The sequence below is a fragment of the Indicator indicator genome, chromosome 1 (genome assembly GCF_027791375.1).
Source record: "Indicator indicator isolate 239-I01 chromosome 1, UM_Iind_1.1, whole genome shotgun sequence".
In the NCBI taxonomy this organism is placed as follows: domain Eukaryota; kingdom Metazoa; phylum Chordata; class Aves; order Piciformes; family Indicatoridae; genus Indicator; species Indicator indicator.
The window spans coordinates 34200988-34332991 of NC_072010.1; the positions used below are offsets into that span (position 1 = coordinate 34200988).

Below are 132004 nucleotides of genomic sequence, written 5' to 3' on the forward strand. Positions count from 1 at the left end.
TGAACAAAGAGGGGGGGAAAGCAAAGAAGTGATAAACAAAACAATGAAAAAATATTTAATAAGGAGTAGAGCTAGGACAGTTGATACAAAAAACACTGAGTTGTGAAGTACTGACTACTGTAACAGGCAAACACAGTTTGTGTTTCTATATTATAGTACATTTCCTCTGTCACAATGTAACAGGCCTGTTCAGTTTGATGCCTTTTCCAACTCAAGTTACTGAAAAGACACCACATCTTCCCAGAATAGTTTAGAAAAACACCTTTCCTTGACATCTGTTCTTTTCTTATTATTTTTGTTATCCTTCCCATACTATCCTTCTAACTCTTTGCAATGGTCTATGGGACTGCAAAGCAAGCATTACTCCAGGCAGTTAACACCTGTGATGACAGCCCAGAAGACAACATAGCAGGTTGTGCCTCCAGCAGTTCCAGGAGAAAACCAAACCCCACACTTGGGTGACAGAAGCCTCAGTTTTTACATTTTTAGAATTCTCAAAAGAGTTCCTGCAATTCAGTCTAGAAATAAAACTACTCCTCTTTCTCAAGGAATAAACGGCAGTTTATTCAGCAGAAAAGACACCCTGGGTATGCTGAAACCTGAAGTGTCATATTAAGCAGACACCAGAGGAACAGGATTAGCAGTCTGAAAGTGCCACAGCCACCTTCTGAAAGCCTGGATTAATGGGTCTCTAGCAATGCAAGTGTCACCACTGGAAAAGGCAGCAGACCACCACTACCATTTCAAGTCTTCACTTTATGTGGGCTCCTAAAGTGCTCTCCCAGGGTAATGCTGAGCCAACAGTCCCATTATGGTCAACAACAGCTCCCTGCTTGAGGCATTTCAGCAAGTTGTTCCACAGCACATAGCACACAGTGAATACATAAAAGACCTTCTGCCATATTTCTCAGGGTAGTATGTTACTATATATAGAGAGAGAGATAGGTCTCAATGTGCTAAACAGCAGGGCTTTTTTTTTTCCCCACTAGCTACTTACAGAGTCCATGTTAAACCAGTGAATGATGCAACTGAATGGAAAACCACTAGAGAGCACAATGGGTTGATGTTTGATCCATAAATATGCAAAAAATTCCACTCCAAAAGCAAGTGTGTACAAAATAATTTATTACAGCATAACATATGTTGGCAGTATTTTACAGTGAGTTTTCCATTCAACAGTTTTGAATCTAAACAGATGACACAAAGGAGAATTTTTATTAGAACAGTTTATTTGTCTTAATAAAATCCCCTCTTCATGAACTTACATTTGCCTTTGAGGGGCTAGTTAATATTATTGAAAATATTTACATTGCAGTGAAATAAAAACAAACTGAGATTGAATGATTCCATTACAGTTTCCAGAAAATGGATTTTCTGTACAAGCCACAGTATAGTTATGTTTTCATAGCAGTTCTTATAGAATGTAAAGCTGTCGTATGTAGCCTTTTTTGTCCAGCAATACTATGCTTTAAATAGGTATATTAGATTCAGACTTGCATTTTGATGCCTCAGATATTTTATAGTTAATGCACCAGAATACAAAGTAAGAAAAAGGTTCATTATGATTTGTAGTCAAGACTCTTTGTGCTCCCTTAAATGTAAAACCCACCCCTCAAATACTATTTGCTTTGCAGCACCTAAAGCAATAGTATTTAGGCATGAGAAGTACTGGATTATTGACCCTAAGTGGACAACTAAGACTTTTAATGGAGGCAATACAGTAAACTTACCAATGAGTTTGTTTTATCATGTAGAGAAGAACTGTATTCCCATTGCTGTACCTTCTGCACTTGCCCAGAATTGGAGCAGCTTGTTCAACTTAAGTATCAATAGGTGAACAGATGGGGAGAAACCAGAAGTAAAGAGGAGGAAGGGGAAGATGGAACAAAAGGACAGGCAACAGTATAAAAATCCTACTGTTTTCACAGGGAATTGCTTCAAGGATATTCAAACTTAAAAAAAATGTTAAATTGACCATAAACTTGAAGAAACAATAGCTATGGAACACAAGGTAGATTAGTTTTCAAAAAGCTTCTAAGTTCTTTTGTTTGTTTTTGGTTTGTTGTGGTGGTTTATTTGTTTTTACATGAACCTAATCTTCATATCCATCAACGCTGGTTCCATATAAAACACACACCTGACAAAAACATGCAAACCCTCTATGCTTCCAATTGTCACTGTGCTTCAAAATAAACCAAAACGACCAAAGAGGGGAAAAAAAAATTAAAAAAATCCCAAACCAAAACACCCAGGAAAAAAACAAACCTAAAAAACAGTAAAAGACAAAGAGGGCAATTCAAGCAGCAGTTCAGCCTTAATCTGCTAAAAACGTTTAAACTATAATTAACAAGATATGATCACATTTATCTGCATATGTAACAACACTTATGTTAAAGCAGCCTTTAACACCTGTATTTTCTGTGAGAGGGGGCTGATGTATTAATAAAAGACTTAAAACTGTACAAGTATAAATATGAAAATGCTGATTAAGGATAACATTTCCATAAATATTGGCAGTTTTGGTTGGGAAAAATAACTAATCACATACTCCATTTCATATAACTATCCAAATATTTTGTTTTATACCTGTTAAAGATATTAAAATACAACCTGGAAAAGTAACCCTGATCTGTATCCAGCCAGCATGTAATGAGAGTCAGAGTTTTGTATGCATGTGTGCATGTTGGTATACACACACACCCCGATGGGCTTGCACACCCTAGTTCAGATTTCATTGGACAGGAAATCATGGTTAATGGCTGTATGATTCACAGATGTGATGCTATCGTCCTCGTTTGTGGCAGGCATAAAGGCAGATGTAAAAGGAAACAGTTTATGACATGCTGCTTGATATTCTTCACATTGAGTGTGGCAGCTTCCAAAACTGCCATCAAGCAGTGCTTCAAAAACCTTTGTTAGTGTCTAAAGAAACAAACAAAAAAGTTAGTCAGTGTGATTTACAATCGATTTATTACTACAAAGACGAACTGCTAAACAACACACTTCTTGTCTTTAAAATACTGTATCTTTTACCTTCACATTTTTGTCTCTCATGTTTTTATCCAATCTAGTAGCAACAGCAATTGCTTTTTCTTGTCTTGATTTGTCCAGGAAATACATCATTTTTGCACCTTATTGCAAGAAAGAAGACAACATTTAGGTAGTAACGTTCCTTAGTAATGTTCCTAAATGCAATGCCGCATATACGGACACAGGACCCTGAAACTTACACAATGTGAATCAGGACTTCTTGCACATTTTAATAAACCGTATCTTCCTCCCTTATTTTTTACCTTAAAACTGACAAAAATAAAGCTATTTTGAAATTTATTAAAAGCACAATAATTCAGCAACACAGGAGATCTGCTTCTGCAAAAGTGAAATCTCTCACTTAACTGAAGTCCTGTCAGTCAAGACTGTGTTGATGACTAAGACCTTTGAATCAACAGGCTAAATGAAATCCATCCTACAAATCTAAAAGTGAGTAAGAGACAAGTTCCTTGAGATACTTTGAATTCTTCTGAAAAAGGACTAGAGGTAAGTGAACAATACAGTTACTAAAGGATTGTGGTACACAATCCAGAAGAATTTCAAACCAGCCCATGACAGAAAGTAAGGTCAAGCTGGGCTGCTAACCTGGAGCTAAGCTAAACAGCTGAGGTACAAGGAAAGTGTAATGCAAGTTTGGTGCTTTACCTGGATTAAACTATATTAACAAGAGGTAAGACATTGCATTAATGTAACTATGCAGCATCTTGAACCACAAACAGCTTGTCAAAACTAGTCTGGGCATCTCTGCAAAATACTGTTTCTTCTCATAGCACTGATGCCTTCAAGTCTCATCTTAATAAACATGTAGGCATTTCATATACTTTTTTCCAAGAGTCCAGACATACCTCACTACCTAATCTACTACAAAGAACAGTAAGTTTTAAGAAATCACTCTACTGAAAACTTAAAACCCACACTGAGCATCTTGTTTCCTCTTGCTCAACTAATTTCCCCAATTATTAAACTTGTTTCCCTAGCTGAAGTTTCCTAGTTCTGTGTTTTGTGTCCAGAAAGTTTAAAAACATGAATTGCTAGACTGTCTGTATTTGGGATTGAGTAACTGTTGCAAAAAAAAAAAAAAGAAAACCTTAGGACTTAGCTTAGTTACATTTTTGAAGTCAAGGAGACTAAAACTAGAAATGGATTAAGATTCTGCTTATAATTCTTTCACTAGTAAACATTTAAGCCAAAACATTCAATTGTACTCTGAAGACTATAATTCTATGATTTCAAGTTTAGGTCTTTCAGACCTTTACATTTTCAAGCTTGCATTAAAGAATACAATTCAATACAATTATAAATTGGACTGTAGATTTATCAAGCACCTCAAACCTGTTTCGCCATAAACGGAAAATGATACATCCATGAAGACCTAAAGCTATCAAGGTCATGTCTAGGGGTTAGTTCACTCCTGATTTCACCTTAAAAGCCTAATCCCACATTTGTTCCCACTGCCTGTAAATTGATACACTGCTGGATCACAACAATTCAGCGTAGGTTCTTATCAAAGACACTAAAGATGTTGACAGTGTGAAGCCAGACTTGGAAATACAACAATCTGAGCCTGTACAACTACTATGACAGAATGACTACTGTTTTCTGTAACAAAGGAGGACCCACCAAGTAGAACCTGGAAAACATCCAATTAGATGCCCAATAATTACAAGAGTGGAAGAACACATCTGCAACAATCAAGAACCACATTTTCATTGTGACTACAAAGCAGAAAAGCAAAAGTAATGTAACAGGTTTGTCATGGTATTTTTTCTTGATGCTGTTGCTGTGAGTAGGAACAGAGAAATTCCAGCTGATAAGAAAAGAGAAAAAAGAACTGCTTCCACTGGATAGGTTTGGGCTGTGTTTTCCCACTCCCCCCGCTAATCTTTTCAGATAAAAGCTGCAACAGGAGGGATGTCAACGCTTCCTTACTTGAATATCTGTAGTGGTTTGATCACACATTTTGGAGTCAAGAAGCATGTTCTTTATGCATCTAATAAAAAAAGTGAATGTGGTAAAAGAAGGCAGAAAAAACCTAATCTAAACATGTAAAGTTCCAGGTCAATGGAATTTACGCATGAACTATGGATTGCAGATAAAGATTCTGGATGTTAATAAACTATTTCCTTTTCAAAAGTATTAAAAAGTTACAACAAACCTGACAGCTGGTGCTGAATGGAGGTAGCATTGTGTTTGAGAAATTCTTCATTAAAATTTTCCAAGTTTTTATTAACAAAGATTTTCTGCATTTCTTGACTTAGGACCTTGCTCACAATTTCTGGGAGGTTACTATGGTCAGATACTAGAAGGTGGAAGGTAAGAAGGAGAGAAGCAAGAGAAACCCATTTAAAACAGCTGTAGAAAACCACATGAAACTATAAAAATCACTGCTAAAACTTCCATTTCTAAAAGTCTGGCCGCAGAAAAATTGCAGTTCAAAACAGATGAACACAAGCACCACAGATGCATTTAGATGAAACATTCATAAAGAGGGCTGTCATGTAAACTTTGCTACAAGTTGACAATGAATACTTGGCTTCAGTCAGAATCTTTCTCCTGTATCTGCCACTTACTATCTTCGAATTTAAGAATGTGCAGGGCCTTTGGAACACCTACTTCTCTGTGAAATCTATCCAAAATGTGTTATTTGGTCCACCTGGTGGATTAATGGAAGAAGGAGTATAATATAACACATACACAGTACCCCACATAACACAACCTGTGTCTTCTTGGCTATTACCATGGAAAACAAACCTTATTTTTCTTCAAGTCACTCTGTATCCCAAGAGTATGTCTACATTACAGAAACATGCAGATACAGATTCCTATATCTTTATACATACACTTGTACTTCCTACACACATACCAGCTTTAGAGAACTTAATCAAGCATTCATGTAGCCATGGGTTATTACTGTTGATAGCAAAAGCTCTCTTGACGGACTGTAACATTAACAGAAACTTTCCTGTGGGAAGGAGAAAAAACAAAAACATACCAAGATTGAGAACACACAACTTTTTTCCTCTTTATATCAACTTCTGTTTTCTTTAGTAAATCTAGTACAAACATTAGAAACATCAACAGTTACAAAGAATTTAAAAGTGGTTTTATTTTTCCCATCCAAATTGCTCAATGAAACAGAAATGTCTGCTGCTTGAACTCTAGCAACACTGAACAGATGATGTTACTAGCTGTTTGGCTTTGTTTTCCCTTAGGTAAAGATCATACTACAAATACCTTTCTACAGCATTCATTAGTATATACTACAACTTACTTCGCTCTTGGTTTAAGGATACCTAAACAAAAGCGCTATTTCCCCTATGGGTTCAATGCAAACCATTTTAAGACTACACTGAAATAACACAGGCTGCAGTGAAAGATTCAAACTGTGTAAAGAAAAAAAATATGCAGTACTTTACCTTTTCTAAAGTATATTTCAAATGCTAGTAAATGTGTTTCTATTTCATCTCCAATAAGATTCTTAAGCGGCATAAGGAACTTAATGGCTTCTTCTAATGGATTCTCTACCTGTTTTAATAAAACCACAGTGAAATTTAAAGCTTAAAATAAATGTTGGATAAAAACACCAAGAAATTCTTTTTTCTGATTTAAATATTAAACATTTTAAATAATCAGTGGCCAAAGGTCAATTAAAGAAGACTATAGTATTTTTATTTGAGTAGCAAGATTAAAAAGTATCTACTCATGATTTTGTGTAGACAAGCACAACATCACAGCTACCTCTGGCACTGCCTGCATAATGTACCCTTCATCTGAAGTGTTGTAATATTACCACCATAGTAACTTCAGAAGTTAAAGCTTTCTCTCTCTGATAAAGGAGATAATTCTTTGTGCTTAGAGAAATAATGGCTCTTGTCTTCACGTTTAGTGGACAGCAATCGCATTTTTTTTTCCTATTCACTGTATAAAAATCAGAGCTCTGCAGGAAAGAATCACCTTTTCATTCAGTATTTTTTTTTAAATGAAGGATGCCCTACTCTTCAACAACCCAAAAATTCATAGAAAGTAACATTAACAGAGCTTGAACTTATGAGGAAAAATAGTACTTGTCCTTAGTGTAAATAGAGCACAAGGTATCTTTGCATGAAAGAACAGTTTTATACAAGTATCCAATTTTTTTTAAGGGAACTTGATAGCAATCTCATGTTACAAGCTTTTATTGATTATCACACAAATTGAACATGAAAGTCCATGCTAACCCTTTCCAGTTTTTCAGGAACTAGCTCTTCCCTGGGCCCACTAGTTTCCTCCTCCTCTTCATCCCTCTTTTTCTTTTGATTCTTTTGTTGTCGCTCTCTTTCTGCATGTTTTCTTTCCTCTTCAAGTTTTGCTTTCTTCTGCGCTCTTCTTTGCTTGCTGAGCATTTTCTTCAATTCTTTGGCAGACAGATTTTCTGCACATTAAAGTAACAAACAGGTAGCTTAGATTAACAAGAGCATTTAATTATAAACCTTCTTTCTTTCAAGCAACACTCAGACACGCCACCACGCTCCTCCCCCATATAATAATGGCAGACTTCTACAGTGATTTCCCTAAATATCACCACTTGCCAGACTATCATCACTACAGTCTGACATTACTACGGGATTACTACCTACAGTTCAGCACAACACTTGACATTACATTATTTTCTCTTACATAGCTGTAACAGAAACCTTGACTATTTGCAAGTTTAACTACATAAAGTTGCATCCATGAAAAGTTTTACCTTAGAAAATAGTTGTTTTCAAGGGTAATACTAAGCTTCCACGTTGACTATAGCTCAGCTTCCTTTAATGTTAACTAAAAGCATGCAGACTGATTTAAACTTCATCTTGAAACAAGCTTATCTTTCATTAAAGATGACTATGTCTGAACAGTACACAACCACAACAATTGCATTGATTTCCTGCAAATGCCATAGGACAGATAAAAGTATGCAAAATTCAGTATTGTTTGGGGTAAGAGGTAAAAATATTCTGGTGTGTATTAGCAGGACCATTCTATGACTCCTCAAGGCTGCTTACCGTGTTCAGATTTTCAGACTGGACATTTAGATAAACCAAGAAGGTTTAACAGATACATGAAAAGCAGAACACCTATAACATTGCTTCCTGCAGGTTCACATAAAAGCAAGAAGCCTTCAGCCTTTGCATTTACTCTTTTTTGCCTTCCCTGTTGTCCCATTGACCTGACCAATTTAGCCAGAATAATACTTCACAGTTCACTGTTCTTTCACTGATAACAGGATTTGAGCTAAGGACCAGAAGAATGGGTTTCTGAGGGACTAACACGTCTTCTTGGCAGCTGTGGTACCACCATCTCTTCACTGAGGGCAGCAACCATTCTGAGACAAGAAAGCAAGGAGAAGCAATTGTTCTTTTCACCCCATTCATGAGGTATTGTCTTTCCCTGTGGACAAGCTTACTGGATCCTAATGGCACAACTTCAGCTCTTCCCCACCTTAGTTTCTATAACACAAATTCTATCAAGATTCTTTGTCACACAACAACCTTAATACAGAAATAAATTGGAGAGAAAATAGATGCAAGTTGAACTATGGGGTGGAATGTGCCTCAACATGTACTTCATTATAAAGGCAGATATGGCAACATTTATTCACCTCTGAATGAAAGGCAAGATTGTACTGGCAATATCAAGTGGCATTTTAGGTTCAGTTTATGTCCCCCCCATGTCAAATATTCTTCCCCTTGCAATGAGCTAGATAATTTCCCCTGCTTTAGTCAACAAACAGCTGAAGTGTTGACAGTAGCTGCAATTCTGCATGAGAAAAACCAAGCAACTATTTATCTTAAAAGAAAAAAAAAATACAACAAACAAAAATCACAACTTGTTTGTCATTGTACTCTAGAATTTCTAAACCACATCCCACGGTTTCCTAAGAAAGTCTGCTTTCCATTTAGCACTGGTTTTAAATTCTTTCCTACATGTGTTGATTTTGCTAATACACACTTCAACATGGATTCTTTGGCCCTGAAGTTATGTGAAAAATGATCAAATGTAATGTAGTCTTATCTAGTACTACTGTGTAATAAATTAAATACACTAGATGAAAATTAAATTATTACAATTCCAACTGCTTTCCCACAAAACCTATCATTTCATAAATTATCTGTTAAATGTAATTTATCTTTTGTTTAAATTAATAAATGGCTGAATCAAGTTTGACTTTTCTTCTTAATATTCTGAAGTGCCAGTCCTCTCCAAGTACTCCAGCTGTAAGCTCGGTTCATTCATGTACTAGTTTTACAACAGGATAAGAGAGCAGAGTAAGAAAGCTGTAGTATGTTATCTGTGATCTCTACTCAGTTAAATTGTGTCTAAAATGAGGAAAAACTTGTGTATGTTACAACTCATAATTCAGCCTAATAAGCTTTTATATGTATCATACATATGAGCCTCCATTACAGTCTAGATACCTGAATTAACTTCTTGTTCTTTGCTTTCATTGGTAAGAGGATTATCGTGGAGCTTCAAGTAGATTTCAATTGCTGATCGAGCAGCCTTGAAGTAGAAGGCATGTTTCCTGAGCACATCTTCTAATCTCAAAAGGTCTACATAGGCACGAAGAGTCATCTTTCTCATGCAGTATGTGTGGAAGTCAAATTGATCATCTGTTATCTCAAAAAAATGCTTCAAGAAGAAAAAAACCAAAACAAATAAATAAAAGAACTCCAAACCTCACAGCTTTTATGCACTCCCTTTGCTTAGTCTATTTTTAATTAGATGGAGGTGAATAAAATCACAAGTGATATTATTTACAGGCAATATTTAATGGGCATAAAAATATCCTGGTAACACTTACTGTCCAAAAGAACCTATCAATACAGAGGAAACTCACCCAGAAAAACCTGATTTTGTTACCAAGAAACTATAATGCAATTGTTCAAACAACTTAACACACTCATTGAAAGCCAAGTGAAATGTGTTTAATTAAAAGAACGACTGGCAAAAGGGAATATAAAGTTAATGTACAAATAGTTGCATAGCTAAGATAGAGTATTGTATTTTAACTTCCAATAATTGCTTTTCACATAATAGCTAAGGATGACATCTTATTACAATAAATCATCAGGTATTAGCCTGTTTATAAAAATCGTTATGCAAGAAACTTTAAAGAAACTGATGCTGATTACATCAGTAAATACCTTTACCAGGGCATGAGAAATACTGAGAAAGAAATAGACTGTGTTTGCACCTACTCACCCTTTCCACTTCATGGCATTTTTTCAAGGCATCACCATACTTCCCCAGTCTTTGATAAGCTGCAGCACATTCAGTCTGGAACCACATACACTGCATCTCGTTTAGGTTTTCCATAGCAGAAGTTCCTTCCTGAAATAAGTGTCATTATCACTTTTTGCCATCATAATTTACCAGTGGCTTCTTTCAACTCTGGCTAGGTTCAGGTATTTAGCGGGAAGCGATAAATTCTTCAACTACTTGGATTACAATAGAAAAATAGCTATATCCATTCAGTAACTGAAAATACTTGGTATCTTATGCTCCACAAGAAAGAGGCATAGATTTTTATTATTTTTAAAATACATAATTATTATCTGAACAAGATTAGCTCAGGCTTGTACACGTGTTCTTACTTTAACAACTTGGAGGCAGAAACCAACACTTAATGTGAAATTTAAAAGTTCAGGAAGTAATTTTTGTTGTGCTTTTTTCCCCCATCAAGTAAGTTGCATCTATTAGTCTAAAAAGTCACTGAAACCACTCTAGGATTCTATATAGTTATCGATCTTTAAGAGCAGTATCTTAAAAAGAGACACTAATAAGATAATTTTAAAAGTTTGGTTGAAAATTTCATGAGTGAAAAACTGCCAGAGGGAAATAAAAGCTCTCTTCATGAAAGCAATATACTTACTCTTGTGAATTTAGAGCACATCTCCTCTGCATCCTTCACCATATTTGCTCGCAGCATATATTTAGCACATTTAGAATTGATAAATCTGTCAGCAGTATCCAAAGACTGTGCTTCATCCATCCATTTGGCAGCTTCCTTGAGGTTACCTACATGCTGTCATGGAGAAATTAAACAGTTAACTTTCCATATAAGCCTGTTAGCGACCAGCTCCTGAAATCTATATATATTTACTGGTATTTCTACCTCAGAAATAACAAAGGGCAGTATTATTGCTCACTCCCCTCCTGCCCCCAGATTTTTTTCAGAATGACAATTTACTCCATTGTGACTTGCTTTGCAAAACCTTAACAAAAGGCTTTTCATTTTCTTCCTGACAGAACAGTGCCCAAATAGAAACCTGCATGAAAACCTATGCCTGCAACCACTACTAACTGAAATACCAGCCACAAACTCACACCAGTTCGATGGGTTGTTTTTTGTTTTTTTCATTAAATTAAGTACATGTCTAAAATAATTTTTTACCTTGTAAATTTTTGCTTTTAAATAGAACAGTTCTATTAATGTTGGCGTGCTTGCAATTGCAGCATTAATGTAATCCAAGGCCAAAGAACACTGGCCAAGTTTGTCAAAGTGCTGTGCCAGGAAATACTGAACCCAAAGCAGTGTCGTTGGGGGCTCTTTCTCTCCGTTTTCTGCAATAAAATGGAAAATGTTACAGCAACCAGTAAGGCTGAGAACTGCATTTGAAAAACAAACAAACAAGAAAAGCTTGGCAAATACAGCCAGCATTTCCTGTAATGCATTCATTTACTAGAAGGCATTATAACTACTTTCTTGCAAAAAATATCAGCACTTCAACAGTTCTTGATAACAGCCATAAACAGTGTTACTAATTACAATGTAATAAGACCAAAGAAACTTACCACATGTACTAAAAAGGTCACAGGTTTTCAAAGAGGTTTCATAACCAGTAACAAGTTCTTGGATTGTACAAACCTGCATATTAAAAAAAAAAAAAATCAACTTAAGTTATGCTTTAAAGTAACGCATTGAAAAAACACATGGGCAAAATTAGACAAAATACACTAAAATAATTACTTAATCTGGAAAAACCCCTGCATGTATCCTCATACAGTTCACTTCACCTTTCACAAGTTACCTTTGATCACAGCAGGGAAATAGGTATGATGTCTGCAGTTTACAGCAGAACGTAATCAAGTACATTTGCTAAGTATTCTTTATGTTGTATTTTGGAATTTTTTTTTTAATGCTATTAGTTTTTTAGTGTCCAAACTGAGCCAACTGAAGAAAGGTGCTTTGGAAAAGATTCTGCATGAACTTTCCATAACAATGAAAAGCTTCTGAGGTTTTCTGGCAGGCTGGTATGTAAAGATACATTTACTTCTCTTGTTAAAAAAAATATTGTTGTCTAGAACATGGCCTGCATCTTTTTACAAAAATACATACATAGTGACTGTTTTAAGGCTAATACTTTCTGAAATCAGACCTTGTAAACATGACCCAAATTCCATCCATACTGTTTTGAACTCACACTATAGGAGTCTGACATTTAGAATACATACACATAAATATTTGTAAATTTCATGACAGTGAATGATTCCAACACCAGGTCTATGGCTTCTGAGTGCCACAATATTTCTAAGCACTTTATAAAATGCTCAACCTGGTTTATAGCTGCATTCTAAACATGACTGCTATATCTAGCAAGTAACTAGTGTCTTAAAGAAACAAGAGCAATAATGAGTAAGTAATTATGATCTATGTACCCAAAACACTGAAGAGACTTAATAAAATAGCAAGGCATAACAGGATAATGGCAGCATTCACCAATTAGGTAAAACCTGTAGATGGCAAAAGCCTGATTAGTTAGAAGCAGATCCCACATTAAAGTTACATGCAGAAATAAAATAATGAGCAAAATAATGCAGAGAGCACAGAATTTTAAAAAGCAGAATTTGATGAAGCATAAATCCATTTTAAGATATGATTTGGGAGAAAAGGGAATAAACCTTATTCTAGAAGATTCAAAGTATACATCTACGTTTTATAACCTAATTCAACACAAAAGGCAAAAATCCAAACGTTTTCCTTCAAAGACAGCAGAAAAGGGGACACATCCAAGTCATACGGAGTCAGTGTAAATGTCTCAGAAGTGTAATAAAATATATAAACATACTGGAAAGCTCTGAGCAAATCTCAAATGGCTTCTGGTAGAAAAATCTTATCAAATAAAATATTACTAGACTTCAAATATCTACAAAGTGATAAAGCAATGTAAAGAAGTTACAACCAAACAGACAATTGCAAACAAATGTAGTTGTCCTCTCTGGCCTCAGATATCTAATTACTACAAGAAACCTTTAACAGATTGAAAATTTTAGGATGAAGAACTTCTGAACCTCAGACTGTCTAGAATGAGTTTAAATGCAGAAGTATGTACCTTCTTCAGGTAGCAGGCTTGCAGTGTATTGCTGTTTTACAATACACATTTGAAGTTACTTTCATCTGGCTCTTAGTAAATTCAAATTCCTTTGAGACCAGCCAGCTTTACTAGACTGCAAGTGAACTGTGCATAAAGAGGCCTTTTCCTTTCTTTAAATTACATTCATACCCACCACAAAACTACATAAAGTTTTTTGCACTACTGCACATTTGTAACACAGCTGGACAAAGACTGTGCTTACTAGCAAAAGAAAAGGTGGCACTACCCCCAAGCCATACCAAAGCCTTGTTTGAGTCAGTGATAGCGGCTGTATCAAGGGTTACAACTGATTTACTCACTGCTCCACCTCACCATACAGTTGCTGAATTACTAGTCCCATTACCAGGGGGAATTGGCAGTGAACAGACCTGGGTCACTAGAGTATTAAGTGTTTCTTCCTAGCAAAAGGGCCTTCTTCAGTCAGCTCACAGCAACTGTGAAGACAAACCCTCTGATCAGAGGTGATAGGAAAATAAAACCAAACCATGTTTTGAAAAATGCCAAGTTCTTACAAATTCAGAACTCCACAATGGTCTTAGCTTCTACAGGCCAATAATCCACACTAGGATGGTCTTTTTGAAAACTACCTTGAACAATACACTTGGAAACAAGTATTCAGGGAAAGCAAAGTCTACAAACATAATGCAAATCAAGTACTTAGGTTATTGAAGCTATTCTTGATACAAATGCCAGTATAATTGTTTCTCATGAATACTCAAACTTTTTCACCCCTTCAGACTCCTGCCAGTAGTTTAGGAAAAAAAAAATAAAAAATCCAGGTTCATGTGCTGCTTAAGGGAACCAAGTTATCTGGAAAAAAGAACCCTAATTTCTATGCCCATATTAACTGCAAATTTTGAAGTAAAATCCCTCTTGGATTTGCTATCATCTGTATTCTGGAGTCACTATTGCCATCTTAAAGACAATGTTTTACTATTTCTAAACACTACAACATTCACCATAAAGACAAATTCTACCCTTTCTAAAAAGCAAGCTGAGTTATCTGGAAATACAACGATACTGACCATGAGTTCATTTCAGAGTTTATTCTTCAATGAAAAAATAGAAACCTCAGTTACTCCCTTGCCATGAATGTGAAAGCACACAAAAAGCAAATTTCAGGTTTTGTTGTGAAGACAACAGAACCAATTCTAGAACTGGGGCTGCCAGTTTCCATAGCCTCTTAAATAATCAAAGTTCAAACCTCAAATCTTCTCATAGATCACTGCCTACAGTTGTGTTGCAATTGTGACCTAAGAAACATGAATTCAAGAAGGAGAAGTAAACTTCAGCCTTCCTCATTAGCACAAATAAGTGTTCCTATACTTCAAGCAAACATTAAGTTTGCACATCTTCACAGACCAGTAGAGATTCTTGTCAAGTGTAATCTTCAAAGTTAAGACAGCACCTTCCACACTCTGTACTACTCAAAGAAAAGACTCCATAAAGGCCAGAACTGTCTTATTTTCTATTCCTGGGCAGCTTATTTTCGTTTGAAACAACGGTTTCAGAAGTAAACTTTGAGTCACTGCTTTAAAATGAGTATTTGAAAAATACAATGAGACTGGAATAAATATCATGCATACATATCCTCTACTTGAACTGTAAACAACAGGAACATCATTTACTTGAACCCAAGTTCCAAGTGACTTTTCCCTGCGTACATTAGTTTTTCCTTATCTTATTACAATTTAAATATTTTGTGTCCTCTTTCATAAGAGGACACAAGGGAAAGTAAATGGCTGATGGCTAGAATTCTCTTACCATCACTTATAGTTATTCTGGTGGCACCTATGTGCCAGTCATTAAACAGAAATCTATGCTGCATACTGTACCATGTAACTAGTGACTCCTGCCATGGGTATTTTTCTTTAGACAAAAAAGGAAACAGGACTATCAAAGATAAGCACAAATACATGGGGATCCAAAATGGGACATCAGGACACAGTAGCCAAAATCCTAGTTTGATTTTTATTTTCTGTACTCCATACGGAAGATAAGTTGAATGGATTGACAAAGGAATAGAATTAGAGTGAAAAGCAATATGGAAAGGTTTTGAAGAGATATGTGCAACAAAGGTGAGGAGAAATATATAAAGAAGATGACATAAGCAACCCTGGGAGCAGGGATGCAAATTTTTCAAAGGCTCAAACTTTCTGGCTCCTTACTATGGAAATTAAATTACTGGATTAATTATATATAATATTACTACACTTATTGGACAAATTATTTTATAATAGACTTCTGTTTCAACAGTAACCTTGAAAGCACTAATGCTGCATTTCTTTCTTCACTGAGATGACTGCATAAAGCACCAAATAGTCAGTATCAGAGAAAAATTGTAATGTACTATGAAGTGGTCAGACTTTAAAGCTGTGTCCATAGTAGTTGTTTAAGGATTCAGCTTGTTAGTTTATCAGTCAGTCATTACATTTAAGTTGCTGGTCTTATACATCAATAAGGAGTCTCAAGCACTTTTGGTGCACAAACAGATAAAATGCTAAAGCAGGCAGTTTCAGAAGCAATTCATATGTAACATGTGGCAGAGATTTGAGTCCCTACCCTTTGAATTCCTGAGAATACATTTAGTATTATCTGCACTGTTCTTCAAGGCACCCAACCACCAAAGATTGGACACTGCTAACTGAGATAAGTTTCAAGATACATCTCTATAAACGTCACCCAAATAAGAAAATACTCTGACTAATAGATACAGATTTGATGGTTACCTCAAGTTAAGAACATCTATGTTACTGCAGAAGAAGCATAGGTAAAGCCCAGAAACACTTTACAAAGATGTGCTCTACAATGTGCTTTTACGAAGATTTAACTGTTAGAAAATTCATACCCACCCTACCAAACCACAGGCAAGGGGTACACTATCTTGCTTTGAATAACTTCAGCAGTGAAAGATACAGAAGAGTAGGGAGGAATAAAAAGACAGCAGACAAGAAGATTACATGTTGCTTGGCACAAACATGTGCAGCGACATTTAAATCACTAATGGCCCATCATCATTCATCAAATGGATCCCTTCCAGGAATTAAGACACAGTAGAAAATTGACACTTTAAAAAGCCACTTTGTTTCCTTATGAAATACCTAATAATAATACATACCAGAAGCTAAATATTTGCATGTTGATTGTGTGGGCAGTATTTTTTTCCCCAGGCCTGAATATTTTGTAAATTATTCAGTTATTTTAATGACAGTAACATTTTCTTCTCCTTTGAGCAGCTGCAGAGTCCACTGCAACTCATTCCAAAACACTAACTGGTGTCTTTGAGGATGCTGCTGCCTCAAAACCAGTCCAGCCTCACCTTGGTGTCCAGTTCACAGAACTCTAAAATTTCAGTGTCTCAAACTGTACCTTGTATTCTTCAAACAGAATTCAGTGGATACTACAAGTCTGAGGCCCCCATAACAGAGCTGGAGACTTTTCCATGTGGGAACAATCTGGCTAATTCCTTTTATAACCATCTGCAAAGGGCTGGAGAAGAAAAATTAGCTAACAGTTCTTCAGCTTCCAACAGATGATCCAATGAGGCTTAATAAACTTCTGGGTATTAGTTTCTCAGTAACTTGCTCACTTGTAAATACTTCAAAACAACCTCATGTACTCAGATTCATCCATCTCAGAAAACTTTTGAATGTAACTGTAAGAGAAGGATGATGCAGAAAGATCTTTCTTTATTCAAAAGCCATCTAGAGTGATTACTTAGACTAGAAAAACCCCAAAGTGTGAGTGCTTCTTATTCCTCATCTACATGAACACAGGCTTGCACAAACACATGGCCCCTTTGAGACATCCAATCCTGAAGCATGATGTGAAACCTTCAATTGCAGGAAAAAGATCTGTAACATGCAGGATTCAGAACTGCCTTGGTACTACCAATCAGGTAGCTTTCCAAACAGTTAGCAACCTGAAAGTTCAAACGCTAACTGTATTTTGGCGCAAATATCAGATATATCCCATATGGGCATTGCTTTCACTTCAGAAGCAGTTGTTACATGGAACATTACCTTTCTAAACTCTAGTTTACAGACAATTCTAAAGACAACTGAAGCCCTTTCTGAGGAGGATAGGTTGCTGCCAAACTTTTTCCTCTCCTTCAAAATAAGAGTAATTTCACAGAAACACCTTCTCTTATATCGATAAAACATTTCCACTGTTTTAGCAAAAAGATAGTCCTGAGAGAAAAATAGGTAAAAGGGGATACATTTCATGAAGTTCCTCATCCGTGGGATGAAGATCCTCTGTGCTGGAAATTAAATAGGATGTTCCTAATTCACAGACAGATGTTCTCAATTCTGGAATCTGACAATTTGACCCAGATGTCAGGCAGTTGATTTTCTTCTAATTCACACTGTCAACACAAATTATCTTCACCACTGGGAAGCTTAATTTCTGAGCTGGTTCGGAAGATCTTGAGTGGGAGAGGGACTGCAAAAACCAACCTGCAAAGGCAGAATTTCTGCATGTTGCATTTCAAGGTGGAAGGATGCATAAAAGAGCATGTGTTTGTGCCCTTCAAAAACACTCTGCTATTTGTCCTTGGAGCCTGGAACTGAACAATCTTTCTTTTTAAATAGAGAAAATTCTCCAGAGTAGTCTATTTCCAGAAGAAAACTTGATTCTTTCAGGTAACATGCATAGCGGTGACAACAACAGCCCTGCAGGTCACAAAGTGATCCCTGAAGCACCATGCCATTTGCTATCAACAAACATCTCTGAATCAGATGAGCAATTCCTTGAAAAACACAACTCTTAAAGGTACAAAAATCCCACTTTTAAAAGCAGCAAAGTATGTCTCAAAGCTGAATAAATCAATTCCATTGTTTCCATCTCAAAGTACAATTGAATTTTTACAGTGTTTCACATCACCAGTACTTGAAGTAGTGGTACTTAAACTAAGCCTTCTGGTTCCCTAGTAAGAACAGCATTCTTAACTCAGGAGAATGGGGCATAGTTGCATTTGTGACACTATTTCTCCAGCACAGCAAAACACGTGTCCACTAGACTTGGTAAGAAACCTCATGTCTGTACAAAAAGCTGAAAGCATAGTTGTACTTCTCAAAATAGTAGAAATAATTTGCTGATTCTTTTGCTGCAGAATCCCCAAAGGAAATTGCCATTGTACATCATCAAAACAGTTATCTAGGCAAAAATGGGATACCTGAAGACTGAATGACAAGCAGCCTTTCAACAGCAGCCCCAGCAAAGTGTTTTCCTTAGGCCAGAACCATGCTGACATTAACAAGTCAAGTCCTTGTGGCCAAATTATTAGAAGTGTCTTTCATATGACAGAAAGAAGTATCCAGTACATACCCTAAAGCAATACTCTAAATGCCGCATGGGAAACGGAGAAACAACAAAAACAGCCCATAGAAGTACTAGGTCAATACTTGAAGTCTTCACTACAATGAGATGTTACCTAAGAGAGGTAAGAAGGTGCTTACAAAGTGCCAAAGTGGTATCAATGGGCCCTTGAAACATATTTATGAACTTAGTGCCAAGTAAATTAAGACAGGGGAAAAAAAAAAAAGTCACTGACTAAAAGTTCTGCTGAAGGCTTTTGATGACATTTTCAACAGGGCTTATGGCTGGTCTGCTGTACCCAATAATAGTTCCAAACTGCCCCTTGAGTTGTCTTCACTATCAGTCCATTTCTGAGACAGCAGTAATTATTCACACATGCATGCAAAACCAGCCAACACAGAGCTGAAACCTGGGAAGCTAAACCCAGAAAATCATGAACAGGAATACTATGAAGAAGCAGCTTCCCTCCATACCATTCCAATCAGAACCTTCTTCAGAAACTTAGCTTAGCACTAAAAATTGCCCTGATACAATGATGGCACAAGCAAAAACATCCCCCAAAATACTATTTCTTGAATAATTCTGTTCCAAAAGTCCCTCTGCTCACAGAGGCCTCACAAAGCCTCTGTGAAAAGGGTTACTTGACTACTTGTAATGGACGAGGCAGACACACAACTCAGCAGGTAACTTTTTTCTTCTCAGGTGGGAAGGGACCTTCAAAAGTCATCTTGTCCAACCCCCTCTACAGTGAGCAAGGACACTTCCAACTAGATCAGGCTGCCCAGGGCCACATCAAGTCTGATCCTGAATGTCTCCTGGGACATCCTTAGGCAACCTGTTCCAGTACTTCACCACTTTCAAAGTAAAGAAGTTCCTCTTTATGTCCAACCTAAGTCTACCCTGCTACAATTTAAAACCATTGCCCCTTGTTCTATTGCTACAAGCTCTTCTGAACAGTCCTTCCCCAGCCTTCCTGCAGGTCCCCTTCAGATATTGAAATGTGAGTTAGAGTCTTCCTGTAGCCCTCCCTTCTCCAAGCTGAAGAGCCCCAATTCTCTCTCAATAGGAGAGGTGCTCCATCCCTCTCTGACCATCTTTGTGGTGCTCCTCTGGACATGGCCCAGCAGGTCTGTGTCTCTCTTGTATTGGGAGCCCTAGAGCCAGACAGTACTCCAAGTGAGGTCTCATGAGAGTAGTGGCAGAATCACCTTTCTCAACCTGCTCACCATATTTCTTTTGATGCAGCCCAGGATGAGATTTGCCTTCTGGGCTGCAAGTGTGCATTGTGGGCTCATGTCCAGCTTTTCACCAGTACCCTCATGTCCTTTTCTGCAGGGCTGCTCTCAGTTTTGTCATCCCCCAGTCTATACTGATATTGAGGACTGCCCCACCCTAGTTGCAGGACCTTGCACTTGGCCTTGTTGAATCTCATGAGATTCTCCTTAGCCCACCTCTCCAGATTGTCCAGGTCCCTCTGGATGGCATCCCACCCTACAGTCTTATCAACCACACCTCTCGACTTGGTATTATACACAAACTTGCTGAAGGGGTGCACTCAACCTCGCTGTCTGTATCATTGATGACAACACTGAACCACAATTTGTCACCCATCTCCATCTGGCCATCAAGCCATTGACCACTACATTTTGTAGGTGATCCCTCCACCAATTCCTTATCCACTGAATAGTCCACCCATCGAATCAATGTCTCCAGTTTAGAAAGATGCTGTGGGAGACTACCAAAAGCTTCACAGAAGTCCAGATACATGACATGTCTTCGTCTTACCTTGTCCACTGATGTAGTTACACTACCTTAGAATGCCATTAGGTTAGTCAGGTAGGACTTGCCTTTGGTGAAGCCTTGGCTGGTTGTCTCAAAATCACTTCCCTGACCTCCATGTGCTTTAGCATAGCTTCTAGGAAGAACCACCCTGCTCTCTAGGAACCTACAGACACTGTACAGGATGGCAAATCTGCAATCTCAGGTTTTCATTGCTACAAATGCAGGGACTTAAATATGAAGTTTCAAGCCTGGAAAACATTTATGAATGATTTCAGAGGCATACTTCTGAAGGTCTGTTGTATCAAGCATGCCCTGTCACATGTTTAACAGTATTTCAATCCACTGACTGTACCCTTCTGGATGGGAACACAGATGGGAAGGAAGTTTCAAATAAAGAAGCTATTAATAAACTAAAAAATATAAAAAGCTCATAAATTCAATTAACCACATCAGGGGGAAAAAAGGCAGGAAGAAAAAAGGGCAGCTACTCATTAAAAAAAAAAGTTTCAAACGATCACACTACCAGCTAATTAAGACAAGAAGCATCTTCATCTACAGCCAATAGGTGACTGGCATTAATTGAGATGTGCTTTTTGAGGCAGTGAAGAAGAGAGCACACCAAACACAAGCCAGTTGGCACAGTTGCACTGCACAGAAGGTCTGAGTTCAGGCTCTTCCAGTGTATTTACACAGGAAGGTGTATATGGGTAGCCATAAAAAGAAGTTCCACTTCCTATGGCTTACCATAAATTTAACTAAAAGTATCAAGGATCACAACATTTATAAGCTTAAATAGGTCACAGAATAACCAAAACACCTCTTCAGTAAGACTCACTGTTTCATTTCGTCTTTAAGGCAATATTCCTACATTATTTAAAAAGCATCCCATCTAGCTACTTTGAAACATAAGACATTGACACTTGGATTTATGAGTGTAAGAAGGAAAATACGTAGGATATGCGAATGACTGAATATTTATTTTTACTCAAGGCAGCTATATACTAGCTTACCTGCAACAACTTCCTTTGTCACACTTGAAAGTTTCTTCTCCAGAACTTACATAGTTTATACAGATTTAGCCCCTTCTTGAGGCATAAGTCACAGAACAAGCCCAGAGACTATTTAAACAAGTTGTGAAAGGTTGTTCAGCCTTTTATGGAGAATTTCCATTACTTTTTTAGTATATGGCTAGCATCTGATTGCAATAAAAATCACGATCAATTAAAAGTATTACCTTATACCATGAAAGTAGTAACAGGAATACATGTCAAGTAGCCTTCTACTTAGCACAGGTCTGTCTTTGACACATACAGACACCAGGTTTGTTTCTGTAAGAAGCTTTACTGTTTTGCATAACACGCAATTAAAGTGTTGCTTTGAATTCAGACGCATCTCTGTTTTCACATTTATTTGCCTGAGCCATCAATACTCTCTCTTGCTTCCCTAAGGAAAGCACTGTTAAATGTGTGCATATATTCATGCATACACAAGGCAAAACAAATCTGCCACTTGAGGTAAAACACACATCTAAAGGAACTTTCATAGTCATTTTAAAGGGGCCTAAATTAGAGGCAGCTGCCAAAAGTAAAGATCAGTGAGGTTTCATTTAGGTCTGTTCTTTGATTTAATTAGACAAGCAGCTGGACAGAAACTTGCACCCTCTTTCATGATCCGGTAGCAATCATGGTTAGGCCCTAACTTCAGCATTTCTCATTGTGTGGTGGTGAAGCAGACAAGTTCCAGGAATTTTAACTAAAAGCTACAGCTTTTAAGGACTGGCTAGCCACAAAGCATTCTGAAGTACCGTATTCAAAACAAAACACAAAGCTTTGAGAATCATTGAGAGCAAACCATGCCTTCCAAAACAGTGTTAACTGCATTGCAGTAAGCTTGTGTGTAATCTGTAAACACCTGACTATGTATATACCATCAAATCCTACTGATTTAGCATCTAAAGATAATGCTAACTAGCTGTGTAAGTGAAGATTACTGTTCCTGTCCCCACTGTTGCTAGCTGTGATAACAGATACTCCTGAAATAAAACAAGCGATGCTTTTTCCTAGCATCTATACGCCAGTGAACACATAGGCTACTAGAAATACTAAGAAAAAAAGCCTCCTCCATTTGTCATCCAAACACCAACAGCATGGTATTTTGTACAAATGCTCTGCTGAACAAAATATTTATTTAGGGCAAGGCATACACAAGCATAGTGAATTGGAAATTTTATAGTACAAGTAACATTTTGATAAACATTGCAATCATTTTGCAATTTTGACGGAATCATGAAACATTTCTAATCATATGTGACTGCATTACCCAGTTCTTGCCTCAAACATTTGCATATATAACAGACTTAGCATTTCCAAGTTATTCTTACATAAAACTCTCAGGTAAGCAAAAGCAGTTCCATGTTTCAGCTTTGCCAAGAGCAGATTACTCAAGCAGAATGGCAAGTAAGTCACAAGAACAACATTCTTCTTCAAAGAATTTACCACTGCTCTGGAAAGGTCTAGTATGTTTATGTTTACACACAAAGTACAACTGCACAAGCTCCTTTAGAACTATGTAACAGTATTACAAGATCAGTCTCATGTTAAACCAAATGAGCTTTAAGTAGGATTACTCCAAATACAAGAGCCAGCCACAAATGTAACAAGTTGAATGTTAAATGAACTACTTAGTTATTTTAAAAGGAATACTCCTTGAATATCTTGATAAACAAAATGTTAGGGCATCTATTTGGGATTAAAAAATGTAGGGTTCAGGCAGAGTTGAAAAAGCAGTCTTAACTTCAAGATTGCTGTGAACTGTCAGACTCACTCACATTTTTTTCCATAAGATGTATTATCTTTCCACACATGAAATAATAAAAATATGATTATTGAAATAATTTCTCCAATTCAACTACACATCTAGCTACTTAATATAACACTTAATATCCCTCAAAAACTGAGGGAAACTTCAGTGAAAGTGTGTATTGGCTACAGGTGCAGCAAATACACTGCCTATAGCAGAGCTACAGAACACTTCAAAGTACAATGCTCAGCTGTATCATAATTACTAACTAATTTGACTATGATGTTCATATCAGATTTCTATATATGCCATCAGATTAGCAATTGTCCTGGGTTAAGAGAGTCCACTCCCACAAGCCCCTCTCCTCCCACACAGACTGGAAGGAAAGTAACACAAAAAACCCCTCTAGATTTTTACTGGGAATCCCACAGTACACAATTATCTTTGCCTATTTGCAGAAAAGTGCAACAAAATGCAGAAGCAGCAGCAGAAGCCAGCAACTTGCCTCCAATCCACAGCCCACTCAGCAGAAAAAAAAAAAAAATCCTAACACCCCCAAAAACATGGAAAGTGGAAGCAGCAATCAGAACAGGAAGCCTCTTATGTTACAATCTGAACTTCAAGCCCCATGATACTTAGCTCCAGCCAGAACTGTCATTTTGCAACTACCATGACAGCAGTTTACAAAACCATCAATGAGAAGTTGCACAATATGGAAAACTTTTGTGCTGGAACCTAGAGTTCAGCAGAACATCAACACCACCATCAGAACACATTTTAAAAGGAATACTCCTTGAATATCTTTATAAACAAAGTGTTAGGGCATCTATTTGGGATAAAAAAAAATGCAGGGTTCAGGCAGAGTTGAAAAAGCGGTCTTAACTTCAAGATTGCAGAACACATTTTCTGTTCCAAGAATACAACTTGACTACTGAGAAAGTTAAGTGCACAACAAAATTAAAATAAAATCTGCAAAACACTATTAAAGGTTTGGTTTTTAAGCTGATTTTTCCACTTTTACTTCCCAACACTTATCTTTCATCACTACATTTCCAAATTAAGCTACAGAAATTTTAACATGATAGGCTGCTGTATGTAATTTTGAGAAGCCTACTCATTTATCTGCTCCTTCCAATAGCACAGAGTCACCTCTAGAAAAAGCATATTGTTTAAATATACTAAATATCTTTCATCTAGGAATTAACTCAAAAGGATAAACAGACTATAAATGCAATAGTATTTTCCCCTGTACATACTGTTACAAACATGGCAGAACCTCATGAAACTAACTCTTACAGTTAGATAGCCATACATCAGAAAGTTGTGTTAAGACGGTACTTCATATGGAACACTGAGGATCTGACATTTACTTTTTTTTTTTAATTCACCCCATCAACTTAATCTACACTTACCTAGCTGCAAATATCTGGTAAGACAGCTGGAATTTTCTTGCAAGTGCAGCATAGAGGACAACCAGTAAAATTCAGATGGCTAACTAGCTTAGACTTATTGTTCTAACAAGCAGGCAAGTGTCTGAATTACACTTAAGACAACAGGTTGTAAGATACAAACTGAGGAGCTGCCCTAAAACAACAGAAATACAGATACCTAGCAACACAACATAACACTATATGCAACATTATAACAATATACACTTGATCCTGAAGAGCTTTAACATACCTCCTTCACATACAAAGTGAATGAAATGGGAAAGAAATGCAATGTTTTACAGAAGTACTGACAGTTATAGAACAAGTTTTTCTTCCATTTTCATACCACCTTAAAACATCCAGAACAAGATTTTTTAACATGCTAGGCATTCCGTATCAACTGAGATCACAGAATGATTTTGAAGACAGACATTCCTGAAACCCTGACTCCTGGGCTATGATCAATGCCCACAGAATTTGCCTTGACATGTTACTGCCTGTTTTAAATGTGTGAACTATGGTTAATACCTCTGCCCTCTTTTATAGTACTATGTCAAGACTACTAGCTTGTGAGATAAGTCAGTGTATGAGAAAACTGCCAACAAAAAAGTATTGTGCTACAGTACACTGAATTAACATTCTTCATTTCAGAGCACTTGACTTTCCAGTTCCAGTATTACTCTTCATGATCCAGTCAAAGCAGCTGACACAGGAGTTAACAGTAACACAAGTTTTTACTGAAAGTACTCAGACATTCATAGACATGCAATTTTAGGGCAAACCAATGCTCTTCAGGTGTCACAGATCATGACAGCTAGTTTCATGTGCAACTGGGTTTTTTGGGAAATCTTTTAGACAAGTTTGGGGACAGTACAAAAAGTAAATGATTTAATATGAGCAGAGCATCAGCAGGAGCAGCTATGAGTAGACAATGTTGAGAGCCATTCAGATGGGTATTTGGAGCAGGTATTCCAAATGTAGACCACTTAAACTAAAAAAAGCCCTCTTGATAAAGTAGTTTTTAAGTCAGGTGTTATATCTCTGTCAGTTCTTGGCCTACATGTTATCTCAAGGACTCAAACTGTCAGCCATCAACACGTTTACACTAGCCATCCTCATTACAGCGTGGAGGCATCCTATCCTGGCAGTACCTAGAACGAAGATTTTCATTCTTCTCCTTCCTCCACTTGAAATTTTTCTTTCTCTTCCTTAAGATGCAGTTATATAGCACAAATTCTCTCTTTCTCTATGAATGTATCAGACCCTTGGCAAGTCTACTTACTATATTTCCTCTCCTGGAACTACTTTCTGAAAGATGAACTTGTAAGTGCCAACATGAAAAAAAACCCAGATCTTACAGAGTTACTCCTGTTGAGAGGTTCCTAGAAGAACTAATGCTTTACTTCCTTGCATAATCCACCAATATTTCACAGACAGCATCTAACTACTTGAAATTTCTTCAGCTTTCCACTTCTTTCCTGAAAGGGTTGAAGACAGATCTTCACTGGAGACAGCCTACCTTCCTGCATAGACAGTCTTATATCATTTTGTGAGACTGTTGTTTCTGATGTTTCTTCCAGCCAGACCTTTTCTCTCATCCAGTATTTCCTCACAGTCTCCATGTTTTTAGTAACTCAGAAAAAGGGCACATAGGCACTAATGTCAAGCTTCAATGGAATCAATCAATGAGACCTGCAACACAATCGATGCAAACCTTGATGTTGACTAATCGAAGATCTTCACTCTTTGGATTATCTCATTGATACAGATACCAGCATGTATGGGTAACCAAAGAGTATTTCTGAAAATTGCTCCCTTGAGGGAGGTAGGAGTAGCATTTCAAGATCCCTCTCTTGTAGGAACAAATAAAGCTGCTCAGTTATTTCTAATACCTCTGGACAGTAGTTTACAGAATGTGGAAGTTACTAAGCAATTGCTTGTATTTCAAGTTACTCGTTTCCAATAGAAACATTCTACCGAGACCCGCAGTTCCAGTAATTGTGTAAACACTCATAATAATGCAGCACCACTCCTAAACACAAGTTTGTTGTTCTTGAATATGTCAAAAAACTGTATGTGTTGTGCCAACTGGGAATTTTATTCAAGTACCAAGCAAATATATCTTGAGATGTTAAGAAATGAATTATGCTTCCTATTTAGAAACTAAAAGCAGAACAATTAAAATGAATAAGCAGACTTTTAAAATTAAAGCTTCAGCATGATAGAAAACTAAAGAATGGCTCCTCAGCTGATACCCATTTTATTACAACTGTGTTAAGAAACTAAAGCACTAAGCAAACTGTACAACCACTTGCGGCACAACAGAAAGAGTCCAGTAATTAGAAGTCTCTTATACCAAAGGATTAAGACAACCATTTATGAGTATTTCATATGTACACAGACTGTATTGTATTCGTTTTCCTTGTAAATGCTCCTTGTTTCTCAGCATGCATTTCAGGGTTTTGAAATGTGGTTGTATATGTTTACTCCAAAAGCTCCACAATCATGAAAATGAACTTCACAGTATTTTAGAAGTATCGACCATAAGCAAAAATTCCACCATATTCACCTTTAAAGAGATATTTAAGACATTCACTTGTAAAGACATTAGATAACATTACGAAGTTCTAGACCCACAACTTCTCCACAAACCCATAACTTCTCTTATGCAAGATGAAGCTGTCATTTTTACTATAACTTCATCTATTACCATCACACACATCTTGTTTGTTTAAAACTAACTCAGCCGGTTACCTACAACTCTCACTACTTAGTCTATGGTTTAAAAAAGCAAAAACGACCACAAATTAACTTAAAATGCAAGTTTCCACCACATGAACTGATACAGAAGTTTAGTATTTTATGGTAAACAAGAAATCAAGTGAATAAATCTCCAAAGGCAGTATGACAAGTGTATATTTTAAATGATGTTCTCAAGTGAAAATAACTACAATTATTCAAAACGCTTTTGACATTGGCCCTGCTGTACACAAGCACCTCTCAGCACATGAATATTCTCTAAAATTATGTGGGTGGATTTTTTCAAATGAGGGCAGCTAGAGTTTATTTTCATGTTTAATCCAACCATTCTTTTAGAGATTGCCATTAAAGTCTGTAAAGCTATTGCCCTTATAGTCAAATAACACATTAGGAAAACAAACAAAAAAATAGTACAAATTTGAAGCTGTAGAAATTCAGAAACTGGTACTCAAACATCTGCACTGTTCCCTCAGCAGAAGTGACAACTGAAGGACAAGGGTGGGCTGGACAGTTGGGCATGTGTTTGTGAGTCAGAGCCCTAAGATAATATGTTTTGAATTGCATGACACAACATGCTTATGAATCAGTTCCCCAAGTAGCATCATCTGCTGGAGTTCTACAAATGCTGTTCCTGGCATTCTCACCTTCAACACAGTATACAAAGGTCAGAAACCTCTCTGGCTCCAAATTTACATGGATTAAAACTCCAAGATGAAGACAATAGATCATGGGACTTGTGTTAACTCTCATAAAGCACATGTTCCTCCTGAGGATATGCCACTGCAGTTGTCACCGTAGAGAACGGGAAGGCAATTGGTACTCAGGATAGTGAGCCTAAGTAACAGTGATTAAGAGTTGAAGTAGTGATTTTAAAACCGTAGCACCTCATTTAAAGCCTAGCATATGGCACTTGGGGGGTTGGAGTAGATGACCTTCAGAGGTCCTTTCCAACCAACACCATTCTATAATTTTATGATTCTATGATTTGTCAAGCACTAAAGACAACAGGTCCAGTAAACACCTCCCAACACTTCTGCTATAACAAAGGAAGTAAAGGAAGTCAAGATTAGGAGCACAGCACCCTTGGACCCTACCACAGTGTCACCCCAATAATCACTGCTGTATAACATTACAAACATCATCATGTTTTTTGGAGCAAACTGTATCAGGCAAGGAGGAACACCATCTCAAGGCAATTATAACTTTGCTAGAATTCTATCAACATCTCATCCTCCAATTTGCCTTCACAAATCTAGATGAGGGCAACTCAGCTTCAGTGAACAACTACATCAACAGCTTGGCCAAGTTATTACTGATTTCTAAGAAGTTAAAAAGTATTCTTTACACAGTTCTCCAACACACAGATCATTGGTGTATCAGTGTGAGCTGAAATACACCCACACTGACAATAACCAGGCTCAATCTGGAAGAAAATGAAAGCTGTATTTCCAAGCAAATCTACAATCTATGATGAAATGCAATGGATATGTACAAATACACAAAATTCACAACATTTACAAATATGTACAATCAACAGAAAAGTACAACCAAGTCCCCTTTGCTTCCTCCGAAAAGGGGCCTTTCCCAAGGGGCCTCTCTCCCAGGGGCCTCCTACCCTCAGACCCCGCTGGCAAAAGCAGAGAGAGTTAAAAGCAGAGAAGCTGTTAACTTAGCTCACCAAGGCCACTGTGTTATCTTCAGCCAGAAGAGAAGCAGCAGCAGCCAGACAGCCCAGCAAAGAAGCCGAGAGCTCAGACCCCGACTGCCCAACCTTGTTTTGAGTAGTGGTTCTTAAACATTTCTATCTATCCAATGCAAGTGTTTAGAACAATCATTATTTTGCTTTCTTACACCCAGTAGTGACTTATTTACATTCTTTAGCTTTCGCTGCTTGAACTTTGCAAAGAAAAAGTAAAAGGACAGTTTCAAACCATCACAACTGGTGACAACATACTGCTATTACATTATTGGAACTTGCACTGTGGAACGTGGCAGAAATAGAGGGATATTGTACTTGCCACTTTGAGAGCTTCAAAATGAAGAATGATAGATGAAGAACTGCACTGAAACAATGATTAGATCCCTTCATATTTATAGATAGCACCTTCAGTGTAACCTCATTTCACTACTGAATAAACAGCTTGCTCTTTTGACAAATGCCTACCCTGAAGCAGCAGTTACAGGATACTTCACTTAACATGCAGTGAGCCATGCACATACATTTAACAGTGTTAAGGCAACACTGCAGTTACTCACTTGTGTTTTGACGATAATAGATCTGTGACAGATTCTGTGACAAATGCCTCTTTTTCCCTTTGTGAATAGTCCAAGAAGGGAGAAACAAGAATTTCTAGGAACTGATTGGGAGGGCTGTGCTAGTAAACTAGTATCAAAATCGCACTAAGATTCCAAATTGCAGCATCCAGATTAGGGTTCTCAATGGGTGCTCCTGTCCATGGCATATCCATTTTTTGTTGCAAGTTTCTGTATTGGACCTTAGTACTGCCAGACTCACGTAAAATGTACTTGTCCCAGTACTGAAGCATCAGCTGCACACCTAGCTTACTCACTAGCAAGTCAACAGCTTCAAGTGGATACTCAACTTGAAGGTGAAATTCAGTAAGATACTATCACAGAATCATTAATGCTAGAAAAGACCTCTACGGACTGCCTAGTCCAACACTGCTCTACATAGCCCAATTAGCTGAAGCAGGTTACTCCTGGCCACATCGTCATATTGATTACCTCCAAGGATCAAAACTCTACTACCTCTCTGAACAACTTGTTCTTTTTTTGCTGTAATATTGCCTTGTATAGTAAACTCTGCATGTACCTTGTCTGTTCACAAGAAGCATCCCATTATCGTTTTCACTCTTCCCTTCAGATATTTATACTTTTAAGATCCCACCTGAGCCTTCTCTGCTCCAGGCTAAACAATCCTAGCTCTTGGCCTTCCCTTGCATACCAGATACTCCAGTCTATTAATCAACTTCATGGCCTGTCTCAGTCTTCTTCAGTATGTCCACATGCCTCTTGCACAGGGGAGCCCAGAAGCAGACTCAGCACTCCACATTTCTCACCAGGGCTGAGGAAAGAAGGACCATCTCCCTCAACCTTGGGTGCAGCCCAAGATGGCGTTGACTTCATCACAGAGTACATTGCTGGCTCATGCTCTGTTTGATGTCTACCAGAACACCTGAGGTCCTTTTCTGCAAAGATGTTTTCAAGGTGGTCAGGCCCCAGCCTGCACTACAGGATAAGGTTATTCCTCCTAGGGTACAGGACCTGGTATTCCTGTTCAACTTACTTCCAAGTTATTTCTCTATCTCTTTAAGATCTTCCTGAATGACAGCACAATCCTCTTGTGCATCAGTCACTCCTCCCAGTTTTTTGTCATCTACAATTTGTCAAGAGCTACACTCTGTCCAATGAATTAAGTTATTAACAAACATATTACATACTACTAGCACCAGTGTTGATCACCTGTAGACAGTGGCTTGACTTCATGCTGCTGACCACAACACTGAACCATTCAGCCAGTTGTCAATCCACTTTACCATCTACTAAGCTGTACTTCAACAGTTTGTCTGTGGTATGAAAGAATATTAAAAGCCTTACTAAAGGCAAGATAAACAGTATCAACTGATTGCCCCTCATCCACTACAAGTCATTTTGTCATAGAAGACTATCAAGTTAGTGAGGCATGACCTGCCCTTCATAAATCAGCTTACTCACACCCACACTCGGTCCTTTGCATCAAAAAACGCTCCATCAGCTTCACAAAGACTGAGTTGAAGCTGACTGTCCCACAGCTCCTCACATTCTCCTTTTTATACACCTTGAAAACAGGTGTGACTTCTGCTTTCCTCCAGTCCTGAGGAAACTCCACCCATAACAATGACCTTTCAAAAAAACTGAGTGGCAGCACAGTGACATTGTCCAGCTCCCTCAGCAGTTGTGAATCCCTCGTTATACACATACAATCTGTTAAAGCCATATAATCTAATCCCCCTCTACTGAGATGTATTTTTAAAAAGCACAGAAAGGGACACCCATAGGCACCCCAAAAATCACAGAGGTTGTGTACGTTCTCTATTGGCTTCACACACCAAACTTACTACCTTTACCAGCAACTATCAGAAGGCATTAAGAAGATTTACCCCACAATTTGTTGAATTTGAAATGAGACCCTCATTAGGAATGACGATCAGAGTATTATCATGAAAGGTGCTTTAAATTTCTCTGGATTGTGCTTTATGGAGAAGTACAAGTCTGGGGGTTTCCACTAAGCAATTAGCTTTACATTATTTTACTACGATATCTTTCCCACTAACAGTACGCTTCTGTGACTTCATCCAATGATATATAATAGTGCTAGCTTAAGTGTGGGGAAAAAAAAAAAAGACTAAAAATATCTTTCCTCCTTACATCAAAATATCCTCAGTAATGAAGTTGTACTCCACATTTCTCTTTGTAACATTTGTGGAAGTTCATGAACAATTCCAAGAAGGAAGAAAGCAGGCAAGAGTGCCAGGAGGCTGGCATGAATGAACACTGTGCTCCTGGACTTACTTGGGCAAAAGAAAGCCTATAAGCCATGGAAGCAAGAACAGGCCACATGGGAAGACAAAAAAGCTGTTCAAGCAGCCAGGGATCAGGTTAGGAAAGTGAAAGTGCAGAGTGAATTAAAAATTTTGGTGGGACGTTCATTAATTCTTTCTAGAAGTAACTGGTAAAGCTTGCTCAATGTTAGTTTCAGAAATATGAAGTACTTGTATAACAGATACTCTGGGAAGAAGCATAAGCAGTTCCCAGCACAACTCAAGTGAAACAGATGGGACATGGCACTTGGCTTATTTAACAATAGATGTCTGAGCTCAATCTAGATGCCTGTGCTCCGTCTACATTCAAAACAGATCTGCCCAGCACAGTCAAAGGGAGTCTTGATAGCTGATCAACTGTTACTATGCAGGAAACCACATACGGTGGGGTAAGCTGAACAATTATGATTCGACTGACCTAAATTCACATGCCTGAACCTGGAACTTAAATGTTATTCCTTGAATGTGAAAAAATATCAGAGAACTTGGGAGACAAGCAACTAAAATTGGCAGTTTTTGAAACCTGAACACACATCTGCCTAAAACAATTCATCTACCCCAAAAACACCCAGAAGAAAATAAAACTAATGATCACTACAAGCATTCAGTGCTAAAAACTATGTTTAACATACACAAACTATACTTTTTAATCAAATACACTGAAAATTATCTGAAAGCAGGAACATACAGAAGCACAATATACCCACTATGAAAAGCTATGCAATGGGGTTTTTCCTCCCTATTCCTAGAAATGTTGAAACAAAACAACATCCCGTGTCTTCCAGATCCTTTATTTAGACACAGCTTATTGATCCTCAGTGGTGTGTCTCAGATTTCAAGCAGCAAAACAAATTCAGACACCTAGTCTTTGTAAATTTAGTGTAGCAAATATGCAAAACCACCAGCTGACAAGGATTTTGTCCAACAATTCTCAAAACAAAAATGTGTATCTCAGAAATTTAATGTTTGAACATCATGTAAATTAAAAATTACTCTAGTGTATTTTTGATGTATTTGAATATTTATTTGTTGACCAATTAACCTTTTAAACTTGACTCCTTAAGATTTTCCATCAAGTAGATGTTAAAATAAAGCACTGGTTAATCATCTGATGATCATCAAAACACAGTTGAACTAACTCCTTATATGCACAAACCAAACAAAAATCCAAGAGTTTTCCCCATCTTTTCTGATATTACTTCCACAAGAACAGCAAACATGGTTTAGATCTTTACCATAACAACATCTATGATTAGAATACAATGTGCAGTTTCCAACCTTTAACCTTGGTATTTGCAGTCTAATCAGTGTAAACACTGAAAGATTTTTAAAATCCACCTGAATAACCTTCTCTTTCATCTGGGCAAGTCCTAAAGATTTGCAAGTCTGTACACCTGAAACTAGATTTCACTCCAAACTGTTAAGTACTGTTAAACTATGTTTTTTAAATACAACAATGCCATCAATTTTTGTTAAAAACACTTAGTATGAAGTACAAACAGCAGAAAACATTTTCCTAAACACATTTGACAAACATGTACCTTTTACACAACCACTTTTCCCCTTGTCTTACCCAGAGGGGGAACATCAGTATTTTTCCTCTACAATCAGGTCCTCTTTACCTCCTCACATAGCTGTAAACAGTGTTCTTAACATGAAAATGTTAAGAGATACTTACTGAGAAACATAATCCTCATCTTGAGACACTGATTTGATACCATGAAGATAACTAGCAGCAAGGCACCTTCCTGGTTAAGTCTTCCGCAAAACATGGTAGCCCATATTTCAGTCCTCATTTACTCATCATCAAAAACAATTAAGACTTTTTCACACTTCTATATTTTCATACTTTGAATGGCAGAGGTAAAGCTTTCACACCACTGATAGTACTTCTGTCTAGATAGCGTATCAACAATATTCAGTCCAGTTGCAGAAGTTTACATTAAGTATGCCCTAGCAACAGGCCCTGTAGAAAAGCTTGCACTAAAACAATTGCAGAATCTACTAAAATTATGTCAACCAGGGAGACAGTACACATGACATCCTCCAAACAGAAGTGTTTTGAAAAACTCTGTGTTAAGAAAACTAGTGAAGAGACTTGCAAAAAATAATGATTTTACTTCAAATAAATATCAACTACCGTTTGAACAGCTGTACCATGTATCTAGATTTTTTCCAACTACAAAAATCTCTTAGCTAGCAATTAATGGATTAGAATACCCAGCTTTATCACTTGCAGTGAAATTAGCAACATCTGAATAGACTGGTTTTTATTTTTTCCCCCACACATTTTGGTACCATGCTTCACTCTGAAAATTTATTTTTACTGTATCTAACTTACTTGGAACATAGAGCTACATCTGAAACAACAGTTCTAACATGACACAATTTAGTAAAAACAGCGAGAGTTTGTAAGTGTAAAAACTAAACACTAAAGTTTTAACTGAAGACTGAAATCTGAAAGAAGCCTTTGTGGTAAATACTACTGTATTCATGCAGTTCAGAAGTGTACATACAGCAATAGCCATCTGTGTGGTGTTTTAAAACCATTGACTTCTGGTGACATCATAAACCATAAGTTGAAAGAATCTTGCCAAACTCAAAAGCACATAAAAATAAAGCTATTGGTCATCTTAGATTTTTTTCAAGGACTTCAGTGCATTCTGCATCAATTCAACTTCAAATACTATGACATCAACTGTCTATGAAGGTTTCATATGTATTAAGTGTCAAGTGATGATTCATAAAGGACAAATTAGCAAATCAAGGAGAAAAATGTTCAACAGTTATTGTTAAGGTACAGGAAAATCTACATAAAAACAAATAGTCTATTAGAAATTCAATACAGAAGGCTTCATCAAAACCAAATAAATACTAAATTTTACCTTTTCTGGATTGTAATATAAAGATTTCAAAGTGGTAAACAAGGGTGGGCAGCCTTTACTGAAGTTAACCCTCAGGAACTTATCCAATAGTTCTCTAAATTTTTCACCTAGAAACAAAAGTGTATTTGATTACATATCAGTGATTGCAAATGTTATATAAATATAAGCACCAATTGCTGTGCAATTCTGGATAATAGAATAACAGAAACTGCAATTAAGGGTTGTCTTTTTCCTCTTATTTAAGAATAAGATGCAAATATGCTCCAGATAAAGACCAGAGTAAACTGCTATTTAAACACTAGTAAACCACTAGTGTTTAGGAGTGTTGCTAGTGTTGACAAAGGCATGGTAACAGTTTTCAAAACCCTAAGATCTCTTAAAAGGACAGAGTATTAAGTGCTGGCTACTGAGGATGGAGCAAGAGCTATTTCCAGCTAAATGCTGGAAAAAAATGATAATGGTAAGCACAGCTAAGCACTGGAATAGGCTACATTGGAGATCTGCTAAAAGCTCCATCATTGGAGGTTTTTAAGTTAGAGCAATGTTTACCAGGAATAGTGCAACTATAAAGTTATCCTGCTTTGAGGGAGAAGGATAGATGAAAAAAGCCCTCTACCTCTCTTCTAGTCCTATTTTTTTAATGAGTACGACATGACTTCCATGGATAATGACTGTTTCTGGAAACAGAAACAATAGAAGATTTAGTTTCAAAAGGATGATATCTTATCAGAACCATCTTTATAAAAATACAACATCAGAAAGCTGTAAGTCTGATTTAATGAAGTTCTCAAATAACGATCACAGTACTTGCAGAATGCCACCTGTCTGATAAATATTTCCAAATGAAAGCACGAGCAAAACAAAAACTAGCAGGACTCCAAAGAGAATATAAGAATGTATCCAGTCAGGAAAACAGCTGCCTTTCAGATTTTTATTTCCACCATGAAAAGTGTTTTTTTTCAGATGTTTTAATTCTTGTCTGGGGTTTCTTGCATAGGAACGAAGTTGCTACACTTAACTGGCCTACTCCTGCTATGGACTTCAAGTCTTTAAACAAGGAAATACTACACTTAACATAATGCTAACATACACACATAAAACTGACGAAATAATCTTATTTATTAAGAACAAATTACAAAAGTGTGATTAAGATTGTTTATAGATATTCAGATACTACTGCTTTGTATATAACATTCTTCTGTACTTCCACCAATTCTTAAATGTCCCACACTTACTGTTATCAGCATTAAGTAACTCATGTTGTTGTCTCGCTGTACTAAAGCAAACCATTGTATAAAGAAACTCCTACTCCCTCTGGATGGACTGGGCCATAAGCACATGCTTTATAACAGACAGATTGATTAAAACTTGTTTTCTAACACAGCAAGAAACTCCCCTGTGTGACAGCAAAAAATCCATCTCAGTTTCTTCTGTTGAATTATTCTAATTTATATTCCTAATGGAAGAACTGTCATTCAGAATTTAGTAAAGCAAGATTAAAATTTCTATGAAGTATATATTTATAAAAAACAGAACAGCTTTAGAACAAACTCCGAATAATGCAAAATATACAGCTAGGCACCCACCTATAACATGACACCAAGTTCAAAATTTAGTCTGAGGCACAGAACAGATCTGACCACAGGAACAGTGAATCCACAGAAGCATACCCAAATCTAAAACTGGATGGCCAGATGCTAACCTCTCACCCTTAATCAGTCTGAAAGTTAACTGTTAACAGCCCTCCTCCATAAAGGTGGTTTTCTGCTGGATCAATTAACTAATTTTTATCAAATACAAGGTTATTAAGAAGCAATGCATGGCAAGGACTAGCAATGCCTGTCCTTTTAAAGCCAGTTCCAAATTAATCATGTTTGTTTCAAGCAACTGGTCAGTGACCACACAGCGGGGGGAGGGGGAAATCTCATTTAATCAGCATTCATACCACATTGAAATTTGCAAGTATTTCTGCAAACAAGTGCATTTCTAAATCTTAGTATTCTCATTATAAACTTTTCACAACAGCTATTTTATGTGCTGTACTTAAAACACAAGAAATCATATAGTACATAGCTGAAATTTTAGGGGATCAAAACCAGTCTTACACATCCATGTCTGACATAAGCTTAAAGTAGCAAAACCAAGTTAGAAATATTTATGAAATACTGTAGAAAGCAGCCTACTAAGGGATTTTCCTTGACTGATCTAATAATGAACTTTGCTTTCACTGACACCATTGTTATTGCAGGAACAACTAACCCTTGTTACCAAACATATTCCTATTTAAACAAACATTAACTGTGAAACTACACTGTCAGATACAAGGTAAACTAGTGCAAAGCATACAGTGAAATTAAGTCAACAGCAAAATATACCACCACTGAAGATATGGAAAAGCATTTTGCAAGTTACCACCTTGGATGCTAATCACTATCACAATTTTATTACAGGAAAAAAACAATTACTCATTACTTAACTTTTCGAATCTAGCTGAACTGCCTTAAAATTTGCCCTAGTACTACTTTCAAAGAAACAGAAATATCTGGGATTACATAAGGCACAAGTACTAACTTCAGGGATAAGTCTCTTGCAAAGCAGTTAATCTTGTGATTTTACACAAGAAAAAGGTATGCACATACAGACTTCAGTAACAATCCAAAAGTTTACTAGCTATGTTCTGTAGCGGTTAAAGGTACAACAAATGCAGTGCTCAGTAAATGAGCTAAACTAAAAGCTAACTTCTATAATTAAAAGCATGAACAAATAAGCTGGGTGTGTGCAGTTGAACTTAATTTCATGACCTGTGATATATAACTTCTGTACATGCTATTTCCAAAAGCATTCTACTGGAGTTACAGGAGTTAGCTACATAGAAAGCGCATACTCTCACAGGATTTACCATTTCATTTAGCCTCCCTCTTTATATTTTGGAAGGGCACAGCTTTCTGATGTTAGAAAGTATATACCTATTGCCTCCAGAACTGAAGCTGTTTGTGTGCTGCATTTCAAAAAAGCATTTGGAAGGTCATTGAAAGACCTTAGCTATAAAGTTTTTCTTCCTATTCGTATCAAATCACCAGCACAAAGCCAGCTTATCTCTTAGCTTTAATGGCTCTACAACAGTGCTTTACACTCCAGATATTCAGAGACATCAAAAGATAAGGTTTTCCTGTACAACAGAAAACCTGCACAGTATAAAAATGTTAGAAAATTTTGTCCCATGCTATTGTGACCTATTTTCAGTGTGTACAAATTGTATTTTAACTGAGTGTTAATTCAAGGGTACAATACCCCCAAAGCTTTTAGCCTTTGATTCTTAAACTGCATGATGCAGAAAAGATGCACACAAGAATTTCTACACCTGTTATATAGCTCAGCTGTACCAATACAAATATTACATAGTTCATATCACCATACTAGAGCATGTTAACTTTTTCTATCAACTCCTAAAAGATAATTAAATTTTGCCTATTGCAAGAGAAATGCATCTGATGTGTACAAGTATGAATAGGTCTTAAATGCACAAATAGGTATTAAATACACTTTCAACGGCCTAATGAAAACTTAAGGAAAACAAAACAAGAACTATTATGGAACAGATATGCAACTTGTTACCTGAAACAAAGTTTAAAGGTAATCTTCTAGGTGAAACTGCTCTGGGATGTCTTTTACTAACTTCTTCATAAATCTGAAGCCTCTCTTCTAAAGTGCCTATTATCAGTAAATATAACAGATGTAAGTAACAGATCAAAAAAATAAATCTATTCTTCAAATGTTTAAATGATGAAATTTAGCTAGACTTGTACAGTTTGGATTTGGAACATTTTAAACATATCACACTTCTTTTTCCTGTTAAAGCACAAACATTACCATGTAGAACTGTGTACTGAAAACAAACATGCTGCATGTACAAATACGCAGCTACCAGCCTTAATCACTGCAAAAAAACCTGCAAACAGGACAATCACCTTGTAAATACAGTCATAGAGTACTAGAGTTTGGGTTTTTTCAGTTACATGCAGGCCTAATCACACAATAGTTTGACATTCATAGCTTCATTGAAGTGTCTGGGTTGGGTTGGTTTTTTCCTCACTCAACATCCATTTCAGACACTGATAGCATTCACAGAAATATATTGCATTTCTAAATACTAGACCTACAAACAGTATACTACACAAGCATGCCTTTTTTATAGGTCCTCTGGTAGCAGCAAAACCAATGCACAATACTGCCAGTGTAAACACTAAGCACCAGAACTCTTAGTACTTTAACATTTAATAAAAATAAAACTATTTAAAGATTTTCTTCCCACTCCTCCCCTTTCCCCCATAATATGCTTTGGAGCTCCAATGTGGTTAGAATTTAAATAAAGCTAATCTGTTGCTTTAAAAATCCAGTTTTGCATAATTAAGATCGATTTTGCTTTTAAATATTATTAAATTCATAAAGTAATTTAAAACAGAATTTAATGTAAATATCATAACTATGACACAGCATATTTAGTAAGTATATCTGTTTTCCCTCTGTAAGGAAAAACAACTTTTGTCACTGAGCTCAAACGTTGGGGAAGGGGGGGGAATATGTTACCCAGTGGCTCCAAAAGATGTAGAGTTCTAAGAGCTATACTAAAATAATGTTTGGATTGGAACTAAAGCATACAAAAGCCCTAATTGAAGTCACAAGTTGGAGCTCCAGAACTTACCATGGGGGAGGAAATAGTCCTAAGACCACCTAAAAAAATAAAGTAGCATTATTAGTTTTATAAATTAGTACAGTTTTAATCTACATAGGATTTCACTATATCATATAAACTACTGGGTTGATTCTTTGTCAAGAGCCACATACTGTCATCAACATTTGTTATAAACAGACTACCAAGTTCTTGGGTAATTTGTTTTGTGAAGCAACTATGATGTTCAACTCCATGGATACAATAGGAAAACCATTCAAAGGGCAACACTCTCTGCATAAATGTAACAAACGCAATTATTTTCAAGTCCCAATCACAAACTCTATTCCCAGACCTTATCAAACCCAACTGCAGAACTTTGTAGAAGAAAATTGGTTGACACATATACTTCGGGTCAAGTTCTATGGTTATTATTCTTGTGAGCTTATGATTTATGATGTCATCAGAAAAATTCCAATAAAACTTCCACTAATTAGTGGAAATAAGCAAACCATTCTTATGTAAAAGTAAACACTTGGGACAGTTACTAGCATAAAATGCCTATTTTAGTATAACTTGTTGCAATATTGAAATTGAAAACGACCCACAAAAAACCCCCGATTAGCTATTTTCCTGGAAAGAAAGAACAGCATAATGTGAACAAGCATTAGAATAACAAAGATCTTAAACACATTTATCACTTTCTCCTCCAAAGAACAGCCAGATCAGATTTTTTTTCAGACAGCTTATCTTTAAAAGGCCCTCTGAAATAAATATTTGAGTTCTCCTTTCCATGCTACAGAAGCAGTTAGCATCTAAACCCATTTCTGTGGTGCATGACAGCAGGCTGACAGTAGACTCCTAGATAGGAATGAAATGCAGTTCGATTTCCATGTTCACGTGTGGCAAGGAAAAGTACTTTGTGCAAGCATGCTAGCAAATGCCACCTTTAGCATCAAGATGATAAAGACATGGTGTTAGTATTCTCATAAGTTTTTCAGGGAACATTTTTTAAAAGGATAAACACACAACTACATCATATTCAAGACTAGAAGGTATATAATTTCCTGATGAGTAAAGTTTCTGAACTTAAACCAGTAACATATCGAACAGAAGTTTTAAGTACATCCAGCATATGTATCCTCAATTTATCTGTGTATCTTAACTTACTAGGTTGCAGGGCCTTTTCCAAGCCTTCATAATAATACCAGTTTTCTGCATTGCGCTCAATTAACTCTTTGTATACTTCGCCAGCTTCCTTCAGCCTTCCCAACTTCAGTAACATCTCTCCTGAAAATAATGCAGTAAAAAACTGTTACTTGTGAGAAAAAAAAAATATTGATGGCCTGGGACTAAAAGTTTACAAAACTACGTACATAAAATTGGTCTTAACCATATGTAAATACTTCAAAAGAGGTTTTGTTTTTCCAAAGGCATTTACTGTGCAGTACAAGTGCAAACTGGAGCTACCACAAAGTTCAACAGTTCAGAGCATTCATCACTTAGGAAAACAAAGATTTGAATGGCAACAGCTGCGTGTTTAAAAGACCTACATGGGTTATCAAAGAAACAAGCAATTCTTCCCTCCTGGACTCTACCACACACCTAGGTTGCTTCTTGCCAGGCTGTTTACTTAACTAGACCTGTATTTTTCACATCAACTAATCAGTTTATATCAATTCAATGACACTGGTTTACGACTAAGTAAATGGTTCCACCAGGCCTGGCTTGCACCAAATCAATCTTTTTCACAGAAGCCCATACTGCTTTGGAATCCACATGTGAACACTGGTAACACCAAGCGTTTTTGCTACTCCTAAGCAGCATTTGTACAGCACCAAGGCTTTCTCTTTTCACCCCTACTCTAACATCCAGTAAGCAGGCCAGAGTTGACATTGAATTGAGAGTGGACACAACATGAACAGCTGATTCAAACTCAAAGGGATACTCTGACTATGTAGTGACATGCTTAGTGATAAAAATTAAGGGGAATGAGTATTTGGGCTGGTGGCCATTGCTTGGAGACATCATTGCTCTCTACAGCTACCTGAAAGAAGGCTATAGTGAGGTGGGTAGTCTCTTCTCCATAGTACCAAGCAGTACAAGAGGAAATGGCCTGAAATTGTGCCAGGGAGGTTTAAATTGGATATTAGAAAACATTTCTTTACCACTTGGTCAGACATTGGAACAGGCTGCCTAGTGGTGTGGTGGAGTCACCATCCTTGGAGATGTTTAAAAACCACGCAGACGTGGCACTTTGGGACATAGTTCAGTGGACACGGTGGTGTTAGGTTGATAGCTGAACTCTATGATCTTAGAGGTCTTTTCCAATTGAAACAATTCTGTGATTCCATGATTCTACACTACACAATTCTGCATATTTCTAACTCGGTATTAGTACTTCAAATCTACAAAACTGGGTTTTTAACCAAAAATGTCAACTGTGGTATTCACTTATGTAAGTCAATACAAAGCATTAAAAAGATTAAAAAAGAAACAAGAATTAGATGCTTCAATTAAAAAGTGTTTGTAATACAAACTGTATTCCTCAAGAGATTGTTTGAGATAAAAATCGGGTTAAAATTAGCTCTATCTACAGCAAGCTACTCTAGTACGCATCAATTCAATACCTGAGATTTCCCTCTGTTCCTGTGTCAACCCAAGTTAAACTACCTGCAACCACTATCCACTTGAGTGGGGCAAGTTACTTGAACACAAAATAACCCAAAACCAGTAAATATGGTGTTACCAGTTTCCCTGCAGTAATTCTTTCAAATCAGTTAAAAGATGTCATGATTTTTTACTGCTTTATCATATCTGAAAGCCAGTAGCAAATGTTTAGAACAGACTTGGCCAAGGGAAGAATGACTTACCTTTGATTTCTTCTACTATTAGTTTATCACATATTTGCTTTTCATACGTTTCTATATGTTCTAAAGACTCCTGAAATAGATCTGCCTCTCTCATCACTTGATTTTGATATAAAATCAGTTCACTATATTCATAATCTATTTTATTAGGTGGAATCTAGAGGGGAAAAAAAAAAAAAGGAATTTTAGTTAACATTTACCTATACCACAGCTGTATGCAATATTATAGAACACAAGAGTCAGTCTGCAGAATATAATCAGGTGTATTTCTACACCTGTCCAAACATACAAATTGTTAAACACCCATCACTCCCAGTCAAATCCAATTCCTTTAGGACATGCTTTGTAAGGGAACAGTTTGAAAGAATTCCCGTATTTCTTTCTTCTTCATCACTACAGTAAGCCAATTAACAGAATTCTTGCCTTCTCATACAATTCAACGATTTGCAAAGATCATGGTAGTCTTCCTCTGAAAGATACATGTACTCCACACAATTTTGACCTCAGTTCCGGAGCAGATTGCTAGGATATCACAATATACATTTTTACTATTCCAAAAATTCTGCATAAGATTATTTCCAAGAGTAACAAATAATTCAAATACTGGTTGTAGCTTGACAGCTTTGCAGACAGAAAGTTTACACTGTTTTTTTTCTAGAAAAAGTGTTCTCAGCACTAAACTTCTGTGCCCCAGGAAGCACACTGCACAAGCACACAAGGAGTTATTTTCAAGTGTTTATCAGGGGTCTGTTGCCAGTAGCGTACCTAGGACTTTATCTACAGGCTGAAGTATGTTTAGGCAATAAGAAGTCAGAGTTAAGTAATTTCATACTAAAATGTTCTTCACTAATACACAGAAGTTGCTTCAGTTACGAATAAACTGCAAGAATTTCAGAGACCAACTGCAGAAGAATGCAGACAATGCCCAGCAGATCTGCACAACAGCTCACTATGTGAAATTATACTGCCTATCAACAGAAACTGCAGAAAAGATAGTTACAGTCCAGCATGAATTCTTTTTAATAAGAATAGGTAAGAGGCAGCAAGGCTTGGTGAACAGCCATGAGTTTCTTTCCCATGACAATACATTGTTTCTTCCTGAGCAAGCAACACTTTCAAGTTACATGGGTCACCAAACACTAACTATTCTTCATTTCCCCCAGTAAAATACACTGCAAGTGTTGACATTCAAACGCATTTTACTAACTGCTGACATACAGCAAATGATAACTAAGGGAATAAGACCAGACCTTGCATGTACTTAAGTCAGCAGGTAGCATGAAATCTCACATGCTTCCATTTCTTTTATCTGTAGCTCCATTTGTTTGCACCTTTGTGCAGTTTTTATCCAAACTAAACATGAAGTCAGTATTAAAAAAAAAAACATTACCTCAAACACATTTTTAATTGCTTCACAAAACTGACACATGCAACAAGGGTTAAGGGTTTAAGCATATCTTCCTGCTCATCCTTACTGCAATAGAACAGAACTGAAAATGCAGAGCACTGACTTAGTTCTTGCTTCTTCATTTCCCCATAAATATATCCTCTCTTCCAACTCAGTACACATCTAAATCCCAGAAGTAGCATAGCTTTTTTGGCACATCATGAAATGTTTTTAGGTCTTCCAAACTTGGATTAACCCCAAAGCCCTTAAGAAAACAATATACAAGAAACGGGTATCGATTAACCTTTTTGTAGCTCTCCTGGCTAAGCAAGACTTAAAAAAAATTAGGAAGTATCAAAAAATCAGGTAAACTCCCTCTTACACAGAAGGCAAACACACCAGAAAGATACTGCACTTACTGTTACTCCATAAAAAAAAAAAACAACAAAACACAAACCTCCCCACATTTTAAAAGTAGTTTTAAGAAAACTTTAAAAGATTTTGAAATCTCATTAAACATTCATCAGAAAGCAAATGGATTATAACCATAGTACTTCATCAGAATAATCTGACTACTATAAATAATATTATATAAATGTTTTCCACACAATTTTTATTGCTGCTTTATTCCTCCCTTGCCTCAGAAGACTTATGGTTCTTGCATATAAGATGTCTAACTCACTCTTGAACCCAATTCTGCTCTTTCAGAATAAATTTCTTCCTCTCACAAAAAAAATACTCAACTTCACAACCATGGATGCCCTAACATAACTGTCACTGAAACAATGTGACAAGAGGTAGCCAAAACACACCTAAGAGCAGACCCCCAAAATTCCAGGTTTTCTGTCCATATCTGTGATTGTGGGTCTGATGCAGAAGTTAAGAATAAAATAGAAATTAAGGATAAAATTTTTATATTGGTGAAGAAGGAAAAACGGGACATATCACAGTGAAACAAATTGAATAGTGGTTTTACACCTTGGTTCCCAAAGTTTAAATTTTGAAGTGACTCTTAAATCATTTAACTTGGACAGCACAGTAACAACTGCATTCAACCTTACAACCTGGTTTTCACTGAATTATTGGGTATCTGGCTGATTTACAGCTTTCATATGTTTATCTGGATACACTGCACAAAGAAGTCACAATTTCCAATGATAGCGCAGTCATTAGAATAAAACTGTCCATGACAGTGATTTATCATTTTAATTTATTGCTCAACTTCCTACCAATACTTGTTCCTTCACTTTGACTCTGCTAAATAACCTTCCTATTATTCTTCCCAAGAACCAGTCTCTTAAAAAGTATACAAGAACCACCTATTTTTCCTCTGCTTAAACAAAAAGAATCTCTGCCTTTCACTATTCAGTATTTTATCTCGTTTTCTGATCTTCCCATATTGTTTTTGAAAACAGGGTCACCATTAAGTCTTGATTTCTTTGGAAAAAAAGAGAAAATCTTTGCTTCTCCGAAATAAGAGTGGAGTTCACTTTTTACCCATAAAGTCTGTCCTGAGGGACAATTTCACAAGAAGCTAAGTCAACCTAACTGCAGCCTCGATCAACAAAGGCAGTTCACTTCCCTCTATTATTCCCCTCTTTGCTCTCTCACCTCACAGTTGTTCAGCTCAGCCAATCAATCCTTCAAAAGAGTGATTTTTTTTCTTTTCCTGTCACTTTGGCTTCCTGAACCAGCCCTCCACCAGTCAACCAGTGCTGCACAAGGAAGCAGTGGGAGCACACAGGAAAAAGTCAGACTGCTGGTTTTGGCAAAAGCTTGCAGCTAAATTAGCTCCATTATTTTCTAACATTGCATCTTCAGATACGAACCTACAAGCACTGAAATGACAAGTCCTTGAACATTTTCTTGGCTTTACTGCTTGGTTTTGGCTGTTTTAATTCACATCTGAATGGACTGAGTAATCCAAGTAAATGACTATGTTCACCCTACAACACCATTATTTACCAATTATAATAAAAGCAGCATTTTACATAACATGTAACATTTACTTTTTTATTCAGTAATGATAAACAGTATCACACTTAACACAGATTGCCATAAGACTCCTAGAAAACATCGGTCTGTTGAAAATTCCCATTCACTAGTGATTTAGAAACCCTTGAGTTTTTCAGCTCTTTTTTCAAGCCTGAGAAAACACCAATCTTATCACAGTCACATGCAATATTTTATCAAGTCAGTCACAAAAGCTCATCTATTGACGTACAGTGCATACAAAGTACAGGGCTAGAGGGGAGACATCCAATGTCAAATAAGTTACAAGTCTACCTCCTGAAAGACCAGTGGACTAGGACTATAAATATCCAGAGGCTGCAAAAACAGTATGTTTGGGGCATTTTATGGAGGAGCCCAAGTGTGGCAAAATTGAATTGTGACCTTGCTTGGGCTTTCCTGACTGCTGGGACCTCAACATTGATTTTCTCTTCTAGTGGTTGGGGCTATACACAGACCTGCACTCCTCAAGGTGCTAGCACAACAAAGCACAAGCCACTCTAGTTGCAAGAAAAATGAAAGTGAAGTGGTTGGTCATCCTTATTTTGAGTGTTTTGGGACAGAAAACAGAATGACTCAATTCTGTACCAACCTCAAAAAAGAAGAAAGACTTGACAACTGATTTTCTATAAACTCACCGTTGTTCAACATTTTTAGCATATTTCTGTTCTTTAGTACTTAACTATCTCTTCCACCATTTGCCTGTGACTGACATGATTCTAATCAACAGTTAAACAGCTCACCATTCAAGTAAAGGTTTTCCTCCTCATGGAAATTTCACAAGTACTTCCAGTTTTACTTAAAAATCAGAGCTTCTTAGTGATTCCTTTGGTTTAGACTAAGAGTTAAGATTGTGATAGCTTGCACAGCAGACTCAATTGATTAATTATGTCACTTGTGGCAGCTGGTATTTTAATCTGGTTTAGCCAAAGACCGAAGAGCATATCATCACGCTGCACTCAAACAGGCACATTTACACACAACCTTTTAGAAAGGACAACACGAACAGCATCACTTCCCTTCTCTCCAAGGGACTAACACCACTGCTACGCTGTCTTGGTCCTCAAAAGAACCTCAACTTCTTACACTTCACTTGAAGTTTTTTCATCTGTTACATATTAATTCAACACTGAATTCAGATTAGGTTCTGCTGACTCATTCAAGAGCCAGGACTTTTTGGCTATCAAATGGTCATAAAAGATGACCTAATTTTCATTTAAACTTAGTCTATTCATTTTTCATTCAATACTGAAATTACAGCTCTTTTAAAATGTAATGTTATAATGATATATATACCTGACTTGCAATATCCTTTTACCACAATACACAACCAACATACAAACATTGGTCCATCCAAGTAATTACCAATTTCTCCTCTGACAGTTATTACCATTCCAGCTGTGTAAGATTGTAAATGCAATTCTCAGAAACAATGTGAGAGTTTTTTTGTTGTTTGGGGTGGGGTTTTGGGTTTTTTGTTTGTTTGTTTAATGTACATGGTTGGTTTTGGTTTTGTTTGTTTTCAAATCACTATCTATAGCTCAGGTGTTATCTTAGTATCTGCACATTGTCCTTCCAGCACACCTCCCCAAGATGAAGTCTACAAATACAATTTTTCTTTCCACATTACAGAAAAAAAAAAAAAAAAAAAAAAAAATAAAAATATCCACTCTGTTGATCCAGGCTTTAGAGTTCTGCTTTATCAACAGCAGAACAATGGAATGGTCTCTCTCAGAGTTATATTCCATGACTTTAGCATTCTACCACTTGGTTTACTCCCAAGTTTCAGTACCACCAAATCTCCTTAAAGATTTTCCAGCTATGCTTTTGTGTTACTTTCACACTAGGCACCGACTATGTGTGTAATATACAGATGTATACAAAGCAATGCAAGTTTCTACTCACATTCTTTATAGAGATGTAATAGTGTGGCAGGATAATGGGCAAATGAGCATGTCTAATATTAAATAATTTCTGAAGTTTTACCTACTGTAAAGGGACAGGATCATTACAGGTTTCCTTTATCTACAAGCCTCACAAACATGAAGTTACTCAGTTACTCCACATCAGTCTACATTGTATCCTCAACTGTAACAGTCTACTCTGAGGGGAAACAGTATTCCTGTAAAATTAGCATCAGCTGTTCAGCTCCTGGAAAGCATAAAGCAGAAAGTGCAACAAATCCTAATTCTTAACTGATTACTAATTAGCTCTTCTTAATCACAAAGTACTATTTTCTCAGATTCTGCTTCTTACTCAGAAAATGTTCTCTTTCCAGAATAGGAAGTCTTACCTGTTGGGTTTTTCTAAACTCTTCAAGTAGTTTTAAGGCCATATCATAATCTTTTAGTAAGTGGTATGCAATGGCATATCCAATCCAGGAAGCCCGTTGTGTGGGGCGCAGCTGAAGTAGCTGGTACCTTGTCTCCTTCAGTAAAAGAAAAGCAATTTAAAAAGAGATGTTAAAGAGTCACTACACCTTTACCATGATTTATCACCAATACTTGCTAAAGTTTTAAAAGAAAGCTCCAATTTTTTAAAACTCTAATCATCATGGGGAAAAGTAGCATGCTTCCCTCTCTTGAATCTGGGGGTTAAGTTCTAAATCTAGGATTCCTGTGGTTTCAGTTCAGGCAGCAACTGAGTACCACATGGCTCATTCCCACCTTCCTCCTCCAAGTGGGACAGGCAGGAAAAATGGAAGGCAAAGATAAAAGCTCATGGGTCAAGATAAGGACAGTTTAACAGCATAACACAAGGAGAGACATAGCAATAATAACAATACTTCTAATAAAGGAATGTTTAAAGCAAATGATGCACAACGCAATGCTCACCACCCAGAACCCGATGCTGAGCCTGTTCCCAAGCCTTGAATCCTTTTCCCTGACACCCAGCTTCCCCAATTATATACTGGGCATAACATCATGTGTTATCAAACATCCCCTCGGTTAGTTCAGGTCAGCTATCCTGGCTGTGTTCGCCCCCAGTCTCTTGGGAAAGCTAGCTCTTTCAGCTGCACCCAAGACAGGGAGCCATGGCACAAAGCATAAAATTCATTGAGACACAGAAACCCACAGAAACAGAGGCAGTACCAGCCTCATCACAGCCAGGCACAAAGTACTCATACTGCTGCAGTACTTAAACACCCTTTTGGAGTCAAATCACATAACTGAGTCAGTTATTCTCTTTTCTTGCACTAGGAGATTCAATGTCCTTAGTGAAGGGTATTAAGTAATGCTGAATCCCATAATTCAGTCCTCTACTTTACATGTCATAAGGGTTGGAAGAGGAACAGGTATTATCCCTTCCATAACCTATCAGTTCAGCCATTTCGAAGTCATTAACAGAAACATTTTCAAACAAATTCTAAGGGTTTATGACAAAAATCACTATTGAGTCCAGAATTCAGTCATCATGTGGCAAGTTTCCCACACTCAAACATGTTTCTCACAAAAAACACCTTCAGTATATGCACCAGAAACACCATCTGCAGTACTTCACAATAGCACAGTAAGCACTACTTTACTTGCTAAGCTTTAAGTCTTATCCTTACCTTTATTATTATAGTGAAAAATTGAGAACTAGTTTTACAAGGTGATCCAAGTCAAATCATAAGGGTACTTCTAGTTTTGTTCCCAACATTACATGGAGCTCTGCTCTGCATTTTCACACTCTCTTTAACAAAAGCCTAAGCTACTTTTGAAACAGCAAAAGTGAGTAGCAATAGAATTACTACCAATAAAAGGCTTAATAATGGAATAAGACAATAAATAAGGCAGTAAGTGGGAATGCAAAAAGAATACTTACTCTATATCCTTCTAAATCCCTCATCTGAATCTGCAACAGAGAAAGATCTCTCAATATCTGTAGATTATCTTTATCCAGTTTGAGTGCATTCCGGTAGCACTTGATGGCTTCATCATATTTCTTGTCAGAACGTTGTAAAAGACCATAGACATGCCAACCTAAAGTATGTTAAGGAAGTTACATTCACAGTTTTCACCAAGTAACTGGAATGCATTTGTGTTACAGACCAAACAGCTTGATAACTTCCTTGAAGATCAGCATCCAAATGTGTTAAATTACTGCAGCCAGACATTACTGACATTTTGAAGTATTAAATGCTGCCAAATAAGCAGCAGAATATCATCTAAAAAAAACCCAAAACTTCTTCAGTTGACACTTCCTCTGAATTCAGAAAACAAAACATGTTTTAGTCTTAAAGCAAATTCTGATAGTCAGTAAAACAGTGATAAAAACCCATCAAAACTTTTTAATTATCAAACTTTTTACCTGTGTCCAGAAAGTAGGTCCTTTTAACATCAACCCACAAGTTAGATCTAAAAATAACACAGCTCCCTCCAGTGTTTGTCTTCCAGACAGTTTTAAGAGCCAGCATTAATTGAAGACAAGAATTAGCGATACTGATAAAGGCCACTCTGGAATTGTTTTGGAATCAGAATCCCCCAAAACTCTCAGATTCTTTTGCTCTCCGACTTAACAGTTGAAGATTTCTTACACAGATTAAAGTTGCTTTGGTATTCCTTAGGAGTTCTACTTTTAAGACCAAGATGATACAAATTATGTTTGCTCTACAGCATACCTCTAGGAACTCGGATATCTTCCGCATAAGCTCAAGCTCCCAGGATATTTAATAGAGGAATGGTGTAAACAGCCATCCCTTTATCTTAACTAGATGACCATCAAAAAGTGTTTCTGTGACAATGAAGGAAGATGTATTTTTTTAATATTAAAACCTCAAACACGTAAGGGGGAGTTTGCCCTGTAAAAATGCAAGTCAAATGCACACAGAACAAGTAAGGTATTTTGTGTAAATGTGAAGTGGCCTCCTGCCTGTATCTTACACATAACTACCCAGGAGCTTTGGGAGTAGCCAAGTATTTCACAGGTATAAACTTCTGGAAGGCAAGCTTAGAACAGAGTAGCAGTTACCAAGCCAGAACACCTAAACCATTATCTAAAAATCTAATAGCAAATCAGATGTTTAGAGCACATCTAGATGTATTTCTTATACCCTTTTAAGGAAGTAGCAAGCTTTAAAAAAGACATATTTTACAAATCATACCTATTCTCTGTAGAAAGTAAACATTACAGAGGGTCTTTTCCTAAGAGATAAACGTAAAAGGCATTTTTCTTAGGGGTTCTGCAAATATCATACAAAGGAAAATAAAACCTTATTCCAAGTATTTGGTTACCAATTAACATGCACTGCACACATCTATTTTTGAGATTTTTTTTAATGTAGGCCCTATTATGTGCTCCAGAAGTAGGTACTGATGTAGCAATAAAATCATACACATTGAAGTGAAAACTCCTAGCACAAAGATCAGTTCTTGTTTCACAAAAGATACAGACATGACTCTTCACATCATTCCGAAGTCCTTTACGAACAAATTCATATGCTTCTTCCTTCTTCCCTAAGCAGTTCAAGGTCAGTCCTTTCATGGCAAGTGTTTCTGTAAGAAACAGCACATACTTACATTTCTGACTTCCTTTACACCAGTTTCACAGTGCAGAATATTCTTTGAAGTTGTTACAAAGTCAAGTTCCCCATTAAATAATAAATTAGATCAGGATGGAAACCTTGCACAGCTGAAGACAGTTAAATGGAAGCATTTCCTTTCCTAAAATTGGTCTTAAAGACCACTGTAGAGAATGATACAGATGTTACTAACACAAACAAAATTTAATTATAAAAGCCATTTGACTGGCTTTAAGAGAATTAACAATAAGATAAAACTATTTCAGAGATCTTGTCAACATTTGTGTTAAAAGTCCCAGGTAGGCAGAACAAGAAAATAAGATTTATTAGGTTGTACCATACCACAAAAAACCCAGATCTTTCACAGTCAGCTCCACTATTACAGGTTGCTAATAAAGTATTAGTTAAGAGGAGAATATTTCCTGCTACAGTATTTCAGGGGTAAGCGACCTTCTCATAGTAGTAGTATTTTCATCAGCAATATGAGAGGCACAAGATTCCAAATATAATGGTATGATACTGCTCCCCCTCTTCCCTCATTCTTCAGGTGACACTGTGGGAAACAAGTTACATGTAATGCATGCACTATGACTGAAAGCTGTAGCTGTTCCAGATTTTTTTCCCCCTAAACAAGAGACCACTTAGTCATGGTCCCTACCAGAAAATTAGTCTGATTTTCTTCCAATTACAACCTTTTCCCCGGTGTTAACAGTGACAGCTCATCATCTCAGTATCAGCTCTAACAGCAGTTGAAAGTCTCACTGACAGACCTGTTTAAGACCATTTTCTGCAAAAGCACACCTAAAATGAACAATGACTAAAAGGAGACAGGAGTTTGTTGTTTTTTTTTTTTAAGTTGTCCTACCTCCACCATGTAAGAACAGAGAAAGTTACAATGATACCTTCCCAATAACATTAGGAAGCCTGAAAAAGAATATTCTCGTTATAGGAAGGAGGGCAAGCTACTCCTATGTTCCCAAATCAGGGAGATAACTGTCCAGCCACAGCCATCCATCTACTCGCCACCTTCTCTCAAAGTTTTCTCAATATCTTGTCTCTGAAGCTATATGTGACGTAAGTGCAGCTTCACATCAGATCATTGGCTTCGTTCTGCTTCAGATTGTTTGCTCCAAGCTTTGCTCTGAAGCTTGAAAGCCATTAGTGGCTCAGAGCCCAAGTAGTATGTGGACTGCCAAGTCATCTAGCTGTACTGGAAAAGTTTGAGCTAGCAAGAGCAGAAAAGACAGATGTACACCAAGACATTAAAAAAACCACAACTGCTAGTAGAAAAATGCATTAGATCAGAGCAGGACAAGCCACTCCAGATCTGAAGTATTTTTATCTCTAGGGAAGTAACAGCAGACTGAAAGAAGCATGAGAAGTATTAGTTGAATATTTTGTCAATATCTGGCAGTGTCAAACAGGACACAGTACACACACACTCAGTGTTATGTTGCTTCAACAAGACACAGACAAGAAAAATATCACTGTCAGAAAGATGAGCTCAACCAAGCAACAGAAACTACAATAAAGAAAGTATCTTATTGAGGATTAAGTTTTGACAGATATACAGATGTAAATTGAAGCAACAGTTTGCTGTCCTGTTTCCTACAATATTTATCAGACCAGGGTTTCCTGATTCTGTCTTTAAGTCTTAGCTGCACTAATTTTACACTTAACTTCACTCCTTCTAAGTGACAATTTGGTATGCAGCACAAAAATTTTAAGACTATGAATTTGACCAAAAAAGGCAAAATTTTCAATTCACTGACAAAATACCTTCATGTAATAGTAAGGAAAAAAAAAGGCTGGAGATGCTATTAAATAAGAATATAAAACAACATCACATAAGCTTCACTGAAAGTGCACTTCCACCATATATTATTGTCTTCAGCATCCTACCACACTGGAGTTTTTGACTGAGCTAGGGTGGAAACTTAGTCTAAATGCCCAAAGACTGCATATCCAGAGTAATTACTTACTCAGTCATTAGGATTGAATCCTACTGAGACAAAGCCTCCTTCCTTTCTTAACAGTATGGAATAGACTGTACATTTAAGGTAATGACAGGAGGCAAAAAAGAAAATACAGTATTTTGAATCTGCAGTTACCTCCATGTTCAGCAAATTTTGGGTTAGAGAGGATCATCTTGCAGAACTTGAGTCCATTTTTGTACTGTTTCTGTTCGTAACATTTCTGGAAAAAAAGATGGAATACAATCACTGAAACACATGGAAAACCAGAGTGCCTTAACATACTATTGCAAATGTAGCTGTTCTTCCAGTAAGGTATGGTAATCGGATCACTAATGAGCTCTAGGTGAGTATGACTATTCATCTTACAGTGCCCTTTTCAGCATTCAGAACAGTATCTGCCCTCATTTACATGCAGCCAACACTCTACCTCATAGTCTTCTTTTTGTAAGAACTTAGTAATTCCTTCTCAACAGAAATAGGAAAGGTAAGTAGCAATGTCTAACTTCGGTTCAGAAACTCTGAAAATAAGAGAGCCAAGTTGAAAATCTTGGCTCAACAGAACTTTTGCGAAGAGTTCGTCTTGAAGAGTGCCAATATTTTTCAGCATTCCTTTTCCCTGGCCTAGTGACCTTCAAATAAGAATCTCAGACAGAAAACCTTCTTGCGCATGTAGAGTTTTGGGAGGAAGAGAAAAAACAAAGTAGGATAAACCCTATTGTAACCTCAAAAATCTCTACACGGATATTTGAAGAGGCAGAATTTATCCAGGTATTAAAAACCACCCAATTTCTAGCTGGAGTAGTACAGCTAAGGGCTACTTTTATCTTTATTTAGGGTACCATTTATTTAACCCTTAAGAAAAAAAGGCAAACAATACTGTTCAACTGTGGAAACACAAAGGGGGAAAACAAAGCCCCTAACAACCAAAACTTATGAACCTCTCAAGAACCTGTGTCCCTTTCCTTCTTTTGAAGAAGATACTACCTGACATTAATAAATTCATAAGGACTTCACAATTTAAAATCAATTACTGATCACTACAAGTGACTACTGTAAAACAAGGTCAGTTAGAGGCATGCATGTGTCAGTAACCACGGAAGTGACTTAAGGTCATTTAAACTTCTTAACTTGAAAGGAAAAAAAAAAAAACCAAAAACACCACAAAGAAAACCCATGTTAGCTTAACTTGACAGCATTTTCAGTTGACAAGGTTTTTGTCCTCTTGTAATTTCAACAGCTGTACATAATTTCAGTTATGTGTTTGAGTACTTCAACAGTCTCAAATCACTTTCACTCCATCAGTCTTCCAGGACAGGGGTAAAATCTATGTCAAGTGAAGGTGGTGTTTTGCAGTCCATTGCAGTCATAATACATCATTACATTGTCTCTGTGGGTACAAGCAGTGCAGAAACATGCCTACACTCACATGTGGATAATTAGCCAAGGTGCCAAAACAAGGGTCCTCCTCCAAAATAAGGATCAGTGGGAAGAGACTTAACTGCAGACAGTTTTTATGTCCTTGCTGCCTGAAACTCAAGACACTGGCAGTTAACCATGACTAAGAGACTAAATCACAGAATTTAGTGTCAGTGGAAACCTTTGGAGATCACCTAAATCACCCCACAAAACAAAGGACAGTAAACCTTGTTATTAGATGAAGTTGCTCCACCTGGCTGACTTCTGGCAAGACAGCCAGGGAGTTCCTACCAGAATCAAATAGTTAATGCCATGGCAATTAACATATGAAGAACAGCAACAAAAAGCACTGAGAATTTTAAACCGAGAATTTAAACCAAGAGCAAGTTTCCACATCTTCATCTGAAATAACCCAGGTTGCAGCTAAATTTGGAAGTCTCCTTTGGGGGAAGGTTTTTCTGGTTTGGGCTTTTTTTTGGTGGCTTTTTGTTTGTTTGATGGTTTTGTTTTCTTTCTTAACACAGGTAAGCATACTATTTTAAGACTCCATAACGAAATACTAACCATGCTTTAAATATGCTTTTATCATGATTTAACACATCAGCTATCAGTTAAGTACTCCACAGCCACTTACTCACTCCCTTGACCCAGTGGGATGAGGAAGAGCAGTTGAGGAAGGAAAAGATAAGGTAAAACTCTTGAGTTGAGATAAAAACAGTTTAATAGCACAGAAAAGGAAGGGAGAACAACTACTAGGGAATAGCAAAACAACAAGCAATGCACAACACAATTGTTTACCACCCACTGACCAAGGCCCAGCCAATCCCTCACAGTTTTCATACTGGGCATGACATCATGTGGTATGGAATATCCCTTTGACTTGTTTGGGTCAGCTGTCCTTCCTGTGTCCCCTCCCAACTTCTTGTGCACCTTCAGCCTCTACTTGCAGGGCCTTCAGAGAAGCTGAAGAGCCATTGACTTAAAATAAGCACTCCTTGGCAACAACCAAAACAATGTGTTGATTATTCTCATCCTAAAAACAAAAAAAGGCAGTACATAACTTCTAGGAGGAAAATAACCCCAGCCAAAACCAGGACAGCTTTCTAAATTTACTCAGGTACAGCTACAGAAGTAACAGAATAGTGCACATTCACCCACGATTCTACAACTCCTGTGAACTAAGTAAAACTCCAAATACGCAGCAACATTTAACCACAGAGCAGAAGCTATTCAAGTCAACTGTGCACTTAAAATAGATTAACTACTTAAAAAATATCTACTTTACTACTTCTGACATTTTTATCTTACAGAGTTCAGTCTGAGGCCTAGAATAAGAACTAAACTTAGATAATTATAGACATATATGAGACTTTTTGGAGGACTAACAAGGTAACATTTTCCAAAGGCCAACAGATGGATGAAAGAGAAGTTAATGCTCTGCACCAAGAGAAGCACAAGTTCAACATTTGAAGTTGCTTAGCTTGTTGATAGACAACCAGTATACTTGTCAATAAACAGGTTAGATCAAAAGCTGACACATTTCTGGTCCATATGGTAGTTGCTAATTAAGGCTGTCTACAGACAATTGAATCAGTACAAAATTTGGCAGCATGTTCCTGGGGCTCAGTATTCGGCTCTGTTCTCTAAGATTTTTGTCAATTCCCTGGACAAGGAGATCAAGTGCATCCTCAGTTAACAGCTTCAAATTGGAATAAGCTAGGTTTAGATTAGACATTAGGAAAAAATTCTTCAACATGAGGGTGGGCAGACCCAGAGAAGTTGGGGAGGCTTCAACCCTGGAAGCATTCAAAGTCTGCTTGGATGGGGCCTTCAGTAACCTGGTCTAGTAGAGGTATCACTGCCAATGGCAGGGGGGTTGGAACTAGATGATCTTTGAGGTCCTTTCCAACACAAAACATTCTAACAATTCTATGAAATGCAACTTTATGCAATGCCACCAGCTACAAGACAAGCCCTACTGGTTAATCCTACCCCACTCCCTCCAAATACATATACATACATATTTGTAAACAAGTTACGTATTTACACCAATAAATCAGCTTAAATGTATGCCAATATAAAATGGCTTTGCTCAGCAATTCTAATTACTTGACTCTCATTAGCACATAACAGATATACTGAAAGGCTTACAGATTTACTTTTGTGGACAAGCCTGAGGCTTAAAAGCATCCAAACTTCTTAATGCTTTTTAACTTCTATATGTCCAAACACTGAGTAAGCATATCATGCTCAACTTGTATCTTGTTTACAGGAGACGAGCTTGATGCCATATGATATTACCTCACTATGCAGCTGAGATGGGAATTTCATAGTTGAGAAATGTAAAGTGTCCATATGTATTCTCAAGTTTTGCACTAATCAGAACACATATAGCTGAAATGACTTCATTAGTATTTTTGTCCTGTTGCATTACATCTTTGGCATACCAGAAGTTCAAGGTAACATCCTCAAGGAGTTTTGGTTAAGTTTTGTTTGGTTTGTCTTACCTATTGTGCTTAATATGAGGCACCCACATCACCCTCTTACATCAATAATTCCCTGCTAAAACTAAAATCAAATTACAGATTTCTACATGCCTGAAACCTCAAAGGGAGGTTTTGGCAAGGCCAGAATGTTACTCAAACTTTTTACTGCCAGGTTCCTAGAAGGATATTACCTTCTCTGGCAAACATACCATCATGGTTAATTTCCTTTTGCAACACTAAATCCATGATGTAATCTACTTGCAGATTTTGCCATAAAATTAAGCCAGACATCATGCCTTGTACCACATGCCTTCTAGCAGAGATGAAATAAGCACAGCACCTAGAACGTAACTGTAAAAATACCACAAAAAGACTTGAATCTTATATTACAATGCTTTGGTGCTTCTACATAGGGAACTGCCATTCACAAATTCTAATTTACTTTTTGTACCATGCCTGCTTTTTTTAAAGAGACAAAGATCCCTTTACTAAATATCAACAGTCATGGATACAAATGATTTGCTAACATTACTTATAAAACAGAACGACCTCATCTATTACTACTCAATTTACATATAAATGGCATGTAGGATTAAGTTGAACTATTCACAGCATCACACTAGTAAGTTTAGTAAAGCCACGCTTTTACAGACTGTCTCCCTAGATAAAGCATGTAACTTCAAAGAGTCTTGTATTGGGAATATGGTATATGGTTTTCACATACTGAATACATGATTTAATACACAGATGGGCATCTTCATGGAAGAGAAGCCATGGCTCATGGCTCTCAGACATTACATTCACTTCTGAGAAGGCATCTAACAAAGTAAATCTCTGCTGGCTGCTCAAAGTGACTGCAGATGCAGTAACCAACTCCCTTCGTCACTAGCTGTCCCTAGTGCCCATAAACATACAAAAAAGTGACATGACAGTATTTCATAAAGCACTTTCATGAAAAAGCCAAATAAATAAAATGTAGTATCACATCAAACCAAACAGTAGTATTAAGCTTAGCAACCAGGCTTCCTTGATCAACCTAAACAGTGTCATGAAGTTGTTTGAGAGGGTGTATGACTAACAGACCTGCAACAATGAAGTTAAACGAAATGAGGCACTGAGCAGTCTCATGGTGAGCATGCGTAAAAACAGCTTACAAGGTAGATGAGGACAGACATTCCAGCAGCACCTGCTGTGAAAAGGACAAGTGGCAATGATTTTAAACTGAGGATAGATTTAGGCTAGATAGAAGGAAGAACTTTGAGGGTGGTGAAAAAATGGCACAGGCTGCCCAGAGAGGTAGCAGATACCCCATCCCTGAAAACATTCAAGGTTAGGCTGGAAAAGACTCTGAGCAACCTGATCTAATTAAAGATGTCCCTACCTCTACCAGGGGGGTGTTGGACTAGATGACTTTTAAAGGTCCCTTCCAATTCAAACTATTCTATGATTCAACATGCAATTTTCTTTAGTAACAATACTGCAATTTGGAAGTTAGTTTTGATGCCTCTTGACAATTACTTCAACTAAATCCAAAGGACTACCCGCAATTGAACACTATTCTCAGATCCTGCCTGTACAGCCCATGTTCTATTAATACAGGCCTGCAGATCAATAGGCAGTCTCACAAGAAACATGATGGACCATCAGAAGCACCAATAAGAAAATGCATTTAAACTGATTTAACTCTAAGTAGTTAAATAACAACAGCTTAAAGCTTTGTTAGAAGCATGTAATTTGTTTAAGTTCACTGTACTTTCATATAACCCTGCTTGGAGACCTCTCAGCACTTGATAGTTTCTTATTCTTGCCAAGCAGTGTCTTCTCTCATTGCCAAGATTTTGGTGCAATACCTAGGATTCATTTATACAATTTTCATCTTAGGTTCTCAATGCTTACATCTTTAATTTTTAAAACAGTATCTACTGTGTAATGCTGATCAGGGTGCTGGGTAAGGAAGAAACTCAGGAAACAAACGTGGAACATCTGAGCCTAGTAAAAAGAACAGGGCTTATACACCAAGCCCTCTGGAAAGAAAGCCAACAGTCAGTTGTGCTAGAAATCTGCCAAAGCCATAATGGTGATCAAGTTCAATAATACAGAACTCTCAAAATTTATAACTGATTGTGATTGTGATCTGCAGCTTTTCCTGGGATTTACCTGACATGTATTCAGGGGCTGTTCATATTATTAATACACATTTCTGACCCAAAACAGGCACAATCAATAGAAGACTATCAGCATACTGTCACTATTCTTAACTGACATTTAAGATTTGGATCTTTCAAAACCTTCCTTCTTTTACTGCACATCCACAAACCAACACGATCTGCATCTAACAGATAATCAATGTTTCTCACAGCAGCTGAGCAAATTAGTTATACAAGAACTTCAGTAAGATGTTAGACAGAACTCAGTATATGCTGCTTCTATGTGAATAAATAATAATTACCGAATCATTCAGCAGTCTGATAGCAAGGTCTCACACTATCTTGCTTGAGTGATATGCAATTAAGCTCCAAAATAGTTGAGCATCTGTGTTCGAAATGCTCCCTCTATCATGAAATATTGGGATACTTGGCATTACTGATACAGGAAAGGAAAGCATTATGAGATCAAGTTTCAGAAAGACTACAGACCTTTGCATGAGGTTTCCCAAACAACAATCCTCCCTCCACACTAATTTCAGTTAAGTTTGAGAGAACACAAAAAAGTATCAGCTGGAAGCAGCTCATGCAGACTAAGGAAGAAGTTCATTACTGCTTTCCCACTCTGACAGCATCTTAGATTTCTAATCCCAGGACATTCCTTGCAGAGCATCAACATTGCTATCCTTCCTCTCAAACCCTACTGGTATTTTGCATATGGAGCCATCAATCCTCCTCTCTGCTAATAAGAGTGGTTAACCTCACCACTCAAAAAGAAAAGTTGAGGAAGACAGCCTAGCCCCAGTCTTGCTTGCTTTGGTTCTCAAAATGGAGAGGCCACACAGTTCTTCCCCAGACCTGGGGACATGGCAATGTATAACCATGCTAAGTCAGACCACAGTAACAATTCAAAATACAGATTGTCACAGTAATATTTAAGCTTTTACTGTCATGATTCTCTGAATGCAAAAATGTTTTCCTTCAATGAGCTTTTCCCAGTTAAATTCAAATCTACAGAATACACAAAACATATCAAGAGCAAATAATCTTGAATGCTATTACATGACATGTACAGGATGATGTGGTTATCAAGGTTCAGGCAGCATAGGTTTATCATAGTGAGGTCCTGCCTGACTAACTTGATCCCCCTCTATCACAAGGTGACCTGCTTAGTGGATGAGGAAAGGCCAGAGATGTAGTTTACCCAGATTCCTGTAAAACCTTTGTAAAACCTCTTCCATTGTCCTGGAGAAATCAGCTGCTCATAGCTTGGACAAGCACACCCTACACTGGGTAAAAAAATGGCAGGATGGCTGAGCCCAAAGAAATGTGACAGAGTTAAATTCAGTCAGCAGCCAGTCAGTAGATGTGTTCCCCAGGGCTCATGTGGTGGGGGGGCCAAACAGGCCCAACAAACCCAGAACATGTCCAGGCTTGATCCCCCTCTCCCCTGCCTTCCTGCAGGGGTCTGGGGAACATGGGAAAAAGACAAAGAAGCCAGGTGTCAAAGTCTGGTAAACAGACACATGCACTGCCCATGCTTCACCTAGACTAGGTTTATGTCTTTACATAATATGGTCACAGCCTAGCAAAATCCCATTCTACTGGTTGTCAATTGGCCAAATTGATCCTCAGGCAAATGATAAAAGCAAAGCCAAATTGTAAACAAGGTGCCTTGCCTAAGATGCAGAAAAAGAAGCCACAAGCCTTGTAATTCAGAAACTTTGCCATGCTTCAGTTTACCTGGAAAGATGCAAGCCCCTTTGCATAAGCTGCAGTAAAACCATAATCAGCTTGAGTCATACAGTGCAGGAGCAGGCAAGTATCTTGCTGGCCAGAAGGGACAAAGCCCAAGTGAGCCAAAACCCTGTCCCCCCCAAAGAACTGTCCCCCTGCAGTGGTAAGTTGCTTCCAGCCTAAGCACCTGCTTCTCAAACCCAGACCTTGCAGCAAAGCACCAAGAGAAACATGCTATTGTCCAAGAGCCTGAAAATCCCCGGGGCAGCCTGCGAATCCTGGGAAGCTCTGAGAGCCACCCACCATCAGGACAGTGAGACAACCCTGCCAGCAACCAGCACTCGAGAGCACCCCAAAAGCCGTTTACTAGCTAATGTACAGCAGCAGCACCCCTCCATGTGGGTGGGATTCCCATTGCTCTGTGTAACCTGGACTACATTGTAGCCCCAGACAGAATTCCGGAAAAATATTTTGAGTAATTGGTTATTTCTATAAGGCCTCTTTGTAAAAGATTCTATCCGTCTTAATCTTGCCATTTTGGCAATGTCCCTGTCCAGTCTCTTCCTAGTGGACAAGAGGAAGATTCTCTTTCCCAGGGTATTTTCCTGGTTCACTTAATGCTGTTTAAATCGTTAATATTGCCTATATACTGTACATATCCATTGTAAATATACTACAGCCGAACACTGTACCTATTACTATTTATTAATATGAAAAATTGACCAAAAGGTATTAATTTATTATATTAGCCTTATTAATAAATCATAGATCATATTTGTAACTGTTCAGTACTAAGGCTTGTTCTCCAATATCTTTATCATGATCTGGATGAGGGGATTGAGTGTACTCTCAGTAATTTTGCAGATGACACCAAGTTAGGCAGGAATGTTGATCTGCTTGAAGGTAGAGAAATTTTACATCGGGATCTGGACAGGATAGATCAATGCATTGAGGCCAGTGGTGTAAGATTCAACAAGGCCAAGTGCTTGATCCTGCACTTGGGTCACGACAATCCCACACAATGCTACAGGCAAAGGGAAGAGTCCCTGGAAAGCTGCCCAGCAGGAAAGGACATGGAGGTATTGGTCAATAGCCAGCCAGTATGAGCCACCAGTATGCCCAGGTGGCCAAGAAGGCCAACAACATCCTGGGCTTTATCTGGAATAGGATGGCCAGGAGTTACGAAGCGATTGTGCCCCTGCAGTCAGCCCTGGTGAGCCCACACCTAAAACTGTGTTCAGTTTTGGGCCTGTGACTTCAAGAGCAGCAGCGAGTTGCTGGAGCAGACCAGAGAAGGCCACAAAGATAACAATGGGCCTGAAAAACAAGTATTATGAGAAGCAGCTAAGGGAACTGAGTTTGTTTATCTGGAAAAAAGAGTTTGAAGGCAGAGCTTGACTCTCCACAAGTACCTCTTGCAGGGATGGTTGGTCTCTTCTCCCAGTTAAGTGAAAGAACTAGAGGAAAGGTCTCAAGCTGCATCAGAAGGGGTTTAGATTGGGTATCAGGAAAAATTTCTTCACCAAAAGGATTGCTAAGCATTGAAAAGAGTGCCCAGGGATGTGGTGGAGGAAACATCTGGGGGAGGAGTGGCATTTAAAAAACATGGTACTTTTTGACATGATTTAGTGGTAGACTCAGTGTTGCATCAACAGTTGATCATAAAGATCTTTTCCAACCTAAATGAGTCTATTTTTCTTGCATTCTGTACAATAATGCCTATAATCACCGTTGTTTGTATATTACTGGCAGAATAAAACCACTATTGCATTTATTATCAGAAAGAACATCATGTGGCAAGAGAACGCTGTTTCAACATTTGTTGGCAGAGACATCTTTAACATCCCTATAAATAATGCCTCTTTTAAAGGGGGAAGCTTGTTATTAATTTAAGCACAGTGTAAATTAAGATCTAGCCTAATTCCATGCTGTGCATACACACCCAATACAACTCAAATCCCTAGAATATCCTTTCTTTCAAAGAAGCAGAAACAAGAAAGCATGCAGTAGGAAGAACTCTTGCTTAAAAGAACTCTGCATCTGTAGCTTCCTCACTGAGTTAGAACAGTTCCCTACTGTTTATGAACATGTGTATGCCTCTGCAAAGCTGAAACCACAACAGCAACACTAGAAATTAGTCAGGTCATAGTCTGGCCATACATTTTCAACTAGTTTCCAATCCGCATTTTGTGTAGATGTATCTGCCACATCTGAGGTCAAACTAAAGATTTGCCTATCAAGAACTCAGACTGAGACAGTGCTCCATAAGCTAGTGGAAAGGCATCTGGGAACAGTTCAGCAAATCAAGCTACTGGTATCAGCACTGTTTCCTGATGCTTGATACACACATGTATAAATCTGAGGGTTTAAAAAAGTTATCCTTTCATTTAGGTATCTTAGAGCAAGTTCAAGGCAACTACCCATGCACGACTTCAACCTCCCATAAAAGATTTCAGTGATTCAGCAAAAAGTTCCATCAATCATAACAGATGAGGCCAGAGAAATCAGACCCACCTGGTACAGGCCACTACAGGTAAGAAGCAAGTGTTAGCTGCATAGGCAGAGGCTTATGAGTAAGCCAATCAAGTATTACTTTCTCAGCTTCTACTTATCTGTGCCTCACCAATCCTCCAAGACAAAGGGTGTCATCTTCACACACACACACAGAGTAAAGGGCTTTTCCCCTACAAAGTGCCTAAAGTATGTAATAGCTACTACATCTTGCAGCAAATGGTCCCACAGAATAACTACCATTTTCTGAAGAACTTTATTTGGAGCCTGCTACTTTACAACCACCATTTCTACCATAATTAAAACTAGTATGATGGCTGGAAAATAGTTAAGTCACTGCTTCTGTGGGTGGTTCATCATTTCAGATTCTTCTGTTATGTTCTTTTTCCTTCAAGAAGGTAATTGTATACTTGCATTCGTCTTCTGAGTAGTCTTAGGGGCAGAGAGAACAGGGGCTCAGGGAAAGCAGCAACACAGCACTGAAATGTAGACTTGTAGTGTACTTGAACAGTAGCATACTCAGGATTCACCAGCTTTCAACTACTGTACAGAGAAATTGTTTGAACAGAACTTCAAAACCACCCCAAAGTCTCAAATCTTAGGAGCAATCCAGCTTATAGATTATGCTAGGTCTATACTAAATCAGGATTTCCAGGCCTAAAATTAACATATAAGCAATTTTACTTGCTAAGGCTCAACTTCATCCAGAATCAGGAAGTACTTTGGCATGTTTTCAGGTGGCCTTCTTGTGTCATAAGTAGTTGAGTACAACTTAACTCTTCCCACAGTTCATTGCTTATTCTGTTAAATACAACCAGAGGCAATGAAGAAAAAATTCCACAAAAAAAAAAACCACAGTGAGACTTAACTCTGAAGTTTTTATTCATATAGGAACTTTTCTTAAAAAAAGTCCCTTAAAGAGTCTTGAGCAAATAAACAACCATCACCACTCCATGGAATCGTGCTTTATGGGCCCTTCACTATGACATTCACAAATCCCTTGGAAACAAAAAAACAAAAGGAATATTTGCTTGATAAAAAAGTCTTCTCCAAATCAGGCTCCTTCAAATTGCTGACAAGTATGAAGCATGACATTCCCTTATGAAAGTCTTACTGACTCTTGCCATTATTTTATTACCTACCCTCCAGAAAGCTGTCATTTTAGTAGTCTATGGGTGGTCAGCCACCCTCACCACCTCTTCTGAAAGTTGGCATCAAGGGAACTCTTCCTATGCTGCCCCTCCTTAGCAGCACAAGTCACAACCACATCACAAGTGAGTCTTGATTACAGCAGAAAATTTTCACTTCCAGTCCCATTCTCCTGTCTTTAAAGGAAGAGATCTTTAACAGAGGCTTCAAACGTCCACTACTCCAGCAATGGATTACAACAGTTACCTCAGCTATGTTACTCATTTCATTTGGGAAGCACTAATGCAGTATCATACCTTTCCAATTGAGTTTAACAGTTTGGTAGCTCTCTCATGTTATTATTACAAAAGCGACTATTTGTATACTTATAATCCATTATTATTTCATCAGTTAAAATGGAAAACACTTTTAGAATTTTATGAATATGAATTCATTTCATTAACTCCTACAAACAGTTGCGTATTTCTTTTATCAAGGAAAAAGCCTCTTAAGATTATAATACATGTATGTGTATATATATATATCAGAGAACAAAAAGGACACTACAGAACAGCTTCTCAGAGATGGGACACTTAAGGTAATTTCTAAGATTTCTTCATCCAAAAATGTGGAAGATACATGCCTTGAAGAACCATGCACAGCAGTTCACTGCTACAATGGGATATACTTGTAGACGTGTGTTAAATTACTGAAGTCAAATGACAGTAAATATCTAAACTGGTCTCACTAAGAGTAATGCCTTGTCTGAAGAGGACTCTCTCATAGTAGGATGAAATAGTCATAGGATCGTCCTTCCTCAAGGGATACATCTGCAATTAAAGCAAACTTATTTTATGCAACCACAGTATATGGAATTCACTGAGAAATCAAATGATTAATTATTTACATGCAGATACTATCCACAGTTATATTAGGCATGGAATAAAGAGCAGACAACATTGTATAATACTGGACAGACCTCAATAATTACTGCAAGACACTAAATATTTCTTAAGGACAGAAACAATTAGGCAAGTAAGCCATGAAAGTATGACAAACCCGATTGTTTACCTCTAAAACACACATATGGACTACTTCCATACCCTGTCCAGACAAAGACAATTTGATTCTATAAAGGAAGAACTTAAAAACACTTCTAAGATGAGACTGTTCTTCGCGGGGGGGGGGGGGGGGGAGAGAGAATCAAAGCTGCTTAAAATTAATAGTAGCCTGAAGGCAAGCTTACAACTGTTTTAAATACATAGAGAAAATATCCACCTAAGTTTACCAGAAGTAAACACCAAATGCACATAAGCAAGCTCTGGTGTTAACAAGAAGCATGTTTAAGTGACCACGTGTATGTGTTATTTTAGATTGCATCTGCCCCATTCACTTAAAAGTCACATGACTGAAGACTGATTTTAAATGGCAAGAAACACACCAGCATTCCTGTATTCTTCTTTATGGATGTCTTTCATAAAGGGAGAGCCAGGAAGCTTTCAAACACTTCCTCCATGCCTTCTGTAAGACTGAAGTAAAAGAAGAGGCTGAAGCTGCTTAGGCCCCGTAGAAGTAAGGCTTAAACAAAACACACCTAGAAATCAGGACAGCAAGAAAAAAAAATGAGCTCCAGCACTACTTTACAGTAATACTGAGAAACCAGAACTATTACCTGTGCAATTCATATTAGATTAGTTCCCTAATAACATCACAGCTGGTTTTACATCAGCTTGTTCAAATACTGCCAAACACATGGGCACAAAAATTGATGTGACTTCAAGGCTTCTTGATCAGACTTTACAGTTTACACTGCAGTTCATGATGTTATGTTAGTTGGGGAAGTTCTGTAACTTTGGTTTGTTCTTATGTGGGCATCTTGTCCTGACTCTTAAGTCTTACATGTTACGTTCACACAAAGTCGTTGCCTTCTGAGCAATTCTCATAATCGCCAGATGAGTTTCCCCATTTCATAATTGCTAATGCTCCACAGAGTTTGTAAAAATACTTGGTCTTAATATATGAGTAGTTTCCTCACATCTGTTCCAAATGATTAAATCACTACATGCTTGTAAGGTCATATTATACAGCCTCCTACATAATCCCCCTCACCAATTTTTAAAATGCCCTTAGTGTACCTAGTTATGTCAAGTATTCTGGCAGCGCTAAAGTAGGCAAAGGCTGCCACTACAGCATTACATTCTATACTACTACACTAAAATACTCTGAAATATGTCAGGCAAGCAAGGGGTTCAGTTTGTACTATTTAGACATCAGCATTCTAGAAAGAGTGCACCATGAAATCAGATCTAAATACAAAGAGTAATAATAAGTTTCAGTAAGTATCAACACATGAAGTGACAAGCCAAGTAGTAAGTGCGTGATTAACACTTTATAAACTGTGATTAGCCACTACACAGCACCGATTAGGCTCAGAAAGCAAGTAAATTTCCACATCAGCTTCAATGATTTTTATTCATCTTTTTTCCCTACCTAAGCATTTATGTTTTGTCCACTACTTAAAAAAAAGCATAAAACATGATTGCTAGAAGAGTTCCTCAGTATTTCAGTTGGAAAAAAACTTCAGAACTAAGTGCTACTGTGAACTTGTTTGCTGCTAGCAAGTATAATCACTTAACTGTTCTAATATTAGTCATTTATTTTTAGCAGAGGGAGAGTGCTAGAATGATTTACTAAGATGCATACCATAAGTATGTAGTAAGCAACAAATCACCATTAAGAACCACTAAGTCTTCTAAAATCTACACACTATCCAAAGCAGGTGAAAGAAAATAGCTCTGAAGCACCTGCTGAAGAGTACCACCTATACAAAAGTACACAGGCTTACACATGCTGTTTGTTTTGAGCTCAGCTTCCTGAAGCCAAAATGCTCACCTCTCCAGCAGTTTTTTAAACTAGCCTAAAACATTTCCACTATAACTAAAGAAATCCATACCTGTTTAACAGATTACCACTGTGCTGCATAGACTTCCTCTGCCTACAGAGGAGCAAACTGGCACAAAATGCCTCAACTTTAGTGAGGCAAGAACTTCTTTCTATAAATAACCCACACTATAAAATCTACTGTGTTTAAAATACAAACTTAGTAAGCTCTTCCTTTAAAGTCCTCTCACAAACACTAAATGTCCATTGCATCACTAAGTCTCACAAAAAGCTGAAACAGTACAAAGAATAGTCGTCAAGGTAGCCCAGCATATAAAAGTTGAAAGAACTCTTCCAAAGGCCATACAGAATCAAGATACTCGAATCCATCATACATTTTCAGCTATGCTTAAGACTGCTAGGCGAACTGGCTTTAATCTAATGGCTGTATCAAAATTTACGTTCTTGTTGAAAATCGAGTACTCAGGGAGATCGACACTATCAGTAACGCCAAATCCCGGCTAGCTACGTTTAAGCCGTGCTTCGAGGTCTTCTTCCTGAGCGCAGTGACAGGGGTAGCAGGCGACTGCAGAGAGCAGCACACCAACCCCCACAGCAGACCCTCAGTGTACGGCAGGCAGAGATGAGATGACAATCCCGTCACCAAGCCACCGCTTCCAGCCGTCCCAAGGACGGCTCAGAACGCGGGCAACGGCCCGCCTCCGCCGGCGGGGCCACCGCCCGCTTGCGGCGGGAGGGACCGAGAGGACGGAGCGCCGGCGGCGCGCTGCCGAACCCCATAGCCGGAGTTCGCCACAGAGTTAGCGTCGCAGGCGGCAACGAAGGAGAATCGCGGCCGGCAGCGCAGAGGCGGGTGGCTCACTGGCTCTCTCCTTCCCGCCCTCGCCCGGCCGGGGGCGACACCAACCCTTCCTGGCCCCCCACACGAGAGGGGGGCTCGTCTGGCCTGCTCGGCGGGCCCCAGACAAAGAAAGGAAACGGGAACGAACCGAGACGAGGAGGCGGCGGCGACAAACGCAGCTCGCCCCAGAGCGAGCGTGGCTACTACATGCTTTTTCACTCAGCCGGAGCTAACTCCGGCAGCGGGCGAAGTAACCTGCTATAATAACCCCAGTCGGAGGACGCCGAGAGAGAGCGGCGTGCAAGAGAAAAGACAAGGGAAAAACAGCAGCAAAAAGAAGAGAGAGACGAACGGGGCCGGTAGCTCACCAGGATCCGCTTGAAGAGGTTGCTCTCCTTGGGCGGCAGCGGCACGGACGGCATGGTGCGGGCGGCTCCAGGGCAGGCACGGCTGGCGGGAGGGAGGAAAGCTGTTGGGGGTGGGGGCGGCCTGGGAAATGCGGCCGGGCGGCTGCTGATATGAGGGAAGGGAGAAGGGGATAAGGAGGAAAGGAAAACCCCAAACTCGACAGGGTGGTGGTGGCACGACTCCTGCCCGAGCGGCGGCGGCGACTCTTTAACTCATTGGCCTGCACCGCCCTCCCCGCCGGCTCCCCTCAGCCGCTGCGCGAGAGCGGGGCCTCTCTGCGCAGCTGCTGGGGAGGCCTCACCGCCCAGCTGACGCTGCAAAATGGCAGCCGGGGTCCCCTCCGCGCAGGCGTACCGCTGCCGGGTGCTCCCTTCCCCCCTTTGCTCTTCCCGTTGCTTCTCCCTCAGACGGGCTTTCTCTCTGGGTTGAGTGAGGTTGTAAGGGGGTTCTCCGTGGCTGTTTCGTTCATCCTTTATACCCGCTTATCCCTTTTGTGGTCTGAGAGGAGGCTTCGATGTTTGTCGGTTGTATTTCGTCCCCTTTCGACAGCCCTAAGGGGAATTACCTGCCGTGAGAGAGGCTGGCGGTGGGCGGCCCTGAAGAGGGGAGCCCTCGGCAACGCCCCGAGGGGAGGAGGGGGAAGAGGACTCCCATTCAAATTACGGCTGTTTCCAAGGCGAGGGCCGTGGAAACGGGGTGCAGAGTGCGCTGTAGTGCTTGGCCTCTCCCGTGGCTGGGAGGGCAGAAAGTCTGGTTTGCTCGCCGTCCTGTTTCTCTTTGCTCCTCGTAACCTAGTTTTAGCGGCTGCCGTTCCGACTGGTATTTTGGAAAGCCACACTGCCCAAAAGCCTGGGAGGGAGCAAAGTCTCTGTACAATGCAGAGCTCTGAGAGGCTGCATGCCTGCGGTGCCCTAGCTGGTATTTAAGGAAACAACAGCAACTTTTCTGACTAAAGTCAGACTTTAGCAAGCAGAGATGCTGTTTGTTGCATTAATGCATTTTTCAGCAGTTGGTTATGTAAAACTTCCCAGCACTATCGTGCACACTTGGAACAGTAGGCTTTTATTCATGACTTGGCTCCTTTGCCAAAGAACATTTAAAGTCTTTTGACTCTCTTTTTTCTTGTCTTGTTTTTCCCAGGAAATCATTCTTAAATGAATATTCGCAAAAAAAAAAAAAAAAAAGAAAAAAAAACACACAAGCAAACACAAAACCCCCAACCACCAAATAACAAAACCAACCCAGTCTAACCAGAAACACTAAAACTATATGGCCTGGATCATTTACTTTGAAGGAAAATGGTTAAACTCAAAGTTACAACCAATTAAAAAGACCATGTTAGAGGGGAAAGAATTGGCTTCAATTAAAACACCTGTTTATGTAATTGCTCTTTTAAAAGTATTAATTAGCTTTTGGCATGTTTTATAAAGTTAATTTTGTAATAATGTAGTTACCCACCTACTGTCCCAGATGATGCACTTGCTAGATACCCACATTAAAGGAAATATGGAAAAGAGTATGTAACAAGAGCAAATTAGAAAGCCTGTGTACTTATGTTGCTTGGTTACACATAAAGTAGGTGACTATGTGACTGTGACTGAGGATCCCAGCAGTGTGTCTTTAGGTTGTCACCTTACTGAAGCTGATGGACATGATAGCTACTTTCCTTTCAGGCTAAAGGAGGGAACAAGAGACTGTACAGTTTCTTGGAACAGAGTAACCTGGAAAACAGTCTACCTGCAGACAGCTAAAAAAAGCTGGTAGGCTTAAGAAGCCTCGTGAGATGAAAATAGCAAAACTGAGGAGAATATTAAAAAAATGCAGCATATGCTTTCCTAGTTCTTCTTAGCTGAGCATCAGTTTGTGGACACTGTTTTTGTAGATGGTGGGGGTTTTTTTGGTGTTGCTTTGTTAATCTGTTTAGATGAATAGTCTGTAATAAGTTTCTTCGTAGAAAGATTATGTTTATTTCTCACTTTTTTGTTCTGACGTGTTTTAATGGTGTCAGTCACCTGAATCACTGGTAGCAACACAGTAGTGCATGCCGTATCCAATTCACTGCTCTTTATGTTATATGGTATAGTACTCCTATATCTGATTTTTTCAAAGAAGGAATACTGTTGACAAGGATGGCAAACTTGACTTTGCCCTCCTGCATTATTTTCAGAGACAGTACCAGAACATGGATTAAGCACTTTCTGTAGCTAGCTGAAGCCTTGGCTTCATGCCTCTCTGAGATGGTCAGGTAAATATTCTGCTAGGTGGACCTTTGGTCTGAAGCAGTAAGGCTGTGCTTGTCAGCTAAAAGTCTCTTTTTCCTGCTAGTCAAAACACTGAAAAGAATGATGTCTGAAAGTAGGTGAACTGCAAGTAAGAGATGGGTTCTGTTTGCATTTAGACATATGTCTGCGTTACATATGTGTGTTAAAAGCAGTGAGAAAATGAAAACAAGGAGGCAATAAAATGTTTGTAGACAACCTGGGAATATACAATGAAACAAACTTTTGGGGGGAGGCAGAGCTTTAGTGAGTTTTGGGAGTGCGGTCAGGAAAACTTCTTGTTATTTAATGCCACTGTGCTGAGCAAAACAAAACTCTTTCTACAGGCGTTATTAGTAAACAGGATTGTGTTCAAGATGTGTATGATTCTGTCACTAGTTTTTCCTTCAAACAAAATTTAGAAGTCTGTTGACAAAGCTGTTTGGATTTGAAAGGGAAGAGCAGTGTTAAAGTGATACACACATTATAACAAGCTTGTGATTTTGTCATCTCTCTCATGTCATTCTGTGACCTGTCAACATCAGCTAGTATCTGCAGAAGTTGTGGAGTTATGCTTGTAGATCATTAAACCCAGTTAGGGCCCCCTGAGTGAAAAACGGCCTCCATGTGGGCACAGACCTGCCTTGAAGCCGAGCACATTGTAAGGCCTGGAGCCTGTTTTGTCTGGTGAGCTATTTCTTTGCCTCCAGTTTCTAAAGCAATTGGTAGTTTAGGATTGTCAGATTTTAAAGTACAGGACCGCCATGTCTGTCTCAAAGCCCTGAAGCCCACCAGTATTTCTGTTGTCACTCTTTCCTTCTGTACCAGATGTCCCTTGTGGGCTGCAGTGGTGGTTGAGGAATACAGTGGCGCCCTGTTCCAAGCAGCCTCGGCCCTGTGACCCCTAATCCTCACCATCTCCATTGGCAGTTGCTTTGGCCACACAGGCTTTAAGAGACCAAAGCAAACCATCAAGGGGCTGGAAGAACAGACAGCAATGGGATTTCCCATCCTTTGTAATCAATTCCCATATTGCATTCTAAAAGCATAGAGTAAATATGGGGAAATAATATTTTATGTATTTTGAATATGAGATGCATGGATTAGGTCCTGTGGTTGGCAGCCCTGCTGACAGTACAGCCCAACCCTTGTCTTGACCATGCAGTTTCTGTGTGGCTTGCTTCTGGTTGGGAGGGCTGAGAGGTTGTTATAGTCTCCTCACACTTAAGGTAAAGAATTTGTCCACAAATCATAACAAAATTCAATCATGATTTGCAACAGTGTGGGAGCTGAAATCCCTGTCCCACACTGACAATGACCAGGCTAGCTCAGTCTGGAAGCAAATGAAAGCTGTATTTACAAGCAAAACTATAATCTATGATGAAATGCAATGAATACATACAAATATACACTATTCACAACATTTACAAATATGTACAATCAAGAGAAAAGCACAACCAAGCTCCCTTTGCTTCCCCCAAGGGGCCTCCCCCCCAGCCAGAGGGAATCCCCCCAGGCCCCCCTGGCAGAAGGCAGAGAGTCAAGAAGCAGAGAGGCTGTTAGACTTAGCTTGTCAAGGTCAGTGTGTTATCTTCAGCCAGAAAAGAAGAAGAAGCAGGCAGACAGAAAATGAGCAAGCAAGCTGAGTCCCAGACTGCCCAACTCCCCAACCTTGTTTTGAGTAGAGATTCTTAAACATTTCTATCTCTCCAATGGAAGTGTTTAGAATAATCATTATTTTGCTTTCTTACACCCAATAGTAATTTATTTGCATTCTTTCACTTTCTTTGCTTGAACTTTGTGAAGAAAAATTAAAAAGACAGTCTTAAAACCATCACATGATTGCATTTAATCAAGAGTATTGAATGTAAGAACCACTACTGGCTGGAGCAGAAGCTGATTTGATTTTCCTTGGCCTACACCTGTTCTTTTAAAATAATTTTTGAGTATGTGGTCTGCCTATAGTTTTCACATTCTTCGTAGCTTCTTGGTTGTCCTCCCAGAGATTACCTTCCCAAGATTTTTAGGCACCAGACTACCTGTTTAGAGTCCCAATGCAAAGATACTGTTATTACTTCATTTAATTTCATTGAGTGAAGTGTGGTAGGGATGGCATATGGATGATGGCATCTCTCAAGTGCAGCACTGCAGGCTCAGGTCTGGGGAGCACCTTTGAGTTTTCAGGGTGCTTTTTGCTGTGGCCCTTTGGTAGATTGGATCAGCTCTGAAGTGGGTCCTGTTCTCTGGGAGACTTTTTTCATCTGTCTACCTTACCTTCTGTCCCAGGGGACAGAACAGAGCCAGAGTCTGTCCTCAGATCCAAACAAGTGGTTAGTTGTCATTCATATGCTGATGAGGTTTGATCTGAATCGTCCTGAATCCGGTCTTGTTTTCAGTCTTTAGGAATATCTACCTCACCAAATCCCAATGATGTTTTATATACCAAACACCAAATTTTTACCATTTGAAAAAAATCCTGTTGAACAACAGTAGCTGAGAAGAAAGCTTTTTTTGGTGATTTGTAGATATGGAAAAACCCCAATGTTACTTAAGTCTTTTTTAATATGCAAATATAATTAGGTAGTTGTATAATCTGTTTAATATTATCTATTAAAATGTGCACATACATACTGTGTCTTACAACACTCCTTATGAGGAAGCTGCAATCTATTAGTATAATGATAATCTGAATAGTTATGCTTACTCATGTTTTGTAATGGGCGTTTGTCTTTAGTAGCATAGTTATTAATTGTTAAAATATAATTGAATAGTGAGCTTTGACATAAGATGGAACTGAACAGTTTTATGCAGACCTCTCTGAAATTAATCTTTTAATAACTAGACTTGAAACTTTTTTTCAGCCCATATTTTGGGAAAACACGAGGAAAAGTGTATGTAACTCAACAGCTTAGAGACTGGAAACAGACGAGATTGTTCCCATTGCCAAAGTTAGAGTGTGTTGCCGTGCAGCTGTGAGGAAGATACTGACAATTAAGACCTACTTTTAAGGTCACGTTCCCCATCTTTTATTTCGCGCCTTGCGTTTCACTGAGTAAAGCAACGTCTGTCTTTACTGACAGAACTGCTCCAGCGATGCTCGCAGCCCTCTGGTGCGGGCACCGCCTACGTCCCCTCCTCTGCGAGCTGACCGACCTGCGCTGGGGCCGGGCCGCTTCCGGAGCCGGCCGGAAGTCGCCTTTCCAGCAGGCATGCTGGGACCGGGAGTTTTCCGCTCTACTTCCCTTCTGCTATGGCCTCCAGTTTTGAGGCAGGATCTTTCCGGAGCCAATGTATGTGGATGGTGAGTGCCAAAGCTCCTGGATGCGTGTTGGGTTCTTGCGCTCCTCACAGCTGCCCTTCGGTGCTGAACGACCTTCAGGTGCTCCTGCCTGCTCTGCAGCCCTGCTTTCTCTCTCCACTTGTAACCTCTGCGCAGGGGGAGGGGTGCCAGAGGACTTCGCGCACAGCCTTCGGGGGCTTCCTTGGGGTAGCCGTGGTGGGAGGCAGAGGTCGTAAAGGTGGCTTTAGAGGCATGGTCCTGAGGTGTTTCTGTTACGGCACGCACTGAAATGCACCCTCCTTCCATGTACCTACATGTTCTTACCCGTCTGAATTCAGTTGTGTGGAGTTAATAGCATCTTTGATTGTTATAAGATATTTTTAAAACCTCTTAAAGTATTCGCAGTATTGATAGATCTTTCTTATCTGGATTTTTTTTTCTTATTTTAATAAGACAGTTGCAGTTGTCGCTTTTGCTTACTTGTTTTAATTTGTGATGTGCTTGGAGTAATTTTGCCGCATTAAAAAGTCATTAAGATCTGGTTTGGAGAGCAGTTAATAGGTCATCCACTGCTTATAGCTGTCTAAAAGTTTTATATTTGCATATTTCTGCACAAATGTAATGTAGAAAGATATCTGAAAATGAAATACTTTTTTTATTTAACATGGCAAAGTTATTTTGAAATTTCTGACTTCTTTGAAGGTCTGTTGCAGCCCCGTACTTAGTTTTTTCAGGTATTTAAACCCAAGAATTTTATTTATGAGAGCTCATACAGAAAAACACTACGAATCTGTTATTACTTGAGTACATTCTTAACTACACAAATAAAAAATTAGATGGTTATAATTAATATAGTACATTAAATATAATACAACATTAGTATTTTAAACATTGGTTACTTACGGGTAGCACTTGACCAAACAAAAATGGACTGTGCTGATCTGGAGCAATGTCAGCTTCATTGGTAGAACTTGGAATTTTGGAACTGAGTCTACACATGCCCCATAGCAAATAAGTTCAGGCTGTAGATGGTGAGTTAGATTTCTGCCCTTTAATGTGTTTCTGGTAGAGGGAACATGATCCGTCTGTTGCAGCTGGTTTTAGTCCCTAGAGCAATCTATGAAGGATATCATTGGCTTTCTGTGAATTAAAGCAATCCTGAAGTTGCCATGGTGGGTTCAATAGCACCAGCTGGCTGAAGAATTGGGGAAAGGTGCAGAAGCAGAATATATTTCCCTCCTTCTGTAGGTAGTAAAACATCCATCAAGGCAAGCAAGATGAAGTAATTCTGAGCTTACTGCATATTGCTCTTTCTTCTGTGTGGACAAATGGGTGAAAAATAGGTGAGGATAACAGGTGAACGGAGTAGTTAGAATGTTGTAGTAATTTGTTAATAAAATACCTGAAGATGTACAGAAGCTCTTGTCACTGATGAGTATAGAATAATCGTATTAGAAAACTGAAATGTATGTCTCAGAGATGCTGTTGCAAAAATGTCATGCTCTTATTTTCTCTGAAGCTGCTTTTTTTTTTTTTTTTTTTTTTTTAAAAATCAGTAGACTGATAGGATTGTAGCACTGGCATATATATTAAGGAGTGCTCCTTTATTTGTTAAACCTCTTCTCTGTAAGTAGTCCTAGAATACTTTCAATTTGGGATGATTTCAATTTAGTCCTCTTGGCAGACCCTTGCACCACAGTATGTTTTTAGAGCACCGTAAGAATCCATAACATAGTTTGCAGTGTTGTAGCATAAGATGAAGAGGAAATTACCTGTGCTAGAGCTACAGCAATCCTGTGTGCTGCATAAATCCAAGTGGCCCAGAAAAGTATGGGGGCTGTATTTTAGAGTACCAGCTTCTCAGTCACTTTTCTGGATGGAAAATATTTATGTCACTTATATGTAAATATATCATGGGAAGGAGTACACAGGAGGTGTAAAGTGCTGTTCTCATGTCTTACGCAGTACATACATGGGTAAGTAATTTCAAGTGTATGGTAGTCCCGTCGACTCATCTATTGAGGTCAGCCCAATGCTACTAATATATACCTTTGGCAAGGGGACCCTGTTATGGCAGTGGGTGTGATTCTGCACATAGTTCTGGATATTTCATACATTGGCTCTATAGAATTCTGTACCTCTAAGTATAGATCTGTCTTCTTTCAGCAACATTTTTCTTTTACCAGTAAGGTATGGAATGGTTGTTTTTTTTCCAGTCAGACATGGCAAAATTAACCTGTTGTCTATAAAGTCGCAGCTACAGTAGCTTCTCTACAGCATAAATAAACTGTTTGATGAAGTGAGGGAGGGGACCTTTTCCAACCCTCAGTCAGTACAGATACACTGATTAGAATTTCTGGTTTTAACCATGACTAGAACAGGACTAGTTTTATCCATGACAGTTGGAGTGTTGGTGTAATCAAAACCAGGATTTGAGCTTGATATAGTTCTTGTGTTTGGTTGTTGTTTGGTGGTGTTTTTTTGTTTAATAGAATGCTCTCTTCTAGACAATAATACTGGTCCATGTACTATCTACTTTCAGTTTCAGGTGGTGGAAAATTAAGAAACAAAATGAAACCTTTCCAAAGTGTCTGCCTTTTCAAGAGCCTGCTTGGCAATTGCTACTGCCACGGTCAACTTCACAGCTGTCTTTTCCCTCCTGTTGCAAAGATGATAGGTTATGTGGTGAGACTGCACAACTGTGGAATTTGGAGGCCAAAGTCATTATTGGACACATCTAGATTCACTCTGTCTTTTAACAGTCAGTATAGGAAAAACCATCAGGATTCTCGAGCATTGTGGAAGCATGAGGCTGTGCAGAAGTATCTGGAGTCTCTAAACAAGGAATACCAGCAGGTTAGTCATCTGTTAAATGCTGACTCAATAAATGACTTTGAGCAACGAACACTAAGGAGAAGATGTGCCGATCTGTCCCCCATTGCAGCTGCATTTCAAGAACTCAAAGAGGCTGAAAGAGAAGTTCAGGAGTTAGAAGCTATGTGCAGAGGTAAGGAGAACACATCTACTTACTTGTTTCAAAACACTAGATTTGCATGTGATAAACTTCATGGGCCAGCCTTCGGGGAGAGCTTTTAAATAAGTTAGGCCATCCCTGGAATATACTCTGATGCTGCCTGTGCCTGGGAGCTTGCATGTTGGAGGGCTTTCTGCATCCAACCACATCCTTCCATTTTTTCTTCTCTCTTCACTTCAGTTTAACATCTTAATACAGCCAGATTGGGAGGGTAGGGCTCATCTGGAATCGCAGGGCTATCTGTCTAGCTGAAATAGTTTGGAAATGTTTATTTTAATTTTTAATCTTTTTTAACAGAACTGAGAGCACTGTAACTGAAGAAAAAATATTTTAGCAAGCATCAGATAGCTGAAGACTTCACTTGTGTTATTTAAAATGGGATTCCATCTAGCTAGTTCATTTATATTTACTGAGCAAATCGCATGAACTTCCATTAGGCCTTGAATAGTCATCTTCCAATTTAAATGGCAAAAGCTAACATTTCTTTGAAAATATTTGAGGATTCCTTCAAGGAATGGTTGCCTAAGAAGCTGCAGCTTTTCAGTACTCTGCTATGGTATAAACTGGGGTAAAAAAAGAACTAAAAAGTTGTCACTGTCTTTGCTACCATTCAGGAATAAGAAAGTATCCAGGGCGTAAAATAATTTAAAAAATAAATAAGGGTGCAACATTTTGAGAAAAAATATTGTTGAGGAGGTGCACTCAGCAGGAAAGAAAAAATGTCATTAACAGAAAAAATGTCATTAACCCTAGGGAGGAAGATATTGTCCTGCAGCGAAGGAACTTACAGTAAACAAGTGAAGCAAAGACAGAGACATGGACAGGAGAAATGGATAGCCAGTGGTATAAACAGAGGAGGATGAAAGCTCATGGTCCTTGTCAGAGAGAAAATCAAAGGGTATTGACAAAACAGTAAAAGCCCTACTAAAATAAAGCTCATAAAAATGTAACTGGTTTAGAAACATAAAAAAGAATTGTGTTCTTTAGTTTCAGAAATAAACAGATGCTTGTGTTTTTGGAAAAAATGGTGGTTATTGAATATACTGTAATGCCCAAATCTCTCAATTTTTTTTCACTAGAGAAAAGGGAATATGAGTGAAAATGAGGAGGGGCAAAAACTTAACACTGAAAAATATATGTTCTTGGAAGAATTAGAAAATATTAAGAAAACATTGGAAAATTTGTACTTTAAAAGGCTGGGTTTTGATGAAGTAAATGTAAGGAAAAATTATTCTAATTCCATAAATTATGGTATGGGTACAGGGAGTGAGTTCTAGTTGAAAGAAGGGAAAAGAATGAAAGGAAACTAAAGCCAAGAAGTTAAATAAATGGAGCCAAATTATTCTATCTGTACTGCTTCTTGTGTGGCCAAGTAAAAGGACAGGTGTTGCCTTCATTCTACTGCTTTCTTTTCCATTTAGCTCCCTAAATGACCCTTTTTTCTGTAGTTCCTGAATTTCTCACAATTGCTCTAGGATTTTATATTTGTAACACTCAGTGAAGCAGAAAAATATTATTTCCCCATTTGCCACTGGTGGGGTGAGTCATGAGGTAGATTAAATGAACTCTTAAGGGTCAGGGAGGCAGGAATGGGACATTTATCCTTTGAACCTGAAGCTCATTGATCACCACCAAACCATTCTTTCATATCTCTTGACAGTAGTTAATTCAATACTGTTTTTCTAACTAATCAATGATGGCCATCTAGAAGCCTTTGATTCAGTACCAGCATTGGTTTGGAGTTGAGACGTACTGCTATGGAAGTTATACAGTTCTTACCTTATGTGTAGGAGATGGCAGGTTCTGATATCTTTTATTTAAGGAAAAAACCCAGAGCATAAACTAAAACCTGATATGGAGGAACTGCTGCTTCCCTTGCCCACTATACAAAGCTGCTTCACAATTCCAGCCCGTTTAGTTCTTAAGACTCACTGCTGAGGCCACCAGTACATGTGTGTGCATGTGTTTGCTGCTGTGAATGGGAACCAGGCTTCAGGTGCCCAGAGATGTGGAGCCTGTGGTCCTTGTGCTGGCATAAGATTCCTGCCTCAAAATGCAGAGCTCAGGTCACTGGTCCTGCATGGCAAGGAGATGCATTCAGATACTGAAGCTCCCAGTCTTATGCTGCATCTGAGGCGAACCTATGGTTTCCATGCTGGCTCCAAGGCTTTCTGTTCAAAGCTGTCTTCTTCCGTTCCCCCATTTCTGTTGGTAATTGTCTGGTTGTAAGTTAAATCTAGTTCAGCTTGGCATGTTAAAATACATGCATTTATTTTACCAGACCTGTTCTTTTCTCTCAGTAAGTTGAATTGGTTTACTTTCTGATGAGCAGCAGAGACAGTCCTCAGCTGGTAGAACAGTGGAAAGAAAACGAAAAGAAGAGGGTGCTCCCTATTTTGTCAGTGGCCAGTTTTCCACTTGACTCCAACTGTCTTTCAAGTTTTTACTTAGTGTGTAATCTAATGTTAACTGATCAGCATCTTTAATTACTGTAAACTGGAGCTTTTGTAGCAGAAAAAAGGTTTGGAGCTTCTGCTAGCTTTACCTGAGAATGTTTCCTAGTTTGGTAGTAAGCTCTAAAATGTGGGAAGGGGCAATCTTGTCACAGAACTGTCAAATAATTTAGTTCAAAGAGAACCTCTGAAGGTCATTGTCTTGGTTTGAGCAACAGCTCTGGACAGAAAGTATTTCACCCCAAAGGAGAAAAATGAAAACACTCTCCCAGAATTGGACATTAAATAGAAATACTATTTACAAAAAATATATAAAAATACAAAAGTTATTCAGGGAAAAGGATATATATATCTATATACATATGCACACAATCAGAATCAATTCAAGCCTAACTTCCCAGCTGAGCCCACCAGGCTTCAGCTAGGCCACAATGAGGCCAAGACTTTCCCCTGGCAACACGAGGCCTCAGTAGGCCAAACTGCACCCCCCAACCCACCCCAAGACAGGCTTACCAGGCCTCACTGCACCCCCCCCCCCCCCCACGCTGGGCACGCTAGGCTCAACTGCACAGCGAGAAAATAGCCTTCCAGGAAGGCCACATTCCCCCACAAACCAGAGAGAGAGCAGCCACTGCAGAGAGGAGGGAGGAAAGAGACAGAACAGGCAGTGAGGTTTGCTTATATATGGATGCAGGAGTATGGATTACCATTTCCTGTGTCCACCCTCTGGGATGGACTGTCCAGCCCCTTGGGCTCTCTGTCTTCTGGAGGAATTTATCTCTATGGTAGAACACTTAGGCCTTAACCTGTAACAGTTATTTGAGCTGATGTCCAGCTCAAAGCAGGACAGGACCTTGCCTATTTTAGTTTGTAATATATCCAAGGATAGAGATGCTAGAGCCTCTCTGACCCCCGTTAGGGGTCAGTCCCTTCCCCCCTGACCACCCTTAGGCCACAATAGCTTTCCTCATATCTAACTACAGTTTCCTATATTCCACATTATATCATGACATACAGAGTCTGTCTCTGTCTTTTTGATGTCTTTCCATTAGGCAGTTTACACAACAGTAAAACCTCCCTTCCCTCTGCTTTTCTTAAGGCCAAACACAATTTTCTCAGCCTCTTCTTACATATTCTTAGCTCCAGCCCTTGACCATTTTGGTAATTCTCAACTAGACTCAGTCCAGTATTTTCCCTTGTACTGGGGAGCTTAAAACTGGACACAGTACTCCAGATTGTGGTCTCATGCTGAAAAGAGGAGAAGGGAATCTCTTTAAGCAAAGAGTTCAAGTGAGGTGTCGCACATCCTGATGCCTTGCATCCACAACTCCTGCATTTCAGTGATCTTATTAACAGAAGGAGGCAGAAGGTTAGAAACCTCATTATTATCATCCTACCATTATTTGTAGTGCTCACCTTTGTGAGTTGCATACACATTGTTGAATATCTGGGTTTTTCTGGGTAAGTTTAGTAACAAAATATTTCTTCATGAAAAATTGTATTAAGGGAAAAATTGTTATAAGGGAAACTGGGGCACTTCTGTTTGCAGGCATGTTTTCAATGTACTTTGTCAAATCTGTTTGTGGATTTACCCCTGAACTGTTGTGACATAACCATCAGTATAACCCAGAATAGCTATCAAGTGGGACCAGCAGATGCAGACTTTGAGGCATAAGGTAGAGACCGAGAGGTACATTATCTGCCACTCCTTCTAGCACATCTGAGAAATAGGATAATTTAGTTAGTAATATGGATCCTGGCTCTTGATTTTTTGTGCTGAGAGAACACAGCTGCAAGCTTTTCTGTGTTGCAGTGCATGTCTTTGGACCCCTGTATTATAATTCACTCTAAACTCAGTGAGATTGGCTAACATCTATTCCTCTTGTTGGAGTTTAGAGCTAGACAGCAGAGATGAGAAACAACTTCTAGAGCTTGCATCAGAAGAGAAGGAATCCCTGGATAAAAAAGTCAACGTGTTGTGTAGAAAGGTGAGCCCAAGGTAAAATTATACAGCTTTGTAAATAAAGCTGTCAGAAAAATGTTCCTTTGTGATCTTGCCAATAGACTTTGACACTTGTATTTAATGAAACAGAAGTTCAGCTTCTGTATTCTCCCTGAAAAAAGGTGGCAACTTTAATTATTAGGAAGCTTCTTACTGACAATTGTGTCTTAGAAGCTTATTGTTTTAGTCATTTTTGTTTGCTTGCTTGTCTGCCTAAAGAGGTTGGAGGAGATTAAAAAATGTTAAGTCTGTGCTATTGAGACCTGACATGACATCTTTGTAACTGTTTGTGGCAAGAGTATGCATTTTTGAAAGATTTCTGATGGGAAATTGCAGTCTTTGATTTTCTTTTCAGCTTACAGCACCCCATGAGTGGGGGAATTAATTATAAGCAGAGAAGCTGAAGCAATTCAGTGGGGAACTCTGTTTGGGCTCATTTCTGTGTTCATATTGAAGCAATATGAAATGAGACTTCCTGAAGAATAGGATTAATGTAAAAATGGGTTGGGTTATGGCTAATAACTTCGTGTTTGTAGGTAGTTTGGGCTGGAGTGTGTTGCCTGGCACCTGACTTTGCAGGATTGAATTTTCAGCTAGCTTTCCCATGGATGCTAGCTAAAATGTAGTATCCCATTTCCACACTGACTGCACTGAGTTGCAGCAGCCATTGGACAGTTTTTAGTCCTACTTCCTAGTTTGCCAAAAGATATCAGTGGTTGTGTGAGCTCAGGCTATGTCAATTGTGAAGGCTGGCTGTAAATTAGATTAAGAGGAGATAGTCATGAAGGAGATAACAACAGTCTTTTTTTACTTTTCTTCTCCCTTTTTAGCTTTTCCAGCTTCTAGTGCCAAAGGAAAAATATGATAGAAGTCATGTTGTATTAGAAGTGACAGCTGGCAGAACAACTGGAGGTCAGCAAGCTCTCCATAATAAAGATTACTTCAAACGTCCATCCAACTTTATTAAACCTCTTAGGGGTTATTCTTAATGCCTTTCTATACTTTAGTGGTATACTTTATAAAAAAGAGTCTTAATCTTCTCTAATGACTGAATCTAAAAACTGCTGGTTGTCAATTTATGAACTGCTGTTCATGTTGTAGCGCCTTTATATTTTTAGGAGACATCTGCCAACAGTTCACCAAAGAAATGTTTGAGATGTACCGGAACTACGCAGACTATAAACGTTGGACCTTTGACATTGTGAACTATACACCAGCTGAGATAGGTATAGTAGTTCCTAAGACATTCCACCAAGGCAATTAAATGAAAAACAGTTTTTGGGTGCTGTATTTGTCACATATTTGTCTTTCTAGGTGGGTTGCATCATGCTGCTGCTCATATTTCAGGAGAGGATGTCTTCAGGCATCTGAAATATGAAGGAGGGACTCATCGAGTCCAGCGAATCCCTGAGACAGGCCTGTCATCGAGAATGCAGCGTATTCACACAGGGACAATGTCAGTTATTGTCCTCCCTCAGCCAGAGGAGGTAACTAAATGTAAATCAGGGTGGTAAGGCAAGGTATCCCTGCTCATCCATTTTGGCATTGCAGTAGGTGTTATTTAAACCCCTGTGTTACTGTTACTGTTTTGGGATTTATTGATACTTAAGTATCAATTCTTTATGCGAGTCCCAGCAAGTGAAGCACAAGTTCTCTGACTCTGGAAGGTGATAGTCCTTGGCTCTGTACCTCACATGCTTAAATGGGTCATCAGAAACAGCTTTGCAGAGATATACCATTGCCTGAAATGCATGTAAAGCGGTGATAGTTTCAGTGAATATTCCAGCCCCAACACTCACAAAGATGAATGCTATGAGTAAGTCAATTTTAAATTATGTAATGTGGTAAGACAGGGAATATATCCAAGCAGTTAGTGTTGCATAGGAATGTGATTCTGCAGGTCCTTTGGATGTTTAATTTTTGTTTTGCTTCATTTAAGTTATTGGTGTCCTCCTCTGTTAAATCAAGAACAGTCTGTATTGAATTTGAATGAGTGCATGTGTTGGCCAGTTTTTCTAAGATCTCGTTGATACCACCAGTTCTCACTTTAACCATCAATTTGCACACAAACCAAACAAAACCAGGCTTTCCCTGCATGTTCTCTTGCTTCCTTGTAATGCTTTCCTTGCAACACTGATCAGATCTCAATGATCCTTTCCCATCCACTAAGCTCAGACTATGGTCCAGGTCATCATGGACTCATATTTCCAGTGGTGCAATACTTACTTGAATCTGCATGCACTCATTTTTTCCTCACTTAAGTATTTTTCAGCACAGTTGCTAGAATCATTTGGGCTTGACTCATGAGCAAGATCCTTGCACTGCTGTTTAGAAGTATTTGTTAATCAGACACAGATACCTGCAGACACACACAGACACTCTCTCACACTCCCCGTTGCTTTCCTTGTTTTGTGAAGGACCTGGAGTAAGAGTCTGAAAAAATAATTGAAATATTTAAAGCATCACTTGTGTTGTAGAGATATTTGACTTTGCGTGTTTTTTTTTTTTTTAAAGTACAATAATTATAGCTGTTACTCAGGAACAGCTGTAAAGGAGCAATCTTTGAGAAGTGATTAATTATTTATTTTTTTTTACACTGAGTATCATTGACATTCACATATTTTTATAATTGGTAATTTCTTTTTACTCTAGGTTGATGTTAAAGTGGATCCCAAAGATTTACGTATAGATACCTTCAGGGCCAAAGGAGCAGGAGGGCAACATGTTAACAAAACTGATAGTGCTGTGAGAGTTGTACATCTTCCCACAGGTAAGTCTGGCTGTATTTTGTGCTTCTAATCACAGGAAATTTGCATCCTGAAGAGAAAACAAGTTTTTTTCAGAGTGAGCTTGCAGGGTTGGGCCTTATACCAAAAAAAGGAAACAGCCCCCTCAGGTTCTGCCTTGTCTGAGAAAAGGAGTATGTACCACTGGCACAGTGGCCAGCAGATGGCTATTATGCCATTTCTGTCTTCAGAGGGAGTGTTTAATGAATACACCATTTTTGAAGGATGAAAGAACAAATGGGGAATGACAAGAGTGAGATGGAAGATGCAAATAATTTGTGCTGTGTGCTCTATACCTTCAGGAATAATGGCCATTGACAACCAAGGGTGTGCTTTGCCTAGCTGGAAGCTGTGTAGTTACATGACTGAAAAAAAATGAGGCTGGAAGATTTTTATTCAGTGTTAGGTACTGCTATCATGTGTTAAACATGAAGGGAAATATGTGTTGATGGAAAGGTAGTGTATAGTTTAGAGCATTCTGTCTTTCTCAGGATTTGTTTTTTATCGAAATCCAGGGGTCTTCTTTCTGACCAGATAGAGAATCTCTCTAGCACAGGAAATTCCTGTAGTGACCTGAAAACAGCTGTTTCCTTTTTTACTTCAGAAATCAAATGAGAAGTTGAAATAAGTACTAAATTTATTTTTTAAATATATATTTTTTCTTTATTTCATTATTTATAATTAAGTTCAAGACTTGCCAGTGTTGTTTAAACGCCCCTCTCTGCCAGAATAATGAATTGTCCAGTCTCCAAGAGCTTGTCTAGACTAAGACTTGAAAAACTTGCGCTACAGTGTTTTAAACATGCTTCTGCAAACCGTGCATATTACATTTTTAACATGTGATAACTAATTTGAGTGAACCCAATTTCTGGTGGCAATGTCAGAAACTTGTTTGCTTCACAAAATTTTAAAGTATCCCTGACTGAACAAAGGCCCTGGCACAGCTGTGAAGAGTGTAAAAACATACTAATGGCTCTGGCCAGTGTGTTAAAATGACTTTTTATCCTACAGCTGAAAGGCCCTACAAACCAGCGCTCTAGAAAGTTTCATTTGTCTAATGTGTTAGAATTAATTTAGCTTCTTTGTTCTTTGTTCTAATGGGCTTTTGGTCTGAGCTCTCTTGAATTCCTCTGTAAAGGACTAGCAGTTGAGTGCCAGCAGGAGCGATCACAGCAGCTGAACAAGGAAATAGCTCTGCGGACGCTAAGAGCTAAGCTGTACCAGCAGATCATTGAAAAACAACTAAGTCAAGAGCAGAGTGCCAGAAAACTGCAGGTGAGAACATGTGGTTGCTGAAATCTGGAGAAGGGTGCTATGTTGTAGACTTGCTTCTGATCTGTTTGAGTGACAGTGACAGAGCACACAAGTGTGTGTGTCTCACCAGGTTTGCTTACAAAGGAAAAATCTTACATTTTAAAATGCTAGTCTGATTTTTACTTATCCCAGTTCAGTGCTGTTACAGACTTCTCAGGCAATGACAAAGATAGATCAACTGTAGCTGGAAAGAAAAGAGTCAAAAGACTTGCTAGAGCTGGCCAAAGAGCAACACTCAACATCATGCATTGAATCCCCCTGTTAAGGCCAGAGTTAGGCAAGTGGAGCATCTTGTGAAAGAATCAAGTATATGAACAATCCTGCCAATGCACTGTTAGGTAGCAGTTTATTTGATACGGCTTAGGTAACCTTTTAAGCAAGAAACAGCTTCCAGAGAAGAGTTACCTCAAGTTATGCGTCGAAGTGTGCTTTTCTCTTGAAATGTGCTATCAGTCTTTTCCCATTCTTTGAGTGTTTTCCCTTTTGTGATGCAAATTACAATAGTGATTAACAGGAAGAAAAGTATTTCAGAATTACAGAATGATTCAGTACTCTAAAGTTCCCAGGTTAGCTAATTAATCACTAATTTCAGGCTGCATTGAAGTGTGTTGTTCCTGCAGATTATTAACCTGGTAATTGTAAACGGTGAGCCATTTACCTTTTGATATCAGTTTTAGCTTGAGAGCTGTCAGAGCTGTGTGGAGTACTTAGATGAACATTTATATGAATACTACAGAAAATCAAGCAGAAGTCAATTACCTTTCCTAATGTTTCAGAATTTATTCAATAAATTCCTTGTTCTGAAATATACATGTTGGATGCAGGTGAAATTTTCAAAGAAGCCGCTTATTTCGCTAAGCTCTTTTTAATGTTTGAACCTCATTTTTAATGAAGAGTTTAACCGCACAACAGCGCTACATTTGGATTTAAAACTTTTGGGATTGCTTGCATTCTTGCTCTTTACCACTAGAGGACTTCTCTTGGTAGTCTTTCCTCCTCGAAAGAGGAGTAAGAACACTGAGAGGTGCTAATTTCTGACAGGCAGATGTCAGTGGAATGGCTTTGCCACATGCTGATTTTGCTGCTTCTTTTGTTTAATGGTGTAATGGTGCCTATTTCTGTTATTTTTAGTGGTGGTTACAGGCCCCTCCTCCCCCCCCACCACTTAAACATTTTTTCACTAGGAATTGGTGTAGATGTTACCTCTTGACTTACGTGACTTTCAAGAGTTGTATAATTCTTCCAGCTACAGAACAGGGACAGAAATGTACTGGAGGATGCAAAAACTTGGTCTATGATGCAGAATCACAAGTAATACAGTTTAGTAATGCCATAATATTAAAAAACCCCAACCCTATACTAAGCCAGTGACCATGAGGTTTGTAGTTGGAACAGGCAGATCCATTAACATTTCTTCTACGAGTGCTGCTTTAGAGTAGTATTTGATTCTTTTTTAAAAAAAAAAAAAAAGCACAGTATAATCTAGTTTGGGGTTTTGCTGCTTTGCTACAGTTGGGAACAAGAGCCCAGGCGGAGAGAATTCGTACTTACAACTTCACTCAGGACAGAGTTACTGACCACAGGATCTCGTATGATGCACGCAATATCAAGGTAAGGGTTGCTGGTGAGAGCGTTTAGAGTTAGATACTTAATGTGTGCCGTACGAACAAGAAATTAACTTAGTGAAAGCAATTCGACATAGAGGAGGAAATCAGCTAGCCAGTTGTGCTGTGACAGAACATCGTAGATTTAGAAAGCTTAAACTTTCATTCCTGCCTTATTGTAGGGTAATGTTAAAGATGACCATCACTGGATAGAACTTTCTGGCCTACTTCTCTGTGTGTTTTTTTCCTGCTGTTTAAGTGAAAAATGGTCAAGCACGTAGTCCTCAGTGAAGTGTGGGAGTCCCTATGTCACAGTCCCAAAATGACATTTGAGATTACTGAAGCTTAGTACATCCAAAAGAGAAACCTGACATGAAGGACTATTTTGTTTTGTTAAACCATTCTTTCTTCCTCTTAATGCCAGAGTGAAGAAGGAGAAAAACTTTTGTTTTATGATTGTCTCACAGGCCACAGTTAAACTGTAACCAAAGGCTTTCCTTTTAAGATTACCTGAAGCCTTATTTCTGAGTAAATCTACATATGCCTTGAATATTTTAATTTTTTTTTGCATTTTCTTAATTTACAGAGAAAGACATACCTAATAATGTAATTTTGTGTATTAAATTTGTGAAAATACTTTGAATTTTGGGAAGAGAAGGCTGAGAGGGGATCTTAGCAGAATCTATAAATATTTGAGGGGTGGGTATCAGAATGAAGGTGCCAGTCTCTTTTCAGTAGTGTCCAGTGACAGAACAAGGAACAACGGGTACCAACTAGCACACAGGAGGCTCCACCTCAACACGAAGAGAAACTTCTTTACAGTGAGGTGACAGAGCACTGGATCAGGCTGCCCAGAGAGGCTGTGGAGTCTCCTTCTCTGGAGACTTTCAAAACCTGCCTGGATGTGTTCCTGTGTGACCTGCCCTAGGTGATCCTGCTTTGGCAGTGGTGTTGGACTTGATCTCTGGAGGTCTCTTCCAATCCCTAACATTCTGTGATTCTGTGAATTTTAAGACAAAATTTAGGGTGACCCTTCAATATCCAGTTTATTGTAAGCGCTGCTGCATAAGGAGCAACACTGTTCAAACTGTACCCATGGGTGTCCTGGGTAACATCTGAGAACGTAGGACATGCTGAATATGGAATAGGTAACACTTACTGGGGTGAGGAATAGGACCACAGATACCAATGCAGAGGAGAATGTGAAGGAATTCCACAGATGTATAAAACTGACTTTTGTTAGTTGAGCTTTTCAGTTACTTAGTGTTGGGAACTTGTTACTTTTCCTGAGTGAAACTGGAACCATAAATTGCTTAACAACTGTCAGTTGAGCTTTGCTTGAAAAATAAACTAGTTCTTGGCATGAGCAACAGTGTTTGAAGTAGGTTCTTCAGTCCTTGATTGTTCTTGTCCTTGAAATTTTCGTGTAAACACACAGGTTATGTGCAAGCATGGCAGGAAAGCTTCCATAGCTCCTTTGTTGCTGCCAGAATCAGTGTGCTTTTCACAGGCAGCTGCTGTGCACCATGCCATGCGGCTTTCACGTGGGGGGAGCCACAAAGATGTGTGAGTGGATGCACCAGTGTAAGAATCCAAGCAAAGTGCGTCCCAGAAGTTCCTCGTCAGAGTAGTCTGCCTTTCAGAATAATAATGATGCCTTTGTCTCTTTTTATTTCATTCGTAGGAAATTCTAAATGGGAAAGAAGCACTGGATAAGCTCATCAACAGACTGCTGGAGTTTGCAGAGATAGAGGCTGTCACTGAATATCTAGAAAATCTGAAGGCTTTAGAAGGAAGAGGAGGCTGAAGACCTTGTGTAGAGTGAAAGCAGAAATGTGTATGGTAGCAAAATAAACCAGGTGCATTTGTTAGGTGATGGATGATTAAAGTATCTGCCTCTCTTTTTTTCAGTGTGACACTACTACTCTTTATATTTTGGTGCAGACTGGTTGAATTCTGCTAGCAGCTCTAGCAGAAAAGAGCAAGTTTGGAGTACAGTGTGCACATACCTTCTGTCTTGGCTGTGTGGCTTTGTTAAGCCTGTCCTTGACCGTATTGCAGCTGGAAATCAGGGTGATGGAGCAGAAGAAATATCACACAGTGTAAGTTTTGTTTTGGAGGTGGGAGATGTTCCTCTCCAAGTCAAAGAACCTAGGCTCCCTAATCATAACCTATAACGTGGCCTTAATGAATACTGCTAATCTTTCTGTATCAATTGTGTGAGCTTCCTAAACGTAGTCCCTTAAAAATAACTCTGTGTTATGGTGCTTTGTCTTTCATAGTGAATAACAATAGCAAAGGGGGTGATCTCAGGCAGGAGGCCAGAATTGCAAGAGAGAAGCCTGTCAGCTTTCTTCCAGCATTCTTAGGTCAGCTTAGGGTGGGTCTGGACCACATGCTGCAGTGGCATGTAAAAGTATGTGTTCTAGTTTCAGCTTAAGTTGATGAGATTCTGGAAGGAGTCCAGCAGTGATAACAAGCAGCTCCCTGCTTCTTGGCAGGGAAAACAAGTTCATAGTGTAGATGCATTTGAGCAACTCAGGTAGTTCTGGAATTCAGTTTCTGCCTTGATGCCTTTGGGACTGCGTGTCTGTCTGTCCTTAGGGCAATCCAAATAGCTGCAGAGCACACTGAACTGCCGCAGGATTTGGGCTCATGTTCTCACCGGTGTGCGGTGTGCGGACAGGCACTTGTGCCAGCAGCTGTGCTGATGCATGTGCCCTCACACAAGCACAGGCAAGTGCCCTGCAGCTGCGTGCGACCGACGTGGTCCGTGGCACTGTTCTCTTTTCACTCTGCTCACCCTAGGCTATGCTGCAAACCTGCTCTGCACAACCTGCTCCATGTGAAGAATCAATTCTTTACGACAACTTCAGGTTGTGCCTTGTGGTTCGTTTTATATTTGCACATACATTTTGTATTGTGAATGTTCTTGCTAGGGGATTTTCATGGCAATTATAAAAAAAAAAAGTCAGTTATTTTGAGAAAATTATTTCAATAACGAGTTGTTCTAAATGGTGGCTTTTACTACTGCATGTATAACAAACAAAAGCTTTAACTCTATTCAGCTATATTAGGAAGGACAGAATTTGTACCAGGAAGAAAGCAGAAAAACTACACTCAGTTCTCAGTCCTGAAATTACTTTTCAGTTCTTCTGTATGTTTGCACATTGTTATCAACAAGCTTTGTCTGGCAATTTCTGACTTGCTCGCAACACTTGAAATTATGAAATCTTTGGGATTTTAGTTAGGGATTTGATTTGTTTGTTTGTTTTTAATTTGTAGCTGTAAGTCAATCAGGAAACATAATACTGTGCAATTTAAAGGTTATTTACATGCTTGAACTTCGACTTTTTGCCATAAACAGTTAAGAAAAATGAACCTGCAGGAAGATGGTGATGCTGACAGCCTGGCAATAACTAACATGATCAGCTGTAGGAGGAGAATATCCACCAAATGTGCTTACCCACTTACCGTGCTTACTTCTGTGATGCAAACCAATTTATTAATCACGTGTCTTGAACCATCTTAGAAATTACTTGCAAAGTATGCATTTTAAATAATCTGGTTCTACTTCTAGTATTAGTTAATGCCTCTAAAGTTCTTCACTAAGAAAAAATTTTTAAACACTCATTTATTTTACTGGAATAAAGATGTTTTGACTGAAGGATCCTTAGGGATATTTGCAATTAATTAATTTTCTGTAGCCTTTCTTGTTGTTGATTTTGTAGAAAGTGGTGATAAAGGGGAAAGTAGAAAGCAGCTCTCCTCTGCTACTACATTAGGACTGTCCCCAAAGTAATCATTGAAATCTAGCAGCTTTTGAAACCTAGACCCTTCTCCTAGCCTAATCTGGTGCATTCTGAAGGATCTTTGTCTTATTAAGCTCATACTGCAAATACTGCTGCCTGTCTTCTACAGCAAAAGATGGTTATCATCAGTCTGGACTGAGAATTTGATACAGAGCAAATCTGTGAGAGATTGATGCCTTGGGATTTGCTTCTCCTCGTTGAGAAAGCATTATCTGAAACTGTTTTCTTCGTACCGAGCAGCAGATTTGAAACCGTGTGTTACGGTTCTTGTACTCCAGCCTTTCTGTGGGATGTAAGAGCCTGAGGGGTTGTGTTGAGGCGTGGCTGTGGGCTGGCACTTGTGCCCAAGGGAGGACAAAGGCGACCATTGCCATCTCGCAGATGTTTTCAGGATGGAATACTTTGACCTTGGGCTTTTCAATTTTTACAAGCAACCATGACTTTGAGCAGTGAAAGTACTAGCAGGAAGAACAACAATGAGAAAACAGTAGATGACCAGGAAAGGGAAGAGTGGGTCCAGATAAGGGTCAGGAAGATGACTGGTGGGGCTGGACCACATATCCTATGAGAACAGGTTGGGGGAAAGGGGGTTGTTCAGCCTGGGGAAGAGGATTCAGGGAGACCTAGCAGCAGTGTTCCAGTACCTGAAGGGGACCTACAAGGCAGATGGAAAGGGACTCTTTCCAAAGGCCTAGAGTGATAGGATGTGGGGCAATGGTTTTAAATTAGAGAAGCGTAGATTTAGATTGGATGTTAGGAACAAGCTCCTAACCATGAGCATGGTGGGAACCAGTTGCTCAGGGAGGTAGTTGAGGCCCTATGCCTGGAGATACTCAAGGTCAGGCTGGACGAGGCTGAGTAACCTGATCTAGTGGAGGATGTCCCTGCTCACTGCAAGGGGATCGAGCTAGATGACCTTTGGAGGTCCTTTCCCACCCAGACCATTCTATGATTGATTCTTGGAGGACAGGGAACAGGTCCTGGGGACAGCACAACTGATTGTGGGAAATGAGAGCAAAAATAGACTCATCTAGTAGAAACAGCCTTCTGCAGCCTCCTATTTCATTATCAACTGGTATTAAAACCACCTGCCTGCCCTCCCCTTGTGATCAGCAATGTGCCCAACAGAGACTTCACGCATGAATGTGATATTGTACCTGGAAAGATGGGTGCTTACCCTCTGCAAAAGAACAGTTCTGGTCTCTCTTTGTTGCCTTCATTCCTTTAATCATCAACAGAATGTACAGGGGAACGTCTTAGAAATCCTGGAGTAACAAATGAATTATTCACTGAAGTAGCAAGCTGCTTGTTCTCAGGAAGAGATAACCAAATGCTGTTAGAGACAAAATACATTTCAGTCTGGCAGAACTGGTTGTCTGCATCATAACTTATTTTCTTTTAGCTGCTTAGTACAGCTGAATAATTTTTTTTTCTTTCTGTAAAAAAAAGCTGGCAAAAGAGCAGTCTGACAAAAAGCTTTTGTCAGTAAATTTCATGAAATAATTGACATGCATTCCTCACCATTTAAAAGTGCCTGTCTTTAACTCTTGGGGCATTGCTCATCATTCCTCAGCAAATATGCAGACTACTGACTCACAATCTGCTATCATCAGCAGGTTTATATATTCAGCTCTATTCTGAGTGTTACTAAATAGTGACAACAACAAACCTTACCTGAACTCTCTTAAACAGTTTCAAAATTAACAATTTTAATGCAGGTCATGTTATTCGTAATTGATGCACAGAATAAAACAATTTCCAGTAACTGCTTAATGGGCTACTGGAAGGCATCCAGACACTACAGTGGTGACCATAAAACAAATGTATTTCTTTTAAGAAGCATTTCCATATTTACATACCTATTTTGTTTTTGTATTTACCCCAGGTCTTATTTTTGAGAGTATGCACCCATAAATCAAGCAGGTTGTCCTAAAACCCTTGAAGAGATGAACAACAGTAATACAGACTGTTCAAATGAAAGCTTTATTCAGTATTTTCATATAAACTCCACTTCAAGAGCTTGCAAGATTTTGTAATTTCAACTGAGAAGCTGTTAAAGAGAAACCAGCTGTTTTAACTTTGCAGACAACGCTTCTAAACTAAGCCAAGCACCTTTCAATCACCCCACTGTTCATCATTGTTATCTTCAGTTAAGCAAGACATGAAAATCCACTGGCTTCAGCCAGTGGTCTGTATACTGCTGTCTGCTGGTTTTTAACATAGGCTCATCACAAGTAAAATCAAACCTGCATTTGCTGACACATTCTGGGAATCCTCAAGGGCAAATTTAGCCTTCTTCAGATTATTATTTGCCACACTCTTGCTTTGTACAGAACTTTTATTCAGGCTATATCCTGAAACACTTCACACAGCTAAGGTTGTTAATCACACAAACAACTAACACAGTTTTTAAGTTAAATAATTAAGCAGATAGAAAATAAGAGTACTTAGGAGGTAGATACAAGAGAGATTGGAGAGAGATGGCTGACAAACCAGAACTAAGAGGCTTCCACAACAAACAGCAGGTGTACAGACAGATTTTGTATCAACTACTGTGAAGATTTAAGGGGTACAAAACCTGTAGGAGGAATGGAATGAAATCTGTCTCAGGAAAATAAATCATCCAGGAAATCAAAAGAGCACATGAAGGCAGTCTAGAAATAGCTTAGGTACGGTGGTACTTTTTCAGGGCACTATGCAAACAGGCAGCAGCAGTGCTTGGCATAAGCTGGGATCTGGAGTCATGGTGGCCTACGTAAGACAACATGAAGCCTTCTGATGATCTCAGTAGAGCAGGAGGTAAGGTGAAGGTGGAGGCTAGAAACACGGCACAACGGTGGTAGGTAGATTTGCATATATAGGAATACTGCAGGAAGACGGTTTGAGGAAGACGGCAATACGAAAAGGACTAAAAAAGGGAGGCACAACTCAAAAAGCAAATCAGGAAATCAAGAGGCATGAAATAGTTTTTTACTCCTTTTCTGAGTAACCTGCAAAACCTGCACTGAAATAATGTCTTTTTTCAGGGGCAGGGAAGGGATAAATGTTTTAATACATGCCCAGGTTAGTGAATTTAACTCAGACTCATGGCATGACCAGTCCTTCCACCTTCAAAAGCTGAACACTGGAACTGGATGATGCTGCAACACAGATTTTGTCCATGAGGGTCAAACAAAAGGCAAACTTCACCTTGTTAGGAAAGTCTGGATTTCCATCTACAAGTTCCCGGGGAAGGATTAATATTTGGCTTAGCTTAAATAGCAGCAAGGATTGTTCTATAACATTAGTGTGTCAAACTGAGCAGGTCTTTGAACACCTCCTGGCATAACAAGTGCCCCACAAAAGAATATTCTTTTTCAGTGTATGCAGTATGTTTGCTTCCAAAAGCATCAAACTTCAGGCAGGCCCTGCTGGAAAAACACAGCCCCCCAAGATAAGCATCCTGTACTGCACAGATGTCTTTCTAAACAGACAAGACTGGTGAAAGACGAGGCAAGGAAACACAAATAAAGAGTAGTGAACTTGCTTAAAACCACCCAGAAGAAACCATCATCAGAAATTGTAATGATTGCCCCCTCCTTATATTGCTAATCATGTCTATGGCAGCCTATGAAACCACAGATGTAGTTCTTGCCCAAGGAGCTTGAAATAAAAGCAGGCAAGCAGATGAAAACGCGCTGCATGAGAGAAAATGGATTAGTCAGAAAACAAAAGACTCTTCTTCTGAAAACACTGTTCTTCTGAAACAGCAAAAGCAACATTCCTTTGTCAAAAGCCAGTGTAGCCCAGGGAAGGATTAGCAAATGAGTAATACCTACAGGATTCCTATTGCAAATTCCAAAGGCAGAAGATTTTGCAGGATGATAGCACAGAAGGGAGAAAGATCTGTGCAGAACAGATGTCCTAGAAAAGCAGTGTCTGCCTTAAATCTCACAAGAGACAGTATTTTTGCACAGAAAGTATTTGGTTTAGATATACAATGAGGAAATTGAATGACAGCACAGTGCAAAACTAAATGGTATCTTTGGATGCATCAAATTTGATCCAACTGGCCCTTATTATAATTCATCTTTAGGGACAAAGAATAAAAGTCTCTGCTCAAATTGACTTTCAGAGGTAGTGGGGAGTGAAGTGCTGCATTTCTTTATGAAATGCAGGCTTTAGAGGCCACATAAGCTAAAGCAAGTGCAACTAGCAGCGAACAAAGAAAATGTTTAGTTATTTTTCCTAACATTTTGGCTTCTCTGTTTAACACAGACCTTGGGCTCATGTTACAACTAACAGGAGCACCTCAAAGAAGTAAGTTTTGAACATTTTTATTTTCAGATGTTTCTAAACATCTGCTTGAGCAATTTATTTACAGGTATTTTAAAATCACTGTGACCACTTACTTCAATGTGATCATATATTTTTAAGGAAAGATGCTAGTATTTTGGGAACCTCACTAAAAAGCAGAAAGATCTTGTCTTCAGGGGATATTAATAGTGGAGCCTACAACACCCCTCTACTACTGTACAGAATTGTACTAATGAACAACAAAATCATTTCACAGAGATCATAAAGAAATGCATGTAGTTCATGCTTGGAGTAAGAGAAGCAGGATGAACACAGCACTATAAAACAGATTTGCAAGAAAAAAAAATTGTGCTTGAAAGGAAAGCAGGGTCAGCTGTTAACTCAGCAGTTAGCAATGGCAAAGGAGTAGAAAGAGCTGGTTGTAATGATAAATCACAGGGCACCCACAGCAGAGAGCATGATGCAGTCATGTGAAAGGCAAATGTGGTTTAGGGAATGCATCAAGACTTACTTCCAATATGGTAAGGAAGTATTAGTGACATCACACACGGCCTTAATCTTCCTTGAACATAGAGTGTAGGCAAACTCAGGCTGGAATGGCTGAAGAGAAGTGCTACTGGAGCACTGAAGGATTTGTCACACAAGGACTCCAAAAAGATGTGGTGGATTCAAGAGGGAAAAAAACTATGTAGCTGAAGGGCACTACTTGTGTAAATTGTGAGGAAATTAGTGTAAACTGGTCACAAACACACAGAGGCTTCAAGATAGAGCAGGCTCCTAGCTGCTAGTGTAGCATTCAAGTAGGAGTAAGAACAAAAACCTGAAAAATCTGAGTTTTTAAGAAACATGACTGTGCTAGCCTTGCATATGTGGTCTTTCACGTGGACTACATTGTATATTCCTGCATCTATGACTGTGAGAGCATCCAGCCTGCATTCTGCATCTCTAAATGACAATCTAGGGCTACGTATTACAGGAAACTTCCAAAGTTGTCAAAACAAATACCAGAAGAAATACCCTCATGAAGCCAAAGAAACATGTGGGATTAAATACAACACTTAGCTCTATCCTACACAGAGAAAATGTCACAGAATAGAAAAAAAAGGACTGCAGCTTCCTTTGTAATCCATGATAGACTGGATTCTGTGTCTTGCACTCCTTTCTCTGCTGCTCTGACAGACTGATAGATGTTTTTTCAATGAAGTTCGAGCTCAGCAGTTACAAACTCCATTTTGCTGTAGCTGGACTCTGACAACTCTTAACAGCACCCTGTTTTCGACTGAGACTCTCCGGAGCTTTAGGAATAAGAGACATGTTTTTTAATGGATTAATGATTTGACCCTCTAGGGTCCACTGTTTGATACCTTGAGAAGCAATGAGCATAGCTACATTCTTACACAGCCAACGAATCTTGATGATGATAAATGTAGACCCATCCACCATGTGAAGAAATCAAAACTACAATCCTTAAGAAATGCCCCAGCCATCCTGGATAGTACAGCCATCAGATCTACATAGCCATCTTTTGTTTGGCTCTCATGGCACTGAGGACAATGGAGCCTTAGCCCCTCTCAGTTCAGTAAATGCTTGCCAACTATTCAATATACTCATCAAACTCTAGATGAAACTCAACAACCTCAAATAGAGTGATGTATGCTGTAGCAGGGCCAGGTCTTTGGTCATGAAAATATCAGGGAAATAACCCTGTTTTTTTGCAGTGAAAGAGACAACAAGAAAACAAGTCCAAAACAAGAGAACTTCATGTGTAAAAAGAAGAAAAAAATATAAGCAGAGACAACACTAAAGTAAAACACTGTAAGAAGACACCATGAAAATATCTATTCCAACAGGGCTGGCTCTATTGCTGTTATTAAAAGTTAAAATTCATCAGGTTTAAATCTTCTGCAGAGGTTTAATACATTTATCATACAAGTACAGAAATAATTTGTCAGACTGTCATGTGGGATGAGGTGGCACTGATGTGACTAACTCCTCAAAAAACAGCTTTCAAATGATCTGTTTGAAATGCTGGTAGTCTTTACCACCTACTCTTTTGCAAGTGCTTAGCCAAAGGTTAGTAAGCACAATATTTTTACTCATTAGCAGGGAAACTACTCCACATAAACAATCTTGGGGAATTATTTTACTCTCTAGTGCATGCCACTGATCTATTTCCTCTGTAAAAATAAAAGGTCTGCATCTTTTTTACCAAACTGAGGATTCCTGCTTTCTTGCATACTTAGAAAAGGAGTAAAAAACCTTATGCAATGTACTTATAACAGTATAGACACAGCAAAGCAGATTTAGATGGATGGCATGGTTAAAACCAAAAAAAAAAACAAAAAAAACATATTTACAACACTGCATAAGTCACACAACACAAACTTCCATTCCAAAACCAATCACATCAAAATAAAATAAAAAAATATTACAACTCACTTATTTTTAATACCTATAAATCCTTAATTTCTATCCAATATTTTCTTCATAAAAGCTTGTTTAAAATATTAAACTTGTGATTCACTCTAGCTTCAGCAGAATCTAAAATGGTTTTTAATTACTACTGATCACTTAGTCTTGTTCTCAAGTTTCTAGATTTTCCATTTTCAAATTTCCGCTTTTTAAACGTTGGCATCCCTTCTGTCGGGTCTCCAAGGGAGGTGACAGTCTTCTCTTGAAATATCACTGTTTCTTCTTCTGGAATCTCAAGCACTGGAGGTGGCAGAGTGTCGCTTTCTGTACTAGGAAGCTCCAGGTCCACCTTTTCACTGCGAGAGGAAAACATAGAAGGGTTAAACGGGTTGGAGGAAACAACATAGTGTACTGCAGATAATAATATCCATATTTGATTGTCAAAGCGGCTTCAAGCTAGATGTGGTTTCCTAGCCAAGATCATCACCATGGCAGGGATCAAAAAAAAGCAGCATGTTCTTTGTTTCTTCTGTGTGGGTTTGGCCATAAAGAGTGAAAAACTAAGACCTCATTCTGTACAGAGTTTTATAGCATGGCCCAAGCATTCATCATGCAAATAGTCCTGCAAAAGATAACAGGGTTGCAGGTGTGTATACTTAAGATTGCTGAAAGCAAGTCAGTGAGTAATTAGCAATGGTCATTGCCAAAACACTATTAAGCAGTCTTCCCCAAATGTACGTTCTTGAGGGTCTGTGTGAAAAAAACAGAGCACAGGCTTACCAAAGCAGTCAGTGTCCCCAAAATAGAAGAAATAGCTTTGGAGAACAGGATCACAGTTAATACTAATCTGAACAAATCACAGAATCATAGTTTTGGGTTGGAAGGGGCCTTAAACATAAATTCTAATCCTCCTGCCATAGGCAGGGACACCTCCTACTAGACCAGGTTGCTTGAAGCCTCATCCAACTTTGAACACTTCTGGGGCTGGAGCCTCCACAATTTCTTTGGGCATCCTCTTTCAGTGCCTCATCACCCTCATGGAGAAGAATTTCTTCCTAATGTGTAATCAAATACATTGTCCAAAAATGATCAAGTGGTTTTAAAGGGTCAATAGCAAAACACAGTGTTGCACAAGAATAACTTGTGAAATAAACAAATTATGGAGAACCACCAAACATTTTACAGAAAATTATCAGATTCACGAGGCCATCAGGAATCCCAGCAGAATAGCACTGCTGCAGAGAGATACACTTAGTACACAAGAAATCTTTCAGTACTATGGAGTGGGAGCCTGATACCAGCTCATGTACTACACCTGGTTTCAGATCCTATGCTTCAAGGAAGACATGGATTGCAAGTCAAGAAAATGTGACTGTTGCAGCATCCTGAAAATGTAAGCTTCCTGAAAGTGGTTGGTGCTGTTCTTAGTTTGAATTTAAAATAAATCATGAACAACTGCATTTGTCTTATTTACATGCGTGTATCTGAAGCCTGTGTGTTCAGGAGCTGAGAGTGCTTTTTGTTGGACAGTGCTTTCCAAAAACATGAAAAAATCCTTTTATCTCTGGTGTCAAGGAGTGGTCAGCTGGTCCAGTACATAAGGTGTTGAACATCATAACCTCCAAAAAAGCATACCAGTGCTTAATTCAGTTTGAACAGTGGCAAAACACTATCTGCTGAATAATTGTGAATTATAATGCTGGAGAACAGGGTGAGTATGATGGAAAAGACTGTTCTCATTCTCTGAAGCCTAATTTTTTTAGACTCTGAGAAGGCCCTACAACAAGAAACTGTCCATAAAAGACAGCATGCTTCACAAAAGAATATAAACCATCCCAGGTGCTGTGCAGCAGAATGACACACACCAAACCTCCTGATGAGATGCATATCATGAAAACATCTGCAGTACATCAGCTGGACATGGGAGAGAGATGGCTTCCAGATTTAAAATTGGCATAACTAGATTACACATTTTGTCTTTCATCTCCATAGCTAACTCATGACAGAAAGAGTCTCTAGGACTTACCCATAGTGACATCAGAAAAGGTTGTAGTGGTTTTTGTTTTGGTTTTGCTTAACTTTTTTTTTAAATGAAGGAAATTAGGGAACAGGAAAAAAGTCTTTTACTGCAGTACTGGTTGAAAGTAAGACAAGAATAGGAAATGTCTTTTAGGCTGTGTCCTTCAAGTGAACAGTTAGTTAGTACACCACCACAAAGTGAGAAATAATTCATGGCTCGTGCCAGTAACTCAACCAAATCAGAAACCGCTAGGAATCTAAAATAGAAGTCTAAAAAAGCCATACTCATTAACGTCAACAACTACTGATCCCATAAGGAAGGAACTGGAAGCAATGCTAACCCAGTACAATCAAGATAAGGTCGTTGGTTATCGTAGAAGGTCAAAATAGATCCTGAACTCCAAGCAGAGTTAGCTCAGCTAATAAAAAAAGAAACAGAATTTAGCCTGGAAGCTGGAGGCCCTGAGAAAGCTGTCTATGCTGGCATCCAAGGTTGAAAGTAGTTTGAAAAATAGCCACCAGAGCTTCTGAGGCAGCTGAATCAGCTTCTGGAAGGAAATTATGTTAAGGGACTTAAGTTTAGAGTAAGTACATTTAAATAGTTGATACTCAACCTCTGAGAAACGTGATGAATGATAATGAGTCTTGAAATCACTTTAACTTACTTTGTACTCACGGTGAACTTCTACACAAGAACCAAAACACCAACATTATCTGTCATGGAAAGCTATTACTTAAAATAATCACTGTGGGAAGAACTGTATCTGAGCTACATTTTCAGTCATTGCTGTGCTAATCCTGCCAGAACGCAGAAGAAAAAGCTTCAGCTCTTGAAAACAAGTATTCTGAAAACAAATATTACAAAAATAACTATGGCAAAAGGATACTCACCATGGTTCTTCATCTTCTTTTTCACTAATTGCTCTCCATTTTCCAAGAGGCTTGGTCTCGTTAGACACATCACTGGAAGTTTCTGGGGAAGCTGATGTACTCTTCTCTTTATCAACAGTTTCTTCTGGCTTAACTTCTTGCCATTTCCCATAAGGACTTAATTTTTTAGCTTTGGTAGATTTTTTCCCTTCCTCTGATTCTTCGCCATTATCTCCTTTCCTCTAAAGAGGAAAAAACCCACCTTAAGCAAAAATGCCTAAATAGAAACACAATGTAGCTTTATTTTACATCTTTTATTTACTATTCACATTTTTCAACCAAGAGTAACTTGAAACAATATAAACTCCTATTGTAACAAAATCTTTAAATTTTTCTCCTTGAGCTTTCATCACATACAGAGTTGAAAAATAAATAAATGTTACAAAAAATGCAAGCTGGAAAATGCCATCTATCAAGACTGAAGTTAGCAAGGAGTAGCCAGTACAAACTTAAGATACACACGTTTCACAGCTGACTCCTGGTAATAGTTTATAATTATGCATAATGAGAGAAAAATATGTATTTTACAATTAACCCCTGCCTGTGAATACATTTTATATTTAAACTATTTCTGCATGTTCTGAACTACCAGTTTCAGAAAAAACATCTGACCAAACCAGAACTATAATCACACTCTTTATGTCTTAAATATGAAGAAAAAAAATTGTAACCGATACAGATTGTGCCAATGTTTCTCAATTAATAAGGAAACTACAACCATGCCATTTTCACTCAAAAGCATTTCCTGAAGGTCTCTCAGCAGTCACATGTACCAGTGAAGGTTTGAAGTCATCCTCACATGGAAATCCAAACCATTTAATGGATTATTTCAGAGACATGACAGTGACCTTTCTCAGAGAACATCACATTTCTTGCAGAACTCAACCTGCTTCTGGTGGGTTGAAGGAAGGATCATGCTTTCTGTTCTGGAACAGTGCCACTAATGGGCCAAATAATTGAATAAAAATTCATTTTACTATTCACACAGGTGTATCCATTCACTTTCAGTTATATGGTTTAACCTCATTACAATAAGTACAGCCTATCACAAGGGAAAAAAGATAAATCTCCTCCTTCTAGAAAATATGGTACATAAAATAAATCTGAAAACTTACCTTGAAACTTGTTTCTGAACTCTGTGCTTCATTTCCACTACCTTCTGAGTCTGATTCAGATGAGTCATGTTGACTCTTCTCATTTGAAGATGAAACAAAACCATCTGGTTTCTCCCATGTGGATACTGTCCAAGACATGTGAACAACCGCATTACTTAAAATAGTTTTTTATTCTGATGTGTTACTGCATGGACAACATTACCTTTCAGAAATACGCTGCCTTAAGCAAAAATACAGCAAATAATTTAGCATAAGGCTTTTGCCTTTGTTTGGTATGTTTGTTTTAATAAACATGGTCAGAAAGATAACATTTCACTTCCCAGCAGAGATGCAGTCATGACAGCTGAGTTCACTGTTGATAAAGCTTGTTTTAATTAGTGCCTAAGAAAAATAGCAGGCACAGCAAACTCTGATTCACAAGACTGTGGTCCCTTCTCGTCTGTAGGCAGGACAGACAAACTGTCTTCTAGAGGTGCCCATTTAATTTAAGTTGTCCATCGATCACAAAGAAAGGGTTAGGTAGAGAATGGCAACTGCGAGCCTCAGCTCTCCGGGCAGATAAAACCCTTCCCTATGCCACGTGGCTAGGTGACAGCAAGTCTCAAAGAGCTGTCAAGCAAGGAAGGAAATACAAGCATCAACCTGAAAAGACAGGAAAGTAGGTACATGGTATGACCTCAGTTTTGATTAAAAGGTAGCATTTCCTCAAATATACAGGGATGAAATACTTGAAGTTGACTTGATGATCTTAAAATTGATTCTAGTAAGAGTAAGACTAAAGTACAGCCATATTCAATCTAGAATTTTATATAAGCTTTCAAATGTAATAAACCTACTATTTTAGAATTATTTTATCTATTGCCAAAGAAATCTCTGACTGAAATCAACACTTCAGAGGTACGTGCCTACGTGTGTGTCTTAAAGAAAAAGTTTTAAGAAGCTGGCAATGTACAGAACCATTGCTTAAGGGTACTGCTGTCCTCTAGCTTTAGACCTGTAATGGAAAAAGTTCACTTTCCCAGGTGCTACAAGCAGCTAGTGCAGTAAGGTGCAGCTTCCCAACACACAACTCTGAAAACTAAGGCTCTCTGGAGATATCAGTCTAAGTTGCATACTTAGGAGACACTACAACTTGCTTAAAAATTTGTCTTGTTTTCAGAGGATGAGTTTAGTGTTAACAGAACTGACAAGTAATTCTGAAGTACTTCCAATTCAATGATTACAAAGACATTCTTCGTAAGTGTCATGTGTCTGTGAAGAAACAACACAAAAAAGGTCTAAAATGTATCTGAACTTAAAAGGCAATGTTAAAAAATAAACAGCATCTCCTTTCTGTTTTAAAAAGAAGAAATTGCAAATCACTTGGGCAGGGATGGCAGGCTTGAAAACCGAAAGGTTTTGGGCTTTTTTTCCTATTCTTGACATCATTTGGAGCATCACTTTATACCCAGTATCAGAAGGCACGCTCACAGCCAGCGTAAAATCACTTACTCTCCAGAAAGGCATCACTGACCTTCAAATGATTCAAACAGATTAGGATAGCGATGCTTGTTCTGAAAGAGTTACCAAAAAGTTCCCCACGGAGGGGAAAAATTGGGGAAAAGAAGTGGGAGCTACAATTCGGGATGCTCTTATAAATGCTATGTCTGCAAGAGGGAAAGTTTAGGAGATCCTTATTCAGTCCTACACACTTGTTGAAACAAAATCCTGCCCCTTTCTGGTTTCTGATATATAACGTCAATATATACATAGAAAGGAAGAACCCCTAGTTTAGAATTACAAGTTGAATGTCTGAAAAGACTTGTGAAGCACAAATGTATACACACTGACAATACAGCTATAAACCCAGAACTGACTTAAGCAACAAGTATATTTCAACTAAGGTAGCAGCTTAAAAAAATACAAAAACTTAGTAACAGCTGTAAAATGTAGTTATTTGTGAAGCAAAACGCTTCTTCTGAAACAAAGCTTAACTGAAAAACAAGCTCTCCTTACCTCCTGTTTGTGTGTTATAGTAGTAGGTATGACCATCCTCAGTGGCACCTTCTACCCACTCTGCTCCCTAAGAAAAAGATAGAAGAGCTAATTAAAAAAGTTTTAAGCCTCAATCAAAGCATCACTTATAAGACTATTCAACTCTTATGTATTTTCAGTTCATGATTAATTCTGTTTTAAAAGCTTGAACCCCTAAAATTGTTTATAAAGTATTCCCTTTGACTCAAATAAGATTTAATTGTTTAACTTAAAATGCTGCAAATGCACATACATGAATTTTTTCAAACAGTGGGTAACTGGTATGAGGCAGTACAAAATGTGCTGCCATACAGTTCAAGTTATTACATAGGCCATTACTTTACAATCATAGAATTGTTACGGTTGGAAGGAACCCCCCTGCTATGGACAGGGACACCTCACACTAGATATTTACATGTTTTTTTATTTCCCAAAGTATTCACCACTGAGGCTGTAATATCCTGTTTGTGTCATTGTCTTTAGTACAGATTAATAAAAAATTTCTCTGGAATACTCAGGATTTTGTGGGAAAACAAATAACAACAAATACTATCATAAACTAAACATTAAAGAAACAGCCAAAACTTTCTAAAATATATCTCAAAATTGACCTTTACCAAAAACAACTGAAGAATCAAACTTTGAAGACATGTATTTACTTCTTCACTAAAACACCAATTCGTTTTCCCCTCCTGATTAATAAACACATGTGATGTGGCGGAAGTTGCTGGATTCTCTTTGTGGATGTGTAATTAAAATAAACATGTTCTGCAGAATCAGCCACAGCTGGATAACAGTCATTATGCATGACTTAGCATTTTCTTAAGAATCTGATTTTTGTCAACACTTACCCATACAATTATTTCACTGTTCCTTAAGTACTAATACTGCCTGCTCCCCTGCATTAGGCAGAACATCTATGTGGCTTCACCATACATTATTTTTGCATCAACAAGTGCCTCAGTGTGTGTATACAGATGCAGACACATATACAGGTTTTTGCACACACATACTTATATATCTGCTTAATACTCTGCTAAAACTTTGTTGGTTGTTTTGGTTTTTTATAAAACAGAATAAAACCAGAAATTAAATCTCTTCCTTCCACTCCAAACAGGCAAAACTGTACCACCAAGTTCAGAGCAGGCAAAGGCAAGAAAGCCTTCAGTGAACAAGTTTCCTCAAAGCTTGGTTCTCAAAAGCTTGCGTGCTAGTTTCAATGAAAGAAGCAATGAGAATGTAAATAGAAAGGATGAAGAAATAGTCTTAAGTACAACCTATCCTTTTTGTTAGATCCTGAGTACTTCAGAGCTGCTTCTTAGAGGTTTTCAGCAGCTATCGGACACTGGGCACACTGCGTATCCTACTACATAAATGCTAACAAGCAGGATGTCAATTGTTTTAATGCAAACTTTAAAACCATACGGCTTATTTAATGTTCTAAATATTAGCTACAGTGCTTAATTAGATTACATTGTGTTCCACAAATATCCCATTAACTAGTCTGCTGGTCCACATATCTGTTCTTCAACATGCCTTTTAATTTCTCTGTTCTCTCCATCTCTGACAAAGTCTGGGCAGCAGACTAACGTGCTGTTGAGCCAGGAGGGTCTCTGAATCTCACTTGCACTGCATTTTGCAAGCACGCCCTTTAACTTCTGATCTGGATCTGGAATGTTGCAAATATCTTTAGCTCAGACTAAATAAGGGAGCAATCAAATGCATGTTTTTAGCAATAGCGAAAATAACTCAAGACATCACAAAGTCACTGAGCAGGGTGAGGGAGGAATAGCAAAATACAGCCATGTGGCATTAGAGAGATAGCCAAGGCTGAAGGTGTGTGTTTATGATATGAGATGAGCTAACTTCAAAGTGTTGCCAAGAAGGGAGCTCTTTCTGTCCTTCCATCTACTCTCCCTGCACTGGCATTTTTCCCATTACCCAGGGAGCTGATGTAGAGGAAAGAAGCCTACAAAGCACTAGCCTAAACTCTGATCTCTTTACTCCCTGAACTACCACATTGTCATGACAGATATGCATCAAGTGCCATAGAAGATTAGTCACAGGACCACTTTGTTCAGTGGAAGGCTACAGTAAAACTGGCTTATAAATACTGCAAAGCCATGCCCTAACTGTAAAGGTAAAGCTGCAGTGCTGGTTAGGAAGTTGTGCAAAACCACAGGATAAAGGAATCAGAAAGCCAGAGTAGTGTGTGATGGGCTGCTCTAACATGAAGTGTGAAGCCTTTTGGAAATGAATGGTGCATGGAAAAAGCCTGCAATTTTTAGATAAAACACAGCATTAACACGAGATGAAACACAGACAAGACTTAACTTACACTTTGCAAATTGATTCAATTTCCTAAAAATATACACAATTATAACCATTTCCTCCTCTGACTTTAAGTAAATCAGTACCAAGCATAGGTTATCTGATGAGACGTAACAATATAGAGCTGCAGAATGTCAAGCGCTCTAAAAACCCCAGGCTTATTTTGATGTCTAACATATACCATACTGTACATATGACATCTATCTTGAAAATGGGCAACTTAATATCACTTCACAAGAGTGTTGTAAAAATCCTATTTTTAATGTTGTGAAGCACAAAAATCCTGGAGTGGTAAGTATCAGGGGAAAGCCTGTTAATAATAAGATGAAATCTTTCTGTCTTTGGACTATTCTGCATGTTTCTGTGCCTGAAAAAAAGCAAAATCAAGTAATATGCTAAAAGGTTGCTTGCAAGTATGTTCCATGATTGTAAGAAAACCAGGAAAAACACAAATGACCACAAAATTGTATCCTAAAGCAAACACAAAAAATAGACACTCTTTAAAAAAAAAAATCTGATAATACAATCTCAGTGTTTCCCTAAGTAAAAGAGTCTTCACTATTTCAAATGTGTAAGATTATTTAATGAAATTTCATTCACAAAAGGTCAAACAGAATTTATCACAATTTCCTCAAAGTTTTCAGTTTTATGGCTGAAGCATCAAAAAAGCACATTCTGTAAAAAACACAGCCATCACTGTGGTTTCTCCTTCCCTGGCAAAAAAAACCCCAAAAACAACTAAAAAAAAAGATTTGTATGGAACCATTTCAGCTTTCATCAAGTATGTCCTAAACCATTCTGTATACCAAATCACATTTTTCTAAGTTTACTAAGAGCAAGCAATTTATCTTCTGCAATCAGAAGACTTGTAAATTGGTTAGATTTTTTTCCAGTGAGGGTTTACAAGGACAAAGAAAAGTATGAATAACAGTGTTTGATTACCGTTTGTGAGTTTGGAGAGTTGCCTTGGAAGTCTTTAGGTTTCTCCCACTGTGATTCTTAAAAAACAAAAAACATATTTTACCTGTCATTCAAACCTGTTTAGTAATCATTAGGAAAAAAAACAGATGAAAAGGGTATGACACTAATGTGTGCGCACACACAAACAAGTAATATAGACACAACTTATTGGAATATAAATAATCCCTGACCAAACTATGGTATGAACAATAAACTAAAGGATCATAAAGTATCATAGTTGGTAGCGTAACCCTTCACCAGGCTCTTCTATAACTGGGGCTGATACACACATACTGGAAATTTTGGTACGAAAAAGATAGATTTTCTTTTTTAAATGGTAGCACAGGCCAGAAGAAGCTAAGCACACAATATTTTTACCTTTTTGGAAATTAAATACAGTAAATATTAATGTCAACCCTTAAATTTCTGTGAAACATTTTGTTACATTCTCATTAATCATAAAAGAGGGTTCCTTTTATGCTCTGAAGTAGATTGCAACAAAGAGCCCCTTAACCAAAGGTAGTCAGCTACATAAACCCTTTAAATGTGGAACAAAACAGTCAGACACCAATCCATAACTGCTCTCATATACTTGGGCTTCATCAGTTTATTTCACATTCCTCATCATAAAGCTTCTTTATGAAGAACACAGATATCTTTGCATGCTTAACCTGTGAAAGGCTAAACATTTCCAGAAACTGTGAAGTTAGTGCATTCTCCCCTTATTAACAAACAGCAAACAGTGTATTGAATTTTAAATACCAAAAACTCTGTGCAATTGTTAATGTTTTAATTATCAGCTTACTACTGAGGGAGTAGAAGAGTAATGAAATGCAGGTAGTCTTTTCCCATTTATATCCAATAATTATATCTGCATTTGCTCCTCCTTAGTTTTTACCTCCTGTTCTTGTATTGTAGTAATATGTATAGCCTTCAGGAGAAAGTCCTTGCACCCATTCCTTTGTTTCAGTTTTTGTTGGCACTGAGGTGTCCTGAGGTGTCTTTTTTTTCTTTTCTTTCTTTTCCTTCTTTTCCTTCTTCTCTTTCTTTTCTTTAGTCTCCTCTGTGTTACTCTGTGTTTTACTCTGTGTTGAACTGGGACCTACTTCATCTTAAAGAAAAGAATAGCTTCTTTTTAAAAAATAGCAATAATCTGAGTTTTAATAGCTGTCACTTCTGAGCAACAGCAAATAGGAAATTTCGTTCTTACGACTATTTGCACCCTTAAGTATTACACTCACAGCAGGTAAACTTAAACCAGGATATTCCAAGGATCTGACATTGTAGCAATATTATAGAGCAGTCCAGACTACTAAAACAGTCTAAATACCAAAAGATGAGTAAGAGAAAGAGAAGAAATGCAAATACCAATGAGCTCTAACTCAACAACAAAAAAGAAACAGTTACAAAAAAGACAGCTTCTACAGGAGCTTGAAACCTCAAACGTATTCTAAAAGATAATGTGTCTTCACATGGACAGAACAAAGGTACTTGCTGAGCTGCAAGCTGAGTGGGAGACTCTCATCTCCACTGTTTGATAGCAGTGGGAACCCATCTTCTCCTACATAATAGCCACTTTTGTCCTCAACTGGCAAAGCTGAAACATAAAATTAACTAAGGGAAGCTACACTGCTGATTCAAAGCACCAACAACTGCCTTTTTTTTCTTTTTTGATTTCTTATCACGTTGTTTAATTTTTCTACTCCAAAACACATTGTTCCATGGAACAGATGATACTGCAGCTAAAAACATTCTGTGCAGCAACTTCTACTCCTGGCAATTTGCAGACTTCTCTATTTTTTTCCCCCCACAAATTAGCAAACACTCCTTTCCCATTCCCAAAATCTAATTTAACAAAAAAAAACAAAAAACTTTTAAAAGCAATATTCTTTCAACTCTGTCTTTAATCCCTTGTCAGCTACATGAACTACCTGGCTTAATTCCAAGCCTTTTCAAATCCTCTTGATATGCTTTCATTGCAGCCTCCTCCATTGCTGCAAATTCTTTGGACATGTTTTCTTCTTCTTTTGCTTTTTCCAAGCTTTTCTTTTTAATCTGAAACAAAACAAATAAACCAAGAGAATAAGTTAAACAAGTGGAAGAGATTAAAAATAAGCATTCATACAAGTAAGATACTTAAGTTACCTCACTAATTCTTTTTGCCACATTTTCTTTATGATTTTTTCCTCTTTCATGAAAATCAATGCTCTTCAAAGTGAAAAAAGAAAAAAAGAGAAAAAATAGTTATGCATTATACAATTTAAATTTATTTGAATTTAGTTGGTTTAAATTTAGTCAGACTAAACTAAATGGAAGCTGTTCTGAAAACACTATGGCTGCAAAATTCAGGAACACTGAGAAACACTTAACTTAGACATTATAAAGTATCAGTAACACTCCAAAATGCTATCATAAAATGCCACAGTCTGTATTTACAAGATTTAAAAAAATTTAAATAATACTGCCTAGCTCACATTAGAGAAAAGTAACAGGAAATCTGGGTTCCCCCTGCATGCTATCTTTCCAAGTATCATCCTTTGATTTTTGTTTTTACCCTCTGTTTTAATGCAAACTTTAAAACCATATGGCTTATTTATCATTCTAAATATTAGCTATGGTGCTTAATTAGATTACATTGTGTTGCACAAATACCCCATTAACTAGTCTGCTGGTCCACATATCTGCAAGACAGGAAATGGCAAAATGAGAGAGTTGAGTAGCTAAGGACAACAGACAGTCTGCAAGCAAAAATGCTGCCAGAAAGACTGAAGCCAGTACGAACTGGAAGGAGTGCAGAAGCTCTAAAGGTACAACAGTGGAAGTCTTCATGTGGTTCTCACAAAAAACATCTGAGCTCACTTAAGTGTTCGGATGTTAGCTGCCTAAGCCTGACCTAGTAACTCCAGAATTTCTTTGCACGAACCAATGTGCAGGGGATGTACATCCAGGGGATGATTCATCTAATTTAAACACAGACTTTATAAATTACTTAAGTCCTCCCCTTTAGCATGTATTTATCTTCACTGACTACAATAAGAAACATGTATCATTCTCAACTGCAGGTGTCTAGTTGTAAGCCAGATGAAGCTCAGCTCCAGGAGTACCCCTGGCATCGAGTCAGGAACGCAAAACTTATTTTCCAGTAAGAATGGGTCTAGTAGTCTGTAAAAGGCATCCGCAAGTCAGAAACACCTTTCTCTAACTCAATGTTTCTGTGGGCTGTGTGAAAACAAAGAAACCTATTTCAAATGCTTAGATTGCTGGCTGTACCAGGCCTACCATTTATGTATGCCAACTTGTGCTTTCTCCTTGCATATGAAGGCTATGAACAGGCACAGGCAAAGTTTCAAGACAGATCAAATGTTAAGTTAAAGAACTAGACAATGCAGCATCAAGTATCTCAGCTCTTATCTGTACTGCCAAGGAGAACAGCACACATCACCTTGCATACAGGTATCTGGCTCCTAGACAATATACAAACGTATTTTTGAAAAACAGATTTCATGCATCAATAGGTTAGTATCAGAAGTGATGTGAAAATCAGATAATTTAAATTCCTAGTATTTCAAAATCATTGACACAATATGGTAAACCACCATACAGGTCTGTTGTCTGCTATCCAGCACTTGCAGTAATCGCAGAATTTTTTTGGCTGAGATTTCCAGTAATCGGCCCTGGGGAGACAAAGAAAGAACAGATATATATAATGTGAAAACAATAACAAAAGCCGCAGGCTATTTCTATATATATGTGTATCTTCAGAAACTAAATTTATACTTCTTTTGGTGACGGAGTGCTAGGACTTTTTCTTTATTTATTTTAAACAAAGTATGGGGAGCAAGCAAGAGTAGCTATATGAACTACTGTGCCTCTTAAAGCACAGCTCAGTATTAGGATTGTGCCCTTCTGAAATGCAAAATTTTTACAATGCAGTGATGCTGTAAGAACCAGAAACACAAAGGAAAACCAAGTCTGAGATAAACAAGCAGCTCTAGATACTCCACTTAAAACCAGAATTGTCAGAAAAGTGAGACTTGCATTTTTGTAAAAATACATACAGCAAGTGCTTCTAAGTGTAAAACTTCAGATTTAACATCAAAGTCTGCATGAGTTACTGCAGGCAATCCTAGAGCAGATTGTGGCCTGTGGGGTCACAGACACAGCAGTAAATTGTTTGGATGTTTCAGTGTAAAAACATGAGTATTTCTGAACCACGCAATTTAGATAAGTTGTGTATGTGTGAAGAAACTTCAGGAAAACAGAGCTCAAAAGTTAGTACATAAAAGCATTTAGCAACAAAACAACCCCTCCAACTGATGTTTCTTCTTAAATTATTGCTTTCTAATGCCAGATGAGGCTTGTACAGAAATAATTCCATTTGTTTTGGCTTGCAGCAACAGATGCAATGCTTTGCTTCAGGAGAACACATTCCAGGAACAGACTTCTACGTTTTAAATTGAAAAAAAAAAAAAGAACAAAAATTGAGAGGCAAACCCAAAAACCAACTCAGGATTACACTGAAAATATTAGAAGAGATCAGTCCAAACAAAAAAACCCCAACAACCTACCAACAAAACCCTAACCCCCCCCAAGCCCCCAAACCAATACCCCCCAAAACAATCTGCTTTCCATGTGAATTATCAGTGTACAGTTAGAAGAAAATACTTCCTGACATTTTTATTCAACAAAACCAAACCTTTAACTCATGATAGCACCAGATACCAGTGCTGAATGTAAAGATATAATTTTTAAGAGGTTATGATTATTTAGAGGTATGAATATGGAAGATATGCTCTGCAAAAGCGTATCAACCTATAAGCAATGCTGCATTAGCAACGTGCAACTTTTCAAGCAATTTTCTGGAAAGCTAGAAAGAAGCAGCTGGGCTTGCCCCAATATAAACAGAAATCCACTCATCCCTAAATGGTGTCCTTTAAAACCCGGTGATTACTTAGTCACACATCTAATTAAAAGGCTTGTGTGATTTATATATCAAAATGTACTAGGGCCAAAGCCATCAGGGTTATCAAACACTCTGTCTGGAACATCATCTGAGTACGAAGAAATTCAGAGTTCAGAAATACCTTAAGGCCCTTTTTCCTGCTTGAGCTACATCTCCTAAATTGTCTCTAAATCCTTCAACATCATTTAAGATAAATTTCCAGCTAAAAGCTGGGTTAACCTTCCTAAGGCAATGGATCAATTCTGACAGAAAACACATCAATTGTAAAAAAACATCACTGCATGTTTTGGATGTACGAGAACATCTGTGTATTTCCAAGCTTAACCTAACAGAGCTGGCTCTTTCTCTTCAACAGAATCAAGTGCAGGTGATAGAGTTCAGACTGTACAGCTGCACTCACCCAAGTCAAGACCTAAGAGTGTGACAAGCTGTATTTTCACAACTATGTTTTCCACCGATTGCTTTCTTAAATGCTACTGGACATCATATCTGGTGCAAACCACTGTAGCTACACATAAAGTAATTGTGCTGGAGAACTCGAGGGCACCCTTGGGACTTAAATATAAATCCAGGTCTTGGCGACGGAAGCCTTCTGTCTTCATCTCCTATTGGTTTTCATAAAGATCGAAGCTAGTTCTCTGTTGTTTCATATAAATGTAAATGATACTCTGTGCTGAAGACCTGGGAAACTTAGGTCCTGCATTTCATGATTAATAAAGTTAATTACGTAAATTACGGTCCAAATTCTGCTCCTTATGAGCACGAGGAGTGTTATATGCTGATAATTATCTTAAAGATGTTCCACTTGAATTTGTACCACACAAAAAAAGAGCAAGCTCATCTGAAATAACCATCAAGTAACATCTGCCATTCTAACAACAGTGTACTCTGCAAAGCACCAACAGTGCTGCAATGAGAGCAAACCAAACAGGAGTGTTTGGAAACGTGCAGCAACAGAAGCCAGACCCCACTTCAGTGAGATGCTGCAAGTGCTTCACAGGCTCCATCACAAACTGGAAAGTTAAGCCATATTGATAACTATGTTTAAGGGATTCTTTTATGGCAGATTAACAATGAGTCAAATACAGGCTTGAGACTGGATGCTGTTCAAGTGGTACAAAGGTTTGTTATACTTCAATAATTGTGTACAAATCAAGAGAAACACAGTTATTTTAAAAAGTAATTACAGTCAAAATGGTAGACCTTTTAAGACTCCTCATCTTTTGCCTGCAATTACATCAGTAAAGTTCAGGTTGATTGTTTCCAGCTTTACAGCTGGGCCAACCTAGTAAGGACTAGAAAGCTGACTAGATAGCCACCACCACCACCACAACTATCTTTCTTCCTTTCATTAAAATGAAGAGACAGACCGGAGTGCATCAAGTGTGGCTTGTCCAGGTTTGCAGGGTTGAGGTTCAGTGCTGTACACATTTACCCAGGTGTGGCTCCCAAACGTCAGCTTGGTGAAGCAGACCCAGAGAGCTGTGCAAGCTTTACTGCAAAAGGTTTTCTGACAAGGTCTGCTTCAAGCCTCATTTTCCAGAGCTGGCTGAGCATGTCAGCATGGTGGCTTCTTGCTACTGGGCACACAAAGAACACAGCAATGCTGGTAAAATGGGTACTGGGCAACTTCTGAACAAACTGCTGTACACTTTCAGCTCGAGTGGGAAATCCTGTACTAACTTGCAAGAAATTTGCATCTCTTAAAGAACAGTGATTTTCTTTCATATTTTACTGGTCTTTCATATTTTACTCAGGGGCAGAATGTACAACAGTTCAGAGGGCTAAAAGGGGAGGAAGAAAAAAAGAGTAAGTAAACATGAAGCTGAAACTTTAATGAAATGGCAAACTCATTGCTGCCAACAGTTGTAAAGTGCAAATGGCATCAACTTTTAAACCATTTTCAAATTTCTGAAATTAATATAAAACTTCAGAGGAAATAAGGAGATGGGGAAGCAATTCTGCTTTAGCAGAACCTGCCATACTCATAATTTCAAATGAAACTGCTGAAACTCAAGAGAGAAATCTCAGATATTCTGCATAATTTCTTTAGCTACGAGAATCACACCTCCTGTGTTGCAAGGACTGGGTTATGCACTTCAGCGCATAAACCATGCCTTCAAGAGCACACAAAGTGGGCAGGTTCTATTGATAACATTCAGAGAGTAACTTTCTGAGTAATCCAGCAGTGCTGGGGTCCAGGGCCCCAAACTGTTTCTCTTCACAACTTACAGTATAATTAATGCTTTAATAGGCAATACAATCATCTTTCCTTATATAGGGAAGCTTAAGAAACCCTTATAAAGAAGCTGCGACAGCTTTCCCAAACTTTACTTTCAGACTGGGCTAGAGGTTCTTGTTCTTACAACATGCTGGCTGAAATTAAAACAGGATTGGAAAGAAACAAGTCTTCAGGTGATTCTGAACACAAGACAAAAAAGCAGTTTGGCTCTGTAAACAAACTCTGAAAGCATTTGCTTTGAATATTCTAAAACATCAGACTTGAAATTTGGCAGGGATGCTGAGTGGTTTCTATCAGGGACATACCTGTCCAAATTATAAGCCTGTAGGGGATAAAAAACATCATACATATATTCAGCAGGTTTCTTTAATTTTCATGTCTACAACCTTTGAAGACTTTATACAATGTTAGTATCTTGCAACTTTCTGTAGGTCTGAGCACTGAATGGCTTGCGCATGTGACATCTTCTTGAACATAGGTGTGTGAAGTAATTAACCTACAGATCCAAGTTCTTGACTACACAAGGAAATGAATTCAGAGTAGCTATTACAGCTGCTCTATAACAGTTACTCAACAGCACACAGTATTCAGAAATGGTAATAAATTATATCTGGGAATACCGTGTACTTCCAAAGAAAAACAATAGTTCTGTAATGGAAAAAAAGGTGGGAAGAACAAATAAAAAAAAAAAAACCCACACCAAAAACAAAACAAAACAAAAAAAAACAACAAAAAAACAAAGAAAGCAATTTCACAACAGACCCTCATCCACATGGGAAGCCATTCCAGAACAGCTAATTCTAACTCAAATGTCCTGGTATTGGTAAGACTTAAGAAGGCGATACTAAAATTGTCAAGGGAAACCATTCCAGAACAGCTAATTCTAACTCAAATGTCCTGGTATTGGTAAGACCTAAGAACGCAATGCTAAAATTGTCAAGGAAAGAAGCTGAAAGGAAAAGATTTTCTTGCACCGTGAAGTAGGTCACAGTGTTGAGGCCCTAATGACCCACACTCCCAAATAACTCCTATCTACTCCATGCATTCATAGTGTACTAATCCTACCCCAAAACCTCTTCTTTTATACATACCCTTAATTCTTTTTTTTTTCACATGGCATTTAAAGACTCAAGAAAATAGCATCCCTGAAACAACAAGTACATGGGGCTGTCCATCCACCTAGCCTTAGCTCATTGGTTTTCTGATACATAGTAGAATATATGTGGGCTCTTGCAGGCTAGCATTAGACGGGAGTTTTCATCCACATGAAACTGGGCAGTTGTCTGATGGGATGCATTCTTCTGGTCTTCAAGTTGATTGTGTTTTTTGTAATCCTCCTGTAAATTCTAATTTACAACCCAAGTGGCTGCTTCTTTTTATTATTCCCCTTCCAAGCATCATGCAAATAATATTGCATAAGACAATCTGAGAAGAAAGCAGAGTATGCAGAAGCTGTTCAGTCTGACCTGTATTGGTGCTGAAGATCATCTGCTTTTCCAGACCTCTTTTCTAAATTATATACATTGAAATGTAATGCTACAAATATTTCTAACCATACACAACTATACACAAGAACGTCAGGGCAGGCAGCCTTCTGCATGTATGGACCTCCAATGGACTTAATCTTCCCTAATTTCAGTTGTCTAAAAAGTGAGATACTGAGTTGTCCAGGTTCTCCATGTCAATACACAGGGTCTGTCATCTCCAGAATGCCACTCCTTCCATCCTACATAGGCATCTGAGAAGCAAATTAAACTCCATAGGTGCATGTTTCTTCCTTAAACAAAGTACCTCAAGCAAACTACCTGACTCAGCACCTAACAGTTAAATATCTGAAGTCAAGGATATCTACTGAAAGCAGAGGTCTGCTCCTGTAGATGCATTAGAAGGATATGGGCTATGTCAGGGAGCGTATGATAAGAATTAGAAGAAAAGAAAAAAACAGCAACATAAATTGGGTCAGGAAACTGTTCTGGTATAATTTTAGCAATAACTAAAATCAAGAGCACTGCTGTATGTAGCATCAGTCTGCAAGACAGGCTCACACAACCTAACCATCAAATACTTCTCCATAGAAAGACCTCAAAAAATGTTTTGATCAGCGTTAAGATTTTTTTTTAGTAGGGAGGTTAGAACATCTTGAAAAGTAACAGAAATGAGCGAAAGTTATTGTTACGACATTTTCACTTCATAAAGACCCTATCTTGGAACTTTACACCACCACCCCACACTCCCATAAATATGGTCAGGTATTAACACAAATTTTGTAATTAAACACTTAAAAAGCGGTAGTGATGGTCAGCAAAACCAAATCACAGAGGCTTTCTTCACCGCTTCACTCAGAACCAGAGGCGCCAACGGAGGCTGCAGCTTGAGCGGCAGGGGGGCAGAAAGATCGACACTTTCCTTCCCCGCAGCCCTCACAACCTCACGCTGCGGGACATTAAATCCCCCGCAGGCGGGAGGTGAAGCTGCCCGGCGTGTCCGGGAGAGATAAGGAGCCTGAAGCACAGCAGAAACAAACAACCTAGACAGGCGGGGGTGCACGGACGGGAGCAGAAGAACCTGAACTAGAAGGAAATTACGCAGCCAGCGAGACGGGGGTCGCTGGCCTCAACTAGAACACAGACTCAGCGTGGCTACCCTAAGGCCTTCCCACGGCCTGAGGGCACGGGGGACGGGCCTGACCGGCCGCCGACACCCCCACCCCACTTTGCCGACCGTCCCCGCCCGGCCCCCAGGGCAGGAGCCTGTGCGCGAAGCGTGGTCGGCGCTACCCGCTCCCTCCCGGCCCTTAGCACTCACATCGCCGCTTCCTCGGCAGTGCCGCTGCACGGTGCTGCGCCGGTCCCCTCCGCTCGCCACTAGCCGCGCCGCTGGGGCGGGCCAGGGCGGAGGCAGCGAGCGCGGCGACGGAAGCCGGGAGGGCTCAATCCGCGCTCTTCTCCCCCGCCCTTCCCCACCTCCTGCCCTCACCCGCTCCTCCTCTCCCGCCCCCGAGAGAAGCGAGCGCTCTGCAGGGAGCCGCTCGGAGACGGAGCTGCCGCTCGGTGAGTGCTGTCCGCTCGCTGCAGGTTGCGGCGGGTACCGCACTTGGGGGAACGGGGAGGTTTTCCCCGCTCCCTCGCGGGGGACGAACCTTCATCCGAGGGTTCGAGCCCCGCCGCCAGCAGCACACCGTGCCGGGCTGTTCCTGCCCCGCCGCGACTGTGGGAGACGGGAGGTGCAGGAAGGGTGGGGGGGGGGACTGGGCAGTGGGGTGGAGAGGCTAAGGAGCCAGGGAGGAGGTGGCGGGCCCTGGTGCGAGCCGGCGGTGGTGCGCGCCCTCGGGCCACGGCCAGCGGCGCACTGTCGCGCCAGGCACCCCTGCCAACTTTCTGAGGAGTTAAGGCAGCGCGTGTGTTGGGGGGGTAGTTGCCTCATCCTCCTCTTCCTGCCCCAGCTGCCGCAGCCGTGTTCTCCTCTACCCACTGGTTGCCTCTCCCCGGCCGTCGTGGGGCAGCGGCTGCTCCGCGCTGCCAGGGAGGGCGGCGCGCGCGCGCGTGGGACGGTTGGCGGCCGCGCGCCCTTGCGCGGAGAGGCCGCGGCGCGTGCGTGTGTGCCTGAAGCAGGGGGGGAGGGGGCCGGGGCCGAGGGCCGGCGCCGCCCCGGAGCGGCCGCGGCGGGGACGGGCACGACACGTCGGCTCCGGACGGGCTGTGTTGCCACCCGGGCGTGTTCGTGCCTCTGGGTGGCCGGCGCTGGTGAAGCCGGAGAAGCCCCTCCTCAGCTGCTTCCCCCCCGGCCCGACAAAACTCATATCGGGTTTGTGTCCACATCTCCCTTCTTTTCCAGCGCTGTGTGACTTATTTCCCGACCATGTCGCCAGAAAAATGTTAATTCATCGACTACAGCTGGCAACCTTTTTGCTATAGTCACGCACAAGGGTGGAGGAGAAGCCTGTGGAGTGAGTCATGGGTTTAAGAGGCCCTCTGGTTGTTTATGACAAAACCAGGGGGTGGTTCATTCAACATGTGGGAAATAAGAGGAGCAGAAGTTGCTTGAATTCATAAAGCGATAAGACAGAGGTACTTGTATGTACCACGCACCCCCTGTCCTAGCTTGTTATCGACCTGCCTTGAAAAGGAGGGGAAGTAATGTTTGTTCTTGAAGGAGGACTTGTGGTCAGACTGTCATAGCTAACTGCAGCAGCTAATGCGTTTGTCAGCATTTCCATTTGAAGTGTTGTTTTTATGTACTTTACAACTTGGTTATAAAAATAGGCACTGGGCTGAAATTTGGTTGACAGCCTCTTCTCCAGAAACATCTAAGCAAATTTTGAAATGGTTCTGCTTAGATGTGAAGTGGAAATCCTTTGAAAATATTGGCTTTTTGCATATCTCTGAACTTGAAAACTTAGCTACTTATGCACATGGATTCATTTATAGCTGTTAATCCCCCAATTTGTTAAGTTGGGGAAGAGTTAAAGGACTCAGTCTCTGCAGGCATTGCTGTCTATGCCTTGAGTAGTGTAGCAGAGACTCTCTGAAGACTATTGCAGGTTCCCGGCCACCTTGCATTAGGGCATCCACCTGCCGAAGTGACATGGGGCACTGCATTTCTGCAGAGCTCTGACTACGGTGTCAGGACAGTTTGAACACCTCTTTGCTGCAGATGAGAAGCAGGTGTTAAAATGAAAGCAGAGCATGTTAACTTTGCTCTGTGGGATCTTTTTATTTTTATTTTTTAACTCACTGTTCAGTTGCTGCTTCTGAGACAGGGAAAGTGCATGGTATTTGAGAGGTCTCATTTCTATACCTCTATGTAGACATGTATCTGGATCCCATGAAACATGCCTGCCACCCAGTGGATGTAGCTGGTCTCTATGGCTCCTATATTCTATACATTTACCACGTCTCGGTCTCACCTAGCCTTAGCCTGACCCTTCGCTTGCACAGCAAAGTGCTCAGGTGTTGTAAAAATGCCAGGCTCATGTGGTTGTCCTGGGCCTCTGCGTTGTGATGATGTCTGTCATGACATGATCTCCCACTATCCTTCCTGGCCAGCTTGGGTCATGAAACAGAGGTACATCCTCCAAGGTGTAGCAGCTTCCCATCTGGGCAGCAGTGAGAAGAGGTAACATGAATAAGGCAGATGATTATACTTGGAGGGAGAGGTAGTTTCACATCTGAGATGGTTGGAGAATTGGATTTTGCAACCCCTACCTTTGCTGTAGGATATCCATATAAACATAAAGGTTTTAACACATGGGCTGGTGGATTTTCTGGGTGCCTGACTGGGCACCCAAAGCTGGGACCTGCTTTGCTGAATTTGTTTTATATTGTATGAACTGAAGTTATGCTGAATTTGTCCATCCAAAACAAAAGTCAACCACTTTCACTCTCGATACACAGAGTATGCTTTGTTAGGTTCTTAGTGTGTTAAAACTATAAGTTTTGAGTGTCAAAATTGGTCTCAGTGTCCATTCCTTTGTGCTTTAATCTTTTTGTATCTTAGTTTCCCATCTTTAAGAAAACGTGGATAACAGTATCCTTTATCCTGCAGATTACTGTGTGGGTAATAACTGTAAAAGAACCTGAGAGAAAAGAAATAATTCCTTTGTGGTTTGAAAGTATTTAGTGATGCTCTAGAAAACAAGGGCAAAAAGAGGAATTTGTATGTTAATTCTAACAAAGCTTCTATGGGAAAAAATGTGACCAGGTCAGTTGCAATTAGTGATTGACCTCTATGAATGTAAGCACTGGGAGATGGTTAAATTGCCATAGGCCATTTTGTTCTAGTAATTCCTAACTTCTGCCTTCTTAATTGCAGTTTTAATACTGCTTTTTGTGTGTAATTTCCCAGGGTTTATTTCCCTTAGGAAAAGAGCCAAAAAGCAGATAGACAGCCTAGAGCAGCATACTCATGTCACAGTCCTTTATCTTTGGGTTCATCATGTAATGCTTGGGACTCTGTTGTTTGAACTGTCTGTAGAGGATAACCAGTGGTGGTAGGTTGTGGCTGTGGTCTGTGTTGCTGCAAAGACCTGTAGGATTGGTCAGGGAAGGGGCAAGAAGAAGCAGGACTCCAGCTTGTGTCCCAAGTAGCTGGTGCTATTTTATCCTCCTCCAGGTCTTAAATGGGAAGCCTGGAGCCTTCTGCCACTCCCTGGCTTGGAGCATGCCTCTTTGAGCTACAGCCCTCTCTTGCATAGGCGATGGGGGGAGAAATTTCTTATTGTGGTGGGAGTTGTCTATATCATCTGATCAGCACCAAGAAGAATGTGGCTGTGGCCTAGCAAATACGTACTTAAAATGCACAAAGTACAATTTGTCTTTGAATGTTTGACCAAATGCAAATGTATTTTTCATGGGGGCAGCAAAAGGGACATCTTCAATATAGAAGCTCTGGACCTCATGACAAATTTCACATCTGTCACCAGGATCTGGGAGGGCATTATATCCTTCCAGGTTTGCCAGGGATTTCTATTAACGTTGAAAGAGATCATTTTCCCTGATCTTGTTCTGGAAACAACTGAAGTATTTTATTTTGCTTGCATTCTAATCACAATATGCCTCTTGCTGTACCCCTTGCTCAGAGGCAACCCCTACAACACATGGAACAAAATTTAGCCTGAGGCAGACATTCAGCTTGGAAAATTTCAACCCAAACAGTCAAAGTCTGGCCGAGTTACAAGCAGCTGGAAGCAGCATCTTGTGTTGGAAGCATTCAGCAACTGCCTAATAGGCAGTGCTACAAGCTTCATCAATACTGTGTATACTTTTATGGAAATACACTGCTGAATTATGATAATAATTAATAGGTTACCTGGTCAATCAACTGGCAGCCAGTTGGTTTTGATTTTTTTTTTATTTTCATAAAGAATTGAACCTAAACCTCTTTGGTTAATTGTATGAATGCTTTTCCTTATTCACATTATTCATTGTTTTCCTGGCTGAAAAAATGAAAACTTTTTAAATGGAGCCTCTGAAATTAGTGACAAGCCAGGGCTTACTTGTTCTGAATCTTTCAGAATGACTTAACAATTGTTAAAGACCAATTTACAGTAGAACTAGAGCAAATTGCTTCCCAGCGTTTTGAATTGTAAAAAACCACATCTCCCAAATTCCTAAGCTATTCATCAACTGTTCTATTGTAGCAGACTCACCCTATATTGTGTCTCTGATATATCTATTAACTCTGCAGTGAAGTGTGAGTTTAAAACAATTGTGCCATGCAGTCACTGTGGAATAAATACCACAAACATTGGCAAAGTTGCTTCATAAATCTTTCTGAGTTTGGAGAGGAACTGAGGCGTGCCTTTCTTCTATGGGAGTGCAGCTGTTTCTTGTGTGGTCCCCTGGGGGCTGGATCTTGGTGTAAGGCTGTTTAATATTATATTCACAGTTTTTGTGATGATATCTCCTCGTTACCAGTAGATTACTTGCAGGTTTGTGTGCGTGTGGAACAAGTTACTAGTACAGTATATTCAAAATCATTTTATAAAACAGTCAGCATCCAGCATTTTTCACGGAGTCATATACAAAGAAACCAGGAATGCAGTTACACCAGCAGGGTAGGAGATTGTCTTCTAACTGGTAATTTGAAAGAAAGCTTAAGAATTTGTGTGGAGAATAGTCTCAACAGGAGTTTTCATTGTAGCACCATGACTGAAGTGTGATCTTTGGCTGTGTAGCAATGTAAATATTGCACAGGAATAGGAAAGTACACGGCATTAATAAGATCACGGGAATTCTGTGTCTGGTTTTGCTGCTCACATGTGAGGAAGGATGTGAAATATTCCTAAGAGCACAGTGACAAAAGTGATCCAGGGTTTGGAAACCAAGCTTCACAATGTAGGGTGCGCAGAGTTTATTCAGCTCAGAAAAGAATGAGGGGAAATGATGCCTGTATATATCGTTCATGTCTGTAAAGGAAACATATTTGCCTGACCCTGTAGACATCCAGTGTCCAGGAGACGGAGTTAGGTATATATTACCTTGAAATAATAAGTAGCAACAAGAGCAATAAAACATTGTATTGGATTTGCTGTTGGTAGGAGTGTTTAAAGTGAGGTGCGATTTCCTTCTGAAAGATCTGCTTTGGCCTGGTTCAGTGGAGGACATTTCCAGTGTGTGTAGAAAGGGGGAAGGACTGGGCTCTGTTCACTTGCATTCTTCCTGAGATTGAGAAAACAAGATTATTTGTAGTACTTTCTGTGTGTTTTAGCACATGTTGCTACCTTGGACAAGACTATAATAAAACGTCATGCTGCAGAACATTGCTGGGGGTTTTTTGGGCTGAGAAGACTTTTTTTTGTTGTTGTTGTTGGTTTTTGTTGCCTAATTTGACTTCTGAGACCATGATTAATTATTCTGTACTTTCCTCCAGTTCAACGTCTGGTGGCAGCTGCATACAGGATACCAGGTGCTCGCCTTCCTCACTTCCTGCTCTCTGTCAGTAGAGTCCCCTCCTATCTCCAGGTTGGTGTACTGTCTTTCTTTGCTCATGATACTGACAACTGTATTTAGGGATGAAGACACTTCCCCTGACATAAGATAGGCAAGGATTTCACTCACCATTCAGAAGGCAGCTGCTGAGGGGTGGCTGTACCTGCATACCTGCTCTCTCCTCAACCACTTCTCCATCCTTTGGGCATACTCCTCCTGAAGTCAGACCTTGTGCTGCAAATAGTCACCAGAAAATGGAGACATGGGCATGCCTGTATGTGGCTTGATGGTGTAGCACCCCCACACTCAATTAAACAGCAGAAGTTATGGTGGTGAAACAATTCTGTAACCTCAAACATGACTGACTGTTTGAATCAAGCTGAAGCATTACCTGCAGAGCTCCTTTTCAGGCAGCTTCACAATAAAGCTGAATGTTTAATTTGGCCTGGGAATTGCACTTGAGCATAGATAGTTATGAAATGATGTTTTATAAATTCCATAGTTTATTCTTTTTCATATAACAGACACATTAATAAAAACAGACACATTTTTTCTCTCTGGCATCTGAACTACAATAAATATACATTAAGTGTTAAAGTATTTCTTTCTGTAGAAATTTGTTTTATTGCACCTACTCTAGAGTACATTATACGCAAAAGATTGCCAGAGTCTGATGTTCAATATTTCACACAGTAGTTTTGATTTGAGATTTTTCATTCACACTTTAAAATACCCTGTGCATGTTTTAAGGTAACAAATTGCATTTTCTATACAAGATGACATTTCCTGTTGAGAAGAACTGAAACTTGAGGAGCCTTAGTTCTTGTAAATCAGTATCAAGGCTTCTTGAAAACATGCATGTAAGTATTTCCGCTTACTTGGAAATACTTAAGCACTAAAGTACTCCTCTCAAACATGATTTCTAACAACACTTTCTTCAGCTGCCTTTTTAAGATGTGCATGTTTGAGAAAATGATGACAGTACAGTCTTCTAGGGCTTGTCCCATATGCCTGTCACTACATTCGTTGGAGCTAATGATAATGCGCTATTGATTTCTAGGAGATAGAGGATCCACCTCTGTGTGTACAAATGAGATTGAATATTTCCAGTTTTTAAGAGCTCTAGTTAGGCTAATTAATGAATTCTTTAAAAAAATTGTAAAATTAAAGAACCAATGGTAAATCTTTAATCTTATTTTTATGCTCCAGTAGCTGGATAAAACTTGGGTTGATATGGAGATGATAATGAGTATCACCACATAGTGTCTTGAAAGTGCAGTTATGGACTGTAGTTTGCCACCTTTTGACATCTTGCTGTGCTTGTCATGTTTAGTGAGTTTTATTCCCTTGCTGGCTGTGAAGTGAAACAGTGTTTCAGGCAGAGATTAAAGCTTACAGAATTTCTCATTTACCTGTGTCCATCTCAGGGGCATATCAAATTTGAACATGATATTGTTAAGTAGCAGAGCAGCAGAGATGTGTAACTGACTGACTGTACATCTAACAGTACAAACTTTGTTTGTGTAGGATAATTGTGCACACGTGCAACCAAATTAACAAAGGCTAGAAATAGTAGTAGGACTGTGTTCTCTGCCAGGTTTGGTTTCCCCCTTCACCAGTGCTAAATGTTATTATAACCAGGATAGACCAGAGTTAGGTGTTTTTACTTAATGGTGTGTACTGTGCCTGCTTGTGTGTATGCAAACTTTCCACATGGTCCCTCATCTAGTAAATCTGTGGCCAGTGAAGATGTAATTTTGCCTCTCAGCAGAATTAATTTCCTTATTTATCTGTATACATGGAATTTTTTTTTCTTATTAAAATCTACTGTTTCAGATTCACTTACATACTTGGCAGTGCAATATTCCAGTCTGTTTTCTTCCATTAATACAATAATGCCATTAAGCAGTTACAGTGTCTGAAGTACCTGGTCATACACGCATCAGTGGAATTTAATGAGGTGTTTTAGCTTGCTTGACCTTGTTGTGTGACTTGTTTATGTGTCATACATTCAGGTGGGAAACCAAACATGCTCCAAGTCCTGGCTCCTGTGGTATCTGCTGCTGTAGCTTCTGTTTCAACATCTGCTGCTGCCGTTTAGAGAGACACTGCCACTGTGTCATTTTCAGCAGCTCAAACATTAAGTGTGTATCACATGCTTTCAGGGTCTGCTTGTGCTTATTGATGGAGGACATGAGCTGGTAGTTGTGTGGAGAAGTGGAACTGCTGCTGGAAAAGTTGTAGGATTCTGCAACTTGCTGCAGGCCTTCAGAAACCTTTTTCAGGCAAGGAGGGATTGAATGGCATGCTGGCATCTGTTCTCTGCTCTTTAATTTTGTTAAGAGGAAGTTAAATGAGAAATTACAAGGGTTTTTTTGTTGATCAGGGTCTGGCTTAGATCAAGAGGAATACAGCAGGTGCTTTTGTTTTGAAGAGAACTTTTAGAGTGCTCTGTCACTAGTTCAAACTGTTGAAGAGATTATGCTACCTTGTGGCATAGGATTTTTTTTATTGTTTTTTTAAATGGCAATGGAAGTGGTATTGTGGGTAAAAGAACAGCAAGGCTAGTCAGAAAAGGGATAACAACAGTACTTAGCATTCATATACTGCTTCAGGAACACTAATCAAATGTGTCATAATAACATGTGACCTAGAGAACAATATATCTCTACAAAAAGAACATAGTCCTATGCAGCATCAGAAACTTCACTATTTTGGAGGAAGATCAGCTGATTTAAACGTCAAAAATGTGCAACTGAGTAACTAAGTAGAGATTACTGAATTAATTTGTGCATTAAAATATTTCTCCTCAAGCCTAAGGAAGAGCATTTCTTGTCTTCATGCAGCCATTTGTGCTGAGTGATATGACAGTGGGAAACAGAGCTTCAACATCATTTTGGCCTGGACCTTGAGCCTCCTTCTTCCCATTCTCCTTCCTGGGTTGCAGATGAATGCATCAAAAATTAAGCTGCTACCAAGCTCCAGAAGAAAGTTCAGTGCTTGACTCTTTCTGTCAGTATTTCATCTAAACAGATGCACCTTCAGGCAGTTCTTGCACAGTGCTTTTTCTTGCTCTCCCAACACGTGCCCACTCACATGTGCCGGACAGCACTATCTAATGAAATGGTTGACATTTAATTGATATAGATCCCAACTGCAGATAGTCGTCTTCTAAGTAAAATGTTGGGCCTGAAAGGAGGCCCTTTCGTGTGCGGGGAAAGGCATCAGCTTTTTCATACTATCACTGAAAGTGGGGCTCTGCACAGACATCCCAAAGACAAACAGGGCTGCAGCATGTGTTAGAGGTGCAGTCTGCTTGGTCTCCAGGCCCGTGGCTGCTGTGACTCTGATAGCTACCTCCTCCAGCAGCTTGTCACTTGTCTGCTGGCATTTGCTGTCCCCCACGCCATCCTGACCAGCCAGCTGGATGTGGGAACTCTTCTGTTTCTGCTAGAACAGTTTTCATTAACTGATGTCGTTTGAACAGATTTATTTTGGTAAAAATGATTGGGGAGCCTGGGTGGCAAAGCTAAGGTAACTGTATTCAGAAGCTGCTGAGAGGTGAATTGAGGAGATTAGTGCTTTGTTAGTGGAGATGATGGAAATGAGATGTGCCTGCAGTCTACTGAACTGTGAACCTTCCTCCGGCCTTGTGCCGGCTTTCTTGTACTTTCATGTTTCATTCACGGGGAGGGGAATTTTACCCACATGTAATTATGTGCAGGGAGTAGGTCCCCCAGCACCTGTTTACCTCCAGTGAAGTAGTGCAGAGTTTTTTCTTACGTGTTTGGTTATCTCTGTCCAGACACATTTTCAAGTGAAACTTCCTTAGGCTTTCCTAATTGAGCAAATTTTATGAGTTAACAGATTTGTAAAATTTTTACTAAGGCTTTTTCAAGTTCTGTTTTCAAATGTTAGTATTACAGTGTAGTAAAACTTTTCAACCTTTATAAGTGTAATATTTTAATGAATAAATTAACTGGCTTCTGACCATAAACATACTGCAGCCAAGTTGACAAGAGCCAGAAATACACTTTTGTATTCTTGGCAAATGACTGTGAAAAATTTCCAGGATACATCTATTGATGTTAAATAGTTTTCATGTCCTTGTAATCAGATTGACTGGTATACTTTAGTCATTATTGTATTCTTTGGAGAGGGGACCATTGCGTCATGTACCTCATCTGAGGTGAATTATTGCAAATACATTACTTGAAGTCTGATTGTGCTACTTGCTTTGCCTCTGAATGTAGTTTCTGTAGTCTAAAACAGAGGTCAGATGGCTGAACAATCACTGCACGTTTTCAGGATATTGTTGGATTAAGAGGTCTCCAAATGTTTTCTGTGAGAGAACAGATTTGTTAATTTTGTAGATAACGAGTTTCGTTCCTCTGAAATAAAAGCTGCGTCAGAAATAGTAGTGTTTTACCATTGCTGTGTGACTAGCAGCTGGAAGGTCAAGTCATGTATGAGGCTTTTACTGTAAGAGTCCCTTGTTACTAGTTAGGTGGCTTGCTTTTTTTCATGTGTGTGGGTTTTTTTTTCCTATTTTCCCATGGCTGTGTGCATTAGTGAAAGAAACTACTCGTTTCTTGTTTTCCTGAAGGGAAAAAAAAGTTACAGAGATTATTGCCTTTATTGTCTAGAATTAGTGTTCAGTACTGTGTACTTCTTTACAGACCAAAAGACTCAGACTAGGGCCAAGTCTTATGTCTCTGACTCAATACTGTTGAGAGTATTACTTATTTTTTCTGAATTCTTTAATCCTCTAGGGCTTGTGCATTTTCCCTTTTCTTGTTTTAGATTGATGTCAAGACATGTAGCTTCATTAAATATAGTTACAGACTGCATAGTTCTTTAGACCTTCTGGTTTATGGCATGTAGACAACCATATCAATCCCTCCCCTTTTTTTTTCCTTTTTTTTGGGAGGGGGAAGGTAGAGAAGGATCTGTTACACATGTAACATATTTAAGTTTCCATTCTGTATGTTTTATTATCAGACTGAGCAGTACTCTTATAGGTGTTTCAATAGACACAGATTTGTGCATGTGTGGTTTAAGGGAGAAAATGTGTCATTGTGGCTCTTTTGCATAGCGCAGTGTTCATGTTTGCAGAATGCCTGCCTTTCAGCAGAGAAAGCTATTCTAAATGGGAAGCATTAGGAAAACCACTGAATTTGGTTGCTGTGTGAAAGAAATTGGAGGACTGATGTGAGAAGATGGCTTTATGAAAGCCATCATTGGTACTTTTTTGTTTTTGCCCTCCCTCTTTCTTACCCAGTCAGACTTCTAAGTAATGTCCTTCATTTTTCTTGGTGAACTGAAGACAAACAGAAATAGAACTTCTCAAAGCATTTTTGCCACCCTTCTAGGGAAAATACTTTCTTGGGATTACTTGTTTTATCTGCCAGAAAAATAAATTGCGTACCAGTTCCAGATAAGGAGCAAGGAACATGACAACTGTATGTGGATTCTTACTGGAACATGGTCACAGATGGTTTAAAACCAGATGCTTCCATGCTTTTGCTCTGTGGAACCACTGTAATAAAATTCTTCTATCTTTATTCCAAGGTGTATCTTGAATGTTTATTCATATGCCTGAAGAATAGGGAATGGAGATAGGGATGAAAGAAAATAAGGTAAAACACATTAGCAAGGGAAAGAAATAGAAGAAGGTAGATCCAAAGTAATTTTCTTCTCCTAATTGTAAGGATATGAGCCAAAGAAACAATACAAGAAACTGCAAATAGTCCTGCTGATATATAACTTAAACTACTACAGAGCAACTGAGAACTCTATCAGCTCTTACAGAAGAATGCTTAATTGAAGCCCTTACCCATAGTGAGAAATTCTAATTCCTCTTGCCCAGTCTAGTATGTGGACATTTGTTTACTGAATGATTGTTTTGTGTTCTTTTTAACAGCAAAGTGTTAACTTTTACTAAGTGTGAGGAAAATGGACTCAAATCTGAATGTAGCTACCAAATGAAGTTTAAGAGAATCAACTGCAGTTGCAGCAGAGATTTTTTTTCCTTTCCCGTCCCAAACACTGTGCTAGAGTGATGTAGTTTCACCGAGATTGAGAGCATGAAGTGTGAACTGGCAGTTTTTTCACCTAATTAGTGATCAGATTTTCTAAGTGAGCAGTAGCCATCAATGAAGCATCAGAGCTTTCCCAATTGGCCAGGACTAAGAGCTTGAGCTCAAGAATCACATAACTCCTTTTAGACAGTCTAAGCTTTACAAATAGGGAGGGAAGCCTTGAGCAACTCTGGGGAATCAGATGTTGTTAGTTTGGGATTGATGCCAGTGATCAAGACCTAAGGGGAAAGTGATGGGAAAACTGAGACAACAAGGCACCATCAGGAATATAGGGAGAAAAAAGTGTATGAATGAGTACCTTGCCACCAGCTCCATTAGTGATGTTTGGGTTTTTGTCCAAAGGATTTTAAGACTTTGGATAATGGAGGACATCTCAGGGCTTGTACAAGCACAGCTAGCAGAGGTGTATTTCACTCAGCTCAGAGTCAGATAGTGTGGATGAACAAGTGTGTGAAGTCAGGTTGGACAAGTCTTTGAGCAACCTAATCTAATGCAAGATGTCACTACCCATGACTGCTGGGTGGACTGGATGATCTTTGAAGGTCCTTTGCAACCCAAACCATTTTATGATTCTGTGATCTTGGATGATGTGTCAGAAGGAAGCTTTCTAACAAAGCCAAAACTGAGTGCACCAAAATGTGTAAGGAGTGAAATAACCAAAGCAGAAGTGTCCAACTGTGCTGTTTCAGGTTAACTGTCACCAAGTCAGCCAGATCTCATAATTCCTTTGCATTGTTGTTTTTCTTTTCCAATATGACTTCCCAGCATACCACAAGCTGTATAGTGTGTGTAGAGTCATACACCATTTACAGCCACATGGTGTATGTATATATACACCATATATATGTATACTCTGTACAAACATCATGATTTTTGGAAAAATCTTGATACTTGGGAGTCAAAACATCGACCAATTTCTAACGATGTATTTGTCTTCTGCTTATTTATTTCTTTGCTTTGTGGTAGCATATTTTAATTGTCTTGAAGGCATTTTTCTTCGGTTATTTCCTTGTTTTGGCTTTATTCTTTCAAGTATCTCTTGGGCCGATGTTTTACTATATTTGCATAAAATTGAACCTTTTTCTCATCTAGAAATACTGGCATCCAAATCCCATTATAAGAACTGACTTGTCAGCATGTTTCTACCATTTTGTATATAGGAGTAAGAGGGATGACCTCATGTTAGTAAATGTCATTCCCTTTTTTAAGGCTGGTGTGGTTACATCAGTAATATTCTGCAATGTGGAATGCTGATGGGCGAAGGAGTGAGGCCCTGGTTATAATTTTCTTTAGTTAACTAGAACAAGGAAGGATAAGGCCATTTATTTACACCTCATATTACACCACCTTCCCCCCACCCCCCAGCCCCCAGATTTTGAAAAATACAGAAGCCTGGAAGAAAACAATCCATAAGGTAGCATAACTAGTCAATGATTGTATGCTGTTTTCTCAATTCTTTTGTTTTGTCAGGGTAGATTAAAAGGGCTTTGTTGTGTTAACTTTGGCCTGCAGGTCTGCAGCCTGTTCTTTTCTGCCTATAAACGTGAATTGTTCACTGGGTGTTACAAGTGAAGAGTCAGGTTTCCTATGGGTTTGCATCAAAAGCATGGCACTCCCTCCTCCCTGTTTCCCTCCCTATATTGTATTCAGCTGCCATTTCACTTCAAAAATGCAAATGTGCATCTCCTGATAGTGCAGGAGGTACCTTTCCTGTTTGCTGTCTGGCGTTGCTTTAATGATGTCTGGTGTTGTCATTTAATGATACTAGTGATTTTCCAACCTACTGTATAATTTTGATGCCTAATTCCTGCATCTCCGCTTTTGAATGGTGCCCAAATGATAGAATTCTGTAGCTTTGAAAATGTTCACTGGATAATGTAATTTTCTTCAACAGAATGAAGGGAAATTAGTATAATTTCAGAAACTAAGTAGAAATAATGTATGTAAAGTTGCTGGAATCACCTGGTACCACAACTACTGCATAGGTATTTGGGATCTACTGGGAAAGCAGCACCCTGATGCATGCAATTAAGGATTAGCAATAAAGTAATTAAAGGATGCTTGTTCAGGATAGGAGAGTTCATCTTCTCATAGAACAGAGAGAAGCAGGAGTAAGTTGCTCCTAGCTTGTGCAAAGTATCAAGGGCTCATATTCTAAAACCAACAGGCCTGCGAATGGGGGCAATTAATGTAAAAACAAAACAAAACAAACCACCTCCCATCCAAAAAAACCCAACAAAAAAACCTCAAAAAAAAAAATCCAAAACCAAACTAAACCCAAACCGAACAAAAGGAGTAATTTTCTTTGTTCTTACTGAGTGAGATCATTGACCACTCTATTAAGAAAGGCTGTTTTAATTATTCTTATTCTGAGTATTAAAATAAAATTAGTTTAATGTTGCTCTTCAGTAGTGGTTGAAATACAGGAAGATTTCTGTGACCACAGTCATAAGCAGTATATTTTTGTCTAATATGCAAAGCTGGAAAACATTTCTAACATGTCTTGTTAAAAAGGGGGAGCATTAAAAGTGAAAATTCCCGTAATAAAACTGGTTACATTGAAGCAGTGAGTGAAACGTTCTGACTTTAGGTTACCATCCTAGAATGGGAGCACTCTGCTTTCAAATTTAGGTCTCTAT

General features: G+C 38.9%; 3 protein-coding genes across 6 annotated transcripts; 1 reads left to right on the forward strand and 2 right to left on the reverse strand.

The window, feature by feature from the left end:
• Positions 1-2622: 2622 nt before the first annotated feature.
• On the reverse strand, positions 2623-69166 carry NAA16 (N-alpha-acetyltransferase 16, NatA auxiliary subunit). Of its 2 annotated transcripts, none has more exons than XM_054397954.1 (20): positions 68972-69166; positions 53575-53659; positions 51333-51437; positions 49768-49925; positions 48254-48388; positions 42567-42720; positions 40864-40983; positions 38640-38735; positions 35025-35131; positions 11869-11941; positions 11468-11637; positions 10946-11098; positions 10276-10404; positions 9489-9702; positions 7269-7462; positions 6468-6576; positions 5915-6013; positions 5207-5350; positions 3034-3131; positions 2623-2922 (listed from the first exon to the last, which is right to left on the reverse strand). In XM_054397954.1, exons 1-20 carry the CDS (start codon positions 69023-69025, stop codon positions 2725-2727), a joined length of 2595 nt encoding a protein of 864 aa, XP_054253929.1. In that variant the 5' UTR covers positions 69026-69166; the 3' UTR covers positions 2623-2724. The 2 variants fall into 2 exon arrangements, with proteins under 2 accessions (XP_054253929.1, XP_054254010.1); XM_054398035.1 differs by having other exon boundaries at positions 5900-6013.
• Positions 69167-74550: 5384 nt separating this feature from the next.
• MTRF1 (mitochondrial translation release factor 1) lies at positions 74551-89614 on the forward strand. 2 transcript variants are annotated; one of them, XM_054383423.1, is made up of 10 exons: positions 74551-74570; positions 77092-77556; positions 81933-82024; positions 82869-82950; positions 83157-83264; positions 83353-83525; positions 84691-84808; positions 85963-86099; positions 87651-87749; positions 89427-89614. In XM_054383423.1, the coding sequence occupies exons 1-10, from the start codon at positions 74558-74560 to the stop codon at positions 89547-89549; spliced, it is 1410 nt and encodes a 469-aa protein (XP_054239398.1). In that variant the 5' UTR covers positions 74551-74557; the 3' UTR covers positions 89550-89614. The 2 variants fall into 2 exon arrangements, with proteins under 2 accessions (XP_054239398.1, XP_054239389.1); XM_054383414.1 differs by lacking the exon at positions 74551-74570 and having other exon boundaries at positions 77073-77556.
• A 3842-nt stretch (positions 89615-93456) lies between these two features.
• Positions 93457-117704, reverse strand: WBP4 (WW domain binding protein 4). Of its 2 annotated transcripts, XM_054400442.1 has the most exons (10): positions 117641-117704; positions 111232-111304; positions 109776-109838; positions 109562-109685; positions 108529-108741; positions 107613-107668; positions 104322-104388; positions 102327-102451; positions 101173-101393; positions 93457-98618 (listed from the first exon to the last, which is right to left on the reverse strand). In XM_054400442.1, coding segments are annotated over exons 1-10 (1152 nt in total). In that variant the 5' UTR covers positions 117643-117704; the 3' UTR covers positions 93457-98410. The 2 variants fall into 2 exon arrangements, with proteins under 2 accessions (XP_054256417.1, XP_054256428.1); XM_054400453.1 differs by lacking the exon at positions 109776-109838.
• Between the last annotated feature and the right edge of the window lie 14300 nt (positions 117705-132004).

Bases quoted from the DNA above. Each gene is read 5' to 3' on its own strand.
- MTRF1 (XM_054383414.1), top strand. From the start codon at position 77,073: ATGTACTATCTACTTTCAGTTTCAGGTGGTGGAAAATTAAGAAACAAA. The intron at 84,809-85,962 runs GTAAGTCTGGCT...TCCTCTGTAAAG, and splicing joins AGTTGTACATCTTCCCACAG to GACTAGCAGTTGAGTGCCAG. The intron at 86,100-87,650 runs GTGAGAACATGT...GCTTTGCTACAG, and splicing joins AGAGTGCCAGAAAACTGCAG to TTGGGAACAAGAGCCCAGGC.
- WBP4 (XM_054400442.1), bottom strand. The intron at 109,686-109,775 runs GTAACTTAAGTA...GTTTTGTTTCAG, and splicing joins TGGCAAAAAGAATTAGTGAG to ATTAAAAAGAAAAGCTTGGA. The intron at 104,389-107,612 runs GTAATCAAACAC...TCTTTTTCTTAG, and splicing joins ACTCTCCAAACTCACAAACG to GGAGCAGAGTGGGTAGAAGG.
- NAA16 (XM_054398035.1), bottom strand. From the start codon at position 69,025: ATGCCGTCCGTGCCGCTGCCGCCCAAGGAGAGCAACCTCTTCAAGCGG. The intron at 35,132-38,639 runs GTAACAAGTTGC...TTTTGTTTCTAG, and splicing joins ACCTTTAAACTTTGTTTCAG to GTGAAAAATTTAGAGAACTA. The intron at 6,577-7,268 runs GTTAGCATGGAC...TTATTAAAACAG, and splicing joins TTCCTGAAAAACTGGAAAGG to GTAGAGAATCCATTAGAAGA.